The sequence below is a fragment of the Myxocyprinus asiaticus genome, chromosome 6 (assembly GCF_019703515.2).
Source record: "Myxocyprinus asiaticus isolate MX2 ecotype Aquarium Trade chromosome 6, UBuf_Myxa_2, whole genome shotgun sequence".
Classification (NCBI taxonomy): Eukaryota; Metazoa; Chordata; class Actinopteri; order Cypriniformes; family Catostomidae; genus Myxocyprinus; species Myxocyprinus asiaticus.
In genome coordinates, this window is record NC_059349.1 from 29,829,010 (window position 1) to 29,973,188 (window position 144,179).

The 144,179-nt window shown below is 41.1% G+C and overlaps 1 protein-coding gene across 2 annotated transcripts; it reads right to left on the reverse strand.

Moving 5' to 3' along the window:
- Positions 1-34,396: 34,396 nt before the first annotated feature.
- LOC127442358 (cadherin-6-like) lies at positions 34,397-91,245 on the reverse strand. 2 transcript variants are annotated; one of them, XM_051700320.1, is made up of 12 exons: positions 91,156-91,245; positions 76,771-77,098; positions 74,099-74,393; positions 69,335-69,454; positions 67,474-67,647; positions 65,621-65,808; positions 63,204-63,454; positions 57,030-57,166; positions 56,523-56,644; positions 42,069-42,186; positions 40,943-41,194; positions 34,397-36,611 (listed from the first exon to the last, which is right to left on the reverse strand). In XM_051700320.1, the coding sequence occupies exons 2-12, from the start codon at positions 76,984-76,986 to the stop codon at positions 36,106-36,108; spliced, it is 2,379 nt and encodes a 792-aa protein (XP_051556280.1). In that variant the 5' UTR covers positions 76,987-77,098; positions 91,156-91,245; the 3' UTR covers positions 34,397-36,105. The 2 variants fall into 2 exon arrangements, with proteins under 2 accessions (XP_051556280.1, XP_051556279.1); XM_051700319.1 differs by lacking the exon at positions 91,156-91,245 and adding an exon at positions 89,372-89,492.
- Between the last annotated feature and the right edge of the window lie 52,934 nt (positions 91,246-144,179).

Consider the following 144,179-nt stretch of genomic DNA (forward strand, 5'->3'; position numbering starts at 1 on the left):
GTACAGACAGATCACTTCTAATCACATCAGGTTAGGACACTTTGTTATACAGTATCACTAATGACTGGAAAGGTCATAGAAAAGTCATGGAAATTCATTGGTCAAAAGTGTGGAAACCATGATAAAAACATGAGAGGCCAAGAGCAGGTTAAGCCACAGTATAGGTATAGTATATATAGTACAGTATAGGTGACAATGGGTGGAGGCTGAGTATGGATGGCCCCTGATGGATGGGGGTGGACCAACATCATGACACTGAATGAGGGGGTGAATTGGACCACAGCAAGTGCAGGTAGCTATATACATGAGCTCTGTGCAGGCAAAAGAGAGAGAAAAAGATTTTGTGTCAATGGTTAGTGTTCAGACTGCTCATCTGTGCATCTGTGTGTGACCACCCATACTAACCTCTGTTTATCAGAATCAAAATAAGCTTTATTGCCAAGTATGCTGTCATGGTGACAGAAGCTTCCAGTGCAAGAGAATGCAACGTATATACAGTACATAAATAAAAACATATAAATTTAAACATATATACATATAGTGACATAAAAAATAAGATATAACAGATACAAAAAGAGAAATATACAATAGCGCAATAATGTTGTATAATGTAAAATAATAATGTTGCAGATATACAATTATGTGCAGGTGATGTAATGTATTAAAGAAGAGGTAGGATATGTTAAAGAATATAAATGAGATATGGATACAAGTAGGAATGGATGGATTGAATATTGCACATGGTTGTGTTGACCAAAGGAAAATATTTGGGGGCAGATTTAACTGTTCATGAGATGGATGGCCTGAGGGGAAAAACTGATCCTGTGCCTGGCTGTTCTGGTGCTTAGTGCTCTGTAACGCCAGCCAGAGGGCAACAGTTCGAAGAGGAAATGTGCTGGGTGAATGGGGTCAAGAGTAATTTTACCAGCCCTTTTCGTCACTCTGGATGTGTACAGTTCCAGCAGGGTCGGTAGAGGAATGCCAGTAATCCTCTCAGCAATCCGATCTATCCTTTGAAGTCTTCTGATATCTGACTTGGTAGCTGAACCAAACCAGACAGTTATAGAAGTGCAGAAGACAGACTCAATGTTGAATGTTGAATGCTGATTAGAACTGTATAAGCAGCACCTGTGGCAGGTTGAACTTCCTCAACTGGTGAAGGAAGTACAACCACTGCTAGGCCTTTCTCAAAATTGAATCTATATGGGTCTCCCACTTCAGGTCATGTGAGATGGTAGTGCCCAGGAACCTGAATGAATCCAATGCTGCCACAGTGCTCTTTAGAATGGTAAGTGGGTTTAATAGTCCACTAACATCTCCACTGTTTTGAGCGTGTTCAGCTCCAGGTTGTTTTGACTGCACCTGATGGCCAGCTGTTCAACCTCCCTTCTGTATGCAGACTCATCTGTATGCAGACTTATCGTCATTTTGGATCTTGACAGAGGTGTCCTTGGCAGTGCAGTCATTTGTGTACAGGGAGAAGAGTAGTGGGGAGAGCACACCTCCCTGGGGGCCACCAGTGCTGATCGTACATGTGCTGGAGGTGAATTTCCCCATTCTCACTAGCTGCTGACTCTCTGTCAGAAAGCTGGTGATCCACTGACAGATAGAGCCAGGAACAGAGAGCTGGGTTAATTTAATCCATAGAAGAGCGGGGTTGATGGTGTTAAAAGCCGAACTGAAGTCAACAAATAGTATCCTTGCATAAGTCCCTTGTCTGTCTAGATGTTGAAGTATGTAATGCATAGAAACAAGGTCCTTCCTTTTTGCCAGGGAGCGTGTGCTCTGAGAACCAAGTCTGGGTGGGCCAGTACGGTGCCACCAACACTGCTTGTTCTTCGTCCTCCCTGACTTTGCATAGAGTCTGTGCAAGCAGGCTCACTGGGGGAAACACATATTTGCGCAGGCCCCGGGGCCAGATGTGTGCCAATGTGTACGTGCCGAGCAGAGTCTCGGCCAGGGTGTACCATAGCGGGCAGTGGGAGGATACCTGGGAAGCAAAAAGTGCTACCTGTACTTCACGAATCGACTCCAAATCAGCTTAACCACCTGGGGGTGGAGTCTCCACTCTCCTCTGAGCGTCACCTGTCACGACAATGTGTCCGCTGTGCGATTGGGTTCGCCTGGGATATGAGTGGCCCGCAATGACTTCAGTCACTGCTGACTCCAAAAGAGGAGATGGCGGGTGAGTTGCAACATGCGACATGAACATAAACCGCCTTGGCAATTTATATATGCTACCATCACCGTGTTGTCTGTCTGGACTAACACGTGCTTGCCCTGGATCAACGGCCAAAACCTCCGCAGAGCCAGCAATACCGCCAGCAACTCAAGGCAGTTGATATGCCAACGCAGTCGAGGTCCTGTCCCGGAGCTCGAGGCTGCGTGCCCATTGCAAACGGTGCCCAAGCCTGACCTGACAACGACATGCGTGGATGCTTGTTCTAGGGTAAACCCTGTCCGTAGAAGTGCAAGGTCTGTCCAAGGGCTGAACGTGTGGTGATAGATCGGTGTGAAAGCCACACGATTAGTACCGCTGTGCCATGCCCATCTTGGGACTCGAGTCTGAAGCCAGTGCTAAAGCGGTCTCATATGCATCAACCTGAGCACCATAACCACCGCTGAGGACGCCATATGCCCCAGGAGCCTCTGAAATTGTTTCAGTGGGACCGCTGTTCTACAAGAACTGACTTCAGGCAATTCAACACCGACTGAGCACGCTCCCTCATGAGGCGCACTGTCATAGTGACTGAGTCCAACTCTGTCCCAGGAAAAGAGATACTCTGTACCAGGGCGAGCTTGCTCTTTTCCCAGTTCACCCGAAGCCCCAAACGGCTGAGGTGTCTGAGTACAAGGTCCATGTGTGCACACCATAAATCTCGAGAGTGAGCTAGTCAGCCAACCGTTGAGATAATTGAGGATGCGGATGCCCACTTTCCTTAGCGGGGCAAGGGCTGCCTCTGCGACTTTTGAAAAGACGCGAGGTGACAGGGACAGACCGAAGGGGAGGACTGTACTGCTATGCCTGACTCCCGAGGCAGAATTGAGACATTTAAGTACACGTCCTTCAAGTCTACTGCCGCGAACCAATCTTGACGCCAAACACATAACAGAATGCGCTTCTATGTCAGCATTTAGAATGGGAGCTTGTGCAGGTCCCGATTCAAAGCTTGCAGGTCTAAGATTGGCCGCAACCCACCACCTTTCTTCGGTACGATGGAGTAGGGGTTGTAGAACCCATTCTTCATCTCGGCTGGAGGGACAGGCTCTATTGCGTCCTTCTCTAGAAGGACTGTGATTTCCGCATGCAGAACAGTGGCGTCCTTGCTTACTAGTGAGGCAGAACGGACGCCACTGAACCTGGGCGGGCACCTGGCGAACTGAATCGCATAGCCGAGTCAGATCGTCCTGAGCCAGCACGATGGGTTGGAGAGGGCTAGCCATGCCTCCAGACTCCGTGCAAGGGAACCAAGGGGACAGTCACCTTTGACATACCTGCGGAAGGGGCCTCGTGGCAGGGTGGAGCAGGAGCTGCCACATCGAGAGGCCTCAGGTCCCAAACTCGTGGCTGTGCTGAGAGAAATGTTAGAGCACTTACCTCGCTCCGTACACCCACCAAAGAACCAGTCTGCAACGGGAGAAGAGGCTGGCATCCTTGTGGCACATCACATACACCTGGTCTTGGGTATCTGTGTGTGTCGCAGCTGGGTGCGCGAAGGCAGGGGACTTGCGTCCACAGCGCCCCTGCTGCAAAGGTTCGGTGTATGGCTGTCATGACAATGATGGCCGTGTGACCCAGAGAGTGAGGAAACCACCCCTTGGGCATGCTGCAACCAAAGATTCTCCTCCCGGCCCTCCACTGGGGGACGGAGTGGTCCGTGTACCACCTCCTAATTGACAGCAGGCCTCCTCACCTCTGGGTCGCCTGTCTCAGGGATGCTTCAAAGCCCTCCTGGGGTTCTTGGTGCCAGACTGAGGGACGGGGGCATCAACTTCCTGCAGGAGGCTCTACGCTGAGGCTGAGCTATGATTTTTGTCACCCACAGGGTAAAGTCGGTCACCGAGCGCAGCTCCTACATCAATCTCAGGTCAGGACTACCCTCGTGCAGTTCTTTCAGAGTCTTGGCCTGGTAGGCCTGCAGGATGGCCATGGCATGCAAGGTGGAGGCGGAGGCGGTATGTCCAGCAGCACTGTACACCTTGGCCATCAAGGGTGAAGTGAACTTACAGGTGGTGGCATTTTTTGGGGCACAGGTGCACCGCAATCACCTGCTCCACCCGAGGAACCTCCGTGTACTCCCTGGCCGCCCCGCCATCGAGGGTAGTGAGAGCGGAAAAACCCAAGAAATGGGACCGGGTAGTAAAAGGTGCCCGCCACGACTTCGTGAGGTGTTCACGCACCTCCATGAAGAAAGGAACTGGGGCAGAGCAGTGCTCTGAGCCCAGGAACCAATCGTCCAGCCGTGAATGCTCAGGGCGGGGTGGAGGGTTCCACTCCAGCCAGACACCCATGGCGGCCTGGGCAAGCATGGCCATCAGTGCCATGTCGGCCTCTGATTGGGCGCGCTCTCCAATGCTGTGATCGATACCTCATCCGCATCGCGAGCCCCTAATGAGACATTAAGCCCGTTCTAAGGCGAGCTTCCTGACTCATCCATGAACTTAGACAGGTGGAAACGAGCATGCTGGGGAATGGGAGGTCCGTGGGGATTCACCCGGCGGAAATGCTCCCATTAATGCCCCCAAATTGACCCCAGTGCTAACCGCCATGGCCTTGTCCATGTAAGCAGAAGGACCAGGACGGGGAGCGACTGGAGTGGCTTTCTCTTTATGAAAGAAGGAAAGCCGTGACCGCAACATTGCCATGGTCACATTCTCGCAGTGAGAACATGAGCCTCCCACGAACGCTGTCTCAGCGTGTCTACGGCCAATACACGTGAGACAGTGATCGTGGCCATCAGAGGATGAAAGACCAGCAACCAGGAACTGCACGTAGATGGAAAGGCATCTTTAAAAAGACACTCTCCATCAGTGCTTACTCTTTTAGAGAAAATATACTCTTTTATTTCTTTCAAGTGTGGCTGCTGAAGCACCCTGGGGCGTTCTCTGCACTTATCTGCGCGAGAAAAGGAGAACCCACTGTAATGCACCGTATATCCAACAGCCGTTTTAACACTTCCACTTTCAGAGGTGAATGGAACGCTAGTGGATTCCTCTACACTGCTCGGCTCCGAAGAACAAATCTGAATGAGTGGTTGCAAGCCATCTCCTTTTATACCTGTATGTCCAGGGGAGTGGCATGCAAATTCCACTCGCCAATTCTCATTGGCCTTTTCTCAAATATCAGAGGTGTTTGGGACTCCCAAGTTTGAGAAAGAGCTGGAGGTAGCAGAAGAAATGTGAGTCATACCTCTCAACATAGCTACTTTGTGAATATTAGTTTGATATCATGTAAACATGGTCCAAAATTAACACCTTTTGAATGCGCCATGTGCAAGAAACAGTTGCATTTAGCGAGAAAGATACTTACTTAATAAAGTGATATGCACAATTCAAATCAAACTGTCACCATCTGCCACTACTCACGCATCTACTGAATAAACATATTTTACTTTAGTGGCGAATTTACCATCAGATGTTCATCTATGATGCCTAAATGTTATTTTTCTCCAGAACTCCATGGGATACATGTGAAATTTTCTTCACATTAAGCCACTAAAAGAATATGTGAGGAACAAAATCAACTGTAGTTATGCTCAGATGCCATTATCCATTTAAAGAGACAGTACCGATTTAGCATGTGTTCTGAGTATCAATGTAAATAATTGTAAATAGAACAATCTATGCATGTAAACAATAAATGCAACAAATACACTGGTGGCCAAAAGTTTGGAATCATGTACAGATTTTGCTCTTATGGAAAGAAATTGGTACTTTTATTCACCAAAGTGGCATTCAACTGATCAAATTTATAGTCAGGACATTAATAACGTGAAAAATTACTATTACAATTTGAATTTAAACTACTTCAAAGAGTTCTCATCAAAAAATCCTCCACATGCAGCAACGACAGCTTTGTAGATCCTTGGCATTCTAGCTGTCAGTTTGTCCAGATACTCAGGTGACATTTCACCCCACACTTCCTGTAGCACTTGTCATAGATGTGACTGTCTTGTCAGGCACTTCTCACGCACCTTACATTCTAGCTGATCCCACAAAAGCACAATGGGGTTAAGATCCATAACACTATTTTCCAGTTATCTGTTGTCCAGTGTCTGTTTCTTTGCCCACTCTAACCTTTTCTTTTTCTTTTTCTGTTTCAAAAGTGGCTTTTTCTTTGCAATTCTTCCCATAAGGCCTGCACCCCTGAGTCTTCTCTTTACTGTTGTAACTGGTGTTGAGCAGGTAGAATTCAATGAAGCTGTCAGCTGAGGACATGTGAGGTGTCTGTTTCTCAAACTAGAGGATCGGATGTACATATCCTCTTGTTTAGTTGTACATCTGGCCTTCCACATCTCTTTCCGTCCTTGTTAGAGCCAGTTGTCCTTTGTCTTTGAAGACTGTAGTTTACACCTTTGTATGAATGCTTCCATTTTTAAAATTTTTTTTTTTTTGGCAATTTCAAGCATTGTATAGCCTTCATTCCTCAAAACATGATTGACTGATGAGTTTCTAGTGAAAGCTGTTTCTTTTTTTGCCATTTTTGACCTAATATTGACCATAAGACATGCCAGTCTATTGCATACTGTGGCAACTCAAAAACAACACAAAGGCAATGTTAAGCTTCATTTAACGAACCAAATCGCTTTTATCTGTGTTTGATATAATGGCAAGTGATTTTCTAGTACCGATTTATCATGATTACTGAAGGATAAGGTGTTGGACTGATGGCTGCTGGAAATGGGGCTATATGGTGTCTAGATTTGATCAAAAACGACTTTTTTCAAATAGTGATGGTTCTGTTTTTTTACATCAGTAATGTCCTGCCTATACTTTGTGATCAGTTGAATGCCACTTTGGTGAATTAAAGTACCAATTGCCTTCCGAAACAGCAAAATCTGAACATTATTCCAAACCTTTGGCCGTTAGTGTATCTGTATGCAAAATAATAAATGCAGTTTCAAGACATTTATTGATGGAATATAATGAGTTTGACCATTTTACAAAGGCTAAAATGTGACCAATATGATGAAAAACTGACAAAATATAAAATTGAATCTTGAAATCTGTAACAATATCTAACCCTAACTTTAAGTTAATTTTTGCAAATATCAGTTGGCAAGTTAAGACTTTCTAAAACTACCTGAGAGCAGAAATGTCTCAAGATAGACTGAACAAACTGGCACTCTTCTCATTTCAGAAATGTTATGGTGACTTTTCCAACAAGAAAACTCATACATTTATACATGTATAATTTATTTTGTTATTTATTTATTTATTATTATTATTATTATTATTATTATTATTATTTGATTCAAATAATATTTGCATTTGAAAATAAAAAGTTGTGAATTACTTATGAATTAGCACTGTTAAATATCCATCTAAAATGTTTATTCTGGATATTATCCCCACCACAAACCCAAATTGTTAAGGGGGCCCTTAAACTGTTCTGTACCTGGGACCCAAAATTTGTTGCTATGTCCCTGGCTAGGACAACAACACAAAGCCTTTCATTTGGCCTTTTAGCACAAACCCTTTACCCCTGACATTGTTAACCCCTTCTTTTACAGTTCAGCACCCCTACGATTACTTTTAGATGGCTTCATAGAAGACACTTGGACTTTTATGACTAATTATGACTAAATGTCATATGTCACCATGGCACAGTAACATTTTGAGTTACATCTATAACATCTAAGAAAAATAGGTTGGCCAAGATATATTGTATGTGTTGCAGAAATAATGTGCATTTACACATATGTGTTCTGAAGACTGCTATCTCTAATTCTAGATGTTCATGGTGTTTCATTTATTGCTTGAATAAATCAAGCTGAGAAGCTTTCTCACGTTGCGTTAGTCAACACATTACTGCAGTAACCAGCAGAGTGTGCTACAATCATATAGAGATATCATTGAGTTGATTGCAGCAAAAGAGGCAGAAAGATGCTTTCAGAGTGTGGTGTACACATCAGCTGTACAACCCCTTACAAATGCCAGCAAACTTTTTAGCAAAGAATTTGGAAAACTAGATTGAGGCTTCTGGAGGAGTGTAAAGATTGTGATATCTGAGGTGATCTAAGTTCATTTGACTTCTCGCTTTTCCATTCACTAGCAGTTATTCATATATTCTTTTGAAATGGTAATAAAATAAAGACAACTTCAAGAAAGGTGCTCAGAGGAAACGGTCTCAGTTCAAATCTTGACACTATTTAATAGGTGTCCACACAAGGCATCTGGATGATTCGCTCTTCTGATTGAAAGACAGATCGTGGGTTCCCCACCCTGAACGGTCCTGAACCTCTCTTCCTCTTCTCAACGGCAATAATAGCTTCTATCTTTGAGCAGACCACCACCTTTTCTCAAATCTTCATCAATCTGCCTCATTCCTGAGAAGATTAGAGCCCAACTTTGATCTCTCCCCTCCTGAGGTTTCAGCCTCACTTTGATGTGTTCCCTTCTTGTTAACGACAGAGCCGATAGTAGATGACAGAATCCCTTCTGGGTGAAAGAAAGAGATTGAACTGGGGGGGGGGGAGTGGGGGGAGGGGTATAGGAAGTGCTGTGGAGTGGACACGGATGAGGGATGCTCTCTGGCATGGTATAAAGGAAGAAAACAAGACAAATTGTCAGAATAGATTGATAGGTGCTCGTCAGCTCGCTTTGAGCCTCTACCTCTCCACCCCTCCTTCCCCCCCCACTTTTACCCCAGGCTACATGTGCATTGAACTTTTGTGGACATGAGAGATTGGTGCCCTCATTTATTTCCTTTTCTATTGGAGATGTTTTAAGTGGTCCTCCAGAGTAATAGAGAGATCAGATTTTATCTCATTCCCCTCTTCTGCTTGGATGGGCCCATCGCAGCTATCCACTCAGAGAGGAGCAGGTTTATTAAGCTATCCATTACCAGTATCCGACCTCAAATTGAATTCAGTAATGGGAGGAAAGATTTAAATAACACTGTGGCCAAATAATGTATTTTTAACCCATTTGTTTAGCTAGAAAAGGTGTTACAGTGGATTTTGAAAGTACAAAAATGCCATGCAGGCCTTTTTGATGCCATGTTGTTGACAACTTCATAGATAGTCCTTGATGTACTGTAACAAGAGGCAGGTAAACTTGATTTAAGCCTGATTTCCCCTCAGGGTTCTCGCTGACTTTTAACAGTGCATCAACCCATCAAAGACAGTTGAGATTTTATCATTAATTCAGGATTTATAATACAAGGCTACTCTGGATCGCAAAATCTGATTTTTTTTTTGTTGTTTTTCTTTTTGTTTTTTTCAGATGGCGTGGCAAACAGAAACAGCTGCTTGTCCAGCCTGTTCACGTGGATGTAAAGTTCTCCATAACACAATGATCAATATACTGTAGAAACTATGGAGCTCTTTATTTTTTTTTTTTCATCAGTATACTCTAGAGCAGGGCTGGGAATCAGCAGGGTCCTACCAATACAATTGTATATTTATATCTGGGTTGAAATACAATAATATTATGATTCTTTATGTCTTGTGTATTTCGATTCATAATTATGATAAAATATGTTGTTTTACTCACTTGTTTCTCATTGATCTTCACTGGACTTCTGTGCTATGCGCAACAAGTGTTAAGCTTCCTGCTTTAATTCATCTTAAAGCCATTGAAGTAGCATAGAGCTGGGGTCTTCAACGTTTTCCAGGCCAAGGACCCCTTGGTGGATAGAGAAATGAAGCAGCGCCCCTGTTACATATTATGGGTCATTGACAAATAAGGTTGTTCAAAGTGATACATGAGAGTTGAATACATGAGAGTTTATCACAAATAAAAAAGTTTAGCATCATTATTATTACTACTATTTTTTAAGGTTTCAAACATATTTTTCAAGGTAAAAATATATATATTTTTTTAGAAATATCATGAATTTTTTAATTCAATAATATTAAGAACTTTTCTCAGGGTTACACCATATGACCTGAACAAAATGTGCCTTTTCATAAAAAAATTCAAAATATATATCTGTTTTATTACGTTTATTTTGTTTTCGGACAGTTACACCACATGACATTTTTTATTTTTTTATTTTAAGCTCCATATGACTTTGGACTTTTGGATTAAAAACATGTTCTTCATAGAAGAGGTGTATTCAAGTAAATGTTATGTAATAATTGCATTTTTAACTTATTTTTGAAAAACTTAAAAGATTTGTACAAATAAATAAAAATAAAAAAAGCATCACGCATTGACCCTTATATAAAATTGACTTTTTGATTTTAGGTATGGCCTATAATAACGCGTATAGCATAATATGAATGTATTTACATATTTTATGAAACTTGCATTGAAAAGGTATTGAAAGAACACTTACTGATGCAGAGTAAATTACATTTCAATTTTAGTCAATACACTATAATGTGGTTGAAGTTATTTGAAGTCAATTTTTGTCTAATGCATATTACTTGAGATCAAACAATAATTGGCAGACCCCCTATAAAGTTTTGCAATGGAACCCACAGGGGTCACGGGCCCCTGCTGCAGACCACTGACACAGAGTCAGTGCTAGTAAAAAAATAAATACATAAACATGAGGGAATAGCATATCTTGGTTCCTGTGTATTGTATTTATCATTAAACCCCTGCAGTCTAGCTGTAAGGAGAATCTGTAAGTACATTCTTACAAATGAAACTAGTTATGGATTTCTATTTGTAGCTTGATTTTAGTTTGGCTTTGGTTTGAATAGAAATAATTGAGTGTTTCTTGACTAATTGATGCAGTACATTGTGTATCCTCACACACTTGCTCTGAGTGGTGCTTAATCAAATTTACACTAAAAATATCAATGTAAAAAACATTATTAAAAATAGTATTTCTTGGTGTTAGATTATTAATAGAGTTTTGTGAGGTAAAAAAAGCCCAATACTTTAAAAATATTTACTCTAGTATAGAGTTATAAATCTGCAGTACTGAGAATCCACTACTGGCTTCAACCATTTGAGTCAGCCTCTAAATAAAGAATTTTTGTAAGATATCTAGTAGCGTTGTTTTATCGGGGGAGTTTTCATGTATTAGCAGACTTATTCCATTCATTCCTTTTCTTGGCATCACAGCATGCCTAATGCGGTGTGTGTCTTTTGAGGAGGTGTGACAGACGGGAATGTGTCCCCTCAATATTTGGAAGGGGGTGAATTGTCATCCCCAATCATGCATAATGTTTTTTAAATCAATGTTGAATTTACTTTGAAATTCTGGTAAATGAAAGATGATGTGTGAGATTTTGTTGACATTAGCATTACCAAATGGAATCGGCAAAATAATTACAGATTCCAGATCTTTCCCCATTTCCTGTTGGTTGTAAACTCGCACCATTGGTTGAGCCAATGTTGTGTCAGGTTAGTCAGGCCGCTCAAAACAAACAGAGAAATGTTTTGATAGGGCCACTTTTATAGATGTTGTGAGTGTGTAATTGCAATGATGTGTAACTGCTTTTTAGAGGGTGTATAAAGCAGGGAGTAAAGGAGACCAGTTCAAAGAATATTTAGCCCAAGACGGACCCCTTGTATTAAAATGAATGGGAGAAATTGGAACACCCAGTATGGCAGATGCAGAAAAGGAAGTCCTGCCTTACAGGTAAAATAAGGGCAATAATTTTTAATATACAGACATCACCTTTCAGTCAACTCAAGAGTGTGCATGCGCTTTGTGATCTGAGATAAAGAAGCGCAGTTTATAATACCATTATTGTCATGTTTTACTGCCGATTTGAAATATGTTCTTTGATCGTAATTTGACTAACCATTTGGAGATTTTGGTCTTTCCCCATTCAAGTAAATAGGATAGGATACTTTAATGCTGATTGTATCCATAGAAAATAGCTGCCCAGGAGCATTCTGAAGATGGCTGCCGAGTGGACAGAATTGCCTTGAAAGGGACTTTGACCAGTTCCACAACAGTATTAGTTCCAATTCGCTCCACATGTATGTTTCGGTGTTTAAGTATCTGTATGTGTTTGTGTTTGTGTTTGTGTTTGTGTGTGTGTGTGGTCTAGTGTCAAGAACACACACACATCCAAACAAACACTATGAACTATGAGCTATCTCTTTGTAACACTAGAACACTCTAGATCGGACCGAACTTCTCCGGGCCTGTCCGTGGATCCGCCCGCCGATGACAACACTGGCTAGTCGAGTAGAGGATTCAAAAGGGGTTTTTAAATAGCCACAGTGTACACTTTTAGTTAAAATTCACCTACAAATGGCTTACTATGCAAGTTAACTCTGCATTTTAAGATGGAGAATGAGAGAATTTAAACAGAGAAAAAATTACTCACATCTGAGTTTAAACCCTTGAGATTTTATTTGATGTAAGACACAATACGGTTTAGTCGGCACTCATTGAACACAGAGCAAAAATGTTCTTTTTTGTTACTCAAAGCCCTTAAGACAAAGAACAGTGACCTCATTGGAGTGATGCTTGGGGGGCCCATGGCCCCATCTGAGAGCTTCTTAGAGCCAGACTGAGAATAAGAGATGTGGAGAAGGTGAGAAGGAATACCTCTCTTCCAGACTAAAGCAGAAGTGGCTGAAGTACCATAGATGATTTAGAGGGCCCTAAATATCTGAAATGATCATGAATAACAAAAGGAGGATGTGGAGAGCTGGGTGGTGATTAGATCACTTATGGTTCAACACTTAAAACCTTAAAGAGCAACTATTATGGTTTTTAAACATGCCTAATTTTGTTTTAAAGGTCTCATACGATAGATTTACATGCATCCAAGGTCAAAAAACACTTTAATTTGCTCATAATTTAAATTGCAGCATTACCTTTTTTTCCCAGTGTCAAAAACGACTCCTTCAATGATCCATTCTAAAGAACTTATTCTAAACTCCTCCTTTCAGAGAGCCTACTCTGCTCTGATTGGTCAGATGTCCCAGTCTGTTGTGATTGGTCTACCATTTAGTGTAGTGATTGAGGGCAGGTCAAAGCTGTTCGTGAGCAGCCAATGAAGACCAGAGGCGGGTTTTTTGTTACCAAATTACGTAGGTTAGTACAGGAAGTAAGTCTGGAATTACTAAAGACTCGTTTCATGTGATCAGAATCAGTTCTTTCTTTGGGAGTCAATAACTCCTTTTGTCGTGCACTTTGATTTTTGAAACTTTGCAGATGTTTTTTACATTCACAAACAGCTATATAACACACTACATGAAAGGTAATATTTGAAAAACCATAATAGGTGCTCTTTAAATCTAAATGTGAGGCTGGAGAAATGTGGTTGTGTTATCTCAGTATAGTCAGTATGGTCATCAAAAAGTTTAAGGGTAATTCTAATGAAACTGAGCTTGAACCATGACAGTGAGGATTTCTATATAAAAATTTATATGAAATTCTATTCTGAAAACTTAACACAATAGATATATGTTTGCTCCATCTTGCACATAAAGATTGCAAAGGATTTCATGTTTTATTTAAGATTTTTACAGAACTTTCTGGTAAATTTCTCATTACTGCAATGCATCCAGCTTCATTATATGTATTTTAAATGAAATACACAATTTTAAAACATGTTTTAAATAACAAATGTTGCACCCAAGACCCAATAGTAAATACAAATAATTTATTTGAAATTCCAAACATTATTATCTGGATAACAGAATGAAAAAAAAACTGGTGTCCACTGAGTCATTTCTCTGTATTTTACTGTCTTTTCAAAATACAAAATTTGTGTGAAGACTTATCCTGTGGCGACTTGACGTGGCAGGCATGAGCGCTGGCTCGTGGAGCGGAGGTGGGCCTGGCTCGTGGAGCAGAGGCGGACCAGGCTCGTGGAGCAGAGGCCAGGCTCGTGGAGCAGAGGCGGGCCTGGACTGCGGAGCAGAGGCGGGCCTGGACCGTGAAGCAGAGGCGGGCCTGGACCATGGAGCAGAGGAGGGCCTGGACCGTGGAGCAGAGGCGGGCTTGTGATGTGGCATGCAGCGGTTTGGGATTTGGCTGTGACATGGCATGAAGCAGACTGAGGCGTGACATGGCATGAAGCAGACTCAGGCATTGCTGTGACATGGCCTGGAGCTGACTCTGGCGTGGCTGTGACATGGCCTGGAGCTGACTCTGGTGTGGCTGTGACATGGCCTGGAGCTGACTCTGGCATGGCAGCCATGACAAGATCACATGAGGGAACAGGAAATCACATGACATGACAGGAACAGGAACTAAACTTGAAAATAAAAGACATGAAAAAACATGAACAAAACACATCTAGACATGACAGATCGTCCTGGTTACTTTCGTAACCTCCATTCCCTGATGGAGGGAACGAGACGTTGTGTCGATGTAGTGACACTAGGGGTCACTCTTGGGAGCCCTAAACACCTCTGATCTTTGAAAAAAGGCCAATGGGAATTGGCTAGTGGAATTTACATGCCACTCCCCTGGACATACGGGTATAAAAGGAGCTGGTATGCAACCACTCATTCAGGTTTTGTGCTGAGGAGACGAGACAAGGTCCCGGCCATTTAAGCGGGTAGTGCCTCATAGCCAGCACACCAGGCCATCACGTAACCTCCCCAATACTCTTATGAGCATCGAACGGTCCTTCGGGAACAAGTCGACTGCCCAGCAAATAGGGACAGGCTAGCCCAGCCGTGGCCTCTTTTCCTCTTTTTTCTCCCCAAAAAGAGTGGAATTTGTTAACTGACTAGGGGCCATAAATGTCTACGTCAGGGGGTGTCACTCCCAAGGGGAAGACACCGCAGAGACCACAGAGAAGCAGGGGGGATTTCGAGTGGAAATACGTCACATGGTCTTACCAAGTCTTGTCGGAAATATGTCATGTGGAGAAGTCGCCTGGTAGGTCCTACCCGAGGGGGGAGGAGTTTCTACAAGCATGGTGACCAGGGGCAGTGGGGCCTCTGCCCAAGGAAGACAACGTTTATCAACAGGGAAACGATTTAGCGGAAGATATATCACATGGGGTCACCTATGGGGAACCAGCGAATGTGGAGCACCTACCCCAGTACAGGGCTTAGTTAGCACATGTACTGGGCCAGCAGTGAGTTTCTCCGTAAACTCGTCTGCCACAGGGCTAAGGAGGTAAATCATCCAGGGATCACAATTTGTGAACACAACTGGGAGTCAAAGGCGCACATCTTCACCTCATGAGAGGGGAAAGGCGCTATACGCAAGCGGTACACCCAGCCAGCTATCAACACACGGGACGATACCGGCTCAACCCGGAGATTATAGAACCTCGCAAAGGTGTTGGGTGTCACCCAGCCCGCTGCTCTTCAGATGTCTGCCAAAGAGTGCCACTGGTCAGGGCCCAGGAGGCGCTACACTCCTAGTAGAGTGGGCTCGTAGCATCATGGGGGGCGGCACGTCCTGAGCGTGATATGCCATCACGATGGCATCAATGACCCAGTGGGCAATCCTCTGTTTGGAGACAGCGCTTCCTTTCCACTGTCCACCAAAACAGACAAAGAGCTGCTCGGAGCTTCTAAAGCCCTGCGTGTGATCCAAATAGATGCGTATAGCATGCACCGGACACAGCACTGCCAAAGCTGGGTCTGCCTCCTCCTGGGGCAGCGCTTGCAGGTTCACCACCTGATCCCTAAACAGGGTCATGGGAATCTTGGGCACATAGCCCGGTCGGTGTCTCAGGATCACGTGAGAGTAGCCCGGACCGAATTCCAGGCACGTTTCGCTGACAGAGAATGCCTGCAGGTCCCCTACCCTCTTAATGGAAGTGAGCGTAGTCAGGAGGGCAGTCTTCAAAGAGAGTACCTTAAGCTCAACTGACTCCAGGGGCTCAAAGGGGGCTCCCTGTAGACCCCGAAGGGCTACAGAGAGGTCCCATGAGGGGATGAGATGCGGTCTGGAGGGATTCAACCTCCTAGCGCCTCTCAGGAACCTGATGATCAGGTCGTGCTTCCCTAAGGACTAACCGTCCACTGTGTCGTGGTGTGCTGCTATAGCGGCTACATACACCTTCAAGGTGGAGGGGGACAGCCGCCCCTCCAGCCTGTCCTGCAGGAAGGAAATCACCGATCTGACTGCGCATCTCTGGGGGTCTTCGCGTCGGGAAGAACACCACTTAGCGAATGCCATTTCAAAGCATACAGGCACCTCGTAGAGGGAGCCCTAGCCTGAGTGATCGTGTCTACCACCACGGGTGGTAGGCCACTTAGGTCTTCCGCGTCCCATCCAAGGGCCAGACGTGGAGATTCCAGAGGTCTGGTCACGGGTGCCAGATGGTGCCCTGTCCCTGAGAAATAAGGTCCTTCCTCAGGGGAATTCACCGGGGGGGCTGTCGCGAGGTGCGTGAGGTCTGAGAACCACATCTGGGTGGGCCAGTAGGGTGCTACTAGGACGACCAGCTCCTCGTCCTCCCTGACCTTGCACAGGGTCTGTGCAAGTAGGCTCACTGGGGGAAACGCGTATTTACGTAGTCCAGGGGGCCAGCTGTGTGCCAGCGCATCTATATCGTGGGGTGCCTCGGTCAGGGCGTACCAAAGCGGGCAGTGGGAGGATTCCCGGGAAGCAAACAGGTCTACTTTTGCTTGACCGAATCGACTCCAGATTAGCTGGACCACCTGGGGGTGGAGTCTCCACTCTCCCCTGAGCGTAACCTGTCATCAGCTGTGGTGTTGAGGTCACCCGGGATGTGAGTGGCTCATAGCGACTTGAGGCACTGCTGACTCCAGAGGAGGAGATGGCGGGCGAGTTGTGACATGCAACGGGAGCGTAGACCGCCTTGACAGTTGATGTACGCTACTGTCGCCGTGTTGTCCATCCGGACATATGTTGAATGACTGCCCCGTTCATCCTCCACAAGTGATGGTGAGTTCTGTCCAGATCAAACCAGTGGTTCATTCACCATAGAGTATGACAGTCACCATCTCTGCCAATTCTGTGTCTCTCAATGTAGAAGCCCTCGTTGACTCGGGCTCTGCTGGCAACTTCATCTCCTCAACGCTCTGCCAACGAATCAATCTCACCACATTCCCTTGCTCCTCAGCACTCCCCATCCACTCCGTAGTGGGGCAACCCCCTAGGAAGAGGTGTCATCACCCATCGAACAGGTCCAATTATGCTGAAGGTGGACGCTTTTCATTATGAACACATATCCCTTTTGGTGCTAGAAGGCTCCACATCTAACATAGTCCTTGGCAGACCGTGGCTGCTTTATCATTCCCCCATCATGTCTTGGGCCTCCAGAGAAGTCTTATCTTGGGGTACACAGTGCTTCCAGGAATGTCTAACACTACTGCGTCGTCAAAGTCCTCCACCTGCCACAACCTCTTCCCTGGTAAGCATCAACACTACTACCATAGAAAGTCCTAACCTGCATCAGTTTGTCTCCATCCCACCTGAATACAGCAAGTATTCCCAACTCCCACCTCATCATCCATGGGATTGTGCCATAGACCTGCTTCCTGGGGCCCCATTTCCACAAGGAAGAGTTTATCTCCTCTCGCTGCCCGAACAGCGCGCGATGGAGGAATACATTGAAGAAGCCCTTAGGCAAGGATATATTCGCCCTTCCACTTCACCCAGTGCTTCAAATTTCTTCTTCGTCACCAAGAAGGATGAAGGCCTGAGACCCGGTATTGATTACTGTGCCCTCAACCAAGTGACCGTCAAGTTCCAGTACTCTCTTCCCCTGGTTCCAGCTGCCCTGGAGATGCTGCAAGGGGCCAATATCTACACAAAACTGGATCTTCGCAGCACATATAACCTGGTATCCGTGAGGGGGACGAATGGAAGACTGCGTTTGTGACCCCTACTGGACACTATGAATATTTGGTGATGCCGTATGGATTGGCCAGTGCCCCTTCCATCTTCCAGGGATTTATTGATGAGATAAAGGGACACAAAGGGAGGTAAATAACTAAACTAATTAACTAAATACTAAATAATTACTAACTAAATAACACATTTTTTTCCAAAAAACTAAACTAAACTGAAACTATCATGCATTGCTTCAAAACTAACTAAAACCAAATAGAAATGATCATAAAATATTTTTAGTTTTCGTTTTTAACACTTTGACTTGTGAATGTTACAAAATCGTTTTTTGTTTCTTTAAACGTCTTAATCTGTTGCCTCGCAAACATGCCATCTACTGGCCATGAGTTCCATGTGCATGTGCCCACATTCGGTTATGTGCTCAATGTTTGAAGATAAATGGATTAGTTTGTTTAATCACATCATCCTTTGCTGTTCAAAAATAAAGGGATACATACACTCATTGACCACTTTATTAGGAACACATGTACACCTACTTATTCATGCGATTATGCGAATAGTGTGGCAGCAGTGCAGTGCATAAAGCCATGCAGATATGGGTCAGGACCTTCAGTTAATGTTCACATCAACCATCAGTTTGGAGAAAAAATGTGATTTCAGTGATTTTGACCAGGCTGGATTGTTGGTGCCAGACACACTGGTTTGAGTATTTCTGTAACTGCTGATCTCCTGGAATTTTCAAGCACAACAGTCCCAAGAATTTACTCAGAATGGTGCCAAAAACAAAAAACATCCAGTGAGCGGCAGTTCTGTGGATGGAAGCTCCTTGTTGATGAGAGACGTCAACGGAGAATGGCCAGACTGGTTCAAACTGACAGAAAGGTTACGGTAACTCAGATAATCACTCTGTACAATTGCTGTAAGCAGAATAGCATCTCAGAATACACAACACATCAAACCTTGAGGCGGATGGGTTACAACAGCTGAAAACCTCGTTGGGTTCCACTTCATTTAGCCAAGAACAGAAGCCTCAGCTTTCTGTTCTTGGCTGACAGAAGTGGAACCCGATGTGGTCTTCTGCTGTTGTAGCCCATCTGCCTCAAGGTTTGACGTGTTGTTCTGTTGGGCTTCATGTATTCAGATATAAGACAAAGGCAGGCCTACATACAGTCGTAAAGCCTGACTGAGGCCTACATACAGTCATAAAGCCAAACTACAACAATCACGCTAAAATCAAACAAAGGGAGTCCAAATCCCATGAAGCCTTGCTCACTTTACACCTATGTGTGAAATTCTGAAGGATCGAACTCTCAACTCCTACTGGATGAGGCGCACGACAGAACGTGCCCTCAACCATGACATCATCGGGAGTAGAAAAATTATTATTATTTTATTTTTATTTTTTGAAGAGAGAAAATAAATTGGAAGAGAGAAAAAAAATTTTTTTGAAGAGAGAAAAAACATTTTTTTGAAGAGAGAAAAAAAAAATTTAGGTAGAGAGAAAAAATGTAAGACTGAGGCTCAGGAAGGAACTGAGACATTATTTATTTAATTTTTTTCACTGTAATTTTTTTTTTCCACCTTTCGGTTCAGGGCTTCCGTAAGATGCAGCGGGAAAATACAGTAGATTCATTATAACTTACAGTGAATTCTATATAAAGTAGATAGCCATCAAGTTAGTACTATTATCTGTTTTGATTGATCCGGCATCAGTTGTTCCAGCTCCTGTGATTGGTCGTGACTTCATTTGCCCCGCCCCCACCCAGCACCCCACCCAGCACCATATTCTGTTCTCTCTCACATCTCGATTTACAAGTGCACAAGTGAGTTTTGCTACAGGTTTTTTCGCAAAAGTTTTTGCAAAAGTTAAGGTGGGAAGATTTGAAGTTGCAGTGGCAGATTTGAGAGGTTGTAACTGTTGATTTGTGGTTGTAATGTAAAAGTGAATTAAAGTACAAAAGTAAATATGTAATATAAGTTTGTGTCTGTCGTTGTATTTATATGAATGCAATTTTACACATTTGTGACTATTTGTCTTCAACTTCAAATTCAAAACACAGGTTTTAGATTATAGTCTGTGCATGCAGATTGCAGCATTCAACTTTGGATTTTTATCTTACAAGTTTTCACATCAGTGGCCCCAATGAAATCAGTTATTTGTGAGAAATAATTAACCCAAAGCTAAAACTTCTGTCATCATTTACTCACCCTTGTGTTGGTCAAACCTGTAAGACTTTCTTTCTTCTGTGAAACACTTGAGGAGATATTATGGAGAATGTCAACCTAAGTCACCATTTACTTTCAGTGATCTTTTGTAAATAGTGAGGCTAACATTTTGCCTGACATCTTTTGTGTTCCATGAAAGAAAGTCACATGGGTTTGGAACAACATGAGGGTGAGTAAATGATTATATAATTTTCATATTTGGATCAACTTTCGCTTTAAGAAATTCTTAACTTTGAAAGAGCACCAAGTCCATTCTCAGGAAATATCAAGTGTAACAGCCAAACCATATTGACTGATTCTTGCCACCGAGCCAAGATAAAGCACAATTTTGTTGTTTGAAGGCCTTCTTTTTCAGTAAACTGTATTAATTTCAATGATATATTTCCATTTCAAGGATAGAGAACCATGTCTCAGATGTCCATCAATACTTTCATGGCATTTAATTCTCACTATGTTGTCAATTTCCTTTCAATCATGTTACATAAGGTGTTTTACAATGAGTTCAACTCCAAGCAAAAGCACTTGCATTCTTGTCCATTTGCAATAAGGATTATTAATAGGTAACTGGACTGGTTAAGGGAGGCCCTTGAACTAAATCAATGAAGTGCTTGAGAGGGAAGCTATGCAAGAAGACCTAATGGCCACTTGTGATCGAACTTGAAAGGACTAGCACTCCACATGGAAAGGTCTGTAATCCTGTTTGAACTAGTGCAATTTTTATGCTTCCCATTTCCAAGCAAAAAGCCTGTTTTGTTCAACACAATTTGAAACTTGGTAAAGCTAAGTGCAGCTAAGATGGAAATGTTAGCCATTTTCATATTGCCATGCGTTGGCCACTAAAGTGAATCCAACAACATCTGGGTGATCCGGATTGAGGAACGGAGATACACTTACATTTTATAAAAACAATAAAAAAAATCTACAAATGCATGAGAACTTAAAATAGACTAAAACTAAAAGTTCAGTTAAAAGGGGCAAAAAAATAAATAAAATAATAATAATTCAGAGGGCAGGAATATTTGAAAGAAATGGCAAGTTCTCCAGGTTTTGCTAATGGACTTTGCTTTTAGATGTCCCCATCGAAATCTTGTGGACACTGGGGAGATTCCACATCAGCGTATATCTTCTAAGTAGTTTGTGATCTGTACTCATCCCTTTTTCCTGTCCATTGAATTATAGATATTGGCATCATCTATGCTGGAGCCGAGTGACCTCAAAGTCCAAAGCCTCTGTGGGGTTGTTCAGCTGAGAGGACTGAGAAGTGGAAATCACATTCTACAGGCAAAGCTGGAGCACATGAATTATTCTGATCATTTTAGGAGCAGGGAAATGAATACTGAGGGTGAAATTAAATGTACAGAAGCAGACGAGATGCAGTAGACCCGATGATCTTTCATTTTTTCTCTTCAAACACCCCCCCCCCCCCAAGTAAACATGAAGTCATATTCTTGGCAAAGAGAGGCATATTAGAAAATCTCAATTTGACAACAGCTTTTTTCAGTGATAATCTGCCATCTGATGACTATGCAATAGCCAGAAGTTTTCGAGGGGTGCACTGGCTCAGGTAACTGATAAGCTGTAGGAAATGGGAATTTAGGGTAAAAAATTTAAAGAGATATTTCACCTAAAGACTCATTTACTCACCCTTATGTTGTTCCAAACCCGCATCATTTTCTTTTTTTCCATGGAACACAAAAAGAGATGGTTGGCAAAATGACAGCCTCATTCACCATTCATTTTCATTGTATGGATACAAAGAAAGTGAGTGGTGACTGGGGCTGTCAGTCCCTAACATTTTCTCTCCTTGTAATGAACGATAGTGAGACAAACAGACCCAAGAGCCCAATTATTATTAACAATAATAATGAGCAGTCACTGGGTTGAGGAATGTAGAAAATCCTGACACCGGCTGCAGCAGCGGGAAGCGATCTCCAATGGCGTGGTCGTCATAGTCGCGCAAGGGGCAAAAAGAGTGTGTTTGTGGATGAGTGTGTGCATTGTGGAAGTCAGGAACAGATTCGAAGAATCCTCCGTTGAAGCTAGTGAGATGCAGAACAATGCGCAGCAGACATGAGCGGACTTAACTCCCAACAGAAGACCAGCTGACTCGCAGCAATACTGGATGGCAACCACATACCTGACATACAGGCAATCAACAGATACATGAGACAGAACCAACTAGGCAGAGAGAGTGAGGTTAGTACTCATCATCAAACAACAATCTAGTAAAGATACTGAGAACAGAATGGGCTTAAGAAAGGAGTGAATTAGAAGGGAACAGGTGTTGCTCAGCACCCAAATAAGTGGCATGATCAGAGTTACCCTGGGAACAATCAATGTTCCCATGGAAATGCCGATCATGCATGCCGGCTGCGCCTGCAAGACATGAGGGAGAGAAAAAGACAAAATATACAAAACAAACTGACAAATCTCCTGGCATCCCCAGCAGAACTAACTTGCCGGAGGTGAAACTGATCTATGAGGGCACGGTCCAGGATATCCAGAGCCGAGACTCAACATCTCTCCTCAGGTCCATAACCCTCCCAGTCAACCAGGTATTGGAACCCTCTGCCCCTCTGCCTGACGTCGATCAGTCTCCTGACCACGTACGCTGGAGAGCCATCAACAAGATGCAGAGGAGGTGGGACGGGTGTGGTGGGGTGCAATTCAGAATGTAAAACAGGTTTGATTTTGAAGACATGGAAAACAGGGTGAATACGCTTAAGGTAAGGAGGTAGTTTGAGATGACCGCCACCAGGGTCTAGAAGGGACAGGCAGCGGTTAGAGGAGCCAGGCTGGGAGCTCACAGGACGTCTTATTAGTCGCACAAATTGGGCAAGTGGCTACGAATCGACGTACATCCTGTGCTAATGATGGTCACCAGAATCTCTGTCTAATGAGTGTCTGAGTGCGAGTCGCCCCTGGATGACAAGCGTCATTGGATGAGTGACCCCAATGTAGGACGTGCATCTGGGCAGATCGTGGAACAAATAACCAGCCCACTGGGCACGTTGCAAGGGCACGGTGTTTTGTAGTGCAGCACGGACTTTAGCCTCCACCTCTCAGGATACCATGCCCACCATGCAAGTGGCAGGAGAATGGTATCCGGTGGGGTGAAGGTCTCAAACTCAAAACATCAAGATAGGGAGTAGGGCTTGATGTTTTTAGAGCCTGGGCGATAAGACAGCATGAAGTTGAACTGAGTGAAAAATAGTGCCCAGCGAGCCTGTCTAGAGTTGAGGCATTTGGCACTACAAATATACTGTAGGTTCTTATGATCTGTCCAGATCAAAAAAGGTACCCCCGAACCCTCTAACCAATGACACCACTCACCCAAGGCCAACCGGACAGCCAATAATTCTCAGTTGCCGACGTCTTAATTCCATTTAGCTGGTGTTAAGCGCTGCAAACAAAAGCACACGGATGCATCTTTCTTTCCGAGGGGGAGCACTGCGACAAGACTGCTCCGACACCAACCTCAGATGCATCCTCCTCCACCACGAACTGACTTGCAGGAGGGAGTAACGAGGATGGTGCGGCCACTCGTTTAATTTAGAAAATGTGGGCACAGCTTGTGAGGACCAACAAAAGCCAGTGCGTGTGCAGGTGAAGTCCATCAGAGGTGTGGCGAGCTGACTGTAGTTGCTTATAAACCTCCAATGAAAATTAGCGACCCCCAGAAACCTATGCAATGCCGAACTTGACGAACAGCCAATTCTCTAACAGTCGCTGAAGCACCTGCCTGACGTGCTGCACACGGTCCTGGATATTCTGGGAGAAGATCAGAATATCATCAAGATAGGCAAACACAAAACGATCAACCATGTCTCTAAGCACGTCATTCACGAGCCCCTGGAAGATGGTGGGGCACTGACCAATTTGAAAGGCATGACCAAATATTCAAAGTGCCCCCTATGGATGTTAAAAGCCGTCTTCCACTCATCCCCCTTCCTAATATGTACAAGGTGATAAGCATTGCGTAAATCCAACTTTGTAAAGGTGGATGCTCCCTGCAAGAGTTCCAAGGCTGAGGATATCAACAGTAAAGGATAGCGATTCTTCACCGTGATGTCATTCAGCCCCTGTTAATCTATACACGGTCTAAGCGAGCCATCCTTCTTCTCCAAGAAGAAGAATCCTGCCTCTGCCGGCAAAGAGGAAGGGCGAATAAGACCGGCTGCCAGAGAATCATTGATATACCTGTTCATGGCCTCCCTCTCGGGACCCGAGAATACAGCCATTCCAAGGTGGCAAAGTGCCAGGAAGCAGTTCAATCGCACTGTTGTACAGGCGATGAGGAAGAAGGGTCATGGCGCGGCCGGCTGAACACCACCCTCAAGTCATGGTATGTCAACGGTACTCTGGATAAGTCAGCTGGTTCATCCTGCAATGAAACACAGGGGAACAGGGACAGGGGAAACAGCAGAGTTAAGACAACAATAAGGACTCCAAGCAAGAACAATGCTGGTTGACCAATCTATGTGTAACACTACCGGTGCTGATGGAGATTGGATAAGATAGAAGGACAACTGCTCCATATGATACCCAGAGACGAAGGTGACTGGCCTTGTGGATTGAGTGATGACGGAGAGCAGCGTTCCACTTAGGGTGTGGGTGGTGATGGGTCTTTCCAACTGGACCATAGGAAATCGCCACTTAGAAGCCAATACGAAATCCATAAAGTTCCCTTCAGCTCCGGAATCAACCAAGGCGGAAACTGTGTGACAGGCAGATCCATACCGCAGCCAGACCGGGAGAAGTGTCCGAACTCCAGGGGTTTTGTCCAAAGGTGTTGCACTTGCAAGTAACACCTCTCCTACCAACAAGCGATGTCTTTTACCAGACAGAAAGCAGAGAGATGATCAGAAGCAGCACAATAAAAACACAGTCCATTAACGAGACGTCGCAGTTTCTCCCTGCATGAGATTTGAGTTCTAGCAACTTGCAAAGGCTCAGTGTCGGGCCGTGATACTGGCAATTTGGCTGGTGAGGCAGAACGGGAACGAGGATCAGCCGCCAGGGTAGGTGGAAAGCAGTGGCGATGGTGTAGGGTCAGGTGTTGATCGACTCGGATAGCCAAATCCACCAAGTCATCGAAGCGCGGAGGCAAATCCAAAAAATAAATTTTGTCCAGAATGTCGTCAGAAAGACCACGCAGAAATCGATCCCACATTGCGTGGTCATTCCACTCACAAGAAGCAGCTAGGATGAGAAATTCAATTGCATAATCTGATACTTGTCGATCTCCTTGAGACAGTCCAGATAAAACCCTTGCCGCCACCCGACTTTGAGCCGAGCGATCAAACACTTTGCGGAGCTCTGTGGTAAAGGCATGATAGGAAGCGCAACAGAGATTTCAGTTGTCCTACATGGCAGTGCCCCATTCACAAGCCCTTCCAGTGAAGAGCGTAATAACACAAGCCAACTTCATTGTATCCAAAGCGAAAGTGGAGGGCTGTAACATGAAGAACAGGGAACATTGCGAAAGGAATGCACTGCAGGATTCAGCCTCACCTAAATACGGGGTTGGAGGGGGAATGTGGGCTTCAAAGCATCCAGGAGCCAGAGGAACCACCGGAGCCGGTAAGGAAGCTTCCTGAGATGGGCCAGCATCAGGAGATAGGCGGAGCCTATCCTGCTGACATCCCAGCAAGACTCCCTGCTGACTGAAGGCGGAGCGAAGAGTGGATTCCTCCTCTGAGTCCATACTTGGATTGATTGTTCTGTAATGAATGATAGTGGGACAAACAGACCCAAGAGCAGAGGAACAGTTCAAAGGATTTATGCAGGGCTTTACTGGTTGATCAGTGTTACTATCAGAAATAATTAATAATTATTTAAATTAAATAATAGAATCTAACTCATTAAAACCTCATACGGGGCTCCAGTAAATGTAGTGCGTTACGCTCAGGAGCGGGTTTGGTTATTAGCAATAATTAATAATTATCAAAGATAATTATTATTTATTAAAATCAATAGAACATTGATGAGAATCAATGTTAGCTTTTTTTAATCCTTTAAATCAACAATTATCAAAGATAATCACTAATTATTAACATCAATGAAACATTGATTACAATTAACACTAGCTTATTGATCCTTCAAATTCAACAATCATCAAAGATAATTATCAATTATCAAAAATCAATAGAATATTAATAAGGATTAATATCGCTGGTGCACCACCCTGGAATCAGGGACTAATAACCTGATAGTATAACAATCTCAATATTAGATTGTTCTCTTAGGAAAATCGACATCCGAAGAATAGCGATTTTCGAAAAGAAACAATGAAGGCTTGAATCCGAGCACTGACATCCCGTCAGCATTTGACACAGGTGTATGCAAAACAAACCAAAACACTTCTCTTTGAAATATAACAAAGTTTATTTATGCAGTAATATCAATTAATAATCAATACAGTGCAGTCAATAATCTTCCGACTTACAACTACAAACTAAACAGTGACATGATTAGATATGGTAACCAAAATAATCCTATAACACATGAGAGGAAGGTGTGTGTGTGTGTGAGAGAGAGAATGTGTGTGTGTGTATGTGTGTGTGTAAGGAGGGACGTGCACAAAATGGCAGACGTGACTCTCGTGGAGAGTACGTCATGCGAGATTTCCGGCCAGAGAATATGGCCGCGAATGTGGGCGGAGAGAAGCCGGTAAATGGCGTCTGCCAGTTTGCCACATGTCTCCGTTTGTACGATAACTTAGGGACAAAGCTGAGTTTTATCACGAAGTTATCTACTAGCCAAAAGTGTGTGAGAGCATGTTTGTGAGGGGTCGCGTGTGTGTGTGTGTGTGGTTAGTACGAGAGAGAGAGAATAAAGTGGCGGTACCAAAGCCGGATTCGCGATCGCGGGAGAGAAAGCAGCTGTTAGTTTATCACTCAGAGACGTGATGGACGGCTTGTAAACCGTCCCACGGTCTTTGGTTCTTTAATAGATAAACTCAGTGTGCCGGTCTCACCCGCGATGGCAGAAATACACAACAGTCCAATGTGGTTGGACTACAACACAGCAGATCTCATTCATGATAACAGTACATTACAGTAATACCTTGAGTATTATTAGCAGCAATAAGCGGACTCGGCGGTCGGTAAACTGTACAAGCAATAACCTTGATACACAAGAATAACACACTATAATATTCTATCTCTGCCCAGACGTAAACATCTTACTTGAATCATATGAGGATGCAGATGAATGTGTGTTCATCCATCCTTTAACTCCGACTCAGTTCATTGAGGCTTGGGTGATGACGGGAGGCTGTTTCCTCGCTCTGTCGTCGGACGGTATGGCTACTGATTCTCGGCGGGCTGGCGGAGAAATCAGCGACATCGACTTGATTGAAGATGGAAGAGAAATCTTTTATCTCTTCACTTCTGCAGGCAAACGGATGAAGATGCGGATTGCTCAGCAGTCTCCTTCGGATCCGTTAGAGTGTTCGGTGGAACACAGAGTAATCTCAACTCGTCCAGCGAGATGGAGATTGTATGGCCACAGTTTCAAGTTGGACATTACTTCCTTGTGCCACAAGGCTACACCTGAGAGCAGCGATGAGCTGCGTCTACGCACAGCGAGCAAAGTTGCTGGAAGCAAATCCCGGAAGCATCTCAGAGGTATTTTTACTCCTGATGATGTCATGGTTGAGGGGCGTTCTGTCGTGTGCCTCATCCAATAGGAGTTGAGAGTTCGATCCTTTAGTGAGCAAGGCTTCATGGGATTTGTAGTCTGTTTTGGACTCCCTTTGTTTGATTTTGGTGTGGTTTTTATCAGTAAGATTTATGATGGGGTGTGTGGGTCTCAGTTAGGTTTTACGACTGTGTTAGGCCTGCCTTTGTCTTTTATCTGAATACATGAGGCCCAACATTTATTAACAATAATAATGAGTAGTCACTGAGTCGAGGAATGTAGAAAATACCAACACCGGCTGCAGCAGCGGGAAGTGATCTCCAATGGCATGCGTGTTGTAGTCGCGCAAGGGGCAATCTGTAAAGAGTGTGTTCGTAGGATGAATGTGTGCATTGTGGAAGTCAGGAACAGATTTGTAGAATCCTCCGTTGAAGCTAGTGAGATGCAGAACAACGCCCAGCAGAGATGAGCAAACTTAACTCCTGACATGCGGGCAGAAACGAAGTATCCTCCATGGAAGACCGGCTGCCATGCAGCAATACTGGAAGGCAACCAAACACCCGACACGCGGGCAACCAACAGATACATGAGACAGGACCAACTAGGCAGAGAGAGTGAGGTTAGTGCTCAACATCAAACAACAATATAGCAAAGATTCTGAGAACATGACAGATTTAAGAAGGGAGTGAAATAGAGGAGAACAGGTGTTGCTTGGCACACTAATCAGTGGCATGATCAGCGTTCCCCCAGGAACAATCAATGTTCCCATGGAAATGCTGATCATGCATGCCGGCCGCGCCTGCGAGACATGAGGGAGAGAAAATGACAAAACATACAAAACAAACCGACAAACTCACCGAAGCCGTGGCACTCCTTTTGTGTTCCATGGAAGAAAGAAAGTCTGGTCTGAAACATCAAGAGGGCGAGGAAATGATGACAGGATTTTTTTTTGGACTAAACTATCCCTTTAATGGTACCTTTGCTCATATACCATATATAGGGAATGCTTACCAATAAATGCACTAGCGTTCGACCAGTGTGTGGTAAGAGGCTGCATTTTCTGGTCCATTGGATTGAGAAGTTAGCACCTCCGATGTGCGTTGTTTTGAAGAAAGCCTTCATGTCCCTTCTAATAGGAAACAGTGTTTGCCTAATGTGGCTGCAAAGGTTCAAAAGAGACCAGTGTGACTGTGGTTGGCTTCTTTCGCACATATACTGGGAGTGTCCATACAGATTTGGATCCTCTGTGCATGGGTTCACACTCACTACAGACATGAAAAACTAGACATGAAACCCAGTGGGAGATTGTTACTTGGTGCCTTACAGGTTCAATATTTCAAGCTCTAATGATTTTTTGCTGGATTTTGACACCAGCTGTCTTCCAAACCACATCACTCTTCACTGCACTCTGTTGTTCTAATGGGCAGACAGTGATTACCAAATACCTGTCATGTACCCAGATAAGCAAGGCAAAGGACAAAAAAAATAAATAAAATGAAACCCCACGTGATGTGACTAATGCCTCTCAGTATAGAGCTTTTGTTGTAGGTCTGCATTTCAAAGCTGAAGCTTTACAATAGCCTCAGCAATTGCATCGCCATTTCCTAAATAGTTTCATTTTTCCCAACTTTCCCTGCAAGCTTTTAATTTAATCAGTTTTATCTGTCTGTTGCATTAATGCTGACAAGGATTTTTGTTTCACACTCTAATGTATAATACTGTAACAAGTAGATTGAAAAGTTTAGAAAGTTTTAAAAGCCATTGAAACATGAGATGTGTAAGACTCAGAGATAAGAATTACTTTCCAACTGAACTACTCCAAGAAAAGCATACAGGTCCACATTAATTAGAATAATCCATCAAAAGCATTCACTAATGATTGCTACATGAAGTCTTAATGAGGGCCATACAGACTATGTCACTGCTACATAAAATATTGTATGATAGCGTATGTTTTGCTAAACATGCTGTTAAAATTATTATTTTGAGCCATAGCTAAATGTCTTTTGTATGGCAAATAAATAGTCTATTGCTTTTTAAATGACTCAGAACTACAAGTAACCGAAATGAGCGTACAAATGAATGGGACTCATTCTGTGAATGACTGGAAAATAGGCCATGACACAATGCATTTTAAACAACATCAGGATCACTTGGTTAACACAGAAAACAGACCTTTCAATGCACTTCACCACGCTTGGCAGGTTGAATATAAACGTTGTTTCGCCACAAAAGAGAGCTTTTACACCGCTTAAGAAGCGACAGTGGTTAAGAAGTCCCAAAAGCAAAGTTAAGTCCAAACAATTTTACGTGTTCTTGTGAATAACAATGAAAACTTTGCCTGTCAGTGATGGCAGCAACAAATTATACAGCTCCCCATGAATGCAGGGGAAGAAAAAGAGAGAAATCAAAGCCCAAGATGAGGTAGATTGCTGTTTACCATTTCCCCTAACATGACATGCTCATTAAAGATTAAGGCTAAAGAGACGGGCGAGGCTAATGGGAAGCGACACATCGTTTTAAGCCTCGGCCATGATGAGTTACAACCCTCAGCAGTTGCGCGGCTCTGCTGACATGTTGACTGGCATTGATTCAGGCAGTTCCTTCTTGGTTCTTCACAGACTGAGCCGTGAGCATGGCATATTCCTAGAGCACATCCAGCAAGAGCCTGAAGCTCAACTAACCTTTAGTCAGTTTAACATTACAGGGATTAAAACACACTCAAGTGTACATTTTTTTCTTATGCTTTGTGCCCTTCTTGCCTTCATTACTGCATTGTTAATGTAATCTTGTCTTATGCTACGATTACCAGCCATATTTGATTCAATATACACTCATTTAATGAACTGGAGTCTAGAGAGAGTTTGCCACATGTGAATAAAACATAACATTACATTTTATACATGTCAGCTAAAAGCTGTCTAAGTTTTGCTCAGGCTCCTTAATTATAGGGTTCAATGAGACTTAAGGGCCATTTTCATTTATTTTCTCTCCAAACTCTAAATAGCACCAAAAACCATCATGAGACTTCCAAAACACGTTAGATACTATGTATTACCATATTTTCCTGATTCATGAGGTCATTAGGTGCAATGGCAAAAGATCAGTTTTTAGGCAATTTAATATATAGTAATATAATATATAATGTAATACTAAAACCCCAGATAATTCCCGTACACTGACATCGACCCCCATTCTGCAGAGTTACTGACCATGTTTACATGCACATAAGAAGATGGTTTATTCCAGGATTTTTGCAGAAAGCAGCATTCTGAAATGTCATGTAAACAAGAATGCCATTTTCCTTACACCATTTATGGGATTAAGAGAAAGCAGTTTAACACCCCGAGGTTTCTCCCAGAGAACGCATCTTATGGTCATGTAAACAAATAAGCTGCATTCTTACAGATTTTTTACGAGTACCCATGTGCGTGGAACAGACTGGATAACTAACGTCATAGGATGGAGCCCAACAACAAGTCAACACAGTGGAAATAATTCAACATTTCTGCGTGTACAGTGGGAACAGAACACATGAGCTATACCCATTTATACACACCGATGTAACTGTCCCTCACATTCGTACATTGGGGAATCCTGGCATTTTACATAAAAGGGAAACCCCAATATTGCAGAGCAATTCCGCTGCGGGTCGCAATAGAAAATTAAGGAAACAAACACAGCAACAACTCTTGAATATCTGGAAATAAAACGAAGCAACAAAGAATAAAATAGCGAAGTCTTTCTCGGATGCCATGTTTGTTATTTACACAAGCGTAGGGAAATTATGTTGCTGTGGAGAAAACTGCTTACTGATAGAGCCGCATGTATAAGGGAGTAAAGTGTATGCCGTTTATACAGTGCATTTCAATGGGAATGCCACTGTACCTGTGGAATCCGGGAAGTAATCACATTGACATAATCAATGATGAGCGTGATTCAGAAGTTGCATTTTCCCTCTAAGATTAAATTTTTACTCTCTGCTGGTTAGGTTTAGGGTTTGGGTATGGTTAAAACAATATACATTACTGTTGACTGTATTTCATGATTAACAACTAAAAACAACTCACTTTAGGTGACACTCTGTGGACATTTCATTCCCCCCCAAATACTATTCTTGTTGGGGCTAAAAAAGACCTTGAAAAGACCAACTGTGGTCAACAGCCCACCCATAACTGTTAGGCTGGCAGAGAAGGAAGATGTAGAATGTCTGAACTACAAAAAATCATTTTCCTTAATTGGGAGGAATAGATCTGTTTCGATGGATGTGCAAAGTGGGCCATATTAAATGCTCTAATCACTTTGTAGCTTCAAGCTCCATTGTAGCACCGTTCAGTTAATGAAAGAACAGGACTTCTTATAAAATGCTTACTTTAGAGGTTATGAAAGGCTAAAAGTGATTAAATACACAGAGAATTGGTGCACCATTTGCTGAAGAAGTTATTATGATTATGTCATTAAATGCTACATAAAAGTTTACACTTGGGGTAAAAGGCTGTTCTAGCTTCCTTTTTTCAAATCAAAACAAACTTCTTTTTTTACCATTTCTTTTCACACAAATTATGCTATTCCATCAACATTCAATAAAAAAAAGTTCTGTTCATATATTTTGAGACAAGAAAAAAATAGCATTTTCCTTAAGGAGGATCCCAATGTACCCTACAAAAAGCTTTGCCCAGTGACTGAGGATGTATTAAGTTAAATCAGATCTATTTTACTGACTTATGTGTTCTTTTGCCTCTCTTTAATAACACTTTTTAACTAGATTCTTTCTGAAGCAACAGCACCTCTACTAAATGTTTTGATTTTCTTTCCAATACATGCATACTGACCCTTCTAAATGAGGTTAGCTCACTGGAAACCTGAAATGTGCCTATAGATTTAAGACCTTAATAATAGCTTGTACAGACACACAGAGAGACAATATGAGACTAGTGTCTACGTACATATTTGTAGAGAGCACTGGATGTCAGGGTGATTGCGTTAACATGAGCATTGTTTGAAATGTCACCACCTGCCTCACAACTGCTGATCCCCAATCAATTTAAAATGAATCCTGTTGCCTCTCCCCAAATCCAGTAGCAAGCCTTGAGATGTTCATTATAGATTGGCCTGATAAGCTGACGATCTGGGGCAGGCACTGAACATTTCCAGATAACTATCATGACATTTGGCCTCGAAGAATCATGTTGCAGTCATGCCAATACATTGGGAAGATTTGATTTGAACAGAGGCAATAATATAGTTTCATTATGCGCCAGCAATACATCCTACAACATGTCAGTCAGAAAATACAATATTTTAGGTTCCATAATTACATTTTTTTCATCATTTATCCACCCTCATGTTGATCCAAACCTGTAAGATTTTATTATTCTGTGAAAAACCAAATGAGATTTTAGGCAAAATTATAGCCTCAATCACCATGCACGTTTATAGTATGGAAAAAAAAAAAAAAGATGCAATGAAAGTGAATGGTGACTGAGACTAACATACTGCCTAACATCTCCTTTTTTGTGGGGTTTGAAACAACATGAGGTTCAGTAAATGATGGGAGAATTTTCCCTTTAAAAGTTTAATTCACCCAAAAATGAAAATTATTTCATCATTTACTTGCCCTAATGCCATCTAAGATGTGTATGACTTTCTTTCTTCTGCACAACACAAACAAAGAGTTTTAGAAGAATATCTCAGCTCTATAGGTCCATACAATGCAAGTGAATAGTGTTCAGGCCTTTAAAGCTCCAAAAAGCCGATAATGTCAGTATAAACATAATCCATATGCACCAGTGGTTTAAATCAATGTTTTCTGAAGCGATCCAGTTGGTTTTAGGTGAGAACAGGCCAAAATGTAACACCTTATTCACTGACAGGAGTCTCCCTGGGGATCAGTGAAAAAGGAGATATTTTTTTTTTCTGTTTTTACCCAAAACCAACTGGATTGCTTCAGAAGACATTTATTAAACCACTGGAGTCTTATGGATTATGTTTATACAGACATTATCGGCTTTTTGGAGTTTTAAAGGCCTGAACACTATTCACTTGCATTGTAAGGACCTATAGAGCTGATATATGCTGGCTTTATCTGCTTTTTTGGAGACTCAAATGCCTGATCAATCAATCAATTATCAATCAATCAATCAATCAATCAATGAGTTTATCTATAAAGCACAATAAAAATAACAAAAGTTGACCATTGTGCTGTACAACCATAAAACCTAAAGGACATAAGGTGGAGGCAGATCTAAGGGACATAAGAATACTGTTCCATAGCTTCGCGCCAAGACACGGTCGGCCCTCGTCTTTAGTCTAGATCTGTAATCATTCTAGATCATTCACTTGCATTGTGTGGACCTACAGAGCTGAGATATTCTTCTAAAAATCTTCACTTGTGTTCAGCAGAAGAAAGAAAGTCATACACATCTTAGATGGCATGAGAGTGAGTAAATGATAAGAGAATTTTCATTTTTGGGTGAACTATCATTTTAACTTTTAACTTGGCTCACAAAATGGCAAGCATCCAAACAGCAATTTGTGAAACATATAAATAAATAAATACAAATTGTTTGTGATGTGTCAAAAGCACAATGTAATGCATTTTAATTGTTTCTCAATGTGGACTTGTAAATAATTCCTGAGATTCGGATGGTTTCTGAAAAAAGAACATTTATTTCAATGAAAGATTGAATCCATTTGCACGACATCAAATGAACTGCAACTGGCTTACATGTACAGTTTAACACGATCAGAACACACAATAATACCGAATGTACATATTTCAAGAATATATAGTCATCATCGTAGTATATAAATATTTGGTACAAAATATCACAAGATATAAATCAAAGTAGTACATGGACAAAATCTACTCTTCCCAAGCCACTGGTACAAAGCACTGTTCATTAAATCAAGATTTTACAGCATGAATAACAATCTTTTTTCCTGTTTTTTATTTCTTTATTTTACAGAATATCAATGACAAAGAACAGAAATCAGAATTCTGCTTCTAAAACACAAATATTTACCTGCTCAACCAGTCTTCATAGATGCCTCCCCCCTCTCTAAAGGCAGAAGTGAACGCAATCTTGGGCTCATTTTGTGGACTGATGTGAGGGCACAGTCATGGCCAAGTGATTCACTTTAAGCTTTGATCAGTAATTCTATGTAAAGATATGAATGTTTTATTCTTCTTTTTGTTGGTTTGACTGTATTGTGTTTGATCTCTCTGTTTGATGAATGGAGAGCAAAAAAATCATTGAGAATAGATCGCTCTAAGACATGCTTACACAATGTTTTAAGGTAATTGTATGGAATGTTACATTTTGCAGCATGTCTTTAAGGGAATGTGTGAATATGTGTCTCTCATAAGGAGAAAGTAATACTAAGCAGTTCCGAGTTCAAGCAAATGTGTGCCAGACTGCTTAAGGAATTCAAGCAAAACACATTTAGGTCCAATGGCATAGCAGATAATTGTAAGCTTCTTGCATTTTTTTTCTTTTTTTTCAAGTGGATGATGAAAACCAGTGCCAACCATGAAACATATCCTGACCCATTTTTCTAGATGATCTACATGGAGTTCAATCTGTCTTGATTCTGGTTACAGGACAACACATCTTTTCATGAGTGTGTAAGTAGATTAGTTAAATTATGCAAACGATTAGTAGTAAGGGTTTCAAAATGCCTCCCAGTTATTAGGCGACTTCTATGATCTTGAACATTTTGATTCTGAGCTCCCTTCTACACATTGAGGTCTGATGATGAATTCACAGGCTTAAGTTTAGCCTTGGTCTCATTACTTCAACTTGTTCTTGGCCTTTTTAGTAAATGGTTTATAGCATGCCTGCTAATGTTCACTTCAAGTGTATCACAGGCTCACAATCTACAGATAAACTGTTCTTTTGAAACAGTGTTTGAAGAGCAGTTCTGCATGATCAGATGGTAGGCTTTTCAAAAGAACTTTTTCAGTGATGGTTACAGATATGAAATGTTGCAAACGCTGAGTGCAGACTACAGTACATCTCAAGAAAAATCTGGGATTATGCAGAAAGATGTCACTGCAGTTGATTTCTTTCTGATGAGCACAAGAGAGCACATGTGCATAAGAGAAAATTAAAGTCTGGAACGTACAGAAACATCCTCCGTAGCACTATGTGAAGTTCATCTCCTCTTTTGCATCTGCCTTGCAGAGAAAATGCAGAGCCAATCAGGATGGAGAACCCGAGTGCCTGATTGTAGGACAATGAGAAGCATGAAACGGCACTTTGTAAAGAAATTAGGCTGCCTCATTCTGCCACTCCAGTCTTCAGTTAGAGGTAGCACAGCAAATGAGTCCCGCTCCGCAGTCTGCCATATGTCCGTTAGGAGTCCCAGTCACTGTCCTCTCCACCGTACATGTCGGCGAGCTTCCTGAAGCGCGGCCCCCACTCGCTGAGGTAGTTATAGTCCTGCACCTCTTCTGAGGACACAGATCCCAGTGAGCTGAGCGACTCCGCCACTGATCCGTTACCTTCATACGCGTAGGTGGCCAGCGAGTCATAAGGAGGAGCCGTGGGGTTGCCATCATTTTCCTGCACACGCTGGTTGATAAAGTCCCGCACATCGGCGTTGTCACGGGATGGCACGATGGTCCTACGGAGTGGTGGTGGGGGGTAGAGAGACTCGGAGGGCAAGATGTCCCGCCGCATTTTGCTTTCCTCCATCACCTCCGGGTGGCGAAGTGCTCCGATGTCAAAGGCCTGGGTGTCCTCCTCGCCACCACCCTCGTCGTTGTAGCTGACCACATTGTCTCTCACGTCCTCTTTGGAGATGATCAGGGGCTCCTTCTTCTTCTGACGTTTCAGGGCAGAAAACAGCACCACGATCACTATAGAATAAGACAAATGAATATGTACTGTAAATGGCAAGCAAGACTGATATCTGGTGATCATACTGTGGCCCCAAAAAGTATTTAGACACTTAAGCCACAATGTACAAATGTCTTTGCAATAGATCAGTGGTTTTCAGGGTGCTGGGGCCCACTAAGGGGCCTCAACAAAGTTCCAAGGGGGCCTCTAGATGACTTAAATAATAAAAAAAGTTAATAAGCTATTACAATAATCTAACTTGCTATAATAAATAAAAAAATACTAAAACCCACAAAAAAATAAGATGTAAGACATGAAAACTGACATCATATTTCTTTAATTCAACAACAACTCCCACAACAACTGTTTTTATTGAAGGACATATAATTCTTGTAACTTCTTGAATCACAATTTATCCTGTTAATTATTTTGATCTATTGACATTCTTAGTTTCTGTTAATAAAAATTGAAAACAAGAAGCTTTGTCATCATTACATCTTTATTTGGACGCTAAAGCCACACAATATCTGGGTTTTCATCCAACTAATTTTATGCACATTTTGAAAATATGCATAAGATATCCTGAATGGAAACGCTTTTATTTGCTTTATGCAAATAAACTCTCAAAATTCACTTTAAAATTTGATGCGCTAGGAGGAAATGGATTTTCTAGAGTTTTGCATTAGTTAAAATGTGCATTAACGTGATTGAAACAGTTTATTCGCAAAACCATAAAATGTTTTGTTTATTTGTGCACGTTATGAGTGTGCAATAGCTTGATGTAACTGGCTCAACGAAAGGTCTGACCTTGGCACACAATTCTTCGAACATAGCCCTTAACATTCTGTGTTTAATCCCCCGCTGGTCTTTAAAGTGGGTCCTCACAATCCGCCTGAACAATTTTGAGCGCGGGCGGACACAGGTATGTGGAGGCTGGCACCGTGTAGGCATCGAAGCCATTTGAGCCCTTATTATATCAGATGTTACACTTATTTTTCAGCGAGTACTGTCAGCATTATATCGACCTATTTCGACCTATATCAAAATTATCCTTTATGTCAAAAATATTAGAGAAGACGGTGCTTGCACAATTCAATGATTTTTTAGCTAGCAATAATTTGCTCGATAAATTTCAGTCAGGTTTCAGAGCCGGTCATAGTACAGAGTTGGCTCTGTTGAGAGTTTTAAATGATATATTATTAGGTGTTGATTCTGGTAGTCCTGTTGCTCTTCTGCTGCTGGATCTTAGTGCCACTTTCGATATGGTCGATCATTTCATTCTTATCGATTGCCTAAGAGACCAGGTTGGTATTCAGGAGTTAGCCTTGGATTGGGTCTATTCATATCTCAAGGGTAGAACAATTTCAGTCTGTTTAGAGAACTGTTCCTCATCAGTTGTTCCTTTAACGTGTGGGGTTCCTCAGGGTTCCATCTTGGGACCTGTTTTATTCTCCCTTTACATGCTTCCATTAGGAAAGTTCTTTGATAAGCATGGCATACACTACCATCTGTATGCTGATGACTCTCAACTTTACTTTCCAATTAAACATGGGCAACCCTCTTTTAAATCTCTGTATAAATGCATGGCCGATGTGAAGTGTTGGTTGGCAAACAACTTTCTCCAATTAAACAAGGATAAGTCAAAGTTTATTATTTTTGGTCAAAGGGAATGTGGGGTAAATTTAGATGGCAACTTGTCATTGCTTCCAGGGAAAAAACATTCCTATGTGAAAAACCTGGGTGTTATTTTTGACACTGAGCTCAAGTTTGATCGGCAAATAAATGCTGTTGTTAAAAATAGCTTTTTCCATCTTAGATCTATAGTAAAGTTGAAGTCCATCCTCTCTTTTGATGATTTGAAGAAGGTTGTGCATGCCTTTGTGTCTTCTCGTCTGGACTATTGTAATGCTTTGTATCTGGGTGTGAGTCAGGCCTCTCTCTCTCGCCTGCAGCTGGTTCAGAATTCAGCTGCTAGGCTTTTAACTGGAACCAGGAAAAGAGACCATATTACCCAAGTATTGATTTCCCTACATTGGTTACCGATCCAATACAGAATCCAGTACAAAGTGTTGCTATATGTATTTAAGGCTCTCCATGGTCTAGCACCATAGTACATCTCTGATTTAATAAGTTTGCATCAACCTTCAAGGTCTCTCCGCTCTGGTGATCAGCTGTGTCTGTCGGTTCCTCGATCTCACCTTAAAACTCAAGGTGATAGAGCTTTTGCGGTGGCAGCCCCTAGACTTTGGAATGAGCTTCCGTTGGCCATGAAATCATCTCCGTCTCTAGTGTCTTTCCAGGGGGCCTTAAAAACGTATTTATTTTCCTTAGCTTTAATTAATTTCATTATAAATTGTACTGTGTCAAGTTCTCTTATCTTGTCTTTGTCGGTTTTAAATGCTTGTTGTATTCTTAAGCTGTATGTATGTGATTTTATTTTACTGATTTTACAGTAAACTCCATGTACAGCACTTTGGTACCCAGTGTGGTTTTTGAAAGTGCTTTATAAATAAAATTGAGTTGAGTTTAATAAAATGAGGTACAATTGCTACAATCCTGCAGATAAAATTCTCCCTGAAGCAAGGAGGTCATTCAGCTCCTAAATCAAGACAAGCCAGCTCCCTCAAGATAATGCACATGACGTAGTGAAAGGGTCTTCAACAGGGGATCCACAAATTATTATTTGATCCACCATTGGCACTCCTAATAATCACTCAATCGCATGCGAGCAAGAGAGAGGAGTATGAATTTTAGTCTATCGACATGTTGAAGTCCTTTGCAGCTGCATCCCAAATCTTCCTCTTGCAGTAATCCTTCCTCATATTCATGCATCCTTTTTTTAGTTATGAACTGAATAGAATGCCAAACATTGTTAAAGTGTGATTAAATGGTTTCACGCGACCATGCTTATCACGAGCCGCTTATAACACGACACAGATCAGATTCAGCAGTGCAGCAGTAGAGGGGCATTTAAGTAAACGCGTCTACTTTGCGTTGGTCATGGCTGAGCGGATTACAGCAAAGAGTTTCTTGTTTAGAGTTTATTTTAGGAGGGGGTATGGCACAGTGATTAACAAGGAAAATGTAAAATGTCACTTCATGTCAAATAGGTTGCAGACCCCTGCTGTACATCATTTCATGATTATTTTAATGGCTTTGCAATGCTAACATCATTATGTATGTACATACAATAATATGGTAGGCCACTACCACACATGCTTTTATAGGCATAAAATGCAACACTCAAGTTTTATACAATATGTAACGGGGGTCCCTGCTCCGTCTCTCTAGCTACCGAGGGGTCCATGGCCTGAAAAGACCCCTTACGTAGTGGATGGAAATGCAAAACGTATTCGTATTTTCTTTAGTCTAATTTTTGGAAATGTGCTTAAAATTTTTTAAACATTTCGATGGAATCCTAGCTCACGTCTTTGCATTAGTTAAAAAAAGAACACACTAAATGGTATTTATTTTAAAGAAAGATAACGCAAGCACATTTTTCAAGCAAAACAAAAATAAGAAATTGATTATGAGAAAAGCTCTAGAATAATTTGTTTGCAGATATGTCACTTGGTTTAATATTGTTTATACATTAAGTGTGGCTAAAGTTTCCAGATTCTTGGAAACTGTGTGTGAATGCAACACTTTTCATATTGGTTGGTTGCTTTTATAATTTATCTTTCACATTAGTGGAGTATAAAGAGCTTCATACATGATGCATGCTTTTACATGTCACCTTGGTGTCACGTCTTTTGGTGAGATCTGGCTGATGTTACCAGTATCTCAAATTCAAATAACAGTATGCTTACTAAAAGCTCTCTTTTCTATTCCTATTGAACTGCATCACAAAAATCCAAAGAAGAAAACAAACGAGCCCTATGGTAAATTGATCAGTTACATGCAGTTATTGTAAGCAAGATGCTTTCCATTAAATTAAGCCTAGAATTCAAATGTAATGATATTCCTCTCTTGTTGGATTAAATCAAGACTGGATTAATTTGAGATTAATTGAAATCTAGCTCTTGTTATGATTAAATAATTAACAACTGAGCTTTATCAGTTCAGCCAACTAAGCATGTCAGAAATTCCTTCTTCTTTTTTTTTTTTTTAAACATGCAGATCAGGCATTCACACTTCAGACCACTGGAATTGTAATTAATCAAATAGTAGCACAGACAAAACCGCTAACTGACAGGAAGACAGGTGGGAAAATGAAGAGTCCCACTAACAAAGAGCTTGAAAGATGAGCAGGCCGACAGCAGACCGACAGATAGGGGCTGGAGCGGTGATTAGACAGATGGTTGTAGCAAGAAGTGATCTGATTGTTAAGAGAGGTGGAAGTGGAACTTACAGAGCAGTATAAGAATGCAGAGCAGGATGGCCACGAGTGCCTCTGTGCTGAGTCCCGCAGAGCTGGTCAGAGCCTCTGCGTTGCACATCTCCATGTTGCCGGCACGGTCGCACGTGCACACATGAATTGTGAGCGTGCCTGTGCTGCTTTGCATTGGGAAGTCGCCATCTGAGATCACCACAGCCACTAGATGGGTGCTCTTGTGCATTCTGCCAAATCCAGTCCGCTGTGTAAAGATCCCGGCTGTGTTGTCTGTAATGAATTGAGTGCTTAGTTTATTATCCATATACTCTCAGATTACGAAGCACTTGCACGTCACATAATTGTAATGATGACTACAGAGGTGGGAAGTAAGATCTTACTGTAAATCGCTAAGGTTAAAAGCAAGTGATAAGTGACAATTTTACTTGTTTTATTTTTTTACTGAACATAAATCTGAACATGAACATGATGTTTAACATTGTCTGTATGCATTTGCATAGAAAGGTAACAGATGCAAAATGAAAAAAATAAGAAAAAAAGAATATGCACTTAGGGTATTAAACTCCCTTTTAAAATAAAAAATAGCAAACTAAATATGAACACATTTAATGCACATGATCAAACACTATTTAATTGAAAATTATGTTATCATTTGTGCACCCTCATGTTGTTACAAATCCTTTGGCTTTCTTTCTTCCATGGAATGCAAAATGTGATGACAGCCTCAGTCACCATTCACTTTCATTGTATGGAAAATTGGTGCAATGAAAGACAATAGTGACAAAAGCTTTCAGTCCCTAAAATTCAGCTTAACATCTTTTGTGTTCCACAGAGGAAAGTCATACAGGTTTGAAATGACATGAGGATGAGTAAATGATGACAGAATTGTCATTTTTTGGGTAAACTATCCCTTTAAGAAGCAGGTGAAATCATTGTCAAAGGGAGCTGCCCTTTCAGCAGACCATAACAAACTCAGACTGACCTAAAGTAATGGCTACTGCAGAACGATCTTGTCATAATTTTAACATCTAGACATGAAGAGGCCATAAGTCATAAAGATTTCTACTACTCGATTGGTCTGTGTTGTCATCATGAGGAGGGAGTGAGCTAGTTTGAGGGCCAGAAAATGTGAGAGGGCACCCACCTTCATTATCTCGAACTGAGAAGTTTGCTCGCACTGAGCTCTCTGGTGCTAAAGAGAAGAAGAAGCGATGTCCACTGGCCGGGTCATCTGGATCCACTGCACTTATTGTTTGGATTTTCTGTGACAGAAAAGCAATTGATAACAATACATTTTTAACAGAATGCATCGCACAACTTGGCATTCGCAATGTCATCTTTCAGACCTTACAAGTGTTTACATGCAAACACTATAAGCATGTTTACTGCGGAGAAAGATTTTGGCTCAGTGACAGAGGCTTATGGTTAAATTTAGCTGTCACCAAGGGCAATTTTAGGTTAAATGCATCTCTCAAGGGTGCACTGGCAACACGCTGTGACAGAAATGTAATCATCCATTGTGTGCTTCATGTTTTTTCCCCTATCAGGCTTATAGCCTGGCCAGATTTCTTGTGCTACTGGCTGCCTTCCCTTTCCTTTGGGCTTTACAACAATCTGTTAGAATATGATGAACGGAACCCGAATCCAAACCTTATCTCAGATTTTTTCCTGACTCTTTATCTAATCTAATGCTGCCTCTTCAATATACTGTATTAATCTCTAAATATATATATTTTTTAATTTCAACAAATGGTTTTATTCAGTTTTATTATTCAATTTATAATTCTGTTTATCTACCATAATTAAATGGGATATACAAAATGATTTACCTAATTTATATATTTCACTTTTAAAAGATGTAGTTGACAGTGCAAGTCTGTATGTGGAGGCAACTGTAACAGTTTTCACATTTTATAAATTCAAATATACAAGTAACACTTTCCAATAAGGTTTCATTCATCAACATTAGTTTATGCATTAGGTATTATTAACAAACAAAGAAAAATATATTTTTTAAGCATTTATTAATCTTAGTTCCCTATCTGTCACTCACTCGACGTTGTGTCGATGTAGTGACACTAGGGGTCACTCTTGGGAGCCCGAAACACCTCTGGTCTTTGAAAAAAGGCCAATGAAAATTTTGCATACCACTCCCCCAAACATACAGGTATAAAAGGAGTTGGTATGCAACCACTCATTCAGATTTTCTCTTTGGAGCCGAACGGTCGATGCTCACTGAGCTGAATTCCCATGGCTGTTCATTCACCTCTGCTGGATCTGACGGCGCATTTCAGCGGCTTCTCCCCCCTCTGCACTGGTGCACTGCAGAGAATGCCCCTGGGTGCTTCGGCAGAAATAAAAGAGTATATTCTAAAAAAGAGTATATTTCTCTAAAAGAGCGGCACACACGGAACGTCTTTTTAAAGACGCGTCTTTTTAAAGATGCCTTTCTGTTTGTGTGTTATTCCTGGTTGCGGTCGTTATCTGTCGCCTTCTGACGGTCACGATCGCTGTCTTTCGTGTCTGGGCGTTGCCCACACGGAGACAGCATTCATGGATGGGTCATGTACTCATTGCGAGAACATGTCCATGGCAACAATGCAGTCACGGCTTGCCTTTGTAAGAAAGCAAGCCACCCCAGCGGCTCCCCGCCTCGGTCCTTCTACCTACGGGTATGAGGCCAGCGTGGCTAGCACTGGGGACCCCAATGGGACCACCTCCACCGAGTATCCCCCCACGGACCTCCCATTCCCCAGCACGATCGTCTGCCCCGATCGGGCTTCCGGATGAGTCCGCCGGCTCGTCTCATGGTGAGTTCGACCTCTTGTTCGGAGCCCGTGAAGGTGATGAGCTCTCGAACACAGCATCGGAGAGCGGGCTCGTCCAGTCAGATGCGGAAGCCTCAGCTGGGCTCCCCCCCTTGGGTACGGTCACCCAGTCACAGGCTGACGCGGAGATGACGGACATGCTTTCCTGGGCAGCCGCAAGCGTCGGGCTAGAGTGGAACCCTCCGCTCTCCCCTGAACCCTCGCGGCTCGATGATTGGTTACTGGGCTCGCGGCGCTGCTCACAGCCACGCCCTGCCCCAGTTCTTTTCTTCCTGGAAGTGCACGAGGAGCTGACAAGGTCGTGGGAGGCACCTTTTACTGCCGGTCCCGATCTTTCAGCTCCCCCGCCCTCACTACCCTCGATGGTGGGGTGGCCAAGGGCTATTCGGCGATCCCCCCGGTGGATAAGGCACTCGCGGTGCACCTATGCCCACAGAGCGCCGCCACCTGGCGCGGGTGCCCAAAGCTCCAATCCAAGGCCTGTAGGTTTACGTCGTCCCTGACGGCCAAAGCCTATGGCGCCGCTGGACAAGCTGCCTCCGCCCTGCACGCCATGGCTCTCCTGCAAGTCCACCAAGCCAAGGTGCTAAAGGAACTGCACGAGGGTAGTTCCACCCCGGGATTGATGCAGGAGCTGCGCTTGGCGACCGACCTCACTCTCTGTGCGACGAAGGTCATGGCGCGGTCTCTCGGGCGGGAGATGAACACCTTGGTGGTCCAGGAGCGCCACCTTTGGCTCAACCTGGTCGAGATGGGAGAGGCCGACAAGGCACGGTTCCTTGGCACCCCCATTTCCCAGGTTGGCCTGTTCGGCGACACCGTCAAGGACTTTGCCCAGCAGTTCTGAGCGGTGAAGCAGCAGACGGAAGCTATCCGACACATCCTGCCCCGGCGCGGCTCAAGATCCCACACCCCATCTGCTCGTTGCCAAGGGCGTCCTCCTGCAGTGTCTGCACCGGCTCCGCCACAGCCCGCCCCTGCGGCCCGGCCTCAGCGTGGAGCCCACCACAGGAAGCAGACACCCCCCGTCACACGGCTGAGCACCAAGAACCCGAGAAAGGCTTCGAAGCACCCCTGAGACGGGTGACCCAGGGACGAGGAAACCCGCTGCTCTGGAGCTAGTAAGCAGACAACTCCATCCCCCAGTGGAGGGCCAGGAGGAGAATTTTTTTGTTACCTTTACATTTAATTTCGCTGCATGCCCAAGTGGCTGCGGTACCCAAGAGTTCAGCAAAAGAGCGGTTTCCTTGTTCCCTGGGTCACATACCCGGTGCACATGGCTGTCATTATGACCACTATTCCGTCCACTATTCCATTTTGGCAGGTTTGGTGCTACAGCGGCAGTCTCCCCGCCCCTGCGAGCCCAGCTGTTGCACAAATATGCCCCTGATGTGACTGTCTCCATGGGTCATGAGGACAGGCCTCTTCCTCCCCCATCCCAGGCTGTTCCGAGGGTGGTCACAAGGAGCCAGGTAAGTACATAAATGTCCCTGAACTCAGCAAGGCCACAACACGACGTGGCACCTCAGGCTCCACCCCGCCGCGAGGCCCCACCCACCGGTACGTCTGACGAGATTGTCCCCTTGGTCCCCCTTGCCCGGAGCTTGGATGCAAGGCTTTCCATTCTGTCGCGATGGCTGGTCCGGACCGTCTGACTCGGCTACGCGATTCAGTTCGCCAGGCATCCGCCCAGGTTCAGCGGCATCCACTTCACCTCAGAGAAGGGTGAGAACGCCGCTACCTTGTGCACGGAAATCGCTACCCTCCTACGGAAGGGTGTGATAGAGCCTGTCCCTCCGGCCGAGATGAAGAAGGGGCTTTACAGCCCTTACTTCATTGTAATGAAGAAAGGCGGTGGGTTGCGGCCAATCTTGGACCTGTGAGTACTGAACCGGGCTTTACACAGACTCCTGTTCAAGATGCTGATGCAAAAACGCATTCTATCGAGCGTCCGGCATCAAGATTGCTTCGCGGCAGTAGACCTGAAGGACGCATACTTCCGCGTCTCGATTCTACCTCGACACAGACCCTTCCTGCAGTTTGCATTCGAGGGTTGTGAGTATCAGTACAAAGTCCTCCCTTTCGGCCTGTCCTTGTCCCCTCGCGTCTTCACGAAGGTCGCTGAGGCAGCCCTTGCCCCGTTAAAGGAAGTGGGCATTCGCATCCTCAACTATCTCGACGATTGGCCCCTGAGGAAAGACCATCTTTCTCAGGGACGGGGCACCATCTGGCACCCGCGACCAGACCTCTGGAATCTCCATGTCTGGCCCCTGGACCCACGGTGGTAGACACGATCACTCAATCACTCAACGAGGCACCTGTATGCCTTGAAGTGGCGTCTGTTCGCTAAGTGGTGTTCTTCCCGACGTGAAGACCCCCAGATGTGCGCAGTCGGATCGGTGCTTTCCTTCATGCAGGAGAGGTTGGAAGGGCGGCTGTCCCCCTCCACCTTGAAGGTGTAGGTAGCCTCTATAGCGGCACACCACGACACAGTGGACGGTAAGTCCTTAGGGAAGCACGACCTGATCATCAGGTTCCTGAAAGGCGCCAGGAGGTTGAATCCCTTCAGACCGTGCCTCATTCCCTCATGGGACCTCTCTGTAGTTCTTCAGGGTCTACAGGGAGCCCCATTTGAGCCCCTGCAGTCAGCTGAGCTTAAGGCACTCTCTTTGAAGACTGCCCTCCTGACTGCTTTCACTTCCATCAAGAGGGTAGGAGACCTGCAAGCGTTCTCTGTCAGCGAAACGTGCCTGGAGTTCGGTCCGGGCTACTTTCACGTGATCCTGGGACCCTGACCGGGCTATGTGCCCAAGGTTCACACAACCCCTTTTAGGGATCAGGTGGTGAACCTGCAAGCGCTGCCCCAGGATGAGGCAGACCCAGCCCTGACGTTGCTATGTCCGGTGCACGCTTTACGCATCTATTTGGATCGCACACAGAGCTTTAGGGTCTCTGAGCAGCAACACCCAACACCTTTGCAAGGTTCTACAATCTCCGGGTGGAACCGGTTTCGTCCCGTGTAGTGGCAGGCACAAGCCGGTAAGTCCGGGACAGCTGGCCGGATGTATCGCTTGCACATAGCACCTTTCACCTCCCCTGAGCTGAAGACGTGCACTGTTGACTCCCAGTAGTGTTCACAAACTGTGTTCCCTGGATGACTTCCTCCGAGCCCTGTGGCAGACGAGTTTGCGGAGAAACTCGCTTCCGGCTCAGTACATGTGCTAACAAAGCCCTGTACTGGGGTAGGTGCTCCGCATGTGTTGGTTCCCCATAGGTAACCCCATGCGATGTATATCTTTCGCTAATTCGTTTCCCTGTTGGTAAACTGCGTCTTCTGTCACCATGTTTGTAGAAACACCTCCCCCGTAGGGAAGGACCTACCATGGGACTTCTCCACATGACATACTTCCGACAAAGCTCGGCAAGACCATGTGATGTATTTTCACTCAAAATACCCCCCCCCCGGGTGGGGTGTAGTCTCCGCGGTGTCTTCCCCTTGGGAGTGACACCCCCCGATGTAGACCTGGTGGCCCAGTCGGTTAACAAATGTCTCTCTTTTTTTGGGGAGAGAAAAAAAAGAGAGGATAAAAGGCCACGACTGGGCTAGCCTCTCTCTATCTTTTGGGCAGTCGACTTGTCCCCGAAGGGCTGTTCGACACTCATAACAGCGTTGGGGGAGGTCACGTGTCGGCCTGTTGCGCTGGCTACGAGGCACACAGTGGTCTGCCCATCAAACACCGCCAGTTCACGTAATACAGTTCAGCCAGTTGTGGCGTTTCGTATAGGGACACCTAGCGTCACTACATCGACACAACGTCGAGTGAGTGACAGATAGGGAACATCCTGGTTACTTGCGTAACCTCTGTTCTCTGATGGAGGGAACAAGACTTTGTGTCCCTCCTGCCACAAAGCTGGACTGCCCACTGAAATGGCCGGGACCTTGTCTCGGTTCCTCAGCACAAAACCTGAATAAGTGGTTGCATACCAGCTCCTTTTATACCCGTAATTTTCATTGGCCTTTTTTCAAAGACCAGAGGTGTTTCGGGCTCCCAATAGTGACCCCAATATCACTACATTGACACAACGTCTCGTTCCCTCCATCAGGGAACGGAGGTTACGCAAGTAACCAGGACGTTAATGTTAGTTAATGAAAATAAAATTGTTCATGTTACTTCATAGTGCATTACATTTTAGATTTTTAAAAATGTATTACTATACATAGAAATTAATATTAACTAAGATTAATAAATGCTGTAAAAGTATTGTTTATTGTTAGTTCATGTTAACTAATGTTGTTAACTAATGTTAACAAACTGAACCTTATTGTGAAGTGTTACCAATATATCTTTCATCTTTTGGTAAAGAAACATACATATGTGCTAACAATAATAGTACCATTAAAATACTTACATTGAGAAAGAACAGAATAATACCATAGTACTGAATTTAATTCAAAAAGGGAGAGTGTTACATATTTACAAGATCATGCAAGTTCAGTACATATTTTAAAGATTCAGTCTTTCAATTCAGCCATTCTGTTTTTATTTATGACTATTTTTATTTAAAAACTGGTCTCACAGCCATGATAAAATCTTATATGGTAATTGCAAGCAACAGTTGTTGTTTCTGCTATTCGTGTATTCGTAACTTTTAACCTTAGACATAAGAAGAAAAAGTTTAGAAAATCACTTTTACACATCAAAATCAGTTGTTTGAAACCAGAAACATTTATTATGATATATAACTCTACAATAAACTGAATGGCATCTATGCTAATATTATTCTATTTGTTTCCCTGTCTCAACCTTGGGACTCCTATCCTGAGGTCACCAGAACAGGCTGAATCCAGCTCCATTCCTGCTTCGTGTTGGACTCCACTGCTCCGTGTCTCTGAGTGATGATGACTAATAGCAGCCGGTGCCAGCCAAACATCACTTCAGTCTATTACGATGACTTCAGAGGATGAACTGATGCCAACTCCAACCATAAGACATGGGATACATCATATGCCATTGCCTGAACCTTGGATTTAGGATAGACCTCACCGAAATTACCGGCCAGTTGAACTGTGATGCACCTAACTGATCTCTGCCTGCATCATCTCGGTCTAATGTTGGACTACACTCTTGAAATGGAATACATAGACTATCAATTAATTGCCAACAAAACCCTTCATCAGCCAAATAACAAGGACAACGCATCTATGTGAACTTCTGCAGTTAATCCAGGATGGACTTCAAAGACATTATTCATTAATCTTACAGTTCATACAAAATCTTTGCTGAAACACTGACACTTAACACTTACTTAGTTTAACAATTTTAAACCATGACTTGCACTATACATAAGTAATATTGGCATTATATTCATGATGTTAGCCAGAGGGGAACTGGGCCCCACAGTGAGCCTGGATTCTCCCATGGTTTTTTCTCCATTAACCAACATCTTATGGAGTTTTGTGTTCCTTGCCACAGTCACCTTCGGCTAGCTCACTGGGGTTCTAAATTAAAATTGTTATTTAATTACTTATTTTTAAACACAATTCACTATTGTATTTTATCAAACTACACAATGATGACTCTAAGACTTTATATATATTACAGTTTAATTTTCTGTTAATGCATGATTTTCTGTAAAGCTGCTTTGAAACAATGTGTGTTGTGAAAGGCGCTACATAAGTAAAAATTAATTGAATTGAACTGAATTGAATAATATTCTCTATTTCATATATCTATGTATATATATTATAAACAACAGTTAGTTCTGGTCCTCGAATCTGATTTGGACGAGAGATGTTCCATGAATACTGATGGTCTCACACCATCAGCAATCGGGTGCTTCACTGTTTGTATCACTCTAGTTGTGTTCGTGCCATTCTAAACTAAAGTGTAAGAGAAGTATAAGAGCTATCTGGCTCTTTACATTTAATATTATGACATTACATATTTTGTATGGAAGCAAAAGACCATTCATGTGTGTAATATGAGCCAGTTGGTGACGTGAGTCAGCGTAACTCAGTGTTTACATGAACAGCACTACATGATCGGTCATATTAATAATACACAACTAAAGCTAGGAAATAACTTTAAACGGCTTTAAACTAACAACTTCAGCATTAAGGTTCATCACAGCTGAGAGACACAACAGACTGATTAATTACACAAACTCAAGGTGCTTACCTCTTACCAGACTTTCCACATTGGAGAGGACATACTATTAAAAATAGCGGAGGACATTGCAGTTTCTATAGTGAATGACTTTTGCGCACCGGCTACCGCGAAATAGGGAGGAATACCCCCGCTTGGACGGCTATTTTTCCACTGAGAAAATAGGATGAATTTCACCAAAATGACATTATCTTCAGACTACAGCATCATCAACAGGTGATCGCACACGCTCCATCTCTCTCTTTCTCTCTCTCTCACACACACACACACACACACACACACACATCCTTGTTTCCCCAATAACATGTTAGAAACAGCCCAAGCCGTGATACTAGTAGTTCTAAAGTGATGTTTTTGAGAGGCTTGGACACATCATTTGTTTTGAGCCAGCAACGACAGATTCTGATCCATGGCGTAAGAAAGAAGTTCCATGCACAAATGCGTTTTTTATGACTGTTCTCAGTAATTCCTAATTTTTTCAAATGTACTTGTTCATTGAACTGTTGTATATAAGCAATATCACACAGGCATGAGGCCATATCACAGCAGTGCTGATGTAGGGTCATATCGCACTCTTGCTCATGTGATATTGCTTAAATATATATATATATATATATATATATATATATATATATATATATATATATACAATTGAAGTCAGACGTTTACATAGACCTTAGCCAAATACATTTAAACTCAGTTTTTCACATTTCCTGACATTTAATTGGAGAAAACATTCCCTGTCTTAGGTCAGTTAGGATCACTACTTTATTTTAAGAATGTGAAATGTCAGAATAATAGTAGAGAGAAGGATTTATTTAAGCTTTTATTTCTATCATCACATTCCCAGTGGGTCAGAAGTTTACATACACTTTGTTGGTATATGGTAGCATTGCCTTTAAATTGTTTAACTTGGGTCAAATGTTTTGGGTAGCCTTCCAAAGCTTCTCACAATAAGTTGCTGGAATTTTGGCCCATTCGTCCAGACAGAACTGCTGTAACTGAGTCAGGTTTGTAGGCCTCCTTGCTCGCATATGCTTTTTCAGTTCTGCCCACAAATTTTCTATCGGACTGAGGTCAAGGCTTGTGATGGACACTCCAATACTTTGACTTTGTTGTCCTTAAGCCATTTAGCCACAACTTTGGAGGGATGCTTGGGGTCATTGTCCATTTGTAAGGCCCATTTGCGACTGAGCATTAACTTCCTGGCTGATGTCTTGAGATGCTGCTTCAATATATCCACATAATTTCCTTCCTCATGATGCCATCTATTTTGTGAAGTGCACCAGTCCCTCCTGCAGCAAAGCACCCCCACAACATGATGCTGCCACCCCCATACTTCATGGTTGGGATGGTGTTCTTTGGCTTGCAAGCCTCACTCTTTTTACTCCAAACTTAACGATGGTCATTATGGCCAAACAGTTCAGTTTTTGTTTAATTAGACCAGAGGATATTTCTCCAAAAAGTAAGATATTTGTCCCCATGTGCACTTGCAAACTGTAGTCTGGCTTTTTTATGGCAGATTTGGAGCAGTGGCTTCTTCCTTGCTGAGCAGCCTTTCAGGTTATGTTGATATAGGACACGTTTTACTGTGGATATAGATACTTGTCTACCCATTTCCTCCAGCATCTTCACAAGGTCCTTTGCTGTTGTTCTGGGATTGATTTGCACTTTCACATCAAACTACGTTCATCTCTAGGAGACAGAATGTGTCTCTTTCCTGAGCAGTATGATGGCTGCGTGGTCCCATGTTGTTTATCCTTGCGTACTATTGTTTGTACAGGTGAACGTGGTACCTTCAGGCATTTGGAAATTGCTCCCAAGGATGAACCAGACTAGTGGAGGTCCACAATTGTTTTTCTGAGGTCTTGGCTGATTTTTTTTTTTTATTTTTATCCTCTTTTCTTCCAATTTTGAATGCCCAATTCCCACTACTTAGTAGGTCCTCGTGGTGGCACGGTTACTCACCTCAATCCGGGTGGTGGAGAACAAGTCTCAGTTGCCTCCGCTTCTGAAACTGTCAATCCGCGCATCTTATCACGTGGCTCATTGTGCATGACACTGTGGAGACTCTGCATGTGGAGGCTCATGCAACTCTCTGCGATCCACGCACAACTTACCACACGTCCCATTGAGAGCGAGAACCACTAATCATGACAACAAGGTGGTTACCCCATGTGACTCTACCCTCCCTAACAACCGGGTCAATTTGGTTGCTTAGGAGACCTGGCTGGAGTCACTCAGCACACCCTGGATTCGAACTCATGACTCCAGGGGTGGTAGTCAGCATCAATAGTCGCTGAGCTACCCAGGCCCCCACTTGGCTGATTTCTTTTGATTTTCCCATGATGCCAAGCAAAAATGCACTGAGTTTGAAGGTAGGCCTTAAAATACATCCACAGGTTCACCTCCAATTCAGTACACCTCCTATCAGAAGCTAATTGGCTAATTGTCTAAAGCTGCTTAAAGGCACAGTTAACTTTGTGTATGTAAACATCTGACCCACTGGAATTGTGACATAGTCAATTAAAAGTGAAACTATCTGTCTGTAAACAACTCATGTCATACACAAATTAGATGTCCTAAATGACTTGCTAAACCTATAGTTTGCTAATATTAAATCTGTGGAGTGATTAAAAAATTAGTTTTAATGACTTCAACCTAAGTGTATGTAAACTTCTGACTTCAACTGATCATTCCACATCTTCTGAAGCCATGCGAACACTTTTGTGATGAACAGACCAAAACTTAAGGTGTTATTCACTCTCAAATTAAATCATTGATCAACTTTCAATGGCAGCGTCCAAATTAAATATTGTGGCTATGCGTAGGTTGAACATGAATAACATTACACCTCATTGGTTCTTGTGTGTCTCATAACCAAATGTCATAATGTCAAACTTAGGGTGAGTAAATAATGACAGAATTAATTTTTTTGGGTGAACTATTCCTTTAACTATTTTACTCTTCTCCCTCTACACCAATGACTGCATCACCAAGGACCCCTCTGTCAAGCTCTTGAAGTTTGCAGACGACACCACTGTCAGGTTGAACAGCTGGCTGTCTGGTGCAGTCAAAACAACCTTGAGCTGAACATGCTCAAAATGGTGGAGATCATTGTGGACTTTAGGAGAAACACCCCAACACTGATGCCCCTCACCATTCTAAACAGCATTATGGCAGCAGTGGAGTTGTTGGGCCTCATGCAGTCAGATAGAAGACAAAGGCAGGCCTAACACAGTCGTAAATCCTAACTCAGGCCCCCACATAAAAAGTCATAAATCTTACTGATAAAAACCACGCCAAAATCAAACAAAGGGAGTCCAAAACAGACTACAAATCCCATGAAGCCTTGCTCACTAAAGGATCGAACTCCTATTGGATGAGGCACATGACAGAACGCACCTCAATCATGACATCATCAGGAGTAGAAATACCTCTGAAATGCTTCCGGGATTTGCTTCCAGCAACTTTGCTCGCCGTGTGTAGATGCAGCTCATCACTGCTCTCAGGTGCAGCCTCGTGGCACAAGGAAGTAACGTACGACTTGAAACTGTGGCCATACAATCTCCATCTCGCTGGACAAGTTGAGATTACTCTGTGTTCCACCGAACACTCTAACGGATCCGAAGGAGACCGCCGAGCAATCTGCATCTTCATCCGTTTGCCTGCAAAAGTGAAGAGAAAAGATTTCTCTTCCCTCTTCAATCGAGTCAATGTCGCTGATTTCTCCGCCAGCCCGCCGAGAATCAGCAGCCGTATCGCCCGCCGACAGAGCAAGGAAACCGCCTCCCGTCATCACCCAAGCCTTGAGGAACTGAGTCTGAGTTAAAGGACGGATGAACACACATTCTGCATCCTCATGCGATTCAAATAAGAGGTTTATGTCTGGGCAGAGATAAAATATTATAGTGTGTTATTCTTTTGTATCAACATTATTGCTTGTACAGTATACGGACCGCCATGTCCACTCATTTTTAATACTCAGGGTATTAATTATCACGAATTTGATTTGCTGTATTGTAGTCCAACCACATTGGGCTGTTTTGCTTTCCGCCATCGCGGGTGAGACCGGCAAACTGAGTTTATCCATTAAAGAATCAAAGAACGCGGGACGTTTTATGAGCCGTCCACCGCGTCTCTGAGTGATAAACTAACAGATGCTTTATCTCCCACGATCGCGAAATCGGCTTTGGGGCCGTCACTTAATTCTCTATCTCTCTCGTACTAACCACACACACACTTGCGCGACCCCTCACAAACGTTCTGGCACACATTTTTGGCTAGTAGATAGCTTCGTGATAAAGCTCAGTTTTGTCCCTAAGCTTCCATTGACTGGTTTCTCTCCGCCCACATTCGCAGCCATATTCCCTGGCCGGAAGTCTCGCGTGACATACTCCCTACGAGAGTCACGTCCGCCATTTTGTGCACGTCCCTCCTTACACACACACACACACACACACACTCTCACACACACACCTTATGTGTTATAGGATTATTTTAGTTTCCATATCTAATCATATCACTGTTTAGTTTGTAGTTGTAAGTCGGAAGTTTATTGACTGCATTGTATTAATTATTAATTGATATTACTGCATAAATAAACTTTGTTATATTACAAAGAGAAGTGTTTTGGTTTGTTTTGCATACACCTGTGTCATGCTGACGGGATGTCAGTGCTCGGATTCAAGTCTTCATTCAATGTTTTTTTTCCCGAAAATCGATATTTTTCGGATGTCGATTTTCCTAAGAAAACAATCTAATATTGAGACTGTTATACTATCTGGTTATTAGTCCCTGATTCCAGGGTGGTGCCCCATCAAAATTAATCCTTATTAATATTCTATTGATTTTTGATAATTGATCATTATCTTTGATGACTGTTGAATTTGAATGATCAATAACCTAGTGTTAATTGTAATTAATGTTTCATCGATGTTAACAATGAATGATTATCTTTGATAATTGTTGATTTAAAGGATTAGGAAAAGCTAACATTGATTCTCATAAATTTTCCATTGATTTTAATAATTAATAATTATCTTTGATAATTATTAATTATTGCTAATAACCAAACCCGCTCCTAAACATAGTGCACTACATTTACTGGAGCCCCATATGAGGTTTTAATGAGTTAAGATTAAATAAATAAATTAAAATATTATTTAATAACTAAAGAAATAATTATCAATTATTTCTGATAGTAACACTGATCTAAACAACCAGTAAAGCCGTACAGAGTCATTCAGGTTCCTGGGCAATACCATCTCACAGGACCTGAAGTGGGAGACCCACATTGACTCCATTGTGAAAAAGGCCCAGCAGAGGTTGTACTTCCTTCGCCAGCTGAGGAAATTCAACCTGCCACAGGCACTGCTGATACAGTTTTACTCAGCAGTCATTGAGTCTGTCCTCTGCACTTCAATAACTGTCTGGTTTGGTTCAGCTATGAAATCAGACATCAGAAGACTACAAAGGACAGTTTGGACTGCTGAGAGGATTACTGGTTGCCCCCTGCCCCCCCTTCAAGAACTGTACACTTCCAGAGTGAGGTAAAAAGCTGGAAAAATCATTCTGGACCCTACTCACCCTGCCCACTACCTTTTTGAACTGTTGCCTTCTGGCTGACGCTTCAGAGCTCTGAGCACCAGAACCGTCAGGCACAGGAACAGTTTTTTCCCTCAGGCTATCCATCTCATGAACAGTTAAACTGCCCCATTGAGCAATAACTATGTGCAATACACAGTTTAGTCTTTCTTATATTTATCCAACACATCCAACCTCTTCTGCCTTTTCATTCCTCTGAAAAAAAACAAAAAAACCTTTGCACTGTACAAAACATATTTGTATTTGCACTGTACATAACAGAATGTATTAGATTTGCACTACCCATTTGTATGTATGTGTGTGTCTGTACGTATGTGTATAATTCGTTTTATTTTTTATTATTATCTATGTCTTGCTGCTGTTTTTGTATTGTTTTTGTATTGTTATACACTGGAGGCTCCTGTCACCAAGACAAATTCCTTGTATGTGTAAGAATACTTGGCAATAAAGCTGATTCTGATTCTGATTAAGATATTTAAAGTGTTATTAGGTCTCCCCTGTTGAGTTATGATACTTCAGTTTATTGAAAAGCCCTATGTACATTCTTTAGCTCTATGTGGAGCCCAGTAACTAAAACATGGCACACACCAGGTTTAACAGTTCTGCCAGATGCTGAGGTGGGTGGGTGGGTCAATGAGTTGGGTGATGACGGACAACGAGGGATACATGAAAAGTCATGAAATGGTGGAGAGGTGGACAGTTATTATGAAGTTACGTGACAGCTCCTGTCATCCACCATGACACATAATCTCATCAAGACTGTCAGAAAAAAGCTCTGCCATCTAATCCATGAAGGAGAAATACTCATCACTGGTCTCTATCTCTCTTCGGAGGTGTGAGTTCTGTAGAGGTCACACACTGTTTAACAGACGCTCCTGCTTTAAATTGACACATCCATCCACCGACCAAACAGGAGAAGTGGACCCCCTAATCTTACATCGAAACTGACAATGTGGCAGATAAAATGGGAAACATATACTTAAAAGCACTCTTTACCTGGCCTGCTTTGGCGTTTTCACAGATGAACGTCTCGTAGAAGGATGCCAGCATAGGGGGGTTATCGTTGACATCCAGTATGCGGATGTACACGGGTACTCGGCTGGTCTGCTGAGGGTTGTCTAAGGGACAATATAAAAATGTGTCATAACATTTCCTTTTATGTTCCACGGAAGAAAGTCATACGCATTTGGAGCAACATGAGAGTAAGTGATGACAGAACTTTTATCCCTTTAAAAAGATGTGACAAATGATGGCAGTCAACTTGGGATACTAGACGTTAATTTTATTGGAGGCACAGGAGGAAACTGGATTTCTAATTTAAAAGAAGTAAACTCATATATTTACTCAATATAAACTGTCATGGTAAATGAAATGTGGAAATCTTATTGGAGAAATGTAATGCTGAATATCTTGAGCTTAGCCCCATAAATTCATTCCAAATGAACTGCAGCTGTGAGCCTTGCAAAGTTCATCTGTATAGCATACTGACTGGTGACTACTTACTGAACTCAGCTGCAATCACAGAGATGTTATGCCAAGAAGATTCTTCTCGGTCCAGAGGCCTTTGCAGGTATATAGATCCATTCCCAGCATAGACGCTAAAAATTCGGTCCACATCTGTATGTCGGTCAATGGTATACCTGTAATTATAAAACAGATAGTTTAGACTCTAAATTCTGACTGGTTAAGAAACGCTGTAAGCCGTTATTAAATGACTATACATGTACATCTGTGACCTCATTTTCTATATTAATATGCCATGTTGTTTGGAAACAACAAACTTAGGATTAGTTAGGATAATGAACTTAAATTTTAATTGGCAGAAGGATTGCTTATTCTGATTATAAAATTTTACTTTTTATTGACTATTGGTGTCTTTTATCATATTGCTGCTGTTCCTGGCATTTTATAAAAGCAGCAAGCCTCTCAAATCCATATGTTAATGATTTTACTACATGTAAGGGGATTTTAGGCAGAGGCGTAGGACTATCTGAAAACTGGGGGACACACATTCTAAATCTCATCAGCCACTCTTCACAGTTTTTGTTTGATATGTTTTATGTTTTAAAGAATATGTGATATAATTTGAAATAAAGCATATCAACTGAACTTTTAAGAAACATCAGCATTTTAATTTAGTTGCTAATTAACTAATAAACTAAAATGTAGAAACCATGTATGAATGAACATTTTCATATTAAATAAAATAATTATCATATAATTTAATCACTGCTGTCAATAATTACAAACATTCGTCCAGCCATCTGTTCCACCTGGACTACACTTCCCATAATCCCCTGCCCTGATCACTTCCAGCTGTTCCCCATTGTTCTCACCTGTGTTCCATTCACTCATTAGTCTTTGTCTATTTAATGCCCTGTTGTTTGCTCATTCCTTGTAAGTTGCTGTGTTTTGATCTCCTGTGTATGTTTTCTTTGTTCCTGTGGTTTACCCTATCTTGTACTTGGTTTATTTTATTAAAGTATGTTTCGCTGCACCTAGATCCAGCCTCCCGTGACCTCCTTCCTCACGTTATAACACGTTTTGTTTGTTTTTTATATATGCCACAAACATTACCATTAATCTAAATTAAATATAATAACCAAACAACACGTCAAAGAACAATATCATTGTTTAGATGTATACTATGACATGAGATAATTGTTGTCACACACATGACCTAATGAAAGAAATCCAGAATGTCTGTCCCCTTCAGTTTTTTGGCCGGTGGTTGTACATGAGACTTGGTCATTCAGTGTTTCAGTAAAACAAGACTAACAGTAAAGAAGTCCTAGGTTAAAAATTCACTAAAAGTTATCAAAATGCAAAAAGTCTTATAGACTCACCCTAATCAATTTAATATGCATCTATACAATATACCAGTCAGTGCTAATGCAGTTATTTTAACCTTTTAGTTTTGATGTGTATTTTAAAAACCTTGAAATCGACAAGGTTCGAAATCAACTTGAAATTGATGCATTTTACACTGTTGTCTCTTTACCTGTCAGTGCTATTAATAATGTCAGGGCTGTCTAGCAGTTTAAGAGGTTCAACCTCCTCCATATAGAGCTTTATACTAGAATGTTCACTTTATTCAAATGGGTCACATAAGTTTTAACGTCTCTGACAGCAGCCACGATATCGTGTGAAGCCCGACTGAATCATGCTGATCTCTGCAGCACACTGATGCGCGGTGCGGATGTTCGTACCAAAGCATGTTTCATTCTTGGAGAGAACTCTACTACGGTGCATCCCTCCTCCTTCCCAGGTTTCGACACCAGTGTAACAAGGTAAATGGAAAGGAGGATGCGAGAACCGGCATGACAATATAAATGATAATTTAATGAGAGACTTAACCAAAAAGACAAACACACACACAGCTGTCAATAACTCTCTCTCTGTCTCACTGCCATCTCTGGTCGGCCTTATCCCTCTCAGGCTTAATCAACCTTATTAGGGGCTGGGTGTGCGGAATCATGACCCGGCCCCGCTCTCCGCCCTGCCACACATGTGTATAAGGAAGCTTACACCAGTCCTGATGCACACCAGAGCTAGAACTAAAATCACACTGCCATGAGCTTGCACATGTCCAGCTCCCATTTTTTCTTCATTTAGTAGTAGCTCACAATATTGCTTTCAAATGCAATCAATCAGTGGAATTGTTAAATTTCCTAATTAGCCTCCCGATGTTGCGAGCGACATTGTTGCACGTGTCCCTGATAATTACCAGCCCTGAAGTCCTGTTCTCTGCTGCAGAGGGCTTTTTAATTGCACTTTGCACACTCTGTGTTCTTATTTACTGTGCACTCCGCAGGGAAAACCATCCATTTATTGTCCTCCTGAGCCCACCACATCAGCTTTATTATTAGGGCGCTTTGGACAGTGATAATATCCTCATTTATTCTCATAATTGAAGTTTATTACAATTATGTCATAAATATGCTGCGATTGAAGGACCCCTTGAATTAAATGTGAAGCTCATATCGCCATAGCTTTAAACAGATTAATCAGGGTTTTGCGGGTATAAAAATGTCACTGAAAAAAAATGTTCAAGTGGTTTGCAAGCTACAGTCAAACTATAGTGTGTTGGAAAATCTATATTTAACCAGATTTGCAGTGATCTTGTAAATACAGACACAGTAGGAGGGAGGTGAAATGATATATGGAAACAATGCAGTTGCATTCACTAACCATGCTTACACAGATTTTGGGTGTAAAACCTGTGTGCGTCAATAAGTTTGCAAAAAAAATTTTTTTTTGTAAATTTAGGATAATATTTGCTCAATCCACATGTGCACAACAATCACAGACTCCCAGTGGCCCTGGAAACATGAAATGTGTTGAAGTGAAATGTTTATATATATATATATATATATATATATATATATATAAGACCTTGCACTGTGTGCTTTCAGGCGACAGCATAAGGATATGTTTGTAGAGAATGACAAATGGCTGTACAGGAGCTCTTATATATATATACATCATGATGGCACCTGGAGATGCCCATCTCGGTGTGGAGCGCTCCTATTGTTTTATTGTTTTTGTTTGTTTGTCCTGTGTTTAGTAATCTTTTTCCAGTCAGTTTTACCAGAGACGAACTGCTGAACATTCAACAGCTTATACCAGACAGTCTTTTCCCGGTTTTTGAATATTCAGACATTTTGCTGGACATTTAAGTCGGAGGCGCGGCTGTATTGTTTAAATGCGCTATGAGACGCAGGCGAGGGAGACGAGCCGGTGCACTGGTCAAACTTCGTCGGCACGGCTTTTGAACAGCGCTGCCGAGCATTCATCTTGCGAATCTCCGCTCTCTTCCTAACAAAACGGATGAACTACATCTCCTCACCTGCACAAACAAGGACTTTTCAACCTCTTCTACCTTGTGCTTCACAGAAACCTGGCTGAGTGAAGCCATTCCGGACAGTGCATTACATCTGCCAGGCTTTCATCTGTTCAGAGCGGATCGCACTGCGGAGTTAACGGGGAAAACGAGAGGCGGTGGAACAAAAGACGAGGAAAGCTTCAGGCCCAGATGGCGTCTCACCAGCGTGTCTTCGATCCTGTGCTAACCAGCTGGCCCCCATATTCACACAGATCTTCAATAGATCACTGGAGCAGTGTGAAGTCCTGTGCTGCTTCAAACGCTCAATCATTATTCCTGTCCCAAAGAAACCAAAAAACACAGGACTTAATGACTACAGACCTGTCACCCTGACGTCTGTGGTCATGAATTCATTTGAGAGACTGGTGTTGGCCCACCTGAAGAACATCACTGGACCCTTTCTAGATCCCCTTCAATTTGCTTATCGAGCAAACATGTCTGTGGATGATGCAGTCAACATGGGATTGCATCATATCCTGCAACATCTGGACAGACCAGGGACATATGCAAGGATCCTTTTTTTGTGGACTTCAGTTCGGCTTTCAACACCATCATCCCAGCTATTCTCCGGACTAAACTACACCAACTCTCTGTTCCCATGTCTATCTGTCAGTGGATTACCAGCTTTCTGACGGACAGGCAGCAGCTTGTGAGACAGGGAAAACTCACTTCCAGCACCTGTACAATCAGCACTGGTGCCCCCCAGGGATGTGTGCTCTCCCCACTACTCTTCTCCCTCTACACCAATGACTGCATCGCCAAGGACCCCTCTGTCAAGCTCCTGAAGTTTGCAGATGACACCACTGTCATCGGCCTCATCCGAGATGACGATGAGTCTGCATACAGAAGGAAGGTTGAACAGCTGGCTGTCTGGTGCAGTCAAAACAACCTTGAGCCTAACAGGCTCAAAACGGTGGAGATCATTGTGGACTTTAGGAGGAAAACCCCAACACTGACCCCCCTCACCATTCTAAACAGCACTGTGGCAGCAGTGGAGTCATTCAGGTTCCTGGGCACTACCATCTCACAGGACCTGAAGTGGGAGACACACATTGACTCCATTGTGAAAAAGGCCCAGCAGAGGTTGTACTTCCTTCGCCAGTTGAGGAAGTTCAACCTGCCACAGGTGCTGCTGATACAGTTCTACTCAGCAGTCATTGAGTCTGTCCTCTGCACTTCAGTAACTGTCTATGAAATCAGACATCAGAAGACTACAAAGGACAATTCGGACTGCTGAGAGGATTATTGGTTGCCCCCTGCCCCCCCTTCAAAAACTATACACTTCCAGAGTGAGGACAAAGGCTGGAAAAATCACTCTGGACCCCACTCACCCTGCCCATTACCTTTTTGAACTGTTGCCTTCTGGCCGACACTTCAGAGATCTGAGCACCAGAACCGTCAGGCACAGGAACAGTTTTTCCCCCCATGCTATCCATCTCATGAACAGTTAAATTGCCCCATTGAGCAATAATTATGTGCAATACACAGTTTAGTCTTTTTTATATTTATCCAACACATCCAACCTCTTCTGCCATTTCATTCCTCTGAAAAAAAAAAAAAAAATATTTGCACTGTACATAACAGATAACAGATTTGTATTAGATTGAACTATGTATGTGTATGTGTGTATGTATGTGTGTGTCTGTGCGTGTATGTACGTATGTGTAGAACTATTTTTTTATTTTTTATTATTATCTATGTCTTGCTGCTGTTTTTGTATTGTTTTTGTATTGTTGTACACTGGAAACTCCTGTCACCAAGACAAATTCCTTGTATGTGTAAGCATACTTGGCAATAAAGCTGATTCTGATTCTGATATGTTAATGGTTTGGTTGTGTATTACAGTACATTCTGCACGAGCCTACAAGCTGTAATTCTCACTTCAAGATGCATTCCATTACACTTTTCCTAGTAGAAAGTTGTAAAATCAAAACTTTTAAAAACTTGATACGACACTGAATTCTCAAGCAGCCTAATTTATACTTAGAAAACTCCTGATGTTACAATAACAATGCAAAAAGCACTTACCAATTGCTTGAAGTGAAAATCAGCCCTCCTTTCCTGATTAATAAATTAAGCAATCACATGGTCATGCAGAACATCTCAGGTTTTTAAATCCATAAGGATCTCTTTCTCAATGGCAATAGAGGCAGTAATGACAGTCGACTCTTCAGCAAGATCTCGCCCTCTTCGCTTTCAAATTACGTCACTTAAAGCGTGATTGCGTCACTTAAGGCCAGCTAGAAGGCCTCAACAGGGACATATCCTAAAGATCACACCCACCAAGAACAAATAAATCAATCTGACTGGCTGATGAATCTGACAATCTGACTTAGATGCTCATTCATTTGCACTGTTGAGGAATTCTGAAGAAATTCTGAAGGCCTGAGGGGGTGGAGCTCAGACTCACGCGCTGCTTCCAGGATGTGATTTGTGAAACAGTTGTCACACTTTACTTGTAAGCATCAAGGAATAAATTCTGAATGGATAAACTTTTCGTTTTTCTCTATTTGTTTGTAGATTAATTAAGAGTGGAAAGCGATTAAAAATACGTAGGAAAAAAGGTGATTGAGAATGAAAGGATGAAAAATATTTATTTATTTGGCATGTTAGGCCAGCAGAAAAGGCTTTGCTGGCCCTGAAAATTCGCCACTGGTGTATTATGCTAATTACTAACAATGGGCCAATCAGGTGTGAATTTTGTGCAAGAACCCTTTTCTATGCACACTTTTATGCAATTATTAGTGAATGAGACCCATTGTGATGAGATGATATTAATGCAAGGTACTTACTTGACCGGACTGCGTCTTATGTCTGGGTCCACGGCACTGACTGATCCTAGGACGGTTCCCACAGCTGCGTCCTCTTTCACCTCTAAAATGTAATTGAATTTTTCAAATTGAGGGGGCTCATCCACATCCTCCACACTGACCCGGACTGTGGCCACGTCCTTAGCATCCAGGCTCAGGAAGCGCGGGTCTGGATGTGTGTTCTGCACTTGGATCTGAAGCGTGTATGATTTCTTTTTCTCATAGTCAAGAGGCTGCAATAGAAACATATTCACAGGAGTAAACAACCCACTCAGCCTTCGGGTCATGCATAATGCAAAAAAGTCCCTTCGTGTTATCCGTTGAAAAAGATTTATACTAAAAAACAAGCTCTTCAGACTTGCATGCAGGGTGTAAACTTAACTTTTTGCCACATCTGTGAATGGCGGGTGAACTGACAAAATGTACTGGCCAAATTTGACTTACCTGCCATGAAACTGTATTTTGCATTTCAACACTTTGTCCCTATGCTTGCAATTATTTTGTTGTTTTTGTTGTCAAACAACACAGGTCATTTTGTCACTCACAGCATCATAAACTCAGCAAAAAAAGAATCCAAATAACTTCACAGATCTTTATTGTAAAGGATTTAAAAAATGTTTTTCATGCTTGTTCAGTGAACCATAAACAATTAATGAACATGCACATGTGGAACGGTCGTTAAGACACCAACAGCTTACAGATGGTAGGAAATTAAGGTCACAGTTATAAAAACTTAGGACACTAAAGAGACCTTTCTACTGACTCTGAAAAACACCAAAAGAAAAATGCTCATCTGGTCCCTGCTCATCTGCGGGAACGTGCCTTATGCATGCTGCATGGAGGCATGAGGACTGCAGATGTGGCCAGGTCAATAATTTGCAATGTCCATACTGTGCGATGACTAAGACAGCGCTACAGGGAGATGGGAAGGACAGCTGATCGTCCTCACAGTGGCAGGCCACGTGTAACAACACCTGCACAAGATCGGTACATCCGAATATCACACCTGCAGGACAGGTACAGGATGGCAACAACAACTGCCTGAGTTACACCAGGAATGCACAATCCCTCCATCAGTGCTCAGACTGTCCGCAATAGGCTGAGAGAGGCTGGACTGAGGGCTTGTAGGCCTGTTGTAAGGCAGGTTTTTACCAGACATCACTAGCAACAACGTCGCCTATGGGCACAAACCCACCTTTGCTGGACCAGACAGGACTGGCAATAAGAGCTCTTCACTGACAAGTCGAGGTTTTGTCTCACCAGGGGTGATGGTTGGACTTGCGTTTATCGTCGAAGGAATGAGCGTTACACCGAGGCCTGTACTCTGGAGCGGGATCGATTTGGAGGTGGAGGGTCTGTCATGGTCTGGTGCGGTGTGTCACAGCATCATCGGACTGAGCTTGTTGTCACTGCAGGCAATCTCAGTCTCAATCTGGCAAATCTGGTGCAGTCCATGTGGAGGAGATGCAATGCATTACTTAATGCAGCTGGTGGCCACACCGGATACTGACTGTTACTTTTGATTTTGATACCCGCTTAGTTCAGGGACACATTATTCCATTTCTGTTAGTCACATGTCTGTGAAACTTGTTCAGTTTATGTCTTAGTTGTTGAATCTTTTTATGTTCATACAAATATTTACATGTTAAATTTGCTGAAAATAAAAGCAGTTGAAAGTGAGAGTACGTTTCTTTTTTTGCTGAGTTTATATGCAATTAGCCAGTTTCGGTCTCTCAGTGAAACAGCATTTTTCACAAAAACGTTCAGACACATTGCAATTTGGTTAATCATATTTTGGTGGCTTAAAGGAATAGTTCATCCAAAAATTAAAATTCTGTCAACATTTACTCACCTTCATGTTGTTCGAAAACCTGTATGACTTTCTTTCCTTCTGTAGAACATAAAAAGAAATGCGACTGTATGCAGAATGTTAGACTCAATCACCATTCATATCTTTTTTCCATACAATGAAAGTGAATGATGACTGAGGCTAACATTCTGCCCAACATCTCTTGTGTTCCACAGAAGACAGAAAGCAACATGAGGTTAAGTAAATGATGACAGATTTGTAATTTTTGGGTGAACTGTCCCCTTAATATTTCACATATGTGTCGCCACATGGAGATCCTTAAAAAAAAAAACTTTAGGCATCCCAAATAAACTTATGTTGGTAAATCTCCCACTGAGGTAGAAGTTGTTAAAAGACGTGCGAGTGGCAACAGATGTTTTCTTTCATAGACATAAGTTAGGGGTTAGACTATCGTTCTTCTCAATTTAAACCATGTATTATGGTACAAATTTACTTTTTGCATATGGTGCTTGTCGAGTGTTAAATTTGGATCCTGCTTGCATGCACTGATAGATATAAAATATAGTTTCAAAAGAAAAATCTTCTTTACCTTCTTAATGGTAAGTATGCCTTCTTGGTTATTCCGGTCTGTGATGATATCGAACATGTCTAGGCCATCTCCACCAACAACGGTGTAGTCCATCTCCGCATTTCTGCCGATGTCGGCATCCACAGCCCTTATCCTGCCAACTGATGCTCCCGCCTCAGTGAGCTCTGGAACGCTGAACTGATATATACCTGAGGAACATAATTTTCATGTCAGGGTTTGTTGCTCATATATACAGTATATATATACTGTATATATACTCACTGAGCACTTTATTAAGAACACTTGTACACCTACTTATTCATGTGATTATCTAATCAGCCAATTGTGTGGCAGCAGTGCAATGCATAAAATCATTCAGATACAGGTCAGGAACTTCAGTTAATGTTCACATCAACCATCAGAATGGGGGAAAAATGTGATCTAACTGATTTCGTCCGTGGCATGATTGTTGGTGCCAGATGGGCTGGTATGAGTAATTCTGTAACTGCTATTCTCCAGGGATTTTCATGCACAACAGTCTCTAGAGTTTACTCAGCATGGTTCCAAAAACAAAAAACATCCAATGAGCGGCAGTTCTACGGACAGAAACACCTTGTTTATGACAGAGGTCAACGGAGAATGGCCAGAATGGTTCGATCTGACAGAAAGGATACAGTAAATCAAATAGCCACTCTGTAAAATTGTAGTGAGCAGAATAGCATCTCAGAATGCATAACATGTCGAACCTTGAACAGATGGGCTACAACAGCAGAAGACCATGTTGAGCACTTTAATAGGACCATAGTGTTTCTAATAAAGTGTAAAATGAGTGTATACATAGTATATACTCTGTATATACTGTATAAACAAAGGAAGGGCTGGAATTTGGGTCCCCATGAGCACAACAGCTCTTTATATGTTGTGAGCAACACACAACCCTTGGTGCCACAGGTCTGACAATCTCACACATTTTTAAACTAAACCCTAATTAATTATTTTTTCTTGAGAGAGAATCAAATGTAAACACTTACAATAGCATGCTGGGAGATAATTTACATGTTTCTGAGTCCAGGTTGTAAAACTACATTAAGGATTCAGAGGAATGAGTCAAGTATGATTGTCTGCATTCAGAAATTAAATCAACATATCTGATAACCACAACTAAAACTGTTGCCAATTAAAGTCATTTTTAAAACTTCTTGACATACTCTTGGTGTGCCTCTATCACACTCTTTACTGTAATGAAAGGAAAACATGATAGATACTTTACTGTCTGTTATAAATCTGCTTTGGGCTCATAGCCTGCATTCCTCTGATTAACATGACAGAAATTCCAGGCATTTTCTATCTGCATGCAGGCTGTAAGAATAGAATATATTAAGAGAAACACAAGACAGTAACTGAGCTGTACCCACTCTGTCCATTTAATCAGGATTAACACACAGACCTCACGCAATTGGTGAAGTAGAGAATGTAAGCTTTGCCCCTAACCATTTTCCTTCACTCAACGGTCAAAAATTTATCCATTTTATCTTTTTTTTTTTTTAGGCTTGTAGGTTGCATTTCTTTGAATTTAATCATGGATTGTCTGACTTGCTATTTGCTTAGGTGTGTGCTGGTGTACTGTGATTAAACTGTAATTAAACTTAAACAAGAATCATCAGAAATATGGAACAAATGTCTTGTGCAAATATCAGTTTTCTGAAATTCACAGGTTTACATAATTTAAAGCAACTTACAGTCCATTCAAAGTATATGTTTTATCAGTTCATGATTTCCCTGGGAATCGAACCCATGACCTTGTTATTGCTAGTGCAGTGCTCTACCAGTTGAGCTAAAACAATAATGTGTCCAACAATTGAAAGCATGCTTACTTTGGGTGAAACGAGAGGGGTTATCATTGACATCGGTAAGGCTAATATTGACTGTGGTGCTGCCAGTTAAGCCGCCCTTTTGGCCGGCCATGTCCTTGGCTTCGATCACCACCTGGTAGTGCTCCCTCTGCTCTCTGTCCATGTCGGAAGGCCCCAAAGCTGTCCGAATTATGCCTGGGGGAAAGATGGTTTATTTTGATGTATGCATGTTTCATTAACATCCAGCCCAGTTTCTTACACTCCGAGATGGGTGACACCAGACTACTGTGGCAGCTGAGTCCTTTTTGTGTTTGAACAGAGCAGACCTAATTGTGTACATGCATTCAGACTGACATTTTGCTGCAGAAATTACTACAGGCAGTAGATGCTGACTGAGAGAGATTGCTGCAGGTACTGAAGAAACAAGACCTTGGATTGTTAAGAGCAGTGTTTTACAAGCAAAACCATTCTGATCTCAAGCACTAACAGAGTAAGACACCATAGGACCTGAAAATAAAAGGCAACCTTTTTTTATTTTTCTAACCTTGTTCTTTTTTTTTTATTTTTTTTTCAATTTTGTTTTCTAACAAGTTATATTAAACACTGTAAAATGTGGATATGTGCAGTTTTTACCATAATGAGCTATTTCTACTTGATCTAACCCTTAAGAATGACCACTGATGTAATCTAATGAAGTCAGGTTGGGTCAGACATATTTAATAATAGTTTTGACTTGAATAAAATCAGTTAATTTAGATGTTACCACACAAAGCACATTATTTAAGTTAAATGACAAATAATTTAATTTTGGGGGTTTAAAATAATCCACATAAAAATGCCTCTATTTTTTTTAATTTTTTTTCTAATTTGAATTTGTTAGTTTTTGTATTACAAAATTTACATTATCAGCATAAAGTTTTGAGTGTAAAATGTACATGTATTTAAGAATGTCTTAGTATTTGATATGTTCCCTTTTGCTTTCAGGAATGCATGCAGTCAAGCTGTCATGAACTCCACGAGTTTGTACAAAACAAAGCACACAAGATGGAAATCTTGTTTGCTTTAATCAAAGAAATGAATTCTGACCTTTTGTGAAAAGGAGTTAAATTGGTCAATTTCCCAAATTTGCTTCTTGTTTAGTGACCTAGAAATTGTGCAGAATCCATGTCTTATTTATTTAACATAATGGTTCTTTGTTTATTTTCATAATTCTAAAAGTTTCCATTTATTTCCATGTTTAAATTAGATAATGATTCTCAGATTTTCAATGTGGACTCAAACATATGATCCCCACTGTATCATCCCACACATAATGTACAAGTGTACAACAGTAATCATTTAATATTAATGATGATAAATGTTCTGAAAATCAGAACATTGCACATTAAATATGAATATGCTGGATGTCTCTGATAGCTCAAAAAGGCAAAAGATAAATCCAGTCATTTATGTAAGTCATTAAGGATCCAGGCCCTGCTGTGTCTTTGAATGACACAAATATTCCCAGATTAACCCCCACCTCTAATGAATATCCATTTTTTGGTTTTAGGATTTATGTGCTCTGGTGTGACATGGACATCATTGTTTCGCATCCCATCTGGGCTAAAGCATATAAGTGTTAAGCTGAACACTAATCTGCCATGGGAGCTTTTGTGTTTCTATTTCTCTTTTGTTTAAACAAAGACCTTTGTGGGAAATGTTCCAGGGCACACATTAGCAATGATTAAACTTGCTGGGCAAATTCACTTGGCTAAAATGCTTGAGTGGTAGAGCTGCAGCGCATGCCAGATTTGAAATAATATACAGATACTCACACTCTCTGTGTCTATCGCCCAATCTCTGAGAAGACTGATTATGATATAACAGCTCAAAGTGGACTGACCTGTATTTGGTTCTACAGAGAAGTATGGGTGACCCTGGCTGATGCTGTAGATCAGCTTTGCACTGTAGCCAAACATTTCATCATCTGCATCCTGGGCAGTAACTTGAGTGACATAAGTGCCTGAGGAAAAAAATAAAATAAATATCAATAAGAAATTAATTATGATATGCAGAAAGCAGAATAACAACAAATATTGGATCAGTTACAACATTAGGCTACTTTCTTTTACTATATTATTCAAAAGGTAGTTCTGGTCGTCTAATCTGATTGGACATGCAGCATTCCAAGAGTACTGATTTTACGTAAAATGGCATAGGGACAGTTCACTGTTTGTGTCACTCCACTTGTCTGTGTTTGCAGCTGTATGTGCTTTCTCTGCGACATGCAATGTTTGATCCTGATTTGGATTCATTTGGTACTATTTTCATTAGTGGAGCAAAAATAGAAAAGAATAAGTGGCAATATTGTACCTAAAAATGTAAATCTATTTATAGAAAGGTTGTATAAAAAAATCACAGAAGCAATTGTCCTGTTATACTGAATATCAGCATGGATTCAATATATTCAGTTCAACAGCACTCTTGTTTTTGTGATATTGCAGTGTTTCCCCTATGTGCATTTTGCAGCGGCGCTGTGCTACTGCTGAATTATGAGCACCGCTGTTGGGATTTCACGTTCATTTAATATTCTTGACGCAACATAATGCTTGCCAGCCCCAGTCAGCTGTGCACTTTGTACACTGCGAAAGAGACCCTACCACATACACACAAATACACGTACTTACTCACAGTGACGTCACCACATAACAACACGTGTCAAACTCGCTTCATTTCAAGTGGCACGCAAGCTTATTTCTGAAATGTAGGATGGCAGGGGATCGCAACGTTTCACTGAATAATCAGTTAGCGCTTTCTTCGTGAATATAAATGAGCCTTCCCCTGTCATCTGTATGTTTTGGAGTGCATTTTGCTCGCTTCAAAAGCAGAATGAAACAGCGCTACACGGGTCAATTATTAACAAGGCTTCATCATAGAAGCACGAGGGCAGAGTAGATGCGGTAATTCAGGGACAGGTCTCAACAGCACAGTCTATTATAAATGTGCTTGTGAACCAGTGAGATGCGTGGCGGGGACTGCAAAACCCGTTGAAATAATTTTTATCACACTACATAAGATACCCGTTTAAAAAACTCTTATGTCTCGGTGATGAAACTAGTTTAAAACAAACAGCCCCCACATTCTAAACGGCACTGACAAAGAAAACATAAATTAGAAGGCTTTTCAATTCACAGATCACAACGCTTACAAAAATGTACCATGGATTTACTGTGGTGACACTGTACCGTATTACCTATGGTAGCTGTGGCAGAAAAATTTTCTAAATGTATTTAGACTGCTGATTTTTCATTACAAAAATGCCATAGTTCTATATATAGAACCCATAGTTACTAACCATGGTAGTGAGGAGTCATGCATGGTTTTACATGGTTACCATGAACTATTACAATTACAAATATCATTGTTAAAACTATGGATACTATGGAAGAACTATGGTGCATTTTCTTTATTATGGACCAAGCTATCAGTTTTCCATCTGTGTAAAATCTGTACTCTTGTAATGCTCACTGATTGAAGGAAAATGTAAGTTGTTTTGTTTGACTTCATAAATTCCAAGACATGGTTGTAGTTTAATTAGTAGGAGCCTGACGAAAGGAATCTGTAAACAGGGTATCTGCAGGTTCGAAGGAATGAAATTCAAGACTTTTTAAGACTTTTTAAGGCCAAATAAAAGACAAATTTAAGACCACTTTCGCAATAAAAATACACATTAATTCATTAGCTGGTAAATACAAAACCACTGAGGCTACTTGAATGTCTCTGGACGTGTTTTTTTTATTTTTTTTATTTTATATTTTATTGTGCATTTATGTGTTAATAAGTTAATACAACATTAAAACTCTAAATGAAATCATTAAGAATGCATGTAGCCTAAAGGATGTAGCCTATATTGTGACCCTTCTCTTTAGTCACTTGCTTTCCAGCAAGACGTGATGCAATAGACCAATGCTTTGGCAATGTCACCACTTATGTCAAACACGGAAGTGGTGGCAAAAACCATGTACAAAAAATAAACTTTTGTTGGATTACATTGTTGAAAAATGATTCCGAGGGCTCTAGTTGACTGCTGTGGCTTCAAGATCATCAACAGAGCTGACTGGACTGAGGAGATTGTTTCAACACAACTTTGCAGCATAAATTTATAGCGAACATGATTACATGTTTGTTATTAACTCATATCATTATAGTAACTGTATCATTAAGAATATGTTTGTATTTATGATGGTTTTGTGTCATACTTTCATTTAATCCTCTTATCTGTCAAATCTAACAAATCAGCGGGCTTTCTGCCACCACTTACTGTAAATAAGAGGATTGGTCTATAGACCTTATTCACAGTAGAGCCATGTTTGATTTTTAATGGGAATGGAAACGAGGCTGTGAGGGATAGACTTACCATTTCTTCAATGGCATGCATGGTGTAAATCTGTAAAAAGCTCCAATATCCAAACTGATTTTCCACAACTCATGTTGTCTGGAGTTTTTTGTCTACTGAGTGTCCTTGAAAATATATTTTTTCAATGTTTTGTACACGGAACGATCCAAAAACACTTTAAACTGCAGTACATCTCATCGAAGAGACTGTACATCTATCCCGCACAGCCTTGTTGTCATTGTCGTTAAAAAAGATATCGCTGCTGTGAATAAGGTCTAGCATGTGCTGAATAACATTTATATTTTTTTTCTTGGCAGATACTTTTAACAAATACTTTAACAGGTAGTTAAAGGGCAGTTCATTTAAAAATGAAATTTCTGTCATCACTGTTCACCCTTGAGTCTGTATGAATTTTTCTCTGCCATGGAACAAAAAAGGAGATGTTAAGCAAAATGTTTAGTCACAGTCACCGTTCACTGTCACTGCATCTTGTTTTTCATTCAATGAAAGTGAATGGCAACTGAAACTCCCTAATATCTCCTTTTGATATCCACTGAAATAAGAAAGTCATACAGGTTTGCAACAGCATAAAGGTAAGTGATGACAATTTTCATTTTTGAGTGAAATATCTCAAATAAAAACCCATCAGTTACCTTAAAAATGCCCGTTTAAAGTTGACAAGAAGTATTGAAAATGTTAACAGATTAAATTATGAAAGAGAAGGAGAGGGAGAGATGCTTTGCTGTTGTTTTCCCCCGATTGGTCTGAGTAACTCGCAGCATCATGCAGGCTGCTCTGTCTTGTCTGTCTGTGCGCAGTCAGTGTCCTCTTTGCTCCGCGACGTTATCACTGCGTGAGAAAAGGGACGTGTGGCGTGAGAGCGTGAGAACAGTGTCAATTGCGTTGGCAGCCCTACATCTAGAGAGATGGAGATGAGAGATATAACAGGTGTAAATCTGCAGCTGAGTAGTTCTGTTAGCTTTACAATTATTGTCAAAGGTAGTGTAAAATAAGGAAGCGCAACGACCAACCTCACGCGCTTGCAAATTGTAATGTTGACCGCTTTGTCGATTATAAGCAGGAGCGACAGTTAGAGACGCAAAATAATGCCATTTGCATTTCGGATTAACGGGTTTATAAAGGTTTAAACATGTGTAACATCGTAAGTTCAGTAAAAATGCACTTCCCTGCACACGCTCACACTAAACTCAAGCTTCAGCTGCTAAATGCACGAGAGAGAGAGAGTAGAGAGAGAGAGAGAGAGAGAGAGAGAGATGATTTTGACTCAGCTGTTTTTTGCGTGTCCTCTATTCACGCCCCAAAATTTAAGACCTCAGCAAACGTAATTTAAGACTTCTTGTAATTTATTTAAGATATTTAAGACTTTTTAAGGCCTTAAATTTTAAAAAGTAAATTTAACACTTTTTAAGACTTTTTAAGGACCTGCGAATACCCTGGTAAAGAAGACCCAACTTAGTCACACTGTCAGAATATTTCAATTTTCAGATGTTACTGTTGTTAATATCATAATTTTCATCTGCATCCCAACCTCAAAATCAATGCTGTACTGTCAAATGTGTATTTCAATGCACATAACATGTAATATTATTTGCATGGGTGCTATCAAAGCAGGTGCTGGCGCCACATTTTCAACAGGCCCTTTAAGGGCACAAATAAACCGTGATGTGGCCTAGGCTGAAATTGAGTTTGACATCCCTGTTTTAATCTATTCTTCGACCAACATGTGTTAATATGGGTCCGGTGTCCGGACGTGCGCACAACAGCACTGCTGCTGAAAACAAATCCTATGGGAAACACTGTATTGCTAAATTAACCAGTATCAGGGTGAAATGAACACCCACCACCAGCCAAATATGAGTGCTTTTTGTGAAGTGGCGGGTCATTTTGCTTATCAGCCAGCCAATGGGCCGGTACAACCTGTAGTGCATCTCAGATTGATAGTAAAACGAACAAAAAAGCCAAGGTTCACTTTCAAGGTCTCAATTCATAGATAACTGTGCTCTAATTTGGTCCACTTAAAGAGGTCTTTGCAAGTTTGGTGTATTTCAAATAGTGAGCTATTTTATATATTTGAAATGTAAAAATAAAATGTCTTGAAAAAAACAAAACAATTAAAAGCCAGTAAAATGGGCCATTCACTATACACTTTGGTGCTGGTGGGCAAAAAAGTTAATTTCCCACCCTAGCAGTATTTTCCATCATTCATTTGATTTTAAATGCTTGCTTTGCTTGAAAGCTGATGGAACTTACCAATATGTGACCTCTCAGGTACGGATGCTGTATAAGTTTCCTTGTCGAACTTCGGCTCATTGTCATTGATGTCATGTAATTTGACAATAAACTCTGTTTCTGGCTCCAGCGGGACACCGGTTTTCTTGTTCACAGCCTGAGCTCGGAGAGAGTAGAACGGTTTCTCTTCTCTGTCCAGGCTCCTGGTAGCATGCAGATCACCTGAGTTGGCATCTATCACAAAGATTGTCCCCGCACCTTCACCTGAAAGAACGTATATTACCGTGCCATCTCCTCTATCCATATCTGAGTGAAGCTGTTGAGAGGAAGCAATTCATGCATTTCATCAGCACCTCCGCTCATTCTCCATTTGATAAGGCTCATGAATATGTATTGCATTCGATATTCTGGGTGCATTCAATATCCGTTGTTTTTGGAGAAATAAAACAATGAATAAATACTACAGGGAAAGCTAGTAATAGACAGGTACTCCTTGGTAAATACGTATGTGAAAATGAATCCTTGTGGAATTGAATTCTGAGGGCATATCAAATGAAAGTACAACACATTGAATGTGCAATCAAGGTGAATGCACGGCTATTACGAACAGTGACACTTCCACATGGTATCTCTCTGTGCAAGCACGTTTTTCTGATATTCATGAGGCAAAATAAAATTTTCTACATCTAGTCTTTAAAAGATGTATGTTTGAAGCACACCTAAAGGTTTTGAATTCGTTATATTCACTATAATAAAAAGAAAGAATTGAATTAATTGATAGAAGCTTCATCTTTTAGAGGTAAATGTGATTTGATTATCTTTGTCAATGACAACTGATAGAAGATTGAATGAGTTATTTGATACTTCGCTCTGCTTGAAAGAGCCGCTTTGTTACAGTAAAATAGTGTAGTGAAATACAAAAGACCATTCATAACAATGGCGCTTCACGATTTTCCCCATGAACATTTTAGAAATGGCTGATTCTACTCCACATTACTAGTACATGATCCAGTCACATAACATTCAGAATATGGGAGCTTTGTGAATTCTGCACTTACAACATCTCACATGAACAATCCACTGGATTGTGACCCTGTGTGGAGCTTTATTATAAAACAAATAGTTCCAACACTAAATTCCTATTGAATGAGTCGCATTAGTGTCTTCAAGGACCATTCATTCAAAGCCATTCAAGGACGTGTGTTACAGTGATTTTACCACAGTAAGGGGGATCTTAGGTACTCTGCTTCAATGAGTGCCTATGAACACCTGTTTTCACATGATAAAATCACAGTGACGCAACCCTTTTCATGGCTTATTGCTTTACAATATCTAAGCCAGTGGTTCTTTAACTTTTCAGGCCAAGTAGCTACCACCTTTGATCAAATCAGAACATCCTAGTAACACCTAGTCACATAATGTTCCCCCTAATCTTTTTAGCATTGAGCAAATTAACTTCTCTGAGTGCAAGCCAAAAGCCCAAAACATCCTCTACGAAAGTACATGAACGCAGATGCTTTTAGCTATGCAAGCTTGATTTTTTGTATTATCGTCAACTATTGTCATGATGGAGCAACATATGCAGAGCAATATATTTATAGCAATTTAACTGAAAAATAACACATCCGGTTTATGGCACAAACTTTTGAAAGTAACTCTATTATCAACTTGAGTGCTGAGGTTTGTTACCGCGACAGTAATGCATGAATGCATGTCATCTGTGTTCAATCGGACCACCAGTTCACAATTCATTGGCCAAGCGCTCGCATCTGCGTTCACATACTTGGGTAAAGTACGTTTCTGGCCTAAGTGAGCAACATAATACCATATTTTGATAGACTTTCCATCAGTCCCTTGACTAGTGCTTTTGCAGATATCAGACCAGAAAATAGGCAATGTAGCCAAACTTAAAACAAAATCAGAGCATTCTTTAATTTCACTTTCAGAAAATCAAGTATCTAGACATTTAGTGCAAACAGAATAATATCTCACTTTTAGTTGTTTGTTTTGGTCTCTTTTTTAAGCATGGTCTAAAGTTGTGGTGCATGCACACATGCAGACAGAGACTATTTAGCCCAAGATGGACCATGTGTACTAAAATTAATGTGAGAAATTGGAACACCCAATATGTGCCTTATAGGTAAAAGAGTCAATCACTTTTAGATACAGACATTGCCTGTCAGTGACTTCGAGAACGTGCATGCGCATTACCTGGACCAACCTGACAAATAGAGTTTTAGTGTGATCTAAGCTAAAGAAGCATTATTTATGATCCCATTGTTGTAAGATTTTATTGCTGATTTGAAAAGTAAAAAAAAAAATAAAAAAAAATCGTAATCTTGGCCAATCGTTTAGAAGATTTTGGTATTTCCCCTATCAAGTAGGTAGGAGCTGCTATCTTTCATTCTAATCTTTGATCCTCTGCACAGCTCTGAGCTTCAGCTGTACTATGAAGAAGCGGGAGGTCAGATTTCACCCTGCTCCTTATCCCAAATCCAGCAGGCTCTATGCTAGAGATTTCTACATATGCCATACCCGTAGTTTTGATCATTCTCTCTCTTTGTTTATTAACCATAGAGGGCTGAGAAAGACTCAGAAGAAATGATTAAACCAAATTTATCTTTGCCATCGACTCAATAAAAAGCTCGGCTTGGGTCTACCTTCATACCCTGGAATATAAACAGATACCCTACCTTGCCGATGTATTGATGATCCGTTCCTGTGTATTCCTCTTGGAGAAAGAACTGTCTCCACATCCACCCTCTTTTGGAACGTCTAAGCAACTCTGTGTCTTTGTCTTGCCCACCTTTAATTTCTTTGGTTTTCCTTCGAACTGGTGCTCTCGAAAGGGCAACTGCATCCACACTCACGTGCACACAAGCCCACAGAAGTACAATCCAAATTCTCATCTTTCACGCTCTCAGGGTGTCTTACAGCTTATAATGATCCTATCTGCTAAAGTTACAAAGTTCTGCAGAGCACCCTCATAGTCCCTCCTACTGTCAGCAAGACACACAGTACCTGTAACAGGAAATAGAAGGGAAATTGAAAAACAATCACTTATTGGGTGAAAATTCAGACTCAGAGTTATCTCCGTGCTGCTGGGAATCTTCCTTTCTAATTAAAGTCAACTTGAGCTCCTGTATCATACAACAACCATCCCCTTTATTAAAGATATCTCTGAAGCACACTACATAAGATACCAGTTCTGCAAGACAACAAGTCTTGTGGCTGAGGCTCTGATATCTATATAATTGGTGTTCCATATTATGGTGTTCCGAGTATAAATCCAGAGGACAGTCAAAGTGTTGCTGCAGTCAGAGCAGCGCTAACATGATAAAAGGCAGAAATGGCTTCTTTTTTTTTTTTTTTTTTTTTTGCACCTAGCCATTAACCTTTGACTCTTCGGCTACTGCAAAGCAGGCCAATGGCAGAGCGCTCACAAATCTGTTATCAATTAATCAATACGCATGCTCTCTAAATGCCCCGCTTTAATGATCTAAACACTTGCAGTGCTATTGAGTTCAGCCATCCTAAAAAAAAGAGAAAAGAAATAAATAAAAAAGAAAATATCAGCATGCACAGTCACAATAGCCTACTGGCTCCAAACTGACCTGCTGGAATGACAGTCTGAGAGACAAAAGCATCCTGCCACCACATAATAATCAGTAATCAGCACGCTTCCTGTTTCCACATCAATCTGCAGCTTTGTGTCCAACTGAACGGCTGCCCCTCACTCACTCTTACACTTTATCAAGCAGATTACAAATGTGATTGCACAAAGTGGTGAAGGGGAGAAGCAAGCCTCTCCATGAATCGCATTTAAGTGCCTCTGCTTTTTGATTTACAATATTGATCACTACTTTCGCATACATCTCTACATGGGCGTAAAAATGCATCAGGTCAACATCACCCTTCATCCGGGAAGAGCCTTGGTTGAGGGCCACCGATTCAAATGGAAATGCACAATTGTGAGGCTGAATTGGCTTTCATACTTCTGTGTATGACTTAGAAGGTACTGCTATTCCACAAATAGCACTTTCCATTAGCTCCATTATGTTTTGCTTTATGAATTGGCCTAATTGAATTAGGTAACAATAAAAAATGGGGGATATTGATTTGCTGTCAAACTCGAGCTCAAATTGTCATGTGAACTCTATGTATGTATAAATATGAGTGTGTGTACATTTCTACAGTAAGTGTGCATTTCAGCACAAACAGAGAAGCAGTACTGGAGACATGGGCTCCCCTATAATGTCCAACACTTGTAGTTTATGGGTGCTGGTTTTTAATGAATTTCAGCAGCCCAGAACTCCTGAGCACAGAGCAAAGGTCCTGGTGCACATTAGTCAAACTCAGGCAGCCATTTTGCTCGGCTCTGTGACCTGGCAAATCCCTTGACACAGTCCTGCCAGGGGAACTCAGCTGGATCTAAAGCTGTTTTGTTACATGGTGTCAGAGTGAACAGACACAGTTTCCACCACAAAATGTCTCCCTATTCATTTACAAGTCCATCCTGCTGGGAGGGAGATGGATAGTGAAGGATGAAAATCCTCCTGCTGCCCTTATATATAAGCACAAACCTACGAGAGCTCAGTGGGACACTTCAATTTCACACAGCACTTCATTTCATGGGCTCACTTTTGTGTCATTTTGATACATGCTAATCCACAATACTCTGGACTCTTTATATTAGTTCTATATAGTCATGATTGAGTACCTTAAAAAGAATAGCTAAGTTTAGTGTATCACCAAGACACCATTACTATTTCATTACCCATGAAATCAAATTTGGAGTTTTGTGACTTTTAGTCTGTGACTATAAGCTATGAAGCCATACACATGTACTCCTAAAATGTATATGCATTTAAAATTGACATTCTTTCTCTTCCAGAAGCAGGCCAAATATATTTATGATTCATCTTGCACATTACAAATTGTTTCGTCTAATCACATGCTCTCTAGAATGAGTATGTCCCTCCTCTTAATACCACCTGCAACCAACTAGCAAGTAGCAAATCGCAGCTTACGGCTATGAATAACTAAAACCTATTGGCTATTTTTAAAAAGGGATGAGCCCTTTAATATCTCCTGCCAAAACTTCCTGTCTTAATAGGAAATATATCAACACAGGAAAGAAAACTTTATTCATCAAGTGATTTCATGAGGTCTTTAAAATTACTGCAACATGAAATGTTCAGGTCTTATATAGAAAATAAAAAATGTGCAAGCATGTTTTCTTTTTTCATGTTTCAATTACTGCAATGATAAATTAATTAAATCACCAGGTGCATGTCATAAACAATTCCATAGTTGTCTGATATCCACAACACAGACAAAACAAATTAACCTCAATGGCACCTTACTTGTATTTTACTAAATGTTATCTGCTCTTATATTCAGATCAGGCAGTTTACCGTGCAGTCTGACCTCAAGACATCAGTTGTCATATTTTTTATTTAGTTTTTGCTTCAAAGACTCAGTCCCCTCACAACCCCGGGGGACATGAACGGGAAGGTGGGGGCTAACAGGTGAAGAAGGAAGAGGAAGACTGGCGATACCTGTGGAGGACGCAGGGAGTTGACTAGGTGACGGGCAGTGAGAGAAAGAGAGCAAGAGAGAGGCAGAGCTCCAAGTGTGGCCCTCACTGAAAGCTCTGCCACATTGCAGACAGCCACAGCATCCCTGATAAGTCCCACAGGGGCAATTAGGAGTGAGAGAAGTAGAATGTCAGCCACGGGCATCAAGGATGGAGGCGACAGGTAACAAGTCTTGCTGCAGGAACACAGACCAGCAGAGCAGAGAGAAACAGAGCTAGCTAATGCCACACACTGTCTCCAGGCTCACTATTATAATGTATAAGGCACTGGACCACCACCCATTAACTAGAAATAGTCGACTCCACAGCTCTTAAGTTTGTCATTCTTGTTTGCATAGTGAAGGGACATGGTATACCGTCTCATGATAGTGACAGCATAAATGTTTGATTTCTTATGATTCCTTAAACCTGCATGAATATATATCTTTTTTTTATTTGTGCTCTACTCTGTTCACATAGAATTCATAGATTCTTATCTCTTAGCTTCTGGCTACATTAGTGCGTGCTCAAATGAAAACAATGGGAGAAAACTCTCCAGCTAGCACTCATCTCGCACGAGCAAATGGTAGGGGACATATGCCATGTTTGATTGTGGTTCCCTTCCTACCACCAAGCAACAGTGCATGAGAGGCAAACTCGAGATAAGGTGAACAAAAATTCAGTCAGGGTGGCACACTTAAACAGATTCAAGCTACTCTTCGCTCCATTCAGTGCACTTGCCGGCCAGGCAGCATATCCGTGTCATTCCCCAGGGCATAGCGGGTAATCAATATCTATTGATTTGTCTGTTTGGGGGAAAAGGGCTGTCTAGACAGCTGGGTTTTCGAATGCTAAGGTATCACTTATCCTGCAACACTTTTTGTTGGCTGTAAGGGATGATTGATTTACTCATTTTAGACATTTGTTTCTTCCATATCTGACCTACCTTACATTTGCCAGTGCTATTTAAATACTTTGGTTAAGGTTTACATACAAAAACACATTTATCTCACAGTGAAAAGTCCCTAACACAGACAAAATGTGATAAAGGAACTAGCAATAAAATATCTTTTCCATGTTGATCAGAGTTTTGCTGCTAACCAACTGCAAAGATTGACAGGACATATCGTTGATCCCTTGGTTTCTATTTCTGTGGAATTGCTCTGCTTTATCTACTGAATTACACCCACTGTGAACTTTCATTGGTCCAAAATCCCACTCATAACTGTACTTTAATCATCAAATATGTTCTGATTGGCTGTGATTGTGCAATGTCGCACAGCAGTTCCATGTTCAGTGTGGACAGACAATCTTGTCATTGGTAATGGGGCTGGTTTCACAAAAATCTTCCTATGAAAAAATAAGGTTGTATCCATATTAATCTGTTTGAAAAAATTTAAAACTCTTTTTTCAGTTTCCTAACATCATTCATTGTCAAAAGTATGTGGTTATGGAAAGCTTTTTCAAAAGTCTCTGTTTTTGATGAAGGAAACTTAACCACTCCCTAACCAGTAGGTGGCGATATACACAAAGAATTTGAATCACCAAAAACAAAAGAAGAAGAATGTGAAAGTGAAGATTGATATTAAAAAGGGACATAAATGTTGATCTGTTTCTCACCCACACTTATCATATCGCTTCTGAAAATATGAGTTTAACCACTGAAGTCTTATGGATTACTTTTATACTGCCTTTATGTCCTTTTGGATCTTCAAATATTTGGTACCCATTCACTTGCATTGTGAGGACCTACAGAGCAGAAATATTCTTCCAAAAATCTTTGTTTGTGTTCAGCAGAAGAAAGAAAGTTATATACATCTGGGATTGCATGAGGGTAATTAAATGATGAGAGAATTTTCATTTTGGGGTGAACTATCCCTTTAAGTTAGAAAATAAAAAGAATTTTATCCTTAGGAATATTTCATGAATCCGGCTCCTGATTAGGACACGGTGTAAGATTCGGAATAAATCAGTGATGATCAGACAGAGAATATAATATTGTTGTTTTTTTGCTTGCTTTTTTTTTTTCCAGCTGATACAAGCAATAAGATTGTAGTATCGCATAACATCACACAATGCAGTTGTAATAAGAGTCACTTGTTAAGACACAACACAATACTACATAATCCAGGCATGTGACTGGACTACTAGTGGTGCTTAACCCATAGGGTTACCACACTTTATAAAAGACTTAGTCCTCAAGTGTCCCCCCAACCCTCCACCATAATCTGCTCAGCAACATGTGCGTTGTAATCTCAATAGTAGGATATAATAGCTTCAAATGTTGGAGGTCTTTTTTTGCTCAATGGGACGGCCATTTGCACACCAACACAATTAGTGTCAGAGAGTGTTACCTGTAACAGATGGGTCCTCTTAATTACATAACGAGAGAGGCCATAATGTGATCTGGAAGCAATGTTGTGCCACTGACTTAGAATCTGCTTTTTCTGGTTGGCCAAAATTATGGTGAAAGTTATCTGTTTTTGCCTCACAAATTGCCAGGAGCAGACCATACTATGTGGTGAATTAAAGCAATTTAGGCAAACCTGCTAAAAATCAAATGTCCCTCAAATCCCCATTTAGCCACATGCCATTTATTTGCTCATGAGGGGGACTCAAGCGTGTCGCATCATCTACTGCAGCCTGCCTTTCCTTTGTCAATTCATGCAGACTGTTCAGATAGATAGTACAAGACACCTTTTAACCTTTGTGTCAGTGTGGCATTGCTGTTTACAGTGGTGCTGGAAAGTGTCCCCTGTAATCCCATAACTGCATTGTGGGGTGTTTGTTTAGGGTTCCCCTCATAAGGGAGAGGAAAAGCCGTGGGAACTGCACTTTTACGGCCTCCATGTAAAGAACTCGGTGGGAGTCTTCAAGACAGCATCCTCCCTTCAGCATTGTGATTCAGCCCTGGAATGCAGCCCCTATTGCAATGCAAATGTCTCCGTGTCTGTTTTTTTTTTGTGTGTGTGTGTGTGTGTGTGTGTGTGTGTGTGTGTGCGCACGTTTACGTGTGTGCTTGTTTACTTGTCACTTCCACAACTGACAAATATGCAAATCACAAACACAGTGCTAACAGAGTTTGCTGGGCCTGTCAAAGTCAAACAGACTTGCTCTCATATCACACTTGTATCATACTTTAGTGTTCTACCCTAAAGGCCTTTTACAACTTCACAATGCCATTAACTCATCCACAGACTCACAACATCTTGTAAGTAAGGCAACTTACCTTGGTAAATACAAGAGACTTTCATTCCAGACAGACAGCCGAGTGGTTGTTTAAGCCCCAGACTATGATTCAATTTATGGCCAGGATTCTAAATAGAATAGTTCCTGACTAAGCCGTAATTCATTGTGTTTTTATGCCCTCACATTGCAGAAGCCTTAAAGACAGGATTTTTACAATCAAGGTAACAATGCTTCCATTTCAAAAGGTCACACTAAGTCATCTTGATTGCAATCACAATAGTCTGACATTTGATTCTGCATTTTTGTTGGTATTACAGTTTAGGTCCCACACAACAAATATATCTGCAGAAATAATCGATAATGACATTTATTGACATTAACAACCGCAGCAATGAAATTTAAAATCCCAATGCTCTGTGACCACAAATAAATAAACCTTGTGAGCAGCAACTGGAAAATTCTTAGAATTAAAAACCACTGTATGTGCTGAAGGCAAGTAGTGAACAAAGGTTAAAGGATGTTGATTAAAACGTATTTATTTATTTTTCCTACCTATTTAACTGAAAAAAGTGAACACTGTTGGCTCTGGACTTATTGGATTATTAGTCAATGGTCTTCTTTTAGAAAATAAATTGGTTTATTCTTTCCACAAGAGGCTGTCCCTCGATTACCATTACATACATGAACCATACAGTAATTTGAACATGCTGCCTGCATTTCTAGCACTTCAGGCTTGGGGTTCGTGCCCTTTCCGTGACCACATTCTGGCTCTGCCATCTACCAGATAATAACTATTTGCTTTTGGGCCATGTTGCTTGTATGACAGTTTGTTTTTCTAAGGGTAAATATATCAAGGTGAGAAGCAAAGAATATCCAGTGTACATTGTTTGACCAATCTAGCTTTGAGACAACTGTGATTTCTCACCAGAATATATATTTTAGGTGCTTAAGAAAGGCCTATCACACATCTAGTGTGATTTTGAAAACTGAAGAGCTGTGGGCTGGTTACACTCACTGCCGATTCTGCCTCATTTTGGACTTGTGTCATTAGAAAAAGCAATTGAAAGAACCATGACAACCGAGGGGCACATTAATGACATTAGCCTATTATTGTGCCCAAAGGTGGAATACATGATTGGAGACTGCCTCTGCAAATAGCCAACTTTTGACAACTCACCTCTTTTGAGTAATTAGGTGCAGCCAAATATTGTGGACACTGTTTCAACTTCCAAAGGTAGAAATCTTTTCAGTTATGCATATCTGGACTGTATTACAAGTGGCCATGCTAAAGGAGATATATCACGACAGAGTGAACGGATGTGTTCAGCGTGCTGTTTTTCAAATACCAGCCAAAAGATAATTAGCCACACACAACTTTCCAGGCAAATGGAACTCGCTCTCTCCCAGTGTAACATGGTGGACATCTGGAGACAGTTAGAGACTGTCTTATATATGAATATAAAAAATTTATGGGGTGAATTCATGAATCCCTGAGTACAAAGGTGGAGAACTGTTAGCAGCCAAAGCAGATCACATCAGCAGAGACAGCTGAGCTGAGGTACTCATTCGTAAGTCACTTCAAATATGAATCAAAAACTTTGAGGAGGAATTCTGATCTGATTAAAGTCCTGGTATTCAGTTTTGCAACAACAGGATCAAGTTGTGTTTCTATGTGAATAATATTATTGCTTTGACAAAGCACCTTGATGAAACAGGCAGAAAGAATCCATTGAATGCACCCCACAAATGTTTGATTAATTTAAACTGTGCCCCACTCTTTGATGAACTGTAACTGTTGGGAATTTAACTGAAGTTTACCTAAATTGAGAGTGATACAGTGATTAAAGCAGTAGTTCACCCAAAAATGAAAATTCTCTCATACTTTACTCACCCTCATGCAATCCCAAACAAACACAAACAAAGATTTTTAGAAGAATATTTCAGCTCTGAACTGAATGGTGACCAGAAACTCTAAAAGTCTTCTGTGGTTTAATCAATGCCTTCTGAAGTGATCTAGTTGCTTTTGGGTGAGAACAGACCAAAATATAACTCCTTTTTCACTCTATATCTTGCCATTGTAGTCTCTAAGCACGATCATGATTTCAAGCTCGATTACACTTCCTAGTGCTTGACACATGTGCAGAGCGCTACATGGTTACAGCTTGAAATCATGATCGCCAAGGAGACTGCTTTCAAGATATAGAGTGAAAAATGAGTTATATTTTGGTTCCTTCTCACCCAAAACTGGATCACTTCAGAAGACACTGATTAAACTACTGGAGTCATTTGGATTACCTTTATGCTGATTTTATCTCCTTTTTGGAGCTTTTAGAGTTTTGGTCACCATTCACTTGCATTGAATGGACCTACAGAGCTGAAGTATTCTTCTAAAAATCTTTGTGTTCAGCAGAAGAAATAAAGTCATACACATCTGGGATGGCATGAGGGGGAGTAAATGATGAGAGAATTTTCATTTTTGGGTGAACTAACACTTTAAGATCTAAAGCTGCAGGAGCCACAGGTCACTTTCATAGCAGTCATGTTCTTATTGGATAAATCATCATACATAAATGGAGATATGGCAGACTTCTTAACAGACTGGCAGCATGATGTCTCTGTCATCAGCATTCTTATTTCACACTGCACTCGGCACAAAAAGAGCAAGCCATCCTTATTTATTCTAAAGCACCCACTGAATGGCAGCAATATTCATTGTGTATTTCAGATTCCGTTTCAAGTTTGTTTTTCATCATCAATGCTATTTTTTTCCCCCAAATTTTCTCTCCCTCACACTCTCTGTGATCTTTCCTGTCATCTTACGTGCTGACTGATGTGAGGAGTATGCTATGGAGGACGGCCAGAGCTTTCATATACCAAGGCTATTCCATGTAGGGACAGTGTGAATAAAATAAAATAACAACAGCCCTCTTTAAGATTTAAACTTATTAGACACAAACACAGCAGAACATATATTCCTTTGTGAGGCCATTCACAGATTCACTTGAGACATTGTTTCAAGCCCCCCACGCAAATCAATAAACAACAACAAAACACAAACAAGCCAGGAAACTGGAAACAGATAGCAGACGTTTAATTGGTAAAAAAAAATAAAAAATTGATCACATTGTGTTTGACTAAAGCAGGTGTAGATAAACACTGTTGTATTGATTCTGAAAGTGTCCTTAACACCAGAGAGCAAATTACCCATATCTTGGAAAAATAGGTTTAAACTCAAGGTGTGATTGTGAAATACTTTGGCGTATTTTTTGCAGTATAGTTGTCATTATCTGAAAGTGCTTCATTTTTGTGAAATTTATGAGGTGTTCCATTACTGAAGTAAAAACACAAGGAGGAATCATAAATTACTCATAGGTGAAATTAATCACATGCATGAGCTAATCAATGTTATCCTGCTCCATCTCCTGAGAGCAAACACAGCAAACTATGAGCCACTGTCACGTCAGGTGACAGATAGCTCTGGTCTAATTATCATACAAAGCCACCTAAAATATTTGCATATAGGCATTCTCACAATCTGAAACTCTCACACTATTAAAAGATGTCAAAAAGTGAAACTTCTGAAAGAAGAAAAAAAGTCAGTTTTTCTGGAACATCATATTTTAAAATCTTTTTGTTTGAACGGTTTAATCTTTATAGTATGACAACTGCCATTTAGAATGTTTTTTGTTTGTTTTCTGAATAAATAAAGATAAAAAGAATAGAAAAATCAGACAGCCTCTTAGATTGTCCAGAGATAAAATAAAACAACATCAAAGACGCACTTTATTTTCCATCTAAATGTGAGGTGGCTCCAGATTTAGATAATTTCAGCAAGTCAAAGTCATGTGGCCTTACTATCTATGTGAGCTTTGGAACAACTATGTCTGAACCTGAAGAGAATTTATTTCCTCTAACTGTTAGGTGACAAAAAACATTTCTAACATTCGAAAATGTATGTGTTTTAAAAACCTGGTAGGCACCTACATTTCATTCCCTTGTCTCTTGAAATATCTATGTATTGCATTAACACAACTGTTCAGAATCATGTATGCATCTGAGGAGAACCATATAATGCTTATTCGTTTAAAAAAAGAGGTGAATCTTGGGTATTTTTGCATCATATGGACAGAATGCAGAAGAGTGTGCAACAACAACTTCAATATACACTTCTACTAGTTTCCTCGCCTACATTTTCCCAACCTCTGAATTGAATAAATAAATAAATAAAATCTAGCAGGCCTACTGCATGTCGCATATGGCCTAAAATCCAACATCACTGGAGCATCCATATCTACAAAGGATGATTTGTTCAACCAATATTTGCCAGTCTATATATATATATATATAATTACAGTGTGCCAAGTCCAGCAGTTCACATTAAAAACTGCATTACTGCTGAGACAAGGAGCAATTATTATCTTACCATAACCATATAACAGAAATTTTAAAAAGTACCACTGACAAATTAAAATAACATTACACACATCTAAAAGAGGTTTCAGAAAGCTCATCCATCCAGAAATCTACAGGTGCCAGACATTAAAAGGCTGCAAACACAGTTTTCTAAACCGCAACATATAGCCTACAGTATGTCCACAGATGTGATAAAAAGTGTATTATTACAAATGCAAAACAATTATGAAGTTATGTCTAACAGTTTTGACAAACCTTACATGAAAACATCAAACCATTTAACGATGGTTCAGCAAAGCAGTATACAGAATCTAAGTCATATAATATCAGATCTGACAAGTATTGATAACAATATAGCAAAATAGATGCAATGCATATATGTTAAAAAATAAGAATGGTAAATAAGGAAATAACTACACTAGCTGTAAGTGCATTATATCCTACAGCTCCGCACAATAGATGGACAGCGGGTAGATTGTAGGGCTGGGCCATTAATAAAATTTTCTTTTTAATTATGATTTTGACTTCCAACGATTATGAAAACAAGATAATCGAGATAAAATGATTATTGTGCCGCATTCCGTTTTGCAATGAAACACCCCGGCATTATATCTTTAAAGCATCCTTTATTAAAGTTAAAATAATAAGGAAGCGGGTTATGAAAATAAACTCAGAAACTGGCACATGTCCGGGACAAGTGGATTTTTGAAGGGGCAAGTGAAAGAGAACTTTACTTGCTCGAAAGCAGACTGATTAAAACGTCAATGATGGAAAAAAAAAATGCTATATTTGTGATAGCCTAGACCTGTGTCACTTATTAGAAAGTTCATATTCTTGTTCTGCTGTTGAAAATAATCCAGAGCACGTAATTTTATAATTGGCAAGCGATCTAGTAACAGCTGCGTCCTGTTTGATTGACAGGCGGCATATGTGTGTGTGTGCTGAACATGCTATATATCCCATATTGTGTTCCGAAAATGCTCATGCTAATGCGCACTTGAACTAGGGCTGCACGATTATGACAAAAATCATAATTGTCGATTATTGCCCTTGATATTGTAATCACGATTATTTATGATGATTATTTGATGAAATTACTATGACGTCACTAAGCAGGCAACCGCGCTTCTAGGTTATTCAGAACAGCAGGTTATGGGCTGCGCTGCAGTTTCTTTTAAGCAATACATACTGTAATAATGTTTGTTAATGTTACTAAAGGATATTATGTGTATATATATGGTTTAAAGTATATATTTCTAGGTTCTTTTTGAACTATTGACAAAACCAGTTTTAATTTCAGTTAATATGCCTGTGTGTCATGTATCATGTAGATGTATTCACATCCTCACACATTTAGCACTTCAAAAGACTGAAAAATGTGGCATAAAAATATGTCTTAACTGCTTAAATTATTGGCCCACATACAGTAAATAATAATATTTTACGTATTCAATAGTCAAACTGAACAGACGATTTAGATTGAAGTTACTTACTGCATTTAAAATCCCATATTGTGATCTTGTTCACATAAGATCATAGTTAGATCATATTTGGCCTCAAATCTGTCACAGCAGTTGCACTTTGAAAGGTAAAATCAGCCAGTTTGCGAGTTTGTGTGATTCGTTAAAATTTAAATCTACCAACAGCAGTTGTAGGACAAATAGGTATTTATCTGAGCAGACATGATAGCACAGAAGATGGTCCATGAAATATGACGTTCAAGACTTATTCTATGTCCAAAACATCCAAAACAAGCTGACTTCAAAACAAACCACTTTATAGCTGTTTAATAGATAAATACAACTGTTATTCTTTTTTTAATAAATTGTACACAAAAATTGAGCAATGCAACAATATTCAAACTCTCCCATTATAATGACTGAAGCTGTCACTCACTGTTTGAGCACTGCAGTTCAGCGCGCGCTCACTGACACAGAGTTATGCACTAACATATGCTCACATAATAAATATAACTGTTTAAACAACACAATAAATCAATTATTCCAACCCTGTCTGTATCTTGATTATAAAGGTCGGGATCGTTTTAGTTTTTACCTATGGTAAATAAAACGGCGCGACATGCAACGAATTCAAAAGAATTCAAAATTGCTCACCTTTGTTCTACATCTTCTTTTCGAGTGACAGATGATGTTTCTTTAGCACTAATTTTCATGTGCCATCGCAAACAGAGATTAAACTTACTGTAAGCAAGACGTCTGACTATTTAAAACTTGCGCATAAGGATTGATTGTCATGACTGACTGGACTGTAGACTCACTGCATCTCTGATTGGCCATTGTCATTTCATTGCTCATCGCACACATCTGGGATTGGTTAGAAACTCAACCGCTGCAAAAACACGTTCTAAATAGAAACCATTAACGCAACAGTAGATTTAAATTTAATAATGGTCAGTTTTCACGATTGCATAATCGTGGCAGACGTAATCGCAATCGCGAATAACGGTCAAATACATTTAAAAATTCCGCCAAAATGCCCATCTTGTTGAGGTATTCATGTAAACACGTGTGATGTCTAATGTGAACGTAAACAGTGAAGAAAAAAGCGGATTTGTATTAAAATGTCGGACTTGTAAGTATAAATGTAAGCTAACAGACCTGCTGCCGTCTAGTGTAGTGTGTCATTATAATAATCAAACAATCATAAAAATAAAATGAGAAAACACTCACTGCTCTTGACTGGGTAACTTTAGTAGCTTTAAAAATTATTAATGTATTATAATCATACAGTGAAAACCAGTAGTAGTTTTATGTTGCATTTAATTCTGAATGTTTACTTGAATACTTGATAGCCTGCTGCTGTTAAACACTTTTAAAGCTGTAAAAATATTAAAATTTTCTTAATTTGTATATTTTTTGTTATATTATTTTTAATCTATTTCTATTCATTGCTGTTTTTGTTTTTATTACTGACTGTTTTACTAGTCTTGAATAATTACTTAAGAACTTGAAACCATTCTTCCGTAATTAACATATTAGTTAGTGTTATTATTTGTTGTGGTATTAAAGCTGGTATTGAGAATCGTCAAATTTCACCATCGACTACTGAAATGTTAGTATTGTGATAATGTATAGCCTATATTGTACATGGTAGATCTTGCTGCAATAACATGATGAAAAAGTAGATCTCATTCCATAGAAGTGTGAGCACCCCTGCTGTAAATGATGGTGATGGAGGCTTTTCTTTATTTGACTACCATACATAACATAAAATAATTATCATATGACAATAGCCTCCTCCCCTACCCAGTGCAGTTTACATTTCAAGTTCAAGGAAATCCACTGTTAAAAAGACATTTTTTTTTTTTTTAAGTTCAATAAATCATGTTTCCAAGGTCAATGAGTAATCGTGTTAAATAATCGTGATCTCAATATTGACCAACATTATCGTGATTATGATTTTTGCCATAATCAAGCAGCCCTAGTAGATTGTGCAGCCTATAGACAACAACATTAGCCCAAACTTTCTTCAAACAACCACATTAACATTGTTCATTAGCATATTTCATTAAGCATTAATAAGCAAGACAATAACATTACAAAAACAGCGCTGTCGCGTGCAGGCCTGCCTATTTGGTTTATCATAACGAGCTTAATCAAACTAACGCGCTCGAGAAGATACCAAATGCCCATCTGACTCACAAATATTAAGCACAAAGAAACATCATTCTAGACTTGTTCTGCTATGATACACATCACTTATACAGTATGTGTCTTAATAGTTTGACAAAGTATCCGGGCCAATTCTGACAACATCTGTCTGTGCGCATCCACGAAAGTCAGTCTACAGTCATAAATGTCAAATAGGGCGTACATATTAAATACTGGTCTATTAAACACAAAAAATTAATTAAGTTCAATTAATTTCACCCACTAACCTCTGTGCTGAAGAGTGAAGTGTAGTCCTGGTTATGATGCGTATCCGTTGATCGCAGTGAAGACACTGTACTGTGGGCTTCCTGCCTCTCTCTCTCTCTCTCTCTCTCTCTCTCTCTCTCTCTCTCTCTCTCTCTCTCTCTCTCTCTCTCTCTCTCTCTCTCTCTCTCTCTCTCTCTCACTTTCTCATCTCTCTCCTCCCCGAGCGCAGCATCACCGCTCTGCGCTCTCTCTCTAGTGGAGTCGAAGCGCTGATTGGCTGTCACTAGCCGGGCAGTGACTGAGGGATCATGAACGTGTCGATGTTGAAGTAGTTTGAAAATTAAGCCTGCGTTCTATGATATCGTCTCGTCTGTAGAGAGATTTGGGTCACTATTATTAACTCTCCACTTTATTTTGGATCTTTTTTTTTTTTTAATTTTTTTTTTTTTTTTAGGCAGATTTTGGAATGGCATACTACCATACTACTACTGAATGGCCAATTAAATCAATATTCCCAAGTCATGTATTGTTCTAAACGTTTCAATAAGAGAAGTGGAAAAAATGAAGAAACACTTTGAAAAAAATAAAAATAATAATAATTTAAAAATTTAAGAATAAAAACACTATACACTATAACAAGTGCAACCTATAGCACCCAGAGACATGGCAGCATCCACTGAAACCAAAGTAGTGAAACTGTATAACAATTGTATTGTATATGTTCACAAGAATGTTGATTTTGTGATAAAGTAAAATCTATGGTAAAATGATTTCTATCTTTAAAAAATATGAGTTTTTATATTTTACCCCATATAATAAGACATAAGGCTACAAATGGGGATTAATGAAAATGTGCAGCATAGCAGAAATAAGTCCCAAGTTTTGTTTGCATGGCTTTTCAGTTTTCAGAAACCAGAACCTTCCTATGCAAGATGGAGAACATTCTTTTTAGTTCATTTTTAAAAGACTCTGACTTGTCATGGTGTCATGAATCTCTTGACTGTGAATAGCTGTTGTGGGCATATATTGTAGTACTGTACCATTTCAGATGCAGACAAGTTCTACAATCCATATCTTTTTCTATTGAGAATAACAACCCCCTCATTGCCCTGCCTGGCTTCTTTTGCACTATGATACTCACACTTGAATATGCTGGACATCTTTGACTAGGGATGTGAGAGTTACTGATGTACTGTATGCTCTCAGAAGCATGTGTGCTGTTAGTCTCCACCATAAAGGAAAATGAACAGGGGAGAATGTCAGGCCGCCTACATCAGAAGCGTTCCTTTATTTTCATTGACATTTATATTTTAACTATTATGTTATTGGTTTTCTTGCATATAATGGAGCTCTTAGCAAAAGTTATAGAGGAGTTTGTTCAGGATATATAAAGGACTGTTTACTTGGCTCCCCTGACAATTCTTGTGGCAATACTCCATCCATCTTTATTTCTAAAATCTCAACTGTGTTTTAGAGGTGCTTTCAGTAATTATTATTATTATTATTTTATGTTGCACTAGTCATCTTGGACTTTATACTGACACATAGCGGTGTAGATGCAGCATCATACAAAAGCAATAGTTTTTGGTGACCAATTACATTTAATAGACATCCACTATTTGAAATCAGTCATGATTAATTTATTGTGTAAGTGAAAGTGTCCCATAATAGGTTGGAGATAAAATAAGTCATATTTGGCTAGTCATGTAATCTCAATATGGCTTTCATCTCATTATTTTAAATGTACTGTATGTTCCAAGAGTACTATGTATTCCTTTAGAAAAAATAAATAAATAAAAATTAATAAAACTTTATCAATGATGAGACTGAGAGAATTGCTGAGTGCACCTTTAACTTTAATTAAGTACACTTAATAAAAAAAAGGGGAATACAGTTTGTGAAAGTACTAAACCAATACAATTAAAATCAACTTAACTTATTTATGTTTAAGATGACAACATAATTATATTGCATAGAGTTCAAGTGATTTGAGCAAGCAGTAAAAAACATGTTGAGTGAACACCATCCTTTAGAAGTCTGAATCCATTTGAACATTTCAAAGCAATGTGATCATATTACTTCTAAAGGATGGTGTTCACTCAACATGATTTTACTACTTGCTCAATTAACATGTTTAAAATGAGCTAATGCAACACAATTCTTTAGCATTTGGTCTAAATTTAATTTCATTGTGTACAATCCATCTACTGTATGTTCACTTAATCTAATTGTGTTGGAACTATGTGAATGATATTTGTTGCATCAATGTATTGCTGAAACCGTGCAGGGGATTTCCAGTTCCCAGCATACTTTGCTAAACAAAGTATTTAAGTAGAGCCTACATTTTAATTTAATATCAAAGAAATTAATTTGCATTGTGTGGAACCAATGTCCGCAATTTAATTAAGTTAAACCAACAACTTTTTTTCCAGTTCAGTCAGGGGCCATTTCGAGCTTGATTTGAGTCTAATGCTCAAGCCCCTCCATTATGGAGAGCAAGTCAAATCTGTTTACCCTCACCACTTTCATGGGTTATATCAACATGTGAACTTGTGATTTATGTTTGTTGTGATAACTTAAAATTGTTAGCTATGGATAAAATTTGAGCACTTAAAACAGGATGCCGTAATGGGGAGCAAGGTTAGGATGATTCTAAAGGACCTGAACAGACAGTGGGGCATACCCCCGACTCTTTTTCTGCATAATTTTGTGATAAATGGCCACTTCCCAGTAGTAAGGTAAAATAAATTCTGCTCTCACTTAATAATAAAATATTATTTACCGTAGCAACACTAACTGTAATAACTGGTATGATCTGACAGAAATGTTATAGATTAATTAAAACTATAAAAGGGGAAAGAAAATTATTATAAAGGCGTAACAAAATGCTACAGTTTGTTTTATAGAGACTTTAGTGATACTGATCTACTTAATGACGATCCATCCATGGTCTTCACCAACCTAATCTAATTCTTAGAAAGGAAAAAATAAAATCAAGGGCTTCAAATTAATTATGAATTATGGACCAAGTTATCAGTTTTCTTCCTTTATAAAATTTGTTGTATTCACACTTAAATTATTTTTTTTTAGTTTTTTTAAGTGTCTTTTATTGAATGTGCAATCATGCTCATGTTTACATTTATTAATAATTAATTTTTATGAGAGAAAAATATATAATTACGGGTTGCGATAAGATAGGGGGCCCAGAGTGCAAAGTTGTCAGGGTGCCCAAAAATCCTAAAGGCACCCCCTGACTCAGGGGCGGGTTTATGATTTCTGAGGCCCCAAGCAACCGATCAACCCAGGGCCCCATTAAAAAAATTACATAAAATTGATTTTAAATCATAATTTTAAATTCATCCTATCAGCCATTGAAGCCAAGTACATTCAAAATGATTACTGAAACATACAAATCTAGTTAAAGTTCATTAATGCATGTTTTCCAGTTCCCTATCTCTCACTCACTCGACGTTGTGTCAATGTAGTGACACTAGGGGTCACTCTTGGGAGCCCGAGACACTTCTGGTCTTTGATAAAAGGCCAATGAAAATTGGCGAGTGGTATTTGCATGCCACTCCCCCGGACATACGGGTATAAAAGGAGCTGGTATGCAACCACTCATTCAGATTTTCTCTTCGGAGCCGAATGGTCATGTTCACTGAGCTGAATTCCCACGACTGTACATTCACCTCTGCTGGATCTGACGGCGCATTTCAGCGGCTTCTCCCTCCTCTGCACTAGTGCACTGCAGAGAATCCCCCTAGGTGCTTCGGCAGAAATAAGAGTATATTTCTCTAAAAGAGTATATTTCTCTAAAAGAGCGGCACACACGGAACGTCTTTTTAAAGACACGTCTTTTTAAAGATGCCTTTCCTTTGTGTGTTATTCCTGGTTGCGCTCGTTATCTCTCACCTTCTGATGGTCACGATCACTGTCTTTCGTGTATGGGCACTGCTCACGTGGAGCAAGCCACACCAGAGGCTCCCCGCCTTTGTCCTTTTACCCACGGGTATGAGGCCAGCGCGGCTAGCACTGGGGGTGATTTGGGGACCCCAGTGAGACCGCCTCCGCCGGGTGTCCCCCAGCAGACCTCCCATTCCCCAGCACGATCATCTGCCCTGATTGGGATGAGTCAGCCGGTCCGTCTCACGGCGAGTTCGACCTCTTATTCGGAGCCCGCGAAAGTGATGAGCTCTCGAGCGCAGCATCGGAGAGCGGGCTCGTCCACTCGGACGCAGAAGCCTCAGCTGGGCTCCTCCCTTCGGGGACAATCGCCCAGTCACAGGCTGACGTGGAGATGACGACATGCTTTCCCGGGCAGCCGCGAGTGTCGGCTAGAGTGGAACCCTCTGCTCTTCCCTGAACCCTCACAGCTCGATGATTGGTTCCTGGGCTCGCGGCGCTGCTCAAAGCCACGACCTGCCCCCATTCCTTTCTTCCAAGTGCATGAAGTGCTGACAAGGTCGTGGGAGGCACTTTTTACTGCCCAGTCCCGATCTTTTCAGCTTCCCCGCCCTCACTACCCTCGATGGTGGGGTGGCCAAGGGCTATTCGGCAATCCTCCAGTGGATAAAGGTGCTCGCGGTGCACCTATGCCCACAGAGCGCCGCCACCTGGCGCGGGTGCCCAAAGCCCCCGTCCAAGGCCTGTGGGCTTACGTTGTCTCTGACAGCCAAGGCCTACGGTGCCGCTGGACAAGCCGCCTCCGCCCTGCACGCCATGGCTCTCCTGCAAGTCCACCAAGGCGCTAAAGGAACTGCACGAGGGTTTTGCCCCGGGATTGATGCAGGAACTGCGCTCGGCTACCGACCTCGCTCTCCGAGCAACGAAGGCCACGGCACGGTCTCTCAGGCGGACGATGTCCACATTAGTGGTCCAGGAGCGCCACCTTTGGCTCAACCTGGTCGAGATGGGTGAGGCCAACAGGACATGGTTCCTTGCTACCCCCATCTCCCAGGCTGGCCTATTCAGTGACACCGTCAAGGACTTTGCCCAGCAGTTCTCGACGGTGGAGCAGCAGACGGAGGCTATCCGGCATATCCTGCCCCGGCACGGCTCAAGATCCCGCACCCAGTCTGCTCGTCGCCAAGGGCATCCCCTTGCGGTGACTGCACCAGCTCCGCCACAGCCCGCCCCTTCAGCACGGCTCCGGCATAGAGACCACCGCAGGAAGCAGACACCACCCGTCTCGCGGCCGCCAAGAACCCGTGAAAGGCTTCAAAGCGCCCCTGAGATGGGTGACCCAGGGACGACGAAACCCACTGCTCTGGAGCTGGTAAGCAGACCACTCTATCCCCCGGTTGAGGGCCGGGAGGAGAATCTTTTTGTTACCTTTGCATTTAATCGTGCTGCATGCCCAAGTGGCTGCAGTACCCAAGAGTTCAGCAAGAGCGGTTTCCTTGTTCCCTGGGTCACGTATCCAGTGTGCAAGGCCATTATCATGACCACCCCACCACTCTCTTTGGCAGGTTTGACGCTCCAGCGGCAGTCTTCCGCCCCTGAGCGCCCAGATGTGGCACAAATCCGCCCCCGATGTGACAGTCTCCACGGGTCACGAGGACAGGCCTCATCCTCCCCCGTCCCAGGCTGGGTAGTACTTAGAGCCAGATAAGTACTTCGATGTCCCTGAACACAGCACGGCCATGACATGGTGTGGCACCTCGAGCTCCGCCCCGCCACGAGGCCCCACCCACCAGTACATCCGACGAGATTGTCCTTTTGGTTCCCTTGCGCAGAGCTTGGATGCATGGCTTGCGCTTTCCAATCCGTCGCGATGGCTGGTGCGGAACGTCCGACTCGGCTACGCGATTCAGTTCACCAGGCGTCCGCCCAGGTTCAGTGGTATCCACTTCACCTTGGTGAAGGACGAAAACGCTGCTACCTTGCACGTGGAGGGTTCGATAGAGCCTGTCCCTCCGGCCAAGATGAAGAAGGGGTTTTACAGCCCCTACTTCATCGTACCGAAAAAAGGCGGTGGGTTGCGGCCAATCTTGAACCTGCGAGTACTGAACCGGGCTTTACACAGACTCCCGTTCAAGATGCTGACGCAAAAACGCATTCTAGCGAGCGTCCAGCATCAAAATTGGTTCACGGCGGTAGACCTGAAAAACGCGTACTTCCACATCTCGATTCTACCTCGACACAGACCCTTCCTGAGGTTTACATTCGAGGGTCAATCGTATCAGTACAAGGTCCTCCCTTTTGGCCTGTCCTTGTTTCCTCGCGTCTTCATGAAGGTCGCAGAGGCAGCCCTTGCCCTATTAAGGGAAGTGGGCATTCGCATTCTCAACTATCTCGATGATTGGCTAATCCTAGCTCACTCTCGGGACATGTTGTGTGCACACAGGGACTTGGTGCTCTCGCACCTCAGCCGATTAGGGCTTCGGGTCAACTGGGAAAAGAGCAAGCTCCTCCCGGTTCAGAGCATCTCTTTCCTCGGTTTGGAGTTGGACTCAGTCTCTTTGACAGCACGCCTCATGAATGAGCGTGCCGAGTCATTGCTGGCCTGTTTGAAGGTGTTCAAACAGAAAACAGCGGTTCCACTGAAATTCTTTCAGAGGCTCCTGGGGCATATGGCATCCTCAACGGTGGCCACCCCGCTCGGGTTGATGCATATGAGACCATTTCAGCACTGGCTTCAGACTCAAGTCCCAAGATGGCATGGTGCCGTGGGACACATCGCACGACGGACGCCTCCAAAACAGGCTGGGGTGCTGTTTGCAACGGGCAAGCAGCCGCCGGCTTGTGGACAGGCCCACGACTGCATTGGCACATCAACTGCCTTGAGTTGTTGGCAATTCTGCCTGCCCTGCGGAGGTTTCAGCAGTTGATCCAGGGCAAGCACGTGTTAGTTCGGACAGACAATATGGCAATGGTAGCATATGTCAACCGCCAAGGCGGTCAGCGCTCTCATTGTATGTCACAACTCGCCAGCCGTCTCCTCCTCTGGAGTCAGCAGCACTTCAAGTCGCTGCGAGCCACTCACATCCTGGGCAACCTCAACACTACAGCTGTCACGGCAGGTTACCCTCAGAGGAGAGTGGAGACTCCACCCTCAGGTGGTCCAGCTGATTTGGAGTCGATTCAGACAGGCACAGGTGCACCTGTTCACCTCCCAAGAATCCTCCCACTGCCCGCTCTGGTACACCCTGACAGGGGCCCCCCTCGGCATGGACGCACTGGCACACAGCTGGCCCCCTGGCCTGCACAAATATGCGTTTCCCCCAGTGAGCCTACCTGCACAGACCCTGTGCAAGGTCAGGGAGGACGAGGAGCAGGTCGTCCTGGTAGCACCCTACTGGCCCACCCAGATGTGGTTCTCGGACCTCAAGCTCCTCGCGACAACCCCCCTGAAGAATTCCCCTGAGGAAGGACCTTCTTTCTCAGGGACGGGGCACCATCTGGCACCCGCGACCAGACCTCTGGAATCTCCATGTCTGGCCCCTGGACGGGACGCGGAAGACCTAAGCGGTCTACCACCTGCGGTGGTAGATACGATCACTCAGTCTAGGGCCCCCTCTACGAGGCGCCTGTATGCCTTTAAGTGGTGTCTGTTCGCTAAGTGGTGTTCTTCCCGATGGGAAGACCGCCAGAGATGCGCAGTCAGATCAGTGCTTTCCTTCCTGCAGGAGAGGTTGGAAGGGTGGCTGTCCCCTTCCACCTTGAAGGTGTATGTTGCCACCATAGCAGCACATCATGACGCAGTCGTCGGTAAGTCCTTAGGGAAGCATGACCTGATCATCAGGTTCCTGAGAAGCATCAGGATGCTGAATCCCTCCAGACCACGCCTCGTTCCCTCATGGGACCTCTCTGTAGTTCTTCAGGATCTACAGAGAGCTCCCTTTGAGTCTTTGCAGTCAGCTGAGCTTAAGGCACTCTCCTTGAAGACTGCCCTCCTGACTGCGCTCACTTCCATCAAGAGGGTAGGAGACCTGCAAGCGTTCTCTGTCAGCGAAACGTGCCTGGAGTTCGGTCCAGGCTACTCTCACATGATCCTGAGACCCTGACTGGGCTATGTGTCCAAGGTTCCCACGACCCCTTTTAGGGACCAGGTGGTGAACCTGCAAGCGCTGCCCCAGGAGGAGGCAGACCCAGCCCTGTCGTTGCTGTGTCCAGTGCGCACTTTACGCATCTATTTGGATCGCACACAGAGCTTTAGGATCTCTGAGCAGCTCTTTGTCTGCTTTGGTGCACAGTGGAATGGAAGCGCTGTCTCCAAGCAGAGGATCGCCCACTGGCTCATTGACGCCATAGCTATGGCATATCACGCCCAGGACATGCCACCCCCCGGTAGGGCTACGAGCCCATTCTACCAGGGGTGTAGCGGCCTCCTGGGCCCTGGCCAGGGGTGCCCCTCTAACAGACATTTGCAGAGCAGCAGGCTGGGCAACACCCAACACCTTTGCAAGGTTCTACAACCTCTGGGTGGAACCGGTTTCATCCCAGGTAGTGGCACGCAATACAAGCGGATAAGCCCGGGATAGCCTGCCAGGTTTATCGCTTGCACATAGCGCCTTCCATCTCTTTTGAGCTGAAGACGTTCGCCATTAATTCCCAGTAGTGTTCACAAACTATTTTCCCTGGTTGACTTCCTCCGAGCCCTATGGCAGTCGAGTTTTCGGAGAGACTCGCTGCCAGCCCAGTACACGTGCTAACTAAGAGCCCTGTTCTGGGGTAGGTGCTCCGCATGTGGCGGTTCCTTGTAAGGTAAAATCCCATGCGATGTATATCTTCCGCTAATTTGTTTCCCTGTTGGCAAACTGCGTCTTCCTTGGGCAGAGCCCCTCTGCCCAAGTCTCCATGTTTGTAGTAACTCCTCCCACGTTGGGTAGGATCTACCTTGAAGACTCTCCACATGGTCGGCAAGAACATGTGACATATTTTTCCACTTAAATACCCCCCCCCCCCCTCTTTGGGCGAGGTGTGGTCTCCACTTTGTCCTCCCCTTGGGAGGTTCACCCCCCGACTAGACCTGGTGGCCCAGTCGGATAATCCCCCTTCTTTTTTAAGGAGTAGAAAAAAGAAGGGGAAAAGAGTCCACGACTGGGTTAGCCTGTCTCTATCTTTTGGGTAGTTGACTTGTCCCCAATGGGCCGTTCGACACTCATAACTATGTTGGGGGAGGTTACGTGTCAACCTCGTGTGCTGGCTACCAGGCACACAGTGGTCTGCCCGTCACGCACCGCCAGTTCACGTAACACAGTTCAGCCAGTTGTGGCATTTCGTATAGGGACCCCTAGTGTCACTACATCAACACAACGTCGAGTGAGTGACAGATAGGGAACATCATGGTTACTTGCGTAACCTCCGTTCCCTGATGGAGGGAACGAGAAGTTGTGTCCCTCCAGCCACAACGCTGAACTACCCGCTGAAATAGCCGGACCTTGTCTCGGCTCCTCAGCATAAAACCTGAATGAGTGGTTGCATACCAGCTCCTTTTATACCCGTATGTCTGGGGGAGTGGTATGCAAATACCACTCGCCAATTTTTATTGGCCTTTTATCAAAGACCAGAGGTGTCTCGGGCTCCCAAGATTGACCCCTAGTGTCACTACATCGACACAATGTCTCGTTCCCTCCATCAGGGAACGGAGGTTACGCAAGTAACCATGACGTTTTCACAATACAGTGAAAAAAATAAAATAAATTACCTACCTATATTTTTACAATACACTCTTTTCTTTAATGAACAGGTGTGCAAAACCTGCTACTCTCGCTAACATTATGGAATTCAGTTTTTATTTATTATTATTATAAGGCAGATATTATTTATTGTTGTCCAGTTTGTCATTATAATTTGAACAGTATTATTATTATTACTTTGAGAATTTGCTGTATACAATAGTAATATATTTCTGTCTTATTTAATTTACTTTTACCAGGAACTTATATTCTGACACTGCAGTGTATTGTTCACCATGTTGCAAAAGGCTGTATTTTAAGTTAGCATCATTGGCAACATTCATTACAGTATTGTAACAGTAGACATATAAGGCACGACGGCCCCTCAGCACACTAGAGCAGAAGGAAGAAAAAAAACATTGCTGAAAGTGCTGAAACTTTGTTTGGTGCAGAACAATCTGGAATAATGTTAAACATTGTAACAGTCACCTCTTTGCAACCTGAACTTGTTCAGAATATTAAATCTTTGTGACACATGTGCTAAAAACCATCTTGATGCAGCGCAACGGATGAAACAGAACATTTTTGAGTGAAACAGCATTTTTTGAGACCTGAAGTTCTTTTTACCTTTTGACACTGTGTCTAAAAATGTGTCAGTCCAGTGAGACACTGAAAAAACAGCGAGACGCAGTGCAGCAGGCATGGACATCATTCAGCGTGTATTTACATAGGAAAACAATGGAAAAACAGAGCAGGCATGGGCAAAAAACACATTCGGTATGAACGGCCCCATACTCATCCATTCGCACGTATCTGTGAGTGAGAGCGCATGGGCGAAACAAGTTCGGAAGGCCTGTATATATATATATATATATATATATATATATATATATATATATATATATATATATATATATTTTTTTTTTTTTTTTTATTCCATAAATTACAAACCCAAACTAAAAGTCCTACTTGAAAAACTGACCCAGTCCGGTGGACCTCTAACATGAACAGCTCTGAGAGCGCTGACAACAGCGTATTCGCACGTGACAACAGAACAACATGTGACATGCCACTCCTCAAGCTTTCCAACTGGGGTGGGGGCCCCCCGATGTTCGGAGCCCCATGCAATTGCGTGGTTTGCGTGGTGGTTAAAGCCGCTACTGCCCTGACTAAAAAGTCAAAAGCCACATACCATGCTCAGTCATCAGACAGACATCCATCTGAAATCTGGTCACACTTTAACAAACCTGTTGACTCCAATAACCCCTCAAAACAATGGAAATTCCTCTAGGCCTGAGGATGCCTCATAAGTGGGTTTGTTAGTGGGGGCACAGAATAAAGTTATTGTTTAAGGACATTTATGACTCAGCATCTAGGTGCAGACGTGAATTATTTTTTAAAGGTTACATGCTTGCTTTACTCACAAGACTCTGAGACATTCCACCATTGTTGGGGAAATTACATAAAAATAGTAATCCACTACACATTACAAATTATTTATCTAAAATTGTAATCAGATAACTTAACTAATTACGTCATTGAAAAAGTAATCACATTACTAATTACTTTACTTTTAAGTTACTATCTAAAAACCTTTTCCGCTCAACAAATTCAAAATATAAATGTCTTCCTTGTTCAATGTTTCACACAAGTCATACACTCAGCTCCTCACATTTCTCCTTCACAATGACTTGTTATGGTGCCATAATTAATATATTTTACATAAATAATATATTAGAAATAAGCATAACCCTATAATGTACTTAAATGTAATTAAATTAATTAAGTCAATAACTTTAATCTGATTACAAGAATTGTAATGCATAAATGTTTTTTTGGGCTAAAAGTAATTAGATTACAATAACAAATTATTTTGTAATTGGATTACACCCAACACTGCACTCCACAACATTAGATTATTTTCTAAAAATTGAGTACTTTTATCCTTACAGTGATTAAAATCACATTTATATTTCTGCACAGGAGCACTCATTTTTATTTTATTTTTATTTATTTTTACCAGTAACGTAACAAGTGACACTCATAGGCATGGCATTCAGCACTTGAAATAGCAGTCGTTTACACACACTAGCTGAATTGTAACTGATGAAATCCTGACGTGACCTAAATATATTTTTTGACATGGCTGAAGCACATTCAACTTGACTGCTGACAAAGCAGAAAGTCTTGCTCAAATCAGCGTAAAATAAATCTACAAATGATTTACAGTATTGTGCAAAAACTGTGATAAAAATGAGGATAAAAACATAATATGGAAGAGAATAAGCAAAGTAAAAAATACTGAGAAATCTGTATGTTACGTTCTGCCTCCATGTATCCTTAGGACTCTTATTTTGAAGTTTTCTCCTGGACTACATCTCCCATAGAGCTCATCACAACCAGCTGTTCCTCATCATCCTCACCTGTCCTCTATTCCCTCATTGGTTCCTTCTGTACATATACCTTCCAGTTTTGTTCATTGGTTGTCAGTTCTTGTCCGTGTAAAGCTTGTTTCAGTTTGTTGATTTTGTTTATGGTATGCCACGTTGTCTTCATCTTCTTCATTAAAGCCTGCAAATAGATACATCGCCTCTCTTTCTTCATCATCTCTACCACAACTTGTGACAGTATGTGCATGTGAATAAAAAAAACATCTTTCTTTTAGACATGTATAAGATAGCTAGACTGTTATAAAATTAAGTTAGTGATTTATATGTATTTCTATTTATAGATAATGTTATGATCTATCTTGACCCTAATAAAGAGTGGCCTTTTTCTGCTTTCTCTAGTCTCATGCAATCAGAGATAAATGCTTTAATGTACAGATGTGTATAAATATGGTGATGGATGACAGCATACATGCTCTAACAGCCATTCACTCAGCAGATGTTTATGTTTATATTGCATTAAGCGCTATCTAAACTAGCATGCCATAGTGTAGATACAGCTCTCCGTCATCTAAACTATGAAAACTTTGCTTTAATACCATAAAACTACTAGGTGATTTTAAAGAAGCTGAGTTTCTTCCAATCGGGTGTGTTCGAATGAATTTTGCAGATTGAAAAAAGAACCCCATCAACAACCAGTCTACATGGTAAAAAATGTCTGTTGTTTCTTTTTCTAATCCAGGTCTGCCAATATGAATATTTTAAAGGATTTCACTGAGGCTCAGGACAGCAAACGATAATCCGCTTTAAATCAGTAACAGCATATTGGCTCAGGCTTATACCTTATCCCACCCAAGACTGAGTTGAGGAGCAATGGGCAAAATGGAAAATAATAAGCAGCCCAGATATGTCATGCAATGCCTTAGCCATTTCAAAGAAAAATGTGCGCACAGAGCAAACAGCAGTTTTTTATAACATACATAATTATGGTTATGACTTTGTCACATCTGAGTCTTTGCATCTCCACATTTCTGAATGCAAATGTCAGAATTTCTTTAATGAATTAAAAACTTCAAGAGCATCTCTGCATGCCTTGAATGGCTGTTGTGTTAAAAGATGAGCTCTAAAGCATCCATTCCCTCAAGATCCAAATCTGAGTCATTGACGCCTAAGAGAGTAGTTGCGAGTGCTCTTGCTGAGCATGGAAAATCATAGGGGTTGACCCGTCTCCACCACTGGAATGTGATTTCCACCCTCAGCAAGAGAGCAGATCCCCAGGACCCAAGGCAACATCACTACAGCAGGGGGAAAATTTTATTAGACGTGCTTCTCAATAGAATTTGCCATGTTGCATTTATAGGGCCACTGTCATGGGGAAACAACAGCAAGAGAGATACTGGCCTTAAGAGTTTGAAATTGACATTTTAAGACTGTGTGTGTGCATTTATATATATGAGCAACGCGCTCAACAAGCCACGTGATAAGATGCGTAGGTTGATGGTCTCAGGTCCTCCGCCACCCGGATTGAGGCGAATCACTACGCAACCACAAGGACTTAAAAAGCACAATGGGAATTGGGCATTCCAAATTGGGAGAAAAAAAAAAAAAAAAAACTCATACAAGCCTATTTGTCAGTATGCAAAAAAACAAAAATACACTATGAAACATAGATATACAGTACTGTGCAAAAGTTGTAGGCAAAATTTTGCATAGTCAGGATTTCTTTAAAAAATAGTGCCATAATTCGTTTTCATTTTTCAATTAACATCATCCAAAGTCTAGTAAACATAAAAAAAGCTAAATCAATATTTAGTGTGACCAACTTTGCCTTCAAAACAGCACCAATTTTCCTAGGGACACCTGGACACAGTTTTTCTTGGTTGTTGGCAGATAGGATGTTCCAAGCTTCTTGGAGAATTTGCCACAGTTATTTTATTTATTTAGGCTGTCTCAATTGCTTCTGTCTCTATATGTAATCCTAGACTGACTCGATGTTCAGTGGGGGTCTCTGTGGGACCATGCCATCTGTTGCAGGGCTACATGTTCTTCTATTCTATTCTATTCTATTTGCAGAAGGAATTTTTTGGAGTCTAAAATGTATATTACCTTTTGACACACTACAACTAAAGATATAAATAACCATCTTAAGACAAATGTTTTTGTTAAACATCTTATGTGCCTAAGACTTTTGCACAGTACTGTAGTTAGTAAATCACTGGTGATGTCAGTCAAATAGATTTTCATAGTTTATATGATAATTTATCAGATTTGTATTTAATATTACCCAGTGTGATAAGTCACTTGTTCAGGTAGGAAGGAGGAAGTGGGAGCCGGATAAACAATCTGCGTAAGTTTCTTTATTTACACTATTTTTCAGTATAACACACACGGCACGCACACACACACTCAGGTCGGTCTGTCTCTCCTCTGGTGGTCTGGGCTTTTACCACCTCCAGCTCTCACTGCAACACAAAATAAGCTGTTAGAGGTGATTTCCCACAGGTGTCAATCCTTAGCGCTCTTCCTCTCCCGGCCTCGCTCTCCACAAACGTTGCTCGGCCATGCCCACATCACCACAACCAGAATTACCTCTTGATTGTCTTTAGTAATAATCCGTTGAAAAATTAATTATCAGGCTAGTTATTATGTTAGTATTTTAAATTAGATTTTTTTGGTGAGGTGTTGAGCTAATCTAATCTTGTTTATATTATGAAAAGGCATCTCATGTGGGTTGAGTAAATTACCATTTCAAGGGTAACAGGCAATCAAATCAATCATATTTCGTGAAGCTATTTCATGTGAAAAAAAAAAAAGCTTTCACTGTATTTAGACAAGATGGGCAGGGTCTGTTCACTATTATTCTATCCTTAAGTGTTTTGTGCTCTAATCATCAACACATTTCACAGCACCCATCCTTGACAACTCACATCCGTTGCTTTGGAATACATTCTGTATATTTCAGATGATCAAACAAAGAGCAATGCGCACTCAGTGCATATGCTGAGCGTAAGACGGTCCGGTGATCTCTTTGTGGGTCTTCTGATGATCAGTCAGAAATCTGGGTTTGGGACACTAATCTAGCTGCATTACTCTTTGCCTAGGGATTACAGAGTGACAGTTTCAAGAGGAAGGAAAGATGTAATGCCCTGCATAAGCCTCTGGTCCTATTAAAACCCAAATTGTGCTGTGAGATCAACACAAGCGCTTCTTCACAGTTGCTAATAAAGTTGATGCATTTTCTAAATGCAAATAAGGATATTTCTGTGCCGTCCCTCAGGAAAATCACTTTTCACACTTGTGCGGTTCTGGCTGTCTGGAGACTACCCTTAAGCACTTGGCATTTTTAAAGCTTAGAGACTGTTCAGTCGATTAGTTCAAGAGGTATGTTTAAATCCATCTTCAAATTAACAAGGCAAAACTGAAAAAACCTTTAGCCGAGTACTGGCTGTTAAAAGGTCTTTTCAGGTGTTGGTGGTTTACAAAGCCACAGAATGTAATCCTCGTTTTTTTTTTTTTTTTTTTTTTAAGTGCCTCAGACTCTGGTTTTTCTAACTGGTATGGACGAGCTCTCCTTAAGATAACTTAAGATAAGTTTACTTTTTACAGTGTGGAAAAGTATATTTTCAACACTTGTTGTCCGTATAGTCAACATAATTAGTATGGTCATCATGATGGCATGTGCACTGATGAGTTGCATCTGGTGAAATGACACTTCTGGACTGGATTATATGTTAATCCTCAAGACGTCAATCATTTTCACATTAAGAGACTGGTGTAGTGGTTCTCCATGTCTCCAGTCAACTACTAAGCTAATTTAAGGAACTGAAATTAAAACACGTTTTTTTTTTTTCTTTTTTTTAAGAATTTCCTTCACGAGGAGCCTGTTATTAATGAAAATATTGGATTAAAATACAGTTAGTTTATAGTCATGCTTTGGACTGGTTTTTCCAGATTCTGTAGTTTTAAGGATTTCTCCTTTGTTTGGCACCTCATTCGTGTAATCAACCATGCTGAGCCAGCCATTACAAGTGAGCACTAGTTCAGTACCAGTTGCAGAGAAACAACAGTGCTGACAATCACACTCATGTGCTCCCATTCTTGAAAAGGCTTTGGGGCCTGAAAAAGTACATGCAAAAGATTACCTAAAAGTGCAAAATATTGCATAAAACATTTAATGTTTAATCATACTGTACCACTTTGTTAACTTTGATCACACCACTTTGTATCTTTTGTTGTCTATTATTCAAGAGTTTGGCAGTGTGAAGTTTCACAGTATTATGCTTCAGAGACAATTCTTTTAGAGGCTTTACCTTTGCAAAATAATTATGTATTGGTATAGTGTTGGTATATTGTTCATGTGCTCCCAGTCTTGGAAAGGCTTTGGGGTCTAAGAAAGTAGAAGAGGGGATTTTAGGATATAAGGGTTGTTTCACTATGTGCAAAAGATTGCATAAAAAAAAACATTTAAAGGAATATTACTGGTTCAGTACAATTCAATATGAAAGTGAATAGGGCCAATCCATAAATGTTAAAATACACACTGTTTCAAAAGTATAGCCACAAGACCTAAACAATATGTATGTTAAAATTATTTTAGTGTTATACATTAGGTTTACTAACCTTTTCTGAGCAAAGTTATATCAAATCAAATTACTTCGTTGCTATGATAATGCTACAGAGTAAACCCTTAAACGAACATAAAATCAACAATTTAAACTTTACATCTCAAATAATAAAAATAAAATATAATAATACAATTATGAGTTTCACATTTCAGACTTTAAACCCTCCAAAATTGGCCCCATTCACTTCCATTGTTAGTGCCTCACCGTAACCTCGATGTTTGCTTATTTTTTAAAGAAAAGGAGGGACGAGATTATCAAAAATATTTTTTGTGGGAATCAACATTAGGCCACAAATGCTGTTGACTTAGTTTAACTTGTATTGAACCTGGAATATTTCTTTAAAACATATGGGTTTGGTTTGATCATACCACTTTGTATTCCACTTTGCTGGCTGTTATTTAAGGGGTTGGCAGTGTAAAGTTTCACTACAGTATAATGCTTAAAAGGCAAGTGTTTTTAGAAGCTTTACATATGCAAAAGAGGTGCCTCTTGGTATATTGTTCATGAATAAACCCCTATACATTTATTTGCTGCATGAGACTGGGAAATTAGATTTAAAGTCTTCTCAGCCCTGCTGATCATGCTAAATACATACCTTTAGGTGCATTGGACTTGTATGTGCTTTTTTTCTTGATGTTCCCTTGAAATAGAAACTTTTTTTTTTCTTTTTTTCTGTTTACCAGGATAAAACAGGCTGATTAATCTGCTGTTATGTGGTTTATGAAAAGCCAGAAAAAGAGTATCATGTCTCCCTCCACCTGCACATGTGTAGATATGGAGGCAGGGAGACAGTCTGGGTGAGGACACTCTATGTCTGATGTCCACTATTATCAGTGGTGGCAAACTGTTGCCTGTGTATTTTTGTTCTCTGACAAGTGATTAGCATTGTTTCACTTATCTTCTGTTGATGACTGAACAATGGAGCCCTAAAGCAGGGAAGATAGATGAAACACAACTAGGGCTAGGGGGGTTCTCTACTATCTAAATGTACACTAAAGTAAAATTAACTACTGTTTGGTGTGGTTTAAAGAGGAACTCTACTAGAGGACCTACCCATTTAACAATGCTCAGCAATCATTATATAATATAGTAAAACAAGAAAATCTTTCATGTCATTTGACTTTATACCTGGCAATTTTAGTGAATTTAAAAATGGTAAAATGCCTTGCACTTTTAAATGTACTTTGAACTACGATAGTAACACAGGTGGTAAAACAAAAGCCACACGCTGACATAAATTTGATCAAGAGTGGCCCTTTTAGAATCAATGACCAATAAACATGTATAGACAGTGCACTTTATCACCCACACAAACACAAAACATCAAGTAACACATGTAACACGAAAATAATGCAATAAACATTGACTAAACAACATAAAATGTAACATAAAACCCACCAATATACATAACTGATGTATAAAAATAAGAAGAAACATAAATATTTTAATAAAATATAATGAAATGTGGTGGGTCATGCAAGGCTTTAGGGAAGTTTGAGTTTTTTATTTAATTTAATTTTTTTATGTAGTAATGACACAACTGAGAAGTCATGGAAAAGTCATGGTAATTCATTGATCAAAAATGTGCAGACACTGTGTTATTACATGTAGGTGTGATGAGAAGGAGTGCGTGGTCGGGCTGGAGGCCAGGCACCCAGCTACGGAGCTAAATTCATGACTAAAGTCATTGAAGCGTAAAAGCATGGTGAATTGTTCTAATCAAAAAATAAATAAATAAATGCATTGTATTATCAGTGCATGCAATTAAATGTGTTGAATTTTCAGTGCTTGCATTTAAATGAGTTGCGTTTACATTGCTTGCATTTTGGGAGGCTGAAATTTATCATGGTGGTATTTTAAGTATTGAATATTTCATTTGGAAACATTTCCCAACTAATTTCATTATTAAGAATAAAAAAATAAATATTCACCTTCCAAAGTTTGTTTCCAAAATATTCAGTTCATTTGAAAATACTATCTAGATTTTTCGACAGTTAAAATTCAGCCTGTTCTATTTCGCTTAACAAAATTTGCTTTCTCAAATTCAGTGGTTCAAATTCGGTTGGAAATTCAAGCTTCCACATCTGGGAACTGCAGGAAAAGCAGCAGAGTACTGATGCACAATCTCAACCTAGTGCTATTATCACCAGTAGATGGTGCAATGCGATTGGGTGTTGACTGCTGAAGACTAAATCTACAGGTAGAGAGAACAGCCATTTATGTTTTGATAGATTGTTTTTCAAAATTGTTCATGGGTATAAAATAGATATATATTTTATTTGCACATGTCAGTGGGCATGAAACACACCTTTCCACTGATTGGTCAGTTCCTCAATGCTGTGCAACAGAATAATTATCCACCGCTGCTCAACTTTTAATGCAACTACATATTATCTCTCTCTCATTAAGCAACCGGACTGAGGAATGCCTGTGACACAAACCGTGCTAGTTAGGGAAGGGTCTATAGACAGGGCTTCGTGCCAACATTCTTCAGCATAGGCATGGGTTCTGCTGCCTATGTGTGCCAAATAAATATTAGTTGTCTGTTTTAGAAATAGCTTATTGATGTCCCTCGCATCTGCACGCAAAATTGCTTAGCCTACTTCTTAGACACACAGCCTGTTTTATTTAGCTGTAAGCTATCAAAATCTCTATCAAAAGGTGTGGTGAAGCTGCACACAGCACAATCCATTAGACTGCACAGAGCGGATGCATTTACGTTGTAGTGAAGCGCAGACCAGTATGTGGAATGCACTAGCTTTTAAAAATGTTTATAAAAAGATACATTGTCCAGGTTATTATATAACTCAGATGTTTGAAGAGCTGATTGCTGTGTAGGTAGGCATTACATATAATGCAGTAGGGTGACCAGTCCCGAATTGGAAACCTTTTTGTCACATTTCACTTATTTGTCCATGGCTGGGATTCCCGAGGCACTAAGTAGAATGTTAGTATCACTAAAGTAGTACTTAATCTCTTCTGCACATTTTCCAAAAAGCATCAAAGTAGTAAAGTAAAAACTTAAATTAAAGAGGGCTTTTAACCACTCTAAAATCATAAGTGTAACTTAAATGTATCTTTCTCTCATTTTCACAGTTTATCAGAGAATAAGGAACATTTAATAACTTGTATTAATATATTTGGATAATTGGAAAGCCATAGCCAGGAACAAGGCTTTGTGTGTGCCAAGGGAAAACTGTGTTCAAAAAAGTAAAAATTTTTTGTAACTTTAACATCATTCACAAATGTAAAGTTTTTTAGAATTGGTAGTTGGTAGGCCTGTTAATATATCTAAATATTAGGCTTAATATTTAGCTATAAAAAGTGATTAAATAATTTTAGAATGTTAAATAATTATTTTCCAAAATCCAGAAGAAAAATGCACAGGTAAATGAAGGGACAATTTGCACTAATTGACAAAAAGTAGTACGCCAGGTTTTACATTCACTCATTCAAAAACTTAATAAATGTGTGATTCATTTTATGAAATAGAAAAATGACAATATCATGTGCATTCAGTTTCCAGCAAAAAAAAACATACTTTTGCCATCATTAGAGACCCTTATTATGATTCACATTGCATCTGTTCACATACATACTTTTCTATCATTAATCTCAATGTTGAGCATCAATCTGAAACCCCATCTTACCAAAGTCATCATTATTTATTTAATTAAATGCTGTGATCGTCAATAACTTTTGGCGTCTCGACAAGGTTACATATCATTTCCATGCTTGTCGGTATTTCCGCATTATTTTCATGTTGAGAAGACAAACTCCTGGACACATTGGCCAATGTTTCCATGTTGGACCGGACAGCTCCCCTAACGAAACATTAAGTTCTACTTTATAACAAGCAATCTAAGTGCTGTTTTGGAAAACAGTCGTTCTCTATGTAAAATAACAAGTGGCGTTAAAATGATCATAAAAGTTTAAGTTGCAGCCTATATATATATATATATATGTAAGGTAGGGAATGTACTGGAGCCTATCCCAGGAACATGTTTTATTTTTTTTTCTTCTAACATTAGAAAAGCTGAAAACTGAGCTTTGAATTTTACAAATGAAGATATGCAGATATGTCTCTGCTAGAAATTAATATACTGTTAGCCAAGATAAGATTATTTGAATTTTTATTACATTTGTTATGTCTGTCAATTACATTTCTGATTTAAAAAAATCCACGACTGTGTGGAATTCCTTGGCTTTTTGGAATAATTTACTTCAGCACCGGATATTAATACGCATATATTGACGTAGTTCAGGAAATGCAAATACATAAATAAATAAACAAGGCTCAATTTTCACCATGGCACAATGTTAAACAAATAAATAAAAATAAAAAAAATACATGTTCCAGCCAATCATATTAATGGAATAATTGCATCTTACATATTAAATTAATAAACTGTGGTCACCCTACTTTATTATGCATATGTGTTGCAGTGTAGGAGGTCATGGGAGCAGGATCTAAACGCAGCTTCTTTAATAACAATAAAACAGAATACAAGGCAGGATAAATGTGGAAACAGGGAAAGACAGGAAACCAGGAAGTAAAACTAAAGTAAAGCATGAACAGAGGAGAAACATTAACAACCAACAAAGGTGAACAGAAATCAGGGCAATATATACATAAGGGAATAATTAGGTAAATGTAACACAGGTGAAAACAATAGGGAACAGCTGGTAATGATCAGGGCAGGGAATCATGGGAAGTGTAGTCCAGGGGGAAACAGATGACAGAGGCTAAACACAGGGCAAACAACAGAGAATCGTAACAATATGTCTACCTACACAGTTCAGTGATTCAGGGCTGGTTCTAGACATTGAGAGGCCCTCGGCAAGTTCTTTTAGAGGCACGCTGAATGTTTTTGTTTTTTTTTACTAATTTTTATGATTTAATGTGGCATGACATACAACAAAGTGGTAGCTCATTCAAATAATCCCTTTAACAATCTGTTTAAAGCAGTGCTCTTAACTATTTGCTATTTTATTTTTATTTTTTTGCAAGCTTTGGCAAATTTAATCAAAAGTCGACTATAGTTCTTCCTAAGTAACTTCTAAACAACATTTTGTTATCTGATAAAGTGATAAAAACCTGTGCACCTCATGAGAGCTGCCAGCCAGTCAGAATGGATTGTCTGACAGCTCTTGCAATTTATGCTGCAATCTACATCATGCTTGCTGTGAATTGTCTGTGGCCATTTCCTGCTGTCTGAGACTGAGACTAAACCTTAGCACTGACCAAATTAAATTCACCTTCAAACATACTTGACTTAATTGTTTAGTGTTTTACAAGTACAGAAACCTAAATATAGAGAGTGCAAAAATAATCAATCTCATATCCATACCACGTTTTGAAATAATAATGACAAACTTGTATTACTATTAATATTCATGTTCAAATAAATTCAAGCCATTTCTGAAACTCCAACACACCAAAGAATATGCATTTTCCTATTTCCTGCTTTGAAGTAAACAACAAGAATAAATACAACCATTTTAATAAATAGTTTTATTAACATTCATTACACATTATATTCATTATAATGTTATTATATTAATTATACATTATCTGTGAACTACTATGTATAGTCTATTAGAGGAACATATGGCATAGTGTTGCTACAAGAAACATGTTAACTTCAGTGTTACTGTGTCAAAATTAAACATCTTTAAGTTTGTTCTCTTCAAGTCTCACATCTAGTTAAAGGACTCTCATGCATGACTTGCTGGGCAAACAGAATAATATTTTGCATTTTACTTGATCACCTCTCAATTTCTCCTCCTCTTGTTTTTGCGTACAGCTCATTAAGTTATGGATTGCATCTTTTGAGCACAGCTGCAGGATAGGGCACAGAGGGAACATTACCTCCAGCCAGAAGACGTGTCTGAGATTTTGCGATAGCAAAGAAGATTTTTGAAGTTTTTTTGTTGCAACGCTGTCAATATGCTACATTTGTGAATTTTCCAAGATAGACACAAAGCTTTTTGCTCATATATGAATGGGTTCAAATTTCTATTTGAGCCTATTTTAATTACAGATGTGAGCACTGCGCAGCTCTGGGCCTTGTTTCACAAAAGCATTGTAAGCCTAGATCGAAAACATTTATTTTGAGTAAAGAGACCAGAATAGACCAGACATGAGCTTTACTCAAACCCAAATAAAGAAATTCACACACACACACACACACACACACACACACACACACACACACACACACACACACACACACACAACTGTGCCTACTGTTGCACAAGTAGTTAATAAAACAAAGGGTAAAAAAAGAGAAAGCAATATGAAATATGTACCCAAAACAGACCTACAAAATATAGGCTATATAACTGAATCTATCTGTAGATGTTAGCCAGCTACAGGCTAGGTTCCAAATCAAAATCAGGGTGCTTCTGAAAATAGTGGGGGTGCTCTGTATAAAGTTGTAACGATGCTGGCAATGACAGGCAGACGATGATGATGAAGTGTAGAACCCAAGTGCAGTGTTTATTTACATCAAAGTGAAATTCAGAAACCGTGAACAGAAAATATAAACATGAACTAAACTAGACTTGACGTAACGTAACGTAACGTAACGTAACATAACATAACATAACATAACATATAACATGACTTGACTTGACCAAACAACGTTACATAAACAATACCTGACAAGAGACAATGTCAAACATGAGGGCTTAAATACACAGACATGGGTAACAAGTAAACAAGACAACCAATCACAAGACTGAACTAATAATAAGACAATGAACCATGAACAAATGACATAAGACTGATAATGAGATAACAAGACATTGAAACAATGAAAACAAGACACATGAACATGGAGGGGAACAGAATATCACATGACCAGAAACACATGAGGAAACAGGAAATCACATGACATGAAACCACATGACCTGAACAGGAACTAACTTTACAAATAAAAGACATGAAAACAAGAACAAAACACATAAACGTGACATATCCCCCCACTAGGGGCAGCCCCCGACACCCCAAAACATTACCACAAAGTTCACTGTGAGTGAGCTGGGGGGGGGGGGGGGGGGGGCAGCCGTGGTGACTTGACATGGCTACATGGCATGATGTGGTAACATGGTACGGCAGGATCCTGACTTGGCCATGGTAGGCATGGATGCTGACTCATTGGCCGTGGCAGGCGTGAGCGCTGGCTCGTAGAGCGGAGGTGGGCCTGGACCGTGGAGCGGAGGTGGGCCTGGACTTTGGAATGGAGGTGGGCCTGGAATTTGGAATGGAGGTGGGCCTGGACCATGGAGCAAAGGCTTGCTTGTGAAATGGCATGGAGAAGTCTGGGGCTTGGCTGAGACATGGCATGGAGCAGACTGGAGCTTGGCTGTGACATGGCATGGAGCACACTGAGGATCAGCTGTGACATGGCGTGAAGCAGACTGAGGCGTTATTGTGACGGCCTCAGGCGTTGCTGTGACATAGCATGGAGCAGGCTGAGGCGTTGCTGTGACATAGTTTGGAGCAGACTCAGGCGTGGCTGTGACATGGCATGGAGCAGGCTCAGGCGTGGCTGTGACACGGCACGGAGCTGACCCTGGCGTGGCTGTGACACGGCACGGAGCTGACTCTGGCGTGGCTGTGACACGGCACGGAGCTGACTCTGGCGTGGCTGTGACATGGCACAGAGCTGACTCTGGCGTGGCTGTGACATGGCACGGAGCTGACTCTGGCGTGGCTGTGACATGGCAAGGAGCAGGCCGAGGAGTGGCTGTGACATGGCATGGAGCAGACTCAGGCATGGCTGTGACATGGCATGGAGCAGGCTGAGGCGTGGCTGTGACATGGCATGGAGCAGACTCAGGATCTGGGGCAGAAGGTGGCGCAAGCTCTGTGGCCATGATGTGGGACCCTGGCTTGGCAACCATGACGTGGGACTCTGGCTCGGTGACCATGACGTGGGACTCTGGCTTGGCGACCATGACGTGGGACTCTGGCTCGGCGACCATGACGTGGGACTCTGGCTCGGCGACCATGACGTGGGACTCTGGCTCGGCGACCATGACGTGGGACTCTGGCTCGGCGACCAGGACGTGGGACTCTGGCTCGTGGAATGTGGCAGGCTTTGTGGGAGTGCTGAGTCCCTCATCAGCCACTCCCACAGTGAAAGGTGAACCGCTCAGCAACAGGGCATAGTCCATTAACTGAGCCAGAGTCCATTGGATTTTGCCTTCAGGCATCATGAAGCTGACCGGTTCATTTAGCCCAAAACTGAAAAAGTCTTTGAGGGCCACCTCATTAAAGTCGACCCTGCAGGCCAGAGCGCAGAAGTCCTCTACATATTCCTTCAGGGGACGATTCCCCTGACGTAAACGAAGAAGCCGAACTGCTGGGTTCATTTTGTGGTCAGGTATTCTGTAACGATGCTGGCAATGACAGGCAGATGATGAAGATGATGAAATGTAGAACCCAAGTGCAATGTTTATTTACATCAATGTGAAATCCAGAAACCGTGAACAGAAAACATAAACATAAACTAAACTAGACTTGACATAACTTGACTTGACATAACATGACTTGACTTGACTTGACTACCAAACAACGTTACATAAACAATACCTGACAAGAGACAATGGCAAATATGAGGGCTTAAATACATAGACATGGGTAACAAGTAAACAAGACAAACAATCACAAGAACTAATAATAAGACAATGAACCATGAACCAATGACATAAGACTGATAATGAGATAAGACAATGAACCAATGAAAACAAGACACATGAACATGGAGGGGAACAGGATATCACATGACCAGGAACACATGAGGAAACAGGAAATCACATGACAAGAAACCACATGACCTGAACAGGAACAGGAACTAACTTTAAAAATAAAAGACATGAAAACAAGAACAAAACACATAAACGTGACAAAAGTGGAGATGTATCGTAATTACAATTTTTTTAATAGATTAAATCATGTTTAAATGCTACAGAAACAACGAAAAGAACAGTTTTTCATGTACAAAACATTTATTGCTTCGTTTTTACTTTTTTCACATGATCTATCGCTGAAAATGACAGCAAAATGCTGCACCTGCAGATTAGGACATACATTGATGCGGCATTTTGTGTGTTTGCTGGGATTCAAGGAAATCTGCTTGCTAATTTACAATATTAGTCTTACATATTCAATTGAGCAGAGGTGTGCAATTGTTTTGGTACAGGGGCCACATCAGCCGTTAAGTAGAATATGGAAGAGAGAAGATAAACATTCTGCATAGTTGTATCTTTTAAGCCCTGAAGTAGTGGTGCACTCATGCACTTAATGAATGATGCACAATTTTCTGAAGTGTATACAGACTGATGGGACCATTCTGTGATTGCTTGAAGTTTTGCTGCTAATTTTCTATCATGTGTTAGTAAAACTGAAAAAAGGCTGAATAAAATTATTAATTTTTTATTTTACCATACTTCAATGCAGTGGTAATTTAGTATTTAATTTAACACACTACATCAGGAGTCTGCTTTAATAGTAAAAAAAAGATTCTGAAATTATAGATTCTAAAAGCTTATTTTAATGTTTGTCGCCAAGTGGATGAAGTTGTTTTATTCTGAAAACATTATCAACTCGTTTACACGCTCATGTGTCATGATGTGAGTCTCGCCAATGGTTTGTCTGGCACCCCATTCAGCACACAACTGAATAAAACAGGCTGCATGACACTGATAAATGATTACTGCCAGAGTAACATTCGCATACAGGTGTGAGGGACTTCAGCATTTTACAAATAACACAAAGAACAAACATATTCCTCTCTCACTTGGTTTTGCTTGCGTGTCCCCTCCATGTGCAAATGATGCAACTGGGATTTGACTAAAGTTCATCACTGAAAAGGTTTGCTCACAGACTTGGCACCTTACTGCACACGCAGCCTCATGAATGGACACGGAGTGGCTACATCACACTTTTCTTTTAGCATGATATTGCACTATTGAGCGCTAAGTATTTTATTTAATTTTTTTTTTAAGAGGAGAGAGAAAGTGCGCACTCGCATGAATGGTTGCCAGCTTGCATAAATTAAATATGACATAAGGCGAAATATTTCCAATTTGTGCAAGTATAAATCTCTGATTGGGGTGTTGAATCTATTATCTGGCAACCCTGAGCATATTAAAAGCTTGTGGATGGGTGATAGGTCCCAAAGCCACATAAATTAAAGATCTAATAAAAACATTCATGATAAATCGACCTGTGGGCAGTAGTTTGCCCTGGTCTACAATTGAGGGTGCTCTAAGGTTAGTTTTGAGAGTGCTTAACATGAATGCTTTAGACTACAGTCATAATCATGGTCTCTTTTAAAAGAAGACACTTAGGAATTTTTTGGTGAAGTGAAAGCAAGCAGCAATATAACCGAAATTAAAACAACTTTATAGAAGTTTAAGTTTATTTTAAAGAAAATACACTGCACTTAACATGCACTAAACTTAAAACAAGCAAAAACGAACCACAGTGTCCGTGCCAGTTGAGGTTCTAAATAAGCTATTTCAAAGTAATAAATAAACATCAATGGCTGACATGAACAGCTGTTAACTTGTGATTCTTACCTTTATATTGCTCTTTTTTTCTGCTCCTCTTCTTTGTGCCACTTCCTGATAATTTGTCCTTTTTTCACTCATTTTGTCCACATACGATAAGGATCCGATTATAATATAATTGCGTAGTGCTAGTGCTCAATATATGGGTAGAGGGGCTCACAGTAGTCACGAGAGGGTGCACTTCCAGAAAAAAAATAAAATAAACAGAGTCATTTGCACCCTAGGCAACCGCCTATGTCGCCTAAGCCACAGGCCGGCCCTGAGTGCTCTAGAGTAATCCTACAGAGCTAAGAGCATCTTAATAGACAAGGGCTGGGTTTCCCAATAACGTTGCAACTTAAGTTTTTTCGATCATTTTAACTGATGTCGCTTGTTATTTTACAATAGAGTAACGCCTGTTTCCCAAACCAGCACGTAGATCGCTCTTATAAAGTAGAACTTAAGTGCTTCGTTACGGGAGCTGTCCAGTTCAAATGTGCTGATCACTTTGGCCAGTATGTCCTTCTCAAAATGAAAATAAGGTGGAAATACTGACAAACATGCAGTTGTTTGTAAACTAGTCGAGGCACAAAAATGTATTACCTAACTATTACAGAATTTATTTAAAGAAATTAGGCATCATTATGCATCATGCAATTTGTTACTGCCTTGTAAAAAGACTAGGCGAGCTGATTTGAACCAGCCATTGGAGGAAGGAAGAAGAGGAGGAAGAGAGAGAGGAAATCTCTGATTGCATACTCTCGCTCTAATCTCCTCTGTTAACCATATTTTAATTATTTATTAAGGCATATTTATTTAATTTTAAACTGTGTGGTGACATTACTCACATGTCTTCTTAAATAATCTGTTTAATAAGAACATGTTGTCTTTCTATTGCCATTACAATTATGCCTATCAATGAAGGCTAATATAATGTTGTACTGTATTACGTTTCTTGTACATTTAGACCTATCACATTGCATGTGCAGAATGCGGAGACTGCCTACTGATTTCATAGTGATTTTTTCAACACGTTTTTATTCTCTGAAATAATTTACAATGGCTTTCCAATGATCAAAATATATTAATACAATTTATTAAATGTCCCATTGTCTTTGATAAACTGTGAAAGATGCCAGAAAGATATGTTTAAGCTGCACTTAATGGACTTAAGAGCGGTCCAAGAGCATTAATTTATGAAAGATTTTACCAACTACTTACATAACGATGCTTTTGGGAAACGGGCCTGAGAGATTAAGTACTGCTTAAGTGCATGGCTAACATTCTACTTAGTGCTTCGGGAAACCCAGCCAAGGTTAATAATAATAATAATAATAATAATAATAATAATAATGCATAAAATAGATATATAAACAGATGAATCGATAAAATAAAATCAAAGAGAGCAGAAAAATGTCATTGACTATTCTCATCGTCTCCTCTTCCATTCTGACACCCGGGCGCTCTCGCCCGCACCACGCACTGTGAAGCACCACATTTCTGTAACCGTTATCACCTCTGGGAGTAAAGAGCAGACCTCTCAATTGGTGAATGTCCCTAAAGCGCAGGTTCCACATGTCTCCTTGTTTGGCGCTCCGCAATAACAAGGTGAGTTATAATCAATTAATGTAATTGGCAGGACTATACGGCCTCTACTGTGTTCATTGGTCCTGAAAGCTTTCATCTCGACTCACAGAGCAATTTGTGAAAACTAAACATTACAAATGCACATAAATGCACACTTCATGAACGAAGCATTGATTGTGTAAAAGAAATACAAAATCGTTCTGCACAAAACTATTGCAAAACAAATGTAATTATGTAGTTAATTAGGATGAATATATCTTTAAACATTTCCAGGGAGGTAACCCTAATCAAAATATCCTATTAGAATATTGGTTTATCCTGTAGGATCTTATTTGATTTTTAGAATCTTACTGGACATTGTGAAATTTTTAATGGAACCTTACTTGTATTGTATTGGAATAATGCCATGCTAATGGACATTTATAGGTGTAACAGGGGCATTTTATCCTATTGGTTTATAGGTTAAACTTTGTCGGATACTTACAACACAAACAGAAAAGGGTTAGTTGTCATGTTATAAATGTTATTGTGCCGACTGCCGAAATAACAGTCATATCAACATAACTCCTTGACTAGATTATAATTTATAGATTAAATTACTCTGACATGTAAACACAGGAACAAAAGAAACATCCACGATGGGAAAACACAGGAACAGAGAAAACATACACGATGGGCACTGGTCAAACACAGGAGTTCAAAGCACATAACAACTGACAAAGACTAGGCAAACAACAGGGCATTAAATACACAATGGATAATGAGTTAATGAAAGACAGGTGAAAACAACCCAGGACAGCTGGCAGTGATGAGGGCAGGGAATTATGGGAAGTGTAGTCCGGGAGGAACGGATGACAGGGGAGAAACACAAAGCAAACAACAGTGAATCATGACAAATACATATCCACTGTGTTTTTCCTGATGCAATGATCTGGTAGAAATTTGAAGAAGCCCTAATCTTATAATCTGTGGGAAATGGGCTGTTTCAACCCCACAAACAGCACTTTTTGGTGCCCACAGACAAGAACCTGGAATGGGTGGGAGCATTTGTTTGTAGACAATAACTTCATTTATACACCTTCACTTACACACCCCACGAACATCTCAGTCAATCGGGAGCTTTTCTGTGTGAGTGAGTAATGCATTAATTGCCCAGAATTAGGCTAATATTGTAAATTATTTTTTACCATAATTATTATTTAGAAAACGAACTTCATGTTGATCCAGTGGATTGAATATCCCTCAACATGAGATGTGCTCTGAACAAACAACATTTTAAATGGCCACTATGCAACGAGTATATGTGATGTGTCTTACAAAGAGGAAACCAGCCCAGCAAATATTGTAAACATTGGTAAGTGTGCAATGTAGTGTAGTGTGCATTATCCAGAGTTAAAATTAATAATAAATTGTATACTGTACATATCATGGTAATTCTCTTATTTTTTTTTTTACTCACCTTATGCCGTCTTAAACTTGTCTGACGTTCTTTCTTCTGCAGAACACAAATTAAGATATTTTAATGGAGATATGATGTCTGTTTGTCTATACAATGCAAGTAAATGGTGACCAACACTTTCAAGCTCCACAAATCACATAAATACAGCATAACAGTAATTCATATGATTCCAGTGGTTTAATTTATATTGTATGGACAAACAGATAGATCTCCATTAAATTATCTTCGGTTATGTTCTGTGGAAGAAAGAACATCATACAAGCTTGACACAGCATTAGGGTGATTAAATTATGAGAGAATTATCATTTTAGGATGAACAATTTCTTTGGAAATTTCTTTGGAGGGGGCAGTGCCAGAAAACCCCCAGAACTTTCTCAGGTTCAGAGAGCAGTGAGGAAATTGAGGTAGGTTAGAATGTTGATGTATGTGGTAGCAATGATAATATGGATTATATTTGTTGTTCTTTGTTTTTTATGTACAGTGTGTCAGTAAACCACTCACTGCAAAGATGGTCAGCAGGATAAGAGTCAAATTCTTCCAAATATTCAACCACATAGGCAAGATAAAATAAATTCATTCTATGATTACACTGTGCATGAAAGAAAATTACACATTTCCTGCAACAAAACAAAAATGTCATGCATACTATAAAATACTATGAAACTCCAACATACTCATTAATGCATAGCTTTTTTAGCATATTGTATTTTATTTGAAGAAAGTATTACACGTTTTTCCCTAGCTTATTATGTTAAACATTGTGTAATTAAGGGGGCCTGGGTAGCTCAGCAAATAAAGACGCTGACTACCACACCAGGAGTCGCAAGTTCGAATCCAAGGCATGCTGAGTGACTCCAGTCAGGCTTCCTTAGCAACCAATTGGCCTGGTTGCTAGGGTGGGTAGAGTCACGTTGGGTTAACCTCCTCATGGTCACCATAATGTGTGGTTCTCACTCTCGGTGGGGCACGTGGTGAGTTGTGCGTGGATGCCGTGGAGAATAGCGTGGGCCTCCACACACGCTAGGTCTCCTCAGTAATGCACTCAACAAACCACATGAAAAATGTGCAGATTGACAGTCTCAGACACAGAGATTCGGTCTCCGGCAACCGGATTGAGGCAAGTCACTACACCACCACAAGGACCTAGAGCGCATTGGGAGTTGGGCATTCCAAATTGGGAAAAAAAAAAAAGAAAAAAAAAACATTGTGTAATTAAATTAAAATAAATAAATAGAAATTCATTTATTCAAATAGAAATCATGTCATTCCAAATCTTTTACTCTCCCCACAGCTTGGAGTCACAATTCACTTTCATTATATGACGAAAACCTATGTGAAGAGCTATGTTTAAGAAAGTCATGTAAGTTTTGAACGAACGACATTAGGGTGAGTAAACAAATGACAGGATAAACATTTTCTGATGAACTATTTCTTTAAGGAGTTTATAGCTACACTGGGGTTTAGGTTCTGTTCTTGTAGATTAATTGGCATTTGAGTGTTACAGTGGTTTCCCCCTCATGTAGAATGAGATTTCTCAGCGATAAAGTTTGTAAAAGTTCTCAAAACTCACTCCCAAGAATTATTTTTAGAATTTCTGATCATTATTTAAGGAAATACTCAGTGTAGTAACACAGAAATCACTTTACTTTCTGTAACAACCTTTTTCCAGAATGCAGAAGTTCCCTGTGATTCAAACTGAAAGCCTGTTGTTGTTTGCAGAATTCACATTGTTTTACATTTTATTAGCTAGTATACTGTAAATTACAGTTTGTTGTTTGGCACAAACCTCTAAAACCCTGTCTACACTGGACACTTGCATCACATCACATCAAAAACAAATAGATTTTATTATAATCAATGATGCTGTATACACATGAAGCGTATGTTGCTGCACATTGCATCGCGCCAACAGTAAACGGGTGTCCTGTTCCATTTTGTGCTGCATGTGCTGGTGCTACTCCAACAAGACAAATATACGGTTTAGAATGTTCACTTCGACACGTCCATAAAAATAACGGCCTCAAGCCGTTATGGTGCATTGTGTCACATCAACTGATGTGCCCGAAGTAGACAGGGTGTAGTGTCAAATACTTAAACACTGCTACAAAAATTATTGTTAATATAAATAAAAGACATTGTATTGTTGTTGCTTTCCTGTGTTGAAATAATTTATTAAAATTCTTGCATCTTAATAAGCTGATCCTTTACTCATGCATCAGCATGAAATAAGGCATGGCTGGGCACTGTGCACAGACTTTCTTCTTTAATTTGTGGGTCTTCTATACAAATATTTCCTTGAAAAATCAAATTTTTGTGCTAATCCAACAACAGCACATGTTGAACCTGCTCTTATATTTAACTCTATCTTACATTTCAAATGCATTTCTTGTTCGCGATGTGTGTGCAGTGTCTAAAATGGTTTTCAATGAGACCAGAAAGTGATAACAGGCAAGCGAAAGTAAGCAGCTGTCATGGCCCTAATCAGTGGCTGTTCAAGAAAGTAGAGAATAGAGCCACAGAAACACTGTCAGTGTGAAAGAAGAATGCAAGCCTGCTGCTGCAGTTACGCTGCAATGCCACTTAACATGGTGCTTATGTATGTGGTGTGAAACAGGCCTAAGACTTAAGCAGTTACAAGTTATTTATAGCTAGTTTTATAGGCACAGCATTGCAATATATAGGGCTCTGCTGTGACTACAAGTCCCTCATCATTCTTAATGGATTGTTATTGATATAAATGTTATTTGCTCTTTATTCTTTTGACTTACAGGCTACATCAAAAATAAATTCAACGTTGAAGTGATGCTAATCAAGAAAGCCATCTCCCATGTGAATGAATGCAAGCTGTCCAAGAGACACCAGAATTAATGTGCATCAGAACTGAGCTTTTTAAAAGTTAGTCAACATATAGTGCATTGAATAAAGTAGTACAACTTAAAATAGTAAGTAATAAAAGTTAAAAAGTAATGAAAATTTAAAGGATAAAGTAATGACAATAAAGAAACTACTAGAACAATACACATTTATTTATTTGTTATTTACACTTCAAGAATCCATTATCAGTCCCTTAGTAATCTGCCTCCGTTTTTAAATTTGTCTTAAGTTTAATTTGTGTTAAGTGTTCATTGACTGCACTTACTCCAACTGCAAGACACTGCAGGTTTTGTGATCTCAAAATGGCAGCCACCATGAGGGGGTTATCTGTTCAATGTACAATAAAACTGCCTTTACTAGAACATTGATATGACTGGAGTCTACATCTCATGTGAGTGTACATAATTTTAAACAAATCTGTTTAAGTATATATTTCTTTAGGGACAAATCTATTTCACAGTGGAAAAGGGCACCATTAAGATTCTTAAAAGACTTATTGAATTCCCCTAAAAGTTTCTGTATAGAAATCCAATTAGACTCAATACCATTTAAAAAATCCTTTAGAACAAAATAAAAAATAAATCCCATAGAACTGGTTCTGCAGGATATGAATTCCTATTAGACTCTATTAGATAATTCATGTGTGATCCTATAAGAAAAAATCCCTTTAAGATCTTATAGGAATGGTTCCAAATTATGATAGAAATTCCAACTGGAATCCTGTAAAAAAAAAAAAAAAAAAAAAAAAAAATGTATTGCAATACTTTAGGATTTTTTGACAAGGAAAATTACAAATCTTTATAAAGTTATGCACAAAGATAATGTTACTATGACGAGCAGCACTGTTCCACCCAGATTTACGGCTGGTCCACCCAATTACATCTGCAAGACTACACTAATAGTTAGCAAATAAATATAAACTGCATTTTGTCGCACGCAAAATAGCTCACATGATAATCATCATATTCCTGTTAGAAAATGTACTTAGACAATTGTTTTTATTTCAAATAATAGCCTGCCGCTTTCACGTGCACGGCTCTTCGTGACAGGTGCCGCAAGAGGTAAAATATATGATCTTTTTCTGAGCCTCTGCAGCAGTCATTGAAAGGCATATTATTCACAGCCAATCATACATCAATTTACTGAGCTCATATCAGATTGCTGAAAACATGGAAGAAAAGATACAGGTAATTAAATTTCCCGAACGACATGATCCTTTGAAAATCTCACAAAGAGATATTATTTGAAAGCCAGGGCTTGAGAGAATATGAGTTGATTTGCCAGGTTAAAATAAGCTGCAAAATGAAACCTAATTTTATAATGAACTGATTTCAAAGGGTGACATGTCGTCAATGCTAATCATAAACCATACGCAAAAATATTTCACTTAAATCTAATGAAATTATAAACAACAAATAAAAATAAATGTTGCGCTAAATTTGCATCAGTTTTTCTCATAGGTAAATCAAAGACAGACAGATCAACAATACGTAAACACAAGTGCCGTTTATCTTATATAATTTGTTTATCTCATGTAACAACCGATTATGATTCAACTGACTTCTATTATTTAACTTACTATCTGGTGATTTTATTTAACTACTATTTGAAGTGCAACAGTTGAAGAAACAAAGTGAGCCCAGTTTAAAATCTGTGGTCAACTGTATCTTAATTAAAGAGTGTTGACAGGGCACTTCTCCTTGAGGTAAGGTAAAACAGATCCAAAATGACTTTGGGTTTACTTATGTTGGTTTTAGTAAATACAAATATGTGTGTGTATGTGACTTGGCACAGTGGAGTTCTTGTTCATTGTAAATATTTCAACAGCCGCCCCTAAAACCACGAAGCGAGCACCGCCTACACTGCACAAAACACGTGTAATGAGGGAGCGAGAGCTTTATATCTCTTGATATTTCTCTTAATGTACATTGTTTTGCTCTATTTTCTTTGCATGCCATTTCTTTCTAAGCTGCCATTGCTTCTAAACACTTAAAACCGAAACGGAGAGCGCTCCCAGCCAAGTGCACTGATCATGAGAAACAAAGGCTGCATGCTTTTCCGATAACTATGGGTTTTAGCTCTTAAGAGCATTCTCTATATGCAAAGTTGTGAATGTTCTTTCCTTTTTCACGCATAACAATGCATAACAATGTCTGCGTGACAGCGCCCTTTGGTGTCAGAGAGAAAAAGAGTTTGTAAAGAGAAGGAATGTGGGAAGATGCGACAAAATAGTCAATTTCCCCATAGATACAGTATAACATCGACATCATTCCTTCTGAATTTAATACAATATCATGCGGCCACTTTGTTCCAACTCATGCACAAAGGTAGGCCTATTGTTTATTGTTTTAGGGCTAATTAATTTTTCATTCATTAATTTATTATTTTTATTGTAATATATTATTTTGTTTAATTTTCTTGTTTCTGCTCATTTCTTTTCAAATTGAAAAACAAACTATCAAAACATACATGGCTGTTCTCTCTACCTGTAGCTTTGGTCTTCAGCAGTCAACACCCAATCGCATTGCACCACCTACTATTGAGAACGAATAGCCTCAGATGGAGATTGTGCATCAGTACTCTGCTGCTTTTTCTGCAGTTCCCGGATGTGGAAGGTTGAATTTCCAACCGAATTTGAACCACTGATTTTTAGGAAGCAAATTTTGTTAAGCAAAATGCAAGCACTGTAAATGCAATGCATTTAAATGCAAGCACTTATAATATAATGCATTTATTTTTTCAATTAGAGCAATTCACCATGCTTTTACGCTTCAAAGACTTTAGTCATGAATTTAGCTCCATACCCAGCACCCCACCCAGCCTTCCTGAACACTTTGATATTCAAGACTTATGTTTTGGCATACCAAAAGAGTATCACACACACCCAGAGACAGTGGCAGACAGGTCTCTTGTGCATCATAAAGGAGGAAGTGGGAATTGGGTTAACAACCAAAAAGACTTAATGAAACACAACATAAAAATGTTCAGCATAACCAAACATAAACGCACAAACAGCTCCGTGTGCACCTCTCTCTCTCCCGAACTGGAGTGTCTGGCTCCACTTTGTCTCTCTCCCGCTGACTGGGGTAACTCAGCGCCAGGCGTCCATCCTCACGGCCCTCACAGTAGGCTAATTTATTTGCTTAGTGCTGACTTAGTATGCTCACACAGTCTTGTACCAAATAAACTTTTAACTTTAAATGATGAATGGAAATATCAAGCAGCAGATTTTTGAAGTGATGCATCTGATTAGTTCTGTGGAAGAATTCACTGTGGCAAGTTTGATTTAGCTGCTCTTGGTAGATCTAAGCTGGGTTTGCTGGCCAGTCACCAACAGAATCAGAAATGGAGCCTGTACTTTCAAGGAACTTCAAAAAGAAGGTTCAATGAGAGGGCGCTTTAATCAAGCACATCTCTTAGGATACTGTTTGTCAGCAGAGAAATTTTACTGATGTTAATTTTATGGTCAATATTTTACATCATTCGCCAAGTGAAACTAACAAGATTTGGCAGAAAAGGGGTCTTTCTAAACATATTAGATTAGAATAATAACAAATTATTATTATTTTTATCCATGTGTGTACATGTTACATACTGTATATTGCATGCTAATCAAATTAATTACAATAGTTGTTCATAAGTATTTCTTGATGCATGAACCTAGAAATACTGCAGTTTTACTGTAACATACTGTACATGTAATGTGTGGTCTCACAATAAAATCAGCATTTCAAGTTTATTGTCCTGTATTCTGAATGTAGGGGAGAGCACAATCTAACACTTTTTGCTTTTCTCAAGTTTTTGTAAATGCACTTGGGGTTCAAAGTATTTTTTCTTTTTTCATATTAATTTGACACATGTCTGGTAGAAATATGTGGTCTACAGCGTATACGTTTTTTAAAAAAATGTCTAGCTGGAAAGAAGTGGCAGGGGATGTTGTAACAGGTTAGGGGCCCATTGTAATATGAATATAAGACAGCTTAAAATCCCCCTCTAACAATTGTATCTGATCTATTTCAAATTCCTAGATACACTAAAATATTATTTCAATAAAACCCAATTATTAACATTGCCATATAAAATACTGTATGGCTTAATTTTGACACTTAACAGTGAACACACAACAAAGCAACAGAATAGGCCAAAATTAAGCAAGCAAACCGGTAAAGACACAACACACACACACATGCCCCACCAGCGCAACTGGAAAACTGGCTAGTCACTTAGCTGTTGGCTAGCTAAATATTAAATGCCTATGCAAGATGCTAGCTAACTGGAGATTTAAATGATACAAAGTTTGCTTCGTTTTACAGTAAATAAGCACTAAAACAGAGTTGAGAATTAACTTTCATGTGAAATTTTAATTTTCCTACTCTTAAATGAACTTTTGCCATTATTTCTACACAGTATTGATATGGCAACGGTTAAACAAATTAAGTTTCATCATACCAGTTTGTGTGGAAAGTCTTATGTGTGATATAACTAGCCCCACATTAGTTTGTGCCCCGCTCTCCTCTACTGTTCTGACTACAGTAGCTGGCATCTCCTTATTTGAATTTGAATTTGAATGTGTGTTTCCTGTTTTTGTGCCTTGTCAAAATGTATTGACACATCACATATTAGTTCACATCTTGTTAGCAAGTGTACAGAAAAAGCCACCTATACCTTCTGTTTTCCATCTGAATGACAGATGTGTACATTTAGAGAACATATACCGTAAATAAAAGCTAAGCCTCTCTATGTTTGGAATAGATTCTTCAAAGCCTTGTGGATAATATTGTGTTCCAGTTCAATTTAGAGAGAAAAATTAACAGCATCACAGAACTGAACCAAAACAATGCTACAGTAGTTCTTTGAGTGACTCTATAATGAAGTGTGAAATTGAACTGTCAGTACTCTGTGATTGTGGGTCTTCTCTTGCCAGAGGGATCACATTGTGACTGATAAAGCTCCACAAAATGCAGGTTCTGACATACGGTCACAGAGAACATGTCCTCCCAACCTCCACTTATCTTCTCGTCCTTTTTGGAGTTACAGTTGCAGCACTGATGCCCAAAACAAATCTGTCATGTCAAATGTGGTAAAAGGGTGATAATTCTGATGAAACAATGATAAGTGAAACCACGGTGGAGCTAAGTGCTAAATGGTGTGTTGATTGGATTTTTTTCTCTCTCTCTCATTTCTGTATTTTTTTTTTTCATTTTTTTCCCCTGAGGTTCCAGTCACCATATTGGCTTTTACCTTAAACTAGTTGTAGCCTCTGTAGCTGACTAAAACTTTAGTCCTTGTCTGTAAGATTTGAGGTCATCTACTGTATATGCTAGTGTACTCTGTAAGTTAATCTTTTAGGAGATATACACATTTACAGTCTTAAGCCCTATTCGGATGGAATAAATTTTCCAGACATGCTGTATGTTTGTCAAGAAATTTTTACTGCAGACGTCTGTAATTTTTACTGTCAATTCGCATGGTATAACCAATGTTTTAAGAAATTGCAGAGATGGGCATGTATTTGTCATGTATGCATTGTTGTCATGTTGAAACTTGACTCTTGCAGCAATTAGGATATTACATATTGGCATTATGGGTCATTAGGAATTAGTATAACCTGGGGGTTATTTTTTATGGGGGTGTTATAGAAGGTAAAAGACGCTGTAATCTTTACTGCCGATAGAACGCGAGGTCTGGAAAAAGACTGGAAAACTGATATGAACAGTTCGCATGGTATTAAAATCACAGTGAAGCTCTGGTAATTATTATATTATCCAATGCCCCCAAATAAAAGTTATCCTGTCTGAATAGCTTTTATCTTTTGGGAAAAACTGACCAAAAATATTGATGACACATCTTGCACTTACGCATTTATTGTCCAATAAAATAGTTCCACACAAACATCCTTTCAATAAGAAGTGTTAACACATGAATGAAAACCGTGCTCGACAAGCGATTTCATGGGGTCTTTAAACTACAAAGAAGGGTGATTACAGTGTGTAGATGCATGTTTATCATGTATTTGTTTAGACACTTTATAAGATGAACCTTGCAACCTAATTAGAGATTAATTCATCATATTATTTTGTCCACAAATAATATGAATGCAGGGAAACCTCATTCATCTTATTCCATGTTATTTTGAAATATTTTTCTTCATGGGATCCATTTTTTAAAAAGTTATATTTGTAAGCTAACATAATTTTCTTAATTCTCAATTATCCTGTTTGTTAAGTCTTATAATCCATTACCCAGGATATATCAAATACATGAAGATGAGACACATACCTACATGCAGGGAAAGGTGAGAGAGAGAGAGAGAGAGAGAGAGAGAGAGAGAGAGAGAGAGAGAGAGAGAGAGAAAAGAGTGTCATAGCTGGAGTGAAAGTGAGGGAGAGAGAAAGAAAAAGATTACACGTTCTTCTGTCTGCTCATGCTCTCCCCTGCCTGATCCCATTGTTCCAGTCATGCACATTGTGCCATTATCCACAGTATGTGCCAGTGGCCCAGCACCACAGGTGAGGTCTGTCTTTCAGCACCCTAGAATACACCACAGCATGGAGATTGTGGCAAAAGTCAATTCCACACAACCTGAAAATTCGTTTAGGCCTGGTCTGAATTTTGACTGAGAAAAATAAGTAGAATTGATCAGTGTTTCTTTTGGGTGGGGATGGGGGGCTGGTAAGGCAAATGCACCACTATTGTAGACAGCCTGTCTCAGCCCAAACAATTACTCTCTTTACACGAGAGATGTACAAAGATGCATTCTGTTGAGCGTGTTAGCTGTCTCCTGCCATTTAGCAGAGACAGAAATGTACGTAAACATTAAGGGTTGACTTGGGCGTCTCAGTAAGCATAGAGATGAAATGAATTATGCCTCTCACTCCTGCTCTAAATTGACTGTGACATTTAAAGTGCTGCATGAGAAAAGATGTTTGCATTAGTAAGTTGCATGAGGCTATAGATTAGAGGGTTCCCTCTGGACTCACAACTTGATTTCATTGAGTTCTATCTATTTAAATGTTTAAAATGTAAGTTTACTTAATCCATTTGAGTTGGGACTATTAATACTTTTTGTGGTGTTAATGTAGAATTGATGAAACTGGGCAGTGAATTTCCATTTCCAGCATGCTTTGCATGGGACTTGATAGGGAGAGTAAATGTTCAAATTAAGTGTTATTTTATGTGTTTTGTGCAAGAAGACTATAAAGGGGCATACTTGTTAGTGCTTAATGTTTTGTTATGTTGAGATTCAGAAAAGTTTCTGTTATGTTGTAGTTTTGGGGGGTTACCATTACGGTGAAGTTACAATGCAGACAGGTATCTGTCGCACATAATATTTATGGCTCTGTTTGTTGAGCAAATGCTGTGCTAACCATAGCATAGCTACTAAACTACACTCTGTAATGCTTCCAACTGGCATGCATTTAGTATGCTAACATTCACTTTCACTGGTTAGTAAAAGATATTCATTTGAGTTACATTGACAAGTCTAATTTTGTTAGGTTTACCCAATTCATCTAGGTTCTTTCTACACAAAGTGTTTGTGTTGAGATTAAATAGTAATTAAGTGAAGAAAATGAATTTCAAACATGTGGAACCACTGTCCACAATTGAATCAAGTTCAGCGAAAGAGCTATTTTCTTGAGTGTCAACTACGGACAGACGTGTGACTATAGGAACAATTGTTGTATATTTTGTTGTAGTAGGGACCAGATAGAGGAACACACTTGAGGGTAACCACATGTGAGATGTGTGTAGGGGCTCACAAGTTAATTAAAGACGAGTCAAGCTAGTTTCAGATGTCTTACTTTATTGAATAGAAAAGACACATAAAACATGGTGGCAGCGTGGGCACATCTAAATTGCTAGATTAAGAGTTTAGAATTAGACAGCGGAGAGCTGCGTCTGAACAGAGCTGCACGATGGACGGACTAAAACCCCCATTACCGTTATGCATGGACGGCGACAATCTTTCCAAGTCCTGGAAATCCTGGAGGGACCAGTTTAATCTCTACTTGGAGCTAACAATGTCGGACGTGGAGGAAAGACGAAAGTCAAATTGTTTCACTACCTCATCGGCGAGAGCGTTCGGGAACTGCTGGAAACTCTGATGAGTGATGTAGCCGCGGATGAAAGAACAGTAACGAGCATTTTTACAAAGTTTGATGAACACTGTAATCCCAGTATAAACGAGATTGTAGAATGCTATAGATTCTTCTCAAAAAGCCAGGCAGCTGACCAATCGATAATTATGTCACGGAGTTACGAATGCTCGCTAAAAGTTTATATCATGATGGCGCCGCGGATGGCTGCCTCAGTGTGGAGCGCTTCTATTGTTTTGTTGTTTTTGTTTGTTTGTCCTGTGTTTAGTAATCTTTTTCCAGTCAGTTTTACCAGAGACAAACTGCTGAACATTCGACAGCATATACCAGTCAATCTTGGTTGACATTTTAGTCGGAGGCGTGGCTGTGTTGTTAAACGCGCTATGAGATGCAGGCGAGGGAGACGAGCCAGTGCACTGGTCAAGCTCCGTCGGTACGGCTTTCGAACAGCACTGCCGAGCATTCATCTCTACACCACATTCTCTTCCCCGTTCAGAAGGTATTGTTTGCTGCGGATGCCCATGGGCATAATTCCGGCCCCTGAGATCTTTCAGAGGAAGCTCACACTTGCATTAGAGGGCCTGCCAGGAATACACATTATAGCTGATGATGTGCTTATTACAGGACAAGGAGAGACACAAGAAGCAGCTGAGACAGACCATGATGAAAAGCTGAAAGTGTTTCTAGTACGATGCAGAGAGAAAGGTATTAAGCTAAATGCTGACAAGCTCAAATTGAGACAAAGTGGTGTCTCTCACATCGGACACCTCCTGACGTCTGATGAATTGAAAACAAATCCAGACAAAGTTCAAGCAATAACACACATGCCGAAACTAACGGATGTAAAAGGAGTTCAGAGACTGATAGGGATGGTAAATGACCTCTCAAAGTTCTGTGCACATCTTTCAGACCAGTGTGAGGCCCTGAGACAGCTGACGCACAAAGACTGTGAATGGAGATGGACCATACAGCATGAAGAGGCATTCTGTAAAATAAAAGAAACAACTGCAAATGCTCCAGTGTTGAAGTATTACAACCGTGATGAAGAACTTACCATCCAGTGTGATGCCTCTGACGGAGGTCTTGGTGCTGCACTCATGCAAGGAGGTAAGCCAGTAGCATTCACAAGCAGAGCACTAACACGAACAGAACGGGGCTATGCACAAATAGAGAAAGAGTTATTAGCTCTACTCTTTGGGATGGAAAAGTTTCACCATTATACGTACGGACGGAAAGTAACAACACAAAGTGATCACAAACCTATAGAAAACATCCTGCGTAAGCCACTACTGAGTGCGCCTAAAAGACTTCAAAGAATGATGATGAGACTTCAAAAATATGATGTAGATGTTGTGTATGTTCCAGGGCCAGAGATGTGGCTAGCAGACACTCTAAGCAGAGCATATCTGCCTGAGAGCGCGCCCACTGGATCTGTGGAAGCAGAGCTAGAGACAATCAACAAGGCGCAACACTTACCAATCTCAGAAGACAGATTCGGGCTAATCCATTCTGCAACAAAAGAGGACAAAACTTTACAAACACTGATTAAAACCATACGAAAGGGTTGGAAAAAAACAAGGCTGAGATACCACAAGAAATAGGACATTATTACCTGTTTCAGGGGGAGCTAAGGTACCAGGATGGAATTGTTTTCAGGGGTGAACGAGCTGTTATCCCTAAGCAACTCTGGAGGGAAATAACTCAATGTATACACTCCTCTCATTTAGGTGTGGAAGGATGCCTGAGAGAGTGTGTGTACTGGCAAGGAATGAACAAGCAGATCAAAGCGTATGTACAGCAATGTGACACCTGCCGCTCAGTGGACTGGAACCAGCAAAAGGAGACACTGCGACCACATGACATACCGTTCAGACCTTTGGCCAAGGTAGGCACGGATTTGTTTACTTTTGACAACAAGGACTATCTAATCACAGTAGACTACTATTCCAATTTTTGGGAAATAGATTATCTACCAGACACCAAATCAATTACCGTCATCAGAAAGCTAAAAGCTCACTTCGCCCGTCAGGGTATTCCGGACATAGTCATCTTGGACAATGGCCTGCAGTTCTCATCACAGGAGTTCCAGAAGTTCAGTCATCACTGGGAATTCCTACACAAAACTTCATAACCTGGCTATCCTCAGAGCAAAGGCAAGGCAGAATCAGCAGTCAAAACTGCCAAGAGACTGACAACAAACATACTTTAACGGATCAGCCAAAGACTTAGACACACTAAAACAAGGTGACTCTGTGAGAATACAACCATTTGAGCCACATAAGATCTGGAGAAAGGGCACAGTGGTGAAGCCCATCAATTTGAGATCCTCCAGATTCTGGAGGTGTTATAAGGAGAAACAGGATACATATCCGAAGGGACCATGGAATGACCCCAAGAGACTAACCAAACAGAGACTATTGATCCTGACAATACAAAAACTGCTGACGCTCAGTCACAACTCACCACCAATATAGAGAATCAGATGCAAAGCACTGTACAGACAGACATCCCAGCATCTGTTATCACAAAAGCAGGACATTTAGTAAAGAAACCTCAACACTTAAAAGACTGTCTCATGAAAAAAAAAAAAAAAAACTTTTTTTAAAACTGTTGTGATGGAAATGTGAAATTACTATATAGATGTTATAAGGAAATGGTATATTGTTCTTGTCTGTACCAGAAATTAATTAAGAGTTTTGTTTGGAACATTAGTTCTGTATAAAATAAAAAAAAAGGATGTGACAATAGGAACAATTGTTGTATGTTTTGTTGTAGTAGGGACTGGAAGGAGGAACACACCCGAGGGTAACCACATGTGAGATGTGTGTAGGAGCTCACAAGTTAATTAAAGATGAGTCAAGCTAGTTTCAGATGTCTTTATTGAATAGAAAAGACACAAAAAACAGGACGAATGGATGGACGGACACATAGATAGATATTAGAACAGATTTTACACAAGTTATTTTTTTACTCAATTCACAAGTTCCCTATCTGTCACTCACTCGAAGTTGTGTCGATGTAGTGACACTAGGGGTCACTCTTGGGAGCCCGAGACACCTCTGGTCTTTGATAAAAGGCCAGTGAAAATTGGCGAGTGGTATTTGCATGCCACTCCCCTGGACATACGGGTATAAAAGGAGCTGGTATGCAACCACTCATTCAGATTTTCTCTTCGGAACCGAACGGTCATGCTCTTTGAGCTGAATACTACTGTTCATTCACCTCTGCTGGATCTGATGGCGCATTTCAGCGGCTTCTACCCCCTCTGCACTGGTGCACTGCGAAGAATGCCCCTGGGCGCTTCGGCAGAAATAGAAGAGTATATTTCTCTAAAAGAGTATATTTCTCTAAAAGAGCAGCACACACGGAACGTCTTTTTAAAGATGCTTTTCCGATTGTGTGTTATTCCTGGTTGCGCTCGTTATCTCTCGCCTTCTGATGGTCACGATCACTGTCTTTCGTGTCTGGGCACTTCTCACGCGGAGACAGCGTTCGTGGATGGTCATGTTCTCACTGCGAGAATATGTCCATGGCAACGTTGCGGTCGTGGCTCGCCTTCGTAAGAAAGCAAGCGACCCCAGAGGCTCCCCGCCTCGGTCCATTTACCCATGGGTATGAGGCCAGCGCGGCTGGAACTGGGGGCGATTTGGGGACCCCAATGGGACCGCCTCCGCCAGTATATCCCCCCACAGACCTCCCATTCCCCAGCACGATCGTCTGCCCCGATCAGGCTTCCGGATGAGTCCACCGGCTCGTCTCACGGCGAGTTCGACCTCTTATTCGGAGCCCGCGGAAGTGATGAGCTCTCGAGCGCAGCATCGGAGAGCGGGCTCATCCAGTCTGAAGCCTCAGCTGGGCTCCTCACTTCGGGGTCGATTGCCCAGTCACAGGCTGACGCGGAGATGATGACATGCCTTCCCGGGTAGCCGCGAGCGTCGGTTAGAGTGGAACTCACTGCTCTTCCCTGAACCCTTGTGGCTCGGTGACTGGTTCCTGGGCTTGCGGCGCCGCTCAAAGCCACGCCCCGTCCCCGTTCCTTTCTTCCCGGAAGTGCATGAAGAGCTGACAAGGTCACGGGAGGCACTTTTTACTGCCCGGTCCCGATCTTTTCAGCTTCCCTGCCCTCACTACCCTCGATGGTGGGGCAGCCAAGGGCTATTCGGCAATCCCCCGGTGGATAAAGGCGCTCGCGGTGCACCTATGCCCGCAGAGCGCCGCCACCTGGCACGGGTGCCCAAAGCCCCCGTCCAAGGCCTGTAGGTTTACGTCGTCTCTGATGGCCAAGGCCTACGGTGCCGCTGGACAAGCCGCCTCCGCCCTGCATGCCATGGCTCTCCTGCAAGTCCGCCAAGGCGCTAAAGGAACTGCACGAGGGTAGTTCCGCCCCGGGATTGATGCAGGAACTGCGCTCGGCGACCGACCTCGCTCTCCGAGCGACAGAGGTCACAGCGCGGTCTCTCGGGTGGACGATGGCCACATTAGTGGTCCAGGAGCGCCACCTTTGGCTCAACCTTGTCAAGATGGGTGAGGCCGACAAGACACGATTCCTTGCTGCTCCTATTTCCCAGGCGGGCCTATTCGGCGACACCGTCGAGGACTTTGCCCAGCAGTTTTCGATGGTAGAGCAGTAGATGATTGCTAGCCGGCATATCCTACCCCGGTGCAGCTCAAGATCCCGCACCCCGTCTACTCATCGCCAAGGGCATCCCCCTGCAGTGACTGCACCGGCTCCACCACAGCCCGCCCCTTCGGCCCAGCCCCGGCGTGGAGCCTACCGCAGGAAGCAGACGCAACCCGTCTCACAGCTGCCCAGAACCCGTGAAAGGCTTCAATGCGCCCTTGAGACGGACGACCCAGGGTCAACGAAACCTGCTGCTCTGGAGCTGGTAAGCAGATCTCCATCTTTTTGTTATCTTTTGCATTTAATTGCGCTGCATGCCCAAGTGGCTGCAGTACTCAAGAGCTCAGCAAGAGCAGTTTCCTTGTTCCCTGGGTCACGTATTTCCCCTGAGGAAGGACCTTCTTTCTCAGGGATGGGGCACCATCTGGCACCCGCACCCAGACCTCTGGAATCTCCATGTCTGGCCCCTGGACGGGACGCGGAAGACCTGCAGTGGTTGACACGATCACTCAGGCTAGGGCCCCCTCTACGAGGCACCTGTATGCCTTTAAGTGGCGTCTGTTCGCTAAGTGGTGTTCTTCCCGTCGGGAAGACCCCCAGAGATGCGCAGTCAGATCAGTGCTTTCCTTCCTGCAAGAGAGGTTGGAAGGGAGGCTGTCCCCTTCCACCTTGAAGGTGTACGTTGCCGCCATAGCAGCACACCATGACGCAGTCGACGGTAAGTCCTTAGGGAAGCACGACCTGATCATCAGGTTCCTAAGAGGCACCAGGAGGCTGAATCCCTCCAGACCGTGCCTCGTTCCCTCATCGGACCTCTGTAGTTCTTCAGGGTCTACAGAGAGCCCCCTTTGAGCCTTTGCAGTCAGCCGAGCTTAAGGCACTCTCCTTGAAGACTGCCCTCCTGACTGCGCTCACTTCCATCAAGAGGGTAGGTGACCTGCAAGCGTTCTCTATCAGCAAAACGTGCCTGGAGTTCGGTCTAGATTACTCTCACGTGATCCTGAGACCTTGACCGGGCTATGTGTCCAAGGTTCCCACCACCCCTTTAGGGACTAGGTGGTGAACCTGCAAGTGTTGCCCCAGGAGGAGGCAGACCCAGCCCTGTCATCGCTGTGTCCGGTGCACGCTTTACGCATCTATTTGGATCGCACGCAGAGCTTTAGAATCTCTGAGCAGCTCTTTGTCTGCTTTGGTGCACAGCGGAAAGGAAGCACTGTCTCCAAGCAGAGGATCGCCCACTGGTTCACTGACGCCATAACTATGGCATATGTTGCCTAGGACATGCCGCCCCCGGTAGGGCTACCAGCCCATTCTACCAGGGGTGTAGCGGCTCCCTGGGCCCTGGCCAGGGGTGCCTCTCTAACAGACATTTGCAGAGCAGTGGGCTGGACAACACCCAACACCTGTGCAAGGTTCTACAACCTCCGGGTGGAACCGGTTTCGTCCCAGGTAGTGGCACACAACACAAGTGGATAAGCCCAGGATAGCTGGCCAGGTGTATCGCTTGCACATAGCACCTTCCACCTCCCTTGGAGCTGAAGATGTGCACCATTAATTCACAGTAGTGTTCACAAACTTTGTTCCCTGGTTGACTTCCTCCGAGCCCTGTGGCAGCCGAGTGTTCGGAGAGACTCGCTGCCGGCCCAGTACACGCGCTAACTAAGAGCCCTGTTCTGGGGTAGGTGCTCCGCATGTGGCGGTTCCCTGTAAGGCTAACCCCATGCAATATATATCTTCTGCTTTTTTGTTTCCCTGCTGGCAAACTGCGTCTTCCTTGGCAGAACCCCTCTGCCCCTGTCTCCATGTTTGTAGTAACTCCTCCCCCATTGGGCAGGATCTACCTTGAAGGCTCTCCACATGGTTGGAAAGACCATGTGACATATTCTTCCACTTAAATATCCCCCCCTCTCTTTGGGCGAGGTGTGGTCTCCACGGTGTCATCCCCTTGGGAGGGACACCCCCTGACTAGACCTGGCGGCCCAGTCGGATAATTCCCCTTCCTTTTTAGGGAGTGGAAAAAGAGAAGGGGAAAAGAGGCCATGACTGGGTTAAGCCTGTCTCTATCTTTGGGTAGTCGACTTGTCCCCAAAAAGGGCCGTTCGTCACATAACTATATTGGGGGAGGTTACGTGTCAACCTGGTGTGCTGGCTATGAGGCACACAGCAGTCTGCCCACCACACACCGCCAGTTCACGTAACACAGTTCAGCCAGTTGTGGCATTTTGTATAGGGACCCCTAGTGTCACTACATCGACACAACGTCGAGTGAGTGACAGATAGGGAACATCATGGTTACTGGTGTAACCTCCGTTCCCTGATGGAGGGAACGAGACGTTGTGTCCCTCCTGCCACAACGCTGAACTACCCGCTGAAATGGCCGGACCTTATATCGGCTCCTCAGCATAAAACCTGAATGAGTGGTTGCATACCAGCTCCTTTTATACCCGTATGTCCGGGGGAGTGGCATGCAAATACCACTCGCCAATTTTCATTGGCCTTTTATCAAAGACCAGAGGTGTCTCGGGCTCCCAAGAGTGACCCCTAGTGTCACTACATCGACACAATGTCTCGTTCCCTCCATCAGGGAACGGAGGTTACACCAGTAACCATGACGTTTTACACAATATGCACAGTATGCACAAAAAGAAAACATTGCACATGTAAACTCTATATAATAAAATTTTCTTCCAATGTATATACACTTAGAGGACCTCTAAGCTCTTTGTTCAGTGCAGTATTAATATATTTTTTTATTTATTTAATTTTACAGTATACGCCCTCCCTGTCCCACCAGATGTCATCGTTCACTGAGCCGGTTATCCTAAACTGCTTATGCCCAGCACATGATCCCTTTCTCACATCTGTCAATTTATTTCTTCAAGATTGCAGTATTTATTTTCAGACCATTTTAATTACAAAACTCTTTTCCCCTCCCCTGCCACATTCAAACTTTCATAATTAAACTCTTGAGGGACAGACGCCCGTATGTAAGTTCTGAACATATTGAAGGGAAATAGAAAGGCAGGGTTGATGCTTAATGAGTAGATGTAGCTTTGATATGGTGGGATATGAGGGAAAATGTAATGAGGATCATTGAGGCTGCCTGGTCCTCTCACTATCTTGACATCACAACAGACAAGGCAGCTATCAGTCAGATTTTTTAAAAACACCATAAGGTTGAGAAGTGTGTTCGTGTGCGCTGTTATGTGCTTTCATGTAATGTGTACAGAGTAGATGCATCTCTGTGAGCCCGAAAGTTACTGAACATGTGCAAACATCATTGTTTGCGCACTATGCAAAATTAAAGACCAATTTGGGAAATGTTGGGGAAATGTGCATCATAATGTTTTTGTCTCTGCCCTGGTTTTGATGCCATCTCTCTGCAGGAAACATCTGGTGTGTGATGCTAGATTTATCGTGGGAACAATAATTAAATGCATCACAGATGACCTCATCAGTGAAGCAAGATATGAGACACACACACACACACACACACACACACACACACACACACACACACACACAAAACTAAAAAATAGATAACATAGCAGAAAGTGCACTCTGTGATAGCAATGCTTCTATAATCAGTAAAACAAAAAAAGGACAAAAACAAGTTTCTGTAATTGAAGAGAATTAAGAATTGTGTGGGAAAAGTGGTAGTCCTAAATGAAAGACACACACATACACATATTCTCTGAAAGGCAATTGTTTGAAAGACCTTGATTCTTTTTATTAGCTTGGTAGCACACTCTGGCTCCATGATGCCAAGTTTTTGCTTCCAACAGAGTGGGGGGTGCAGAATGTATAACAAAAGCTTTTGCCAGAGAGAAAGAGAAAGAAAAAAAAACTGTTCAAATGACCATGAAATGCTGGCCAAATTTAATGCCTTGTGAATAACTAGGCCCACAGAGAGTAGCCTTCACTTTCTAGACTTGAGTTATAGGTTATATATGATCTCCTCAGGAGATCACACTTTTGGCAGCAGCAATACTTTCCAGAGCATTGGCGAAATGAAATTGTTAAGTTTTAAAGCAATGGAGATGCTTGCTGAGCATATGGGCATAAGGCATGTGTCTTTTTACAGTTTGCGATTTCAGAAATCACTGACTAGAGTGAGTCATGAGCCTACGGGTCATTTGTGCACTCTACGTGAAAAGGGAATTAAAATGGTTTCCAAATGATGGTGTCTTATTTGTCTTCACTGGTCATAGTTTTAGTCCAGTAATTTTTTTCACCCATTTGCATGTGTAGTGCATGCTGTTAACATCTATGGGCAAACACTCTTTGTGGTAATTAGCTTGGCTAAAGGCTGGTATTAACTAACTTAATCATTGCTGACAGAGATTTAATTTTACTCTTAACAGAAAATAATGGAAACACACAAAACCAAGCAAAGTAGTCTTATGCCAGGAGACAAAAATTTAAAATGAGCTTCTAATTAGGCTGAGAGCACACAGCATGGCAAAACATACAAAATGAAAACAAATAATCATGCTAACTGATCAACGCATACAAAAAGAGAGAAATAAAGAGAAAGATTTGGGGTGTTCCTGGAAACTGGTGGGCTAAGAGCAAACTCTGTCTGTAATTATAGCCTCTCTCAGCAACCACTAGTCAAGACTCATTAGTCACTGTGTGGTACCGTTACTAGTGGTGACCAACACAGCCCCTCCCCATCATCCAAAAGACCAACCATGTTCCTCGCTCTATCTCTTCCACTCTCCTCTACAGCTCCAATTCACTTAGAATACCTTTTCATGTTTCCTTTTCTCCCTTCATAACCCCATTTCACTGTCATTTACCCTCTCTCTGTGAGTGCTTCTGTCTCCGAGACTCCAATTTACACTAATTCAATTCCATATCGAACAGCACATTCACTATAAAATAAGCTCTTTTTCAAGACCACAGTGCTATGGGCAGCTGACACCCTGGCTCTCTTTCTTTCCCCTTATACTCCCTGCCATCAGCACCCTACTGCTTGCCTTGTTGATATTTTTTTATTGGTTTTGCATGTTCCCCGGTAAATCTTACTGTTTGGGAGGGCAAGAGGGAGTTGTTTGTGTACTGAACACAGAACAGAGATGTCGTTAAGTCTCCTGAATAAATGAATGTGGGCTGGTAAAATGAATGTCATGTTCCCATCAATCAGTTATAGCCTAACTGATAAATGAATGCTTGTTTTCATTATAACTCCACAATGTACAATATAAATTATACATTTGTGAATATCTATAATATTCAAAATATGTTCAATAGTGTATATTTCCAACCTAGTCTCATAGAATCACGCTGCTTTCCCACAATTTTTGAAAAATTATTTTTAAGTGGCTCATTGTACATATCGCAGAAATTTCCTGGTGAAATGAACACAACTACTTTTTATTTTGTATTTTTTTGCCTTTTTACACAAATCACGGTTAAAAATTCAGATAATCCGTTTTTAAAGTTTATACAGATTATACAAATTGCACGATAGCTCGACTCGATGCAAAGGACCACAGCACAGAAGAGCATGCAAGCCGACACATGATCCTAAAGTGTCATATAAGCACCACAAATTAAAGTGGTTGCTTCAGCAATTGTGTTCTTTGTCACAATTGCTTTTTATGACTCTATCAGTTAGGTTTAGGTTTAAGGCTTAGTGTATAGAGGTAATGTGATGTAAGGTGATGTAAAACTCGATAAAGCATAACCTTAAAGGGTTAGTTTACTTTTACTCACCCCCATGCCCTCCCAGATGTGTATGACTTTCTTTCTTCAGCAGAACACAAAGATATTTAGAAGAATACCTCAGCTCTGTAGGTCCATACATTGCAAGTGGATGGTGATCAACACTTTAAAGCTCCAAAATGCACAGACAATCATATCCACGAGGGGACACTCTTCACGCTGCCTCTCACGTGACATAAACCACTTGAGTCGTATTAATTTATTTTATTACAATTGTCTGTGCTTTTGAAGCTTTAAAGTGCTGATCACCACCCTCTTGCATTGTATGGACCTACAGAGCTTTGATATTCTTCTAAAAATCTGGGTTCTGCTGAAGAAAGTGATACACATCTGGGATGGCATGAGGGTGAGTAAATGAGAGTTTTTATTTTTAGGTGAACTATCACTTTAAATACCTCATCTGTTTGGGAGAAAATCTAACTGCGACAATACGTTTAAGGAACCACATAATATCATTTAGCAAAAATGGCACCACAGTTAAGTAATTTTCATGAGATCAGGCTGGTAATTTATATTCATTAAATGGAATTGTGTCACGATATATTTGAGGAAGGATCCAAGATGCAGGACGGATGGATGAAATTGTGTCACGATATACAGTTCACACCACACTGTCTTTTTCCAGAGCAGCCTGTATTTCTCCTGAGGTTACCTGTGGGTTTTTCTTTGTATCCCGAACAATTCTTCTGGCAGTTGTGGCTGAAATCTTTCTTGGTCTACCTGATCTGGGCTTGGTATCAAGAGATCCCTGAATTTTCCACTTGTTAATAAGTGATTGAACAGTACTGACTGGCATTTTCAAGGCTTTGGATATCTTTTTATATCCTTTTCCATCTTTATAAAGTTCCATTACCTTGTTACGCAGGTCTTTTGACAGTTCTTTTCTGCTCCCCATGGCTCAGTATCTAGCCTGCTCAGTGTATCCATGTGAGAGCTAACAAACTCATTGATTATTTATACACAGACACTAATTGCAATTTAAAAAGCCACAGGTGAGGGAAATTAACCTTTAATTGCCATTTAAACCTGTTTGTGTCACCTTGTTTGTCTGTAACAAGGCCAAACATTCAAGGGTATGTAAACTTTTGATCAGGGCCATTTGGGTGATTTCTGTTATCATTATGATTTAAAAAGGAGCCAAACAACTATGTGATAATAAATGGCTTCATGTGATCACTATCTTTAAATAAAAGACTAAATTATTATAATAATAAAATTATTTTTTTGCATGATCAGTCATATTTTCAAAATCAATGCCAAAATTTCACAATTTCTGCCAGGGTATGCAAACTTTTGAGCACAACTGTATTTGAGGAAGGACCCAAAATGCAGGACGGACACACACACAAAAACAATACAAGGAACTGTGAACAAACTGACTGGATAACAGGACAGGATTCAAACAACACAACCAGAACTGGAGACTGAACATAACACAACGATCTAATGAGGAAGACAAGATAAAGGAGAGAATATAAAGAG

What these genes read in the sequence shown, in the direction of transcription:
- LOC127442358 (XM_051700320.1), bottom strand. Translation starts at nt 76,986, where the DNA reads ATGAGAATTTGGATTGTACTTCTGTGGGCTTGTGTGCACGTGAGTGTG. An exon ending in ATCATCAATACATCGGCAAG is followed by an intron (nt 74,394 to 76,770) that starts GTAGGGTATCTG and finishes TCCTCTCAACAG; the next exon opens with CTTCACTCAGATATGGATAG. An exon ending in CCCCTCTCGTTTCACCCAAA is followed by an intron (nt 65,809 to 67,473) that starts GTAAGCATGCTT and finishes TATGTTCCTCAG; the next exon opens with GTATATATCAGTTCAGCGTT.